The sequence below is a fragment of the Pongo pygmaeus genome, chromosome 20, assembly GCF_028885625.2.
Source record: "Pongo pygmaeus isolate AG05252 chromosome 20, NHGRI_mPonPyg2-v2.0_pri, whole genome shotgun sequence".
Taxonomy (NCBI): Eukaryota; Metazoa; Chordata; class Mammalia; order Primates; family Hominidae; genus Pongo; species Pongo pygmaeus.
This window is the reverse complement of record NC_072393.2, coordinates 1,800,295-1,917,286: the sequence shown is the minus strand read 5'-3', so window position 1 is coordinate 1,917,286 and position 116,992 is coordinate 1,800,295. Positions and strand designations below refer to the sequence as shown.

At 57.2% G+C, this 116,992-nt stretch overlaps 4 protein-coding genes across 20 annotated transcripts; 3 read left to right on the top strand and 1 right to left on the bottom strand.

Annotated features, from left to right (window-relative positions):
- The first annotated feature begins 3,216 nt into the window (after positions 1–3,216).
- AP3D1 (adaptor related protein complex 3 subunit delta 1) lies at positions 3,217–52,909 on the top strand. Of its 2 annotated transcripts, XM_054465455.2 has the most exons (32): positions 3,217–3,605; positions 16,061–16,156; positions 16,965–17,045; positions 17,680–17,760; positions 22,139–22,246; positions 23,688–23,817; positions 24,767–24,906; positions 25,082–25,155; positions 26,565–26,614; positions 29,849–29,898; positions 30,322–30,370; positions 31,777–31,922; positions 32,435–32,583; positions 32,654–32,884; positions 35,049–35,280; positions 36,510–36,655; positions 37,132–37,273; positions 37,599–37,670; positions 38,256–38,331; positions 38,451–38,650; positions 39,071–39,144; positions 39,765–39,942; positions 40,633–40,710; positions 41,079–41,186; positions 42,216–42,365; positions 42,713–42,760; positions 43,149–43,338; positions 43,821–43,909; positions 44,087–44,172; positions 44,835–44,956; positions 45,271–45,350; positions 51,623–52,909. In XM_054465455.2, exons 1-32 carry the CDS (start codon positions 3,510–3,512, stop codon positions 51,716–51,718), a joined length of 3,648 nt encoding a protein of 1,215 aa, XP_054321430.1. In that variant the 5' UTR covers positions 3,217–3,509; the 3' UTR covers positions 51,719–52,909. The 2 variants fall into 2 exon arrangements, with proteins under 2 accessions (XP_054321430.1, XP_054321431.1); XM_054465456.2 differs by lacking the exons at positions 3,217–3,605; positions 16,061–16,156; positions 16,965–17,045; positions 17,680–17,760 and having other exon boundaries at positions 22,137–22,246; positions 23,714–23,817.
- Positions 52,910–54,330: 1,421 nt separating this feature from the next.
- Positions 54,331–57,103, bottom strand: IZUMO4 (IZUMO family member 4). Of its 2 annotated transcripts, XM_054465466.2 has the most exons (10): positions 56,762–57,103; positions 56,593–56,673; positions 56,426–56,497; positions 55,968–55,994; positions 55,798–55,873; positions 55,588–55,635; positions 55,472–55,486; positions 55,117–55,134; positions 54,892–54,945; positions 54,331–54,666 (listed from the first exon to the last, which is right to left on the bottom strand). In XM_054465466.2, exons 1-10 carry the CDS (start codon positions 56,976–56,978, stop codon positions 54,576–54,578), a joined length of 699 nt encoding a protein of 232 aa, XP_054321441.1. In that variant the 5' UTR covers positions 56,979–57,103; the 3' UTR covers positions 54,331–54,575. The 2 variants fall into 2 exon arrangements, 1 of the variants encoding a protein (XP_054321441.1); XR_008495890.2 differs by lacking the exons at positions 54,892–54,945; positions 55,117–55,134 and having other exon boundaries at positions 55,417–55,486; positions 56,762–57,101.
- A 140-nt stretch (positions 57,104–57,243) lies between these two features.
- Positions 57,244–83,072, top strand: MOB3A (MOB kinase activator 3A). Of its 7 annotated transcripts, none has more exons than XM_054465460.2 (5): positions 57,279–57,628; positions 68,585–68,740; positions 75,386–75,928; positions 77,052–77,254; positions 80,682–83,072. In XM_054465460.2, the coding sequence occupies exons 3-5, from the start codon at positions 75,508–75,510 to the stop codon at positions 80,709–80,711; spliced, it is 654 nt and encodes a 217-aa protein (XP_054321435.1). In that variant the 5' UTR covers positions 57,279–57,628; positions 68,585–68,740; positions 75,386–75,507; the 3' UTR covers positions 80,712–83,072. The 7 variants fall into 7 exon arrangements, with proteins under 7 accessions (XP_054321434.1, XP_054321435.1, XP_054321436.1 ...); XM_054465461.2 differs by having other exon boundaries at positions 57,389–57,671; XM_063658300.1 differs by having other exon boundaries at positions 57,627–57,715.
- An 18,820-nt stretch (positions 83,073–101,892) lies between these two features.
- MKNK2 (MAPK interacting serine/threonine kinase 2) lies at positions 101,893–115,639 on the top strand. 9 transcript variants are annotated; one of them, XM_063658653.1, is made up of 14 exons: positions 101,893–102,047; positions 102,196–102,342; positions 106,440–106,527; positions 106,663–106,764; positions 106,848–106,945; positions 109,545–109,624; positions 109,913–109,986; positions 110,228–110,332; positions 110,436–110,491; positions 110,576–110,671; positions 111,064–111,258; positions 111,918–112,082; positions 112,942–112,985; positions 115,283–115,639. In XM_063658653.1, exons 2-14 carry the CDS (start codon positions 102,292–102,294, stop codon positions 115,371–115,373), a joined length of 1,245 nt encoding a protein of 414 aa, XP_063514723.1. In that variant the 5' UTR covers positions 101,893–102,047; positions 102,196–102,291; the 3' UTR covers positions 115,374–115,639. The 9 variants fall into 9 exon arrangements, with proteins under 9 accessions (XP_063514723.1, XP_054321423.1, XP_063514722.1 ...); XM_054465448.2 differs by having other exon boundaries at positions 113,262–115,639; XM_063658650.1 differs by lacking the exons at positions 101,893–102,047; positions 102,196–102,342 and adding an exon at positions 103,464–103,676 and having other exon boundaries at positions 113,262–115,639.
- Positions 115,640–116,992: the final 1,353 nt, after the last annotated feature.

Genomic DNA, 116,992 nt, shown 5'->3' with positions numbered 1-116,992 from the left:
GGCTGGAGTGCAGTGGCGCAATCTCCACTCACTACAACCTCTGCCTCCTGGGTTCAAGCGATTCTCCTGCCTCAGCCTCCCTGAGTAGATGGGACTACAGGTGTGCCAACCACGCCCGGCTAATTTTGTTTTTTTATTTTTATTTTCATTTCTTTGAGAGAGTTTTGCTCTTGTCACCCAGGCTGGAGTGCAATGGCGCGATCTCGGCTCACTGCAACCTCCACCTCAGCAATTCTCCTGCCTCAGCTTCCTGAAGTAGCTGGGATTACAGGTGCTCGCCACCACACCCGGCTAATTTTTGTACTTTTAATAGAGTCAGGGTTTCACCATGTTCGCCAGGCTGGTCTCCAATTCCTGACCTCAGGTGATCCACCCACCTCAGCCTCCCGAAGTGCTGGGAATACAGGCACTAGCCGCCCCACCTGGCCTCCTTTTGGGTTTTAATGGCGGCTTCATTAAACAGACATGATTCACAATCATAAAGAAATGTAATTGGGCCAAAAGTTAGTATGATCTCATATGAATAGACTGACTGGGGAGCCAGGCAGGGCCTGTCTGTCCAGATTTGTCTTGGTCTCTCTGTGCAGCTTTTCTTCCTCCCAGGTATGGGGCATGACCCTCTCTGGAATGAGGTCTTTGGGCTCCCAATCAGATTAGAGTCCTGCCTTGGGCAGTGAAAAGGGACAGAAAGTGGAGAGAGAGATTCTGTTTCCCTAGGGCTTCACCTGAGGACTAAGGAACCTATAAATAGGACGGGGGCACGGTGGCTCACGCCTGTAATCCCAGCACTTTGGGAGGCTGAAGCAGGCAGATCACGAGGTCAAGAGATCGAGACCATCCTGGCCAACATGGTGAAACCCCGTCTCTACTAAAATACAAAAATTAGCTGGGCGTGGTGGCGAGCGCCTGTAGTCCCAGCTATTCGGGAAGCTGAGGCAGGAGAATCGCTTGAACTAGGGAGGCGGAGGTTGCAGTGAGCCAAGATCGAGCCACTGCACTCCAGCCCTGGTGACAGAATGAGAATGTCTCAAAAAAAAAAAAACCTGTGAATAAATAAATAAATAAATAAATAAATAAATATTTTTGAGGCTGGTGCAGTGGCTCACACCTGTAATTCCAGCACTTTGGGGAGGCCAAGGAGGGTGGATCACCTGAGGTCAGTAGTTTGAGACCAGCCTGGCCAACATGGTCAAACCCAGTCTCTACTAAAAATACAAAAATTAGCTGGAGGTGGTGGCGGGCAGCTGTAATCCCAGCTACTCGGGAAGCTGAGGCAGGAGAATTGCTTGAACCCAGGAGGCAGAGGTTGCTGTGAGCTGAGATCATGCCACTGCATTCCAGCCTGGGCAACAGAGCGAGACTCTGTCTCAAAAAAAAAAAAAAAAAAAAAATTCAGGCCAGGCACAGTGGCAGAGGCTGCAGTGAGCGGAGATCGTGCCACTGCATTCCAGCCTGGGCTACAGAGCAAGACTCTATCTCGGGCGAGGGGAAAGAAATCACAAGGACACCCGGAAACTGTTTAGCACTAGCTTCCAATGCTAACGCACATATATTCTATTACCCAGCGATTCCTCTACTGTTCCCGATAGAAATGCATGAATACATCCTCCAAAGATATGGAGCCACCATGCCCAGCAGTTCCCCTCCTTTTTTTTTTTTTTTTTGAGATGGAATCTTGCTCTGTCTCCCAGGCTTGAATGTAATGGGGCAATCTCAGCTCACTGCAACCTCCGCCCTCTGGGTTCAAGCCATTCTCCTGCCTCAGCATCCCCAATAGCTGGGATTACAGGTGCCCACCACCATGCCTGACCAATTTTTGTATTTTTAGTAGAAGTGGAATTTCGCCATGTTGGCCACGCTGGTCTCAAACTCCTGACCTCAAGTGATCTGTCCTCCTCAGCCTCCTGAAGTGCTGGGGTTATAGGCGTGATGAACCACTGTGCCCGGTCCCCACCCCCCTCTTTTTTTTTTGAGACCACGTTTCACTCTGTTGCCCAGACTACAGTGCAGTGGCGCGATCTCGGCTCACTGCAACCTCTGCCTCCTGGGTTCAAGAGATTCTTCTGCCTCAGCCTCCCAAGTAGCTGGGATTACAGGCGCATGCCACCATGCCTGGCTAATTTTTGTATTTTTGGTAGAGATGGGGTTTCCCCATATTGGCCAGGCTAGTCTCGAACTCCTGACCTCATGATCCACCTGCCTTGGCCTCCCAAAGTGCTGGGATTACAGGCGTGAGCCACAGCGCCTGGCCCATCTTGCCCTAGTTTTTATTGCGATTACTTTCTTTCTCTCTCTCTTTTTTTTTTAGATGAAGTCTTGCTCTGTTGCCAGGCTGGAGTGCAGTGGCGCCATCTCGGCTCACTGCAACCTCTGCCTTCTGGTTTCAAGGGATTCTCCTGCCTCACCCTCCCGAGTAGCTGGGATGACAGGTGCCCACCATCACACCCAGCTAATTTTTGTATTTTTAGTAGAGACAGGGTTTCACCATGTTGGCCTGGCTGGTCTCGAACTCCTGACCTTAAGTGAACTTCCCGCTTTGGCCTCTCAAAGTGCTGGGATTACAGGGGTGAGCCACCACGCCTGGCCAAGCTTCCAGAGCTTTTTTTACAATCTCAATGATGTATCTCGGAGAGCAGGGACTCAGTATATCTCATTTACTGCTGCATGCTCAGCACCCCTTACCATGCCTGGCACACAATGGGCCTTCGACAAATGTTTACTGAATGAATGACAATGTCGTAGTCCTGTCTCTGGCCTCATTTTCTTCCCGTTGGCATGTTAATGTCTGTCTTGCCCATTTCACAGGATGTTGTGAGGCTGCGGGAACCACAGGATCCGTTCCCCTACCCGCCCAGGCGTTGGGTTTGGAGGCTCTCAGGCCGCGTCAGCTATTACATTCAGGAAAGGCGGAGCTCCAGTCTTCCTCGGGAACTTGCGGGCTAAGCTCCACGTGGGCGCCCCGCCCACATCTAGCCACGCCCACACCTGTCAGATGGTGGGAGGGTCAGGACCAGCCTCTAAGGGGCGTGGCTAGGGCGCAGAACGAGGAAGAAGGCGGAGTTCCGGAGGCCACTGACCAATGAGAGCGCAAGTCTTTGGGCCGGAAAAGGCGGGAACGCGCGCCGGAGAGGGTGGTGCCACGTTTCCATTGGGCTACCTGTCGTCGTCAGGGAAACGCAGCGTCTCCCCGCCGGGGAGGTGGGGAGGCGGGGCTTTCTGGGAGGCGGGGCTTCCGGGGCCGGCAAGCTGGGACCGGGCTCTCGTCGTCAGCTGACCCGTCGCCATCTTGTCCGCCATTTGCAAGGGGCCCGGAGCGGGATCGCGGCACCTGCCGAGCGGGTCTCCGACTCTGCCGCGGTCGTTGGAACCCGCCGCCGCCCTGGCCTGGGAGCTTGTCCCGCCGCAGCGGCCGGCACCGCGACGCTCCGCGGGCGGCAGGCACGGGCCCCGGGCCCCCTCACGGCGCCCAGCCGCGGGCCTCCCGAGGCAAAAGCCCGTGGGCCGCCGCGATGGCCCTCAAGATGGTGAAGGGCAGCATCGACCGCATGTTCGACAAGAATCTGCAGGACTTGGTCCGCGGCATCCGTAACCACAAGGAGGACGAGGTGAGCCCGGCGCGCCAAGGGGCTGCTCGGCCTGGTCACCGCCCCGGCCCAGGGCCCAGCCCTGCTCGCTGGGCCTGCTCGGCCTGCCGCCCGCCCAGGCTCTGTCTTAGTTGGAGGTCCCGCTCTGGGCTCCGGCCCTGCGTGGCCTGGGCCTGGGGCGCCGCCCACCTCCTCGGTCCCCCAGCCTCAGTTTCCCCCCGAGGGGCGAAGGCCTTGGAGCAGCACATCTCGGATCCTCGCCTCATCGGATCACCTGGGGGAAACGCTGTTCAAAATGCAATGCCCTGGGCCCTGCCGATAGGTGCCCTCCCCCTGGACCCTCAGTTTACTCTCTCAGAGGGAGATTCGGGCCCACCTGCCCCCGGCCCGGGCCACCCTCCCAGGAGACTTGCGAGGTCTCTGGGCAGAGCTTCTCCAACCTGAGTGTGTTTCCGAATCACCGATTGAAAATGCAGGGGCCCGGGCCCCGCCCCCGGACCCTCCCCGGGAGACCGAGGCAGGGGGTCCTGGGCCGTCCCTGGAGAAACGCCTTTCTTCTGGATCGTGTAAATGCGTGTCCAGGTCTCTCCCTGAGGCCTGGCTCGGAACCAGGCAGGGTCTTAGGGCCTTGCCTCCAGTGCGCCGGTTCCCAGGAAGGTGGGGCTGCTGCTAGGAGGGAGGAAGGACGGCGGCATCCTAAGCCCCAGTGAGGTAGCAGCTTGCGGGAACCTGGAATGGGGAAGCTGACTTCAAGTAGGAACCTGAAAGCCAGGGCGAGGAAATGGTTTTCCAGAAGTAAAATTACAACTGTGGGGATCGTTTCCTTCCCGCCCCTCCCTTCCCCCAACCTGTGACCTAGATTGAAGAAGAATGGGCATGGCGGCCACCAAGTGTCTGGCTTCATTAAGGGTACCCGTGCAGCCCTTGGGCAGTGGGAGCCTTAGAAAGTGTCCTACTTGAGCGACTGCCTGCCTGCTTCCCTGCGTGGACAGCAAGGCTGGCCTGAAGGAGAGCCGTCGTCTGATACCGCACCAGTCCCAGTACCAGAGGCTGTGTCCAGGATGAGGTGCCCAGGAGGGCAGGGAAGTTAAGGGACTTGCTTCCTGGCACCATGTTCCTCAGCCCATGTCCCTCTCTCTGGGAACCTGAGCTCTTGCCGTATTGTTAAACCTTTACACTTTTCTGGAAGTGGTGTGGTTTCACCTGCCCCCAACTTAATGAGGTCATTTTTGTTCTTCTCCACCCCCCTTCCCTTCGGCCTCCTTGGTTTTCTTCATCTCAGAAGCTCTCCCTAACTGCTTTGGTTACAACGTGTAACTAACTGGAGTAATGTTCAGATTCTTTGTGAGTTGAAAGCATCACTGATGGGCCTGGTTTTTACTGAGCTTGGTTCAGCAGATTGGAAATGTGGTTCGCTTCCCGAGAGGACTTTTTCTGCACAGGCAGGATCTCCCAGCGCCTGTCCCTGCTCCCTTAAGCGCATGTCACTGAGCAGCCTGTTCTGGGATCCTGACGATGGGCCAGGGGGTCTGTCCGGTGGAGGACCACACCTCTAGTCTGGGGCGTGGTTTTCAGGGGGATGTGCCTGTCTTCACTGGGAAGCCCCTGAGCCTGGGTTTCTTCCTTTGGAATTGGTGTGAGTTGATAGCGCCTTCCCCACAAGTCTGGGCCCCTTCAAGGGGGTATTGGTGGTGGAAACTTTTTTTTTTTTTTTTTTGAGACGGAGTTTCACTCTTGTTGCCCAGGCTGGAGTGCAAAGGCGTGATCTTGGCTCACCACAACCTTCACCTCCGAGGTTCAAGCGATTCTTCTGCCCCAGCCTCCTGAGTAGCTGGGATTACAGGCATGCACCACCACACCCAGCTAATTTTGTATTTTTAGTGGAGACAGGGTTTCACCATGTTGGTCAGGCTGGTGTCAAACTCCTGACCTCAGGTGATCCGCCCGCCTCAGCCTCCCAAAGTGTTAGGATTACAGGCGTGAGCCACTGCACCCGGCTGGGAAACATTTTTAAAATGGCGCAGGGCTGTCCTTGAAAGTCCCAGGCTTCCTCATTGGCCCTGCCATTGGCGGGTGGGTGATTTCAGGCAGGACACGCAGTGTCTGGGGACCCTGGCTTTCTCACTGGAAGACCATTGTTATGGTCCAGAGGGTTGTAACTCAGGTGTTCATGTCTGATTCTGGATGTTCTCTGCAGCTGCTGGAGTCTCCTGATTGGTGAGCAGCAAATGACTGTTCAATGACAGTTCTAGTTGTCCCCCCCCAGCACCCCCACTCACTTTTAAAAAGCAGCTATCCTGTAGACCGTATGTTGTAGGTTTTTCCCTCCCGCCCACTGCACCCGGAACAAAGACTCTATAGACAGTGTGCATTTTCTGCGGCAGTATAGTTTCCAAAAAAAGTTTCCATTTCGTAATAGATTTTCACCTAAAACTTGAGTGTGGCATCATGGAAACAAGGCTTAGTGATGACTTTGAAAGCCACGTGGAAAGGCAGTGCGATGGAGTAGAAATCGCATGAGGTTTGGGAGATCCGAGTCCAGGTGCTTGGGCTGACTGGCTGACTTCATGGGGCGGCCCATGGAGAGCCCCCTGCTCTGTCTCCTCCTGTGTAAGTGGGGATGACAGTCGCCTCCCTCCTTGCTGGATGACGCGGAGGATGCTGCAGTGACACGCGGTTTTCTGGAAGCGCCAGAGCGCTGAGTTTTTCTAGTTCACTGTTTTCCAGTCCTCAGGCTGTGGGTTGTGAATTCAATTTAATGGTTATGCTAGGTAAGAAAAAGGAAAAGAAACTAGAAGAGACCAGAGTGCAGGCACATACAGTAACTGTCCTGTCCTGAAACTTTGATTTCTGCATGTGATACTTGTGTGTACGTGTGAACGTATCGGGTTCCCATGCAAAACCCATTAAGATGAGTCCAAAAAGCATGAGAAGTAGTGGTCTCATGTGTATGTGTCTTGGTCCACTTGGGAGTGTCCTCAGCTTCTAAAGCTCCATAGAATTGGCACAAAAAACAAACAATTTTTAATATTTTATTCTCACAAGTCCTTTTCATAGTTTTGGGAAAGTTTTCTCCATTTTTTTCTTTTTTCTTTTTTTTTTTTTGAGTAGAGACGGGGTTTCACCGTGTTCTCGATCTCCTGACCTCGTGATCCTCCCGCCTCGGCCTCCCAAAGTGCTGGATTACAGGTGTGAGCCACGGTGCCCAGCCTTTTTTTCTTTTTTTTTTTTTTTTTTTTGAGACTAAGTCTCACTCTGTCGCCAGGCTGGAGTGCAGTGGCACGATCTCGGCTCACTGCAACCTCCACCTCCCAGATTCAAGTGACTCAGCCTCCCAAGCAGCTGGGACAACAGGCGCGCGCCACCACATCCAGCTAATTTTTGTATTTTTAGTGGAGACGGGGTTTCACCATGTTGGCCAGGATGGTCTCGATCTCTTGACCTCGTGATCTGCCCACCTTGGCCTCCCAAAGTGCTGGGATTACAGAGTGAGCCACTGTGCCCAGCCCATATATTCTTTTTCTTTTTTCTTTTTTGTTTGTTTTTTCTTCTTGTTTTTTTTCAAGTCAGAGTCTCGCTGTGTTGCCCAGGCTGGAGTGCAGTGGCACAGTCTTGGCTCACTGCAAGTTCTGCCTCCTGGGTTCAAGCAGTTCTCCCTGCCTCAGCCTCCCCAGCAGGCAGACTCCAACTCAAAAAAAAAAAAAGAAAGGAAAAGATATAAAGTTATTAAATTTGAACTGAGTGTGTTTTCTTTTTTTTTTTTTTTTTTTGAGACAGAGTTTTGCTCTTGTTGCCCAGGCTGGAGTGCAATGGCGCGATCTCGGCTCACTGCAACTTCCGCCTCCCAGGTTCAAGCAATTCTCCTGCCTCAGCCTCCCTAGTAGCTGGGATTACAGGCATGTGCCACCACCCCAGCTAATTTTTTGTATTTTTAGTAGAGACGGGGTTTCTCCATGTTGGTCAGGCTGGTCTTGAACTCCCGACCTCAGGTGATCCACCAGCCTCGGCCTCCCAAAGAGCTGGGATGACAGGCGTGAGCCACCACGCCCAGCCGAACTGAGCGCGTTTTCTCTGCTTTTAATAACGTCAGTCATTCCACTAGATCAGCCTCTGCCCCTCAGCACTGTGGATGTTGGGGCTGGATCATTCTCTGGGTAGAGCTGTTCTGGGCACTACAGGGTGCTGAGCAGCATCCCTGCCCCCACCCACTCCGTGCCAGGAGCTCCTCTGATCATGCCAGCCACAGATGTGCCCAGAACAGTGTGTCTCTTGGAGGTAGAATCAACCCCAAATTAAAAGCCCCTGACCCCACTTGATGGTAAGAAAAGTCTCTCAGAATTCCCGAATGCCTCCCCGTTGTCCAGGTGCCCTCGTCCCCCGTGCTGTCACAGTGGTGGTGGACCTGAGGGCGTGGATTCTAAATGTGCTTTGTTTTCCCTCTGAGCTTCTTTAATTGCAAAATATGCAGTGCCTAGGACATTGTACAGCTTTTTTTTTTTTTTTTTTTTTTTGAGACAGGGTCTTGCTCTGTCTGTCACCCAGGCTGGAGTGCAGCGGCACGATCTTGGCTCACTGCAAACTCTGCCTCCTGGGTTCAAGTGATTCTCCTGCCTCAACCTCCGAAGTAGCTGGGATTACAGGTGGCCACCACCACACCTGGCTAATTTTTGTATTTTTAGCAGAGACGGGGTTTCACTGTATTGGCCAGGCTGGTCTCCAACTCCTGACCTCAAGTAACCCACCCACTTCGGCCTCCCAAAGTGCTGGGATGGCAGGCGTGAGCCACTGTGCTCGGCCTGTACAGCTAATTATTATGGTAATGATCCTGACTTCTGTAAGTTTAATTTCCTTGACTTGCTTATAGTTTTATCACTTAAATTCGTGTCCCTGAACCATAGGTGTGATTGCCTAAGGTGTGTGTGCTTTGCTGCCATCTTGGTGGGGAGGGAGCTGTCCTCGCTCCTTGCCGTGGGTGGCTGTGCTCTGTTGTTTACACACAGCTTCCATACATAGTCGGACATGTGGGTGGTTTCCATGTGGGGTCGTTTTATGAATGGACTCAAGCCGTAGAGATGTGCAGCGCGCCCAGCCCTCAGGACAGCGCCCGCTCCCCACAGAGCTGCTCCCAGCAGCAAGCATGAAAGCCGCAGCCTCGCCTTGCGCACCCCCAGCAGGGCTGGGGTGTTTGGGGGGTGCAGCTGTAGTGTCAGTTGCCCTGCTTATGAGTGCGGTTCACTTGTTCATGGGCGTTTAGCCGCTTGCGTTCTGCCTGAAGCTCTCTCTTCAAAGAGGCTTGGGCCTCTTTGTTTTACTCCTTTGCAGGGGTTTTCAAAAGGCAATCTCTGGGCAGAAGGCTTGGTGTGTGTGTGTGGAGGTGGCTTCAAGGCTGAGGCATGTGGGTCTTGGAGGGGTGTGTGGGTGGGAGTGAGTTCTGCCCTTGTGACCGGCTTCTGGGTGATGCTCACTTGCGTTCCTTGTAACCAGCTTCTGGGTGATGCTCACTCGCGTTCCTTGTGACCAGCTTCTGGGTGGTGCTCACTTGCGTTGAGCTTTGGAGAGTCAGGAAGACCAGAGGGCAGGAGGGGCGACACCAGCCCTGGGTATGCTCTGACCCAGCCGTGGCACTGTGGACATCAGGCTGGATCGTTCTTGGGGTGGGGGTGTTGGGGCACTGCAGGGCACTGAGCAGCGTCCCCGGCCTCCACCCACTCCATGCCTAGATCTCTGCAAGTCGTGGCAACCACAGGTGCTGCAGACATCGCCCAGTGTCCCCTGGAGGGGCAGAGTCACCTGCTGGGAACCACTGCCCTAGGAGTTCTTGGATTGGCTGGTGGCTGACTTGTCCACGTGGCAGTGAGGCAGGCGGAGGGATGCGGGGACCCCGGGTGGCCTGCTGGGCATCCACCAGGTGGCCCACTCTGTGCTGAGTGGTCCCTAATGCTCCTGCTCATCTGTGACTGGGGCCTGAGGACCCTCCTCTGCTCTGCCCAGGCCTCCAGCCCTCAGGGAGCTGCGGTCCAGATGGAGCCTCACGTCCTTCCTGGTGTTTTGTCCTGTCCTGTGATGCTGCTGAGCCAAGGTGGTTCCTTTCTTTGAACAGTTGAGATATAATTTACATGCCATAAAATCTACCTGTTCTAGGCATGAAATTAAGTAGATTTCAGTATATTTACAAACGTACAGTGATTCAGCACAATAAGTTCAGAACAGAGAAACCTCATGCCCTGGCGACCACTGACCTGCTGTCTCTGTGGATTTGAGCCAGAAGGGTTTTTGTTTGTTTGTTTGTTTGTTTGTTTGTGGAGACATAGTCTCCCTCTGTCGCCCAGGCTGGAGTGCAGTGGTACGATCTCGGCTCATTGCAGCCTCTTCCTCCCAGGTTCAAGCAATTCTCCTGCCTCAGCCTCCTAAGTAGCTGGGATTACAGGCATGCACCACCATACCAGGCTAATTTTTGTATTTTTAGTGGAGACGGTGTTTCACCATGTTGACCAAGCTGGTTTCGAACCCCTGACCTCAAGTGATCTGCTTGGCCTCCCAAAGTGCTGGGATTACAGGTGTGAGCCATTGTGCCCCGCCTTGACTCAGAGGGTTTTAATGGTGACCGTGCCACCCCACAGACATCCAGGCTGAGCTGAGGGGCTGCAAGTTACAGGACTGAGCACAGAGACGGGCTGGGGCTGGACTGGGCGGGGCTGGCCGGGGTCTGGTCCTGGATGGGGCTGTTTCTGGCTTCTACCCTGTTGGGTGTTAGTGTGCCGCACCAGCCTCAGTCGTGGGAGTGGAGGTAGGTCCCGGTGTGGGGGCCTCGGTTCCATGCTGCCTCAGGATGGCTGCGGCCGCTCTGCTCCTGGGTGCAGAGGGCGTTGAGCCTGTCCACAACAAGAGAATAAAGCAGGACGGTGTCCCGGGCTGTTGAAAGAGCAGCGCGCTCCACAGGAGAAGCTCCTTTCATGCTGCTTCTGGGGTTCTGGGGTTCGGTGGCTTTTCTGTTTGAATTTGAAGTGATGGTGATCATGGATGGTAACTTATCTTGGGCAGGATGGACCACTTCGCCGGCGCGTCCCCTTTCCTGACCCAGTTACTGTTGGGACTTGGAATTCTTCTTTTTTTTTTTTGAGACGGAGTTTCACTCTTGTTGCCCAGGCTGGAGTGCAATGGCGCGATCACGGCTCACCGCAACCTCTGTCTCCCGGGTGCAAGCGATTCTCCTGCCTCAGCCTCCCTAGTAGCTGGGATTACAGGTGCGAGCCACCACCCCGGCTAATTTTGTATTTTTAGCAGAGATGGGGTTTCTCCACGTTGGTCAGACTGGTCTCGAACTCCCAACGTCAGGCGATCCACCCGCCTCGGCCTCCCAAAGTGCTGGGATTACAGGCATGAGCCACCGCGCCTGGCCGAGGCAGCACGTTCATTTATTTCCTTTTTTATTTTTTTTTGAGGCAGTCTTGCTCTGTTGCCCAGGCTGGAGTGCAGTGGTGTGATCACGGCCCACTACAGCCTTGACGTCCTGGGCTTAATCAATCCTCTTACCTCAGCCTTGCAAGTAGCTGTGACTACACCATGTGCCACCACGCCCAGCTAATTTTTTATTTTTTGATTTTTTTGAAACAGGGCTTCACAAACCTCCTCTCTACACAAAAATACAAAAATTAGGCAGGCTTGGCCTGGCGTGGTGGCTCACGCCTGTAATCCCAGCACTTTGGGAGGCCGAGGTGGGCGGATCACAAGGTCAGGAGATCGAGACGATCCTGGCTAACACGGCGAAACCCCGTCTCTACTAAAAATACAAAAAATTAGCCAGGCGTGGTGGCGGGCGCCTGTAGTCCCAGCTACTTGGGAGGCTGAGGCAGGAGAATGGCGTGAATCCAGGAGGTGGAGCTTGCAGTGAGCTGAGATCGCGCTGCTGCACTCCAACCTGGGCAACAGAGCAGGACTCCGTCTCAAAAAAAAAAAAAAATTAGGCAGGCATGGTGGCGCATGCCTGTAGTCCTAGCTGCTTGGAAAGCTGAGGCAGGAGAATCACTTCAACTTGGGAGGTGGAGTTTGCAGTGAGCAGAGATCATACCACTGCACTCCAACTTGGACGACAGAGTGAGACTCCATCTCAAAAAAAAAAAAAAAAAAAAAAAAGAGGCTGGGCGTGGTGGCTCACTCCTGTAATCCCTGCACTTTGGGAGGCCGAGGTGGGCGGATCAGCTGAGGTTGGGAGTTCAAGACCAGCCTGGCCAACATGGAGAAACCCTGTCTCTACTAAAAATATAAAATTAGCCTGGTGTGGTGGCTCATGCCTGTAATCCCAGCTACTTGGGAGGCTGAGACAGGAGAATCACACTTGAGCTTGGGAGGCGGAGGCTGTCGTGAGCCAAGATCACACCATTGTACTCCAGCCTGGGCAACAAGAGCGAAACTCTGTCTCAAATAAAAAAAGAAAAAAAAAAGAAAAAACCCCTCAGAGCCCCCGGTGGGGTGAGGGGGACCGGGCTTTGCTCTCATGAGCTGGGTGAGCTCCCAGGCCCTCAGCCTGCATGCGGCTCAGCGGCCTGGCTTCCCTCAGCTGCGCCGCCACATGGAAAGCACCGTGGGATGTGCCAAGGGTTCAGCTCGTTGGTCTTTGAGCTGGACGGCACCCGAGAATCAGCTGCTGAGGTTGTGACCATGTGGCCTCCCTGGTCTCAAGATGCTGACTTAATTCATTGGAGGCGAAGGACTGAGAATCGGAACTTTAAAACTAGAAAAAGCGCTGGCCAGGTGCGGTGGCTCACACCTTTAATCCCAGCACTGTGGGAGGCCAAGGTGGGAGGGTCACTTGAGGCCAGGAGTTCAAGACCAGCCTGGGCAACATAGTGAGACCCCGACTCTACAAAAGTAAAAAATGTTAGGTCAGGTGCGGTAGCTCACACCTGTAAATCCCAGCACTTTGGGAGGCTGAGGCTGGCGAATTACTTGAGGTCAGGAGTTCAAGACCAGCCTGGCCAACATGGCTAAACCCCGTCTAAAAATATAGAAATTAGCCAGGCGTGGTAGTAACTGCTTGTAACCCCAGCTACTGGGAAGGCTGAGGCAGGAGAATTGCTTGAACCCGGGAGGCGGAGGTTGCAGTGAGCTGCACTCCAGCATGGGCGCACACCACTGCACTCCAGCATGGGCGACAAGAGCAAAACTGTGTCTCAAAAGAGATATATATATATATACATAAATGTATATATAAATAAGTGTATATATATGTAAATAAGTATATATGTAAAAATATGTATATATAAATATATATAATTTAAAAAATTAGCCCAGTATGGTGGCATGCCGCTGTAATCCCAGCTACTCACTGTACTCCCAAATACTGAGGTGGGAGAATCTCTTGAGCCTGGGAGGTTGAGGCTGCAGTTAGCCACTGCACTTTAGCCTGTGCAATAGAGGAAGACCCTATCTCAATAAAAGAAAAAAAAAGGCCGGGCACGGTGGCTCACGCCTGTAATCCCAGCACTTTGGTAGGCCGAGACAGGCGGATCATGAGGTCAAGAGATCGAGACCATCCTGGCCAAGATGGTGAAACCCTGTCTCTGCTAAAAATGCAAAAATTAGCTGGGCGTGGTGGTGTGCGCCTGTAATCCTAGCCACTCTGGAGGCTGAGGCAGGAGAATTACTTGAACCGAGAGGCGGAGATTGCAGTGAGCCGAGATTGTGCCACTGCACTCCAGCCTGGTCACAGAGCAAGACTCCATTAAAAAAAAAAAAAAAAAAAAAGTACCCCAGGGAGTTCTCCTGTGTATCTAGGGTTTAAATGACCTGTCTTACTGCAGTCCTGAGGACTTAGTGTATAAAGGAAATACGCACCATGTGTTCTAAATTACATCCCAGAGTTAAATAGATGCTGAAACCAGCATCATTGTTTTAGTATCTCACTTGCTCTGTGGTGAAGTGTGAATTTAGTGTGGAACTAGCTGAGGTGTTTGAGAAATTTCACCATGTTGCTCCTCTAATTTCCCTTTGTTTTTGTAGAAAGTGTCAATGATGTATAGCCACATTATACCTTCAAATAATTTAAATCTATGTTTATAATATAATCTTCTGGGTCTAGATCATGTTTCCCTACCCCAACTAATACATTTTTTTTCTAATTCAGGCCGGGCGCAGTGGCTCATGCCTGTTATCCCGGCACTTTGGGAGGCTGAGGCGAGCAGATCACCTGAGGTCAGGAGTTCGAGACCGGCCTGGCCAACATGACGAAACCTCGTCTCTACTAAAAATACAAGAATTAGCAGGGCATGGTGGTGTGCCCCTGTAATCCTAGCTACTTAGGAGGCTGAGCCAGGAGAATCACTTGAACCTGGGAGGTGTAGGTTGCAGTGAGCTGAGATTGTGCCACTGCACTCCAGCCTGGCATCAGAGCGAGACTCCGTCTCAAAAAAAAAAAAAAAAAAAAAAAAAGACATTTGTTTGTGTGAGGCTTGGTCTGAGAGGAGCTACTTGGACTCTATCAGAAGTTCAGAAGTGAAAAGCCAAGAGGGAGTCCCAGGGTTGTGACCCACTGCCGAGTTCCTAGAAAGCTGACTAGTGGCTGGGCGTGGTGGCGCGCACACCTGTGGTCCCAGTGCTTTGGAAGGCTAGCGGGGAGGATTACTTGAGTCTGGGGTGTGGAGGCTGCAGTGAGCGGTGATCTCACCACTGCACTCCAGCCTGGGCAACAGAGTGAGACCCCATCTCAAAAAAAAAATAATAAGTCAAGCAAGTTGACGGGAGCAGACCCACCACATTGCGTGTATCCATTCATCAGCGGTGAGCATGGGGGCTGTTCCTGTTTCAGGCCACTAGAAATGGTGCTGCCATGTGCGTTCGTGTGCTTGTTTTTGTTTGGACACCTGTTTTCCATCCCCTCGGGTGCACGCCCAGCAGTGGAATTGCTGGGGCGGTAACTCTACGTGGAACCGTGGAGGAAGCCCAGGCTGCTTTCCATGGCAGCTGCGCCGTTTCACATCCCCTTTGCCCTCGTGAGGGTCTGACCTCTCCACGCTTGTGACGGTCTTTTTGTTCTTTTGCTTTTAAATCAACAGTCCTGACCCTTTGAGCAGGAGGAGCGGGTTATCCTTGCTCCTGGGATGGGAGCACAGTCCTGGGGCGAGGTGTAGTAATTTGAAGCCCATCTGGAGGATCGGGTGACACTCGTTCCATTGTACAAAGTTGGATCATAAAACATTCAGGAAAATATTATGTGTCTGTGCCCTCCCCCACCCACCCACCCCCCACAGCCGTGGCTCCTTCCCCAGCCCAGTGCAGCTGGCAGCTGAGGTTGGGGTGTGGTCCTGGGTGACACATGAGTGGTGGGTACTCCTGGGGCTGCTTCGAGGCTAGCTACAGTGGGGCTGGGGACAGAAGCGTGATGGGGTGGGCTTGCCATCCTTGCCTCTGGTGGGCACAGCAGGAGGAACATTGCATCCCGACGCAGGGGCTGGCAGGACAGGGCCCGGGCAGCCATCACTCCTGACCTGTCGGATGATGGAGAGGGGCTCCTGTGTGTTAGGAGGGCTTGTCGTGGGTGCCTCATCGTCCACTGATGGAGGCGTTCTGAGCCTCTGCTGCTCCCTCCTCTCTCTCCTCCCAGGTGGGGTGGGTTGTCTCTGGGGCCAGCATGGCATTGACCCGGCTTGTCTCTGGTGCTATGTTGGGCGCCTCACGTCTGTTTGTCCCTTGGGAACCTCGTCTGCCATTCTGGACCTCGTGCCTGAGTTCGCTTGGGTCAGAACTGTCCTTGATGGTGTTCTGGAGACACGCGCAGTTAGTGAGCAGGCCCAGGGGATGCAGACACACCAGACACATCCCCTCAAAACCTGAGCGCGGTTTTCACAGCAGCGAGAGTCACACTGGCTGAAGGTGGGAAGGCCCCACATGTTCGTCCACCAAGGAGTAGGCAAACGGTGGGTCGTGTATAGCGGAATGCTGTGCGCCACCACCACGGCCAAGTTCCAGAACATTATCAGTCTAGAAAGAAAGCGAACCCTCCCCGTCTCCTCTCCCAGCCTGTGGCACCCACAAATCCCCTTCCTGTCTCTGGATTGGCCTGATCTGGACATTTCATAGAAATGGATCACATGGTGTGCTCTCTTATGTCTGGCTTCTTTCCTTTTTTTTTTTTTGAGACGGAGTCTGGCTCTCTCACCCGGGCTGGAATGCAGTGGTGTCATCTTGGCTCAGTGCAACCTCTGCCTCCCAGGTTTAAACGATTCTTCTGTCTTAGCTTCCTGAGTAGCTGGGATTACAGGCGCCCGCCACCACGCCCAGCTAATTTTTGTATTTTTAGTAGAGGCAGGGTTTCACCATGTTGGCCAGGATGATCTCAAACTCCCGACCTCGTGATCTGTCTGCCTCGGCCTCCCAAAGTGCTGGGATTACAGGCGTGAGCCACCGTGCCTGGCCCGAAATCATTATTCCAATCCTCTTAGCTAGATGTTTGTAATCTCTGTGTTTATCCCCCATTATAGGCAAAATACATATCTCAGTGCATTGATGAGATCAAGCAGGAGCTGAAGCAGGACAACATCGCGGTGAAGGCGAACGCGGTCTGCAAGCTGACGTATGTAAGTGCCTCCCAGTGGCCCGCGCCCAGCACTGTCGGGCTGCTTCTCCACTCAGCGCGTGTTCCCTGTTCATCAGCCTGTCTGTCCACCTGTCAGTCATTGGTACCACCCACTGTCGGTGAGCCACTCAGGGCCAACCCAAAGTCCTGGCGCGGAGAGCCATGTTTGTCACATGGCTGGCAAACAGGCCAGAGGGTGGCAACCCACAGGCCCTGGTGGTGGCCCTGAGGGAGCCCCATGGGGTCCTCTTCCGGGTGGGGTTCACTAGGGACGCCCCTCGCCTGCAGTGTCGGCTCCCTCCCACCACAGGCTGGGCCGGGACGCCTAGTGGGGAGAGCTGGGGCCCTGGACCTTCCTGGGCTGGCTCCCTTCCTGGCTGCAGTTCCAGGTCAGTGTGTGAGCTGGGAACAGGCACTCCTCCCTCTGGCCTATTTCCCCGTGGGAGGTAGCGAGACAAAGGGCTCGTCCAGGGTCCCCCCATGCTGCTGCTCGTCTCGTAACTATTTCAAGGAGCCGATTCGCCAAGGGTTGGTAGGGGAATGTAACCAGTACCCATAAGCGCCAGTTAGCCAATTGCAGACATTGAGCCTCTTTTTAGTGCCTGTCACTAACTTGTCCCTGTAGCTTTTAAATGTCAGAGTTGTTTGTCAAAAGAAGAAATTAAAGGCCCCAGGGGTACGTATTGGGTGGTTTGTTGACAGTGAATGAGTCTGTTCCGTGTGCTGGGAGGGAGTGCTTGATGCCGTGGCTCAAAGCCTTTCTCTCTGCTTTGGCTTGTGAGTGCAATTTCTTGTGCGTCCCTTAACAGTTACAGATGCTGGGATACGACATCAGCTGGGCCGCCTTCAACATCATAGAAGTGATGAGTGCCTCCAAGTTCACCTTCAAGGTGAGGTTCTGGGACGGTGAGGCTGGTGGGGTGGGGAGTGATTACAGGTGTGAGGCACCGTGACCGGCCAATTTTTATTATTATTATTCTTGAGACAGAGTCTAGCTCTGTTACCCAAGGTGGATTCAGTGGCCTGTAATCCCAGCACTTTGGGAGGCTGAGACAGGCGGATCACCTGAGGGTGGGAGTTGGAGACCAGGCTGGCCAACATGGTGAAACCCCATCTCTACTAAAAATACAAAAATTAGTGGGGCGTGGCGGTGCGCGCGGCTATAATCCTAGCTACTCGGGAGGCTCAGACAGGAGAATTGCTTGAACTCGGGAGGTGGAAGTTGCACTGAGCTGAGATCGTGCCATTGCACCCCAGCCTGGGTGACGGAGCGAGACTTTGTCTCCAAGAAAAAAAAACACACATACATATTCCAAACTGGGAGTTTCCTCATGGAATTTTGAAGAAATCTGGGTTGGTTTTCAAATGCGGGCTGGTTCCCACTTGCTGGTGGCCCCAGTGTCCAGGCTGCGGAATGTTGCTTCTGGGCTGGCGCTGCCTGCTGTGGTCGCTGCAGAGCAGAGCTGGGAGCTCCTGGAGGCTGCAGGTGCCCGGCCTCTGATGTGCTCATCTATTCTCTCCCAGCGAATTGGCTACCTCGCTGCTTCCCAGAGCTTTCACGAAGGCACTGACGTCATCATGCTGACCACCAATCAGATCCGTAAGGTGGGTGTTCCCGGGCCGGGGCCGCTCTGTATACTGAGTGCAGCCTGCCCCTGCTGGAGCGTCTGGTTCCCACACGCGTCTTCCTGTGGGCAGCTGGCGCCTGTGGCCCCCTTGAATGTGAGCGGGGCTTCCGCAGCCATAGTCCTCCCGGCAGACGCAGAGAGGAGGCCTGGCAGGTCTGAGCCTGCGCTCTCTGGTGGGCTTGTGAGGTGGAGAGATGCTGAGCAGTGCGGTGCCCCCTTCCCTCGCTCACCACCTGGAGGGGCCGGCGAATGGGGCTCCAGGGTCCACTCGCAGCTGGCCTCTGCGGTCGCCCACTTTCTTCCCTTCTCCGCTCATGGTAGTGCCTGCTGTAGCTGTGGGCCCTTCCCTGCCCATGTGGGGTGCTTCCTGCCCACGGCTTTTTTTGAGTCCCATGAGGTGCATTTTTCAGCACCATGTAAATGTTGCATTTTGAAATGGTCACGGAGGGCACTGGGTAGTAGCACAGATCCTCCTTGGCCCCGAGCTCTGAACACCTTTGGTTCCTGCCTCTCAATAGAGGGGTTGGGGTGTTGGAGAATCAAGCCCACCCTTTTCATGGGCAGCTGGCCCCTTTCTGGCCCCAGACCGCACATCAGAGGCTACGGTCCCGGCTCTCCGATGTCCATGTGCAAGGGCGGGACCCTGTGGCTGTGTTGTCGACCCCACAGGGTGACCTGAAGACCTGGGCTGGGGGCTCCCAGCACGCCGAGGGACAGGTGTGGGGGAACTGGCTGTGACTGATGTCCGGCTTAGGGTGTGGTGCAGGTCCTGGGACTGTTGGCTCTGCTGGGCTCACCATTGTGGGCAAGGTTATGGAGCTGGGTGTCCCGCCTGGGCCGCGGGCGACATGCGCCCTAGATGCCGTGGGGCTCTTGGGTCGTGGCCATGTAGCAGGAGGGGCCTGGGTGGGAGTCTGGCCTGCTGAGAGGAGGATGGGAGCGGGTTTTGCAGGTGGTAACTGGGAGGGAGGAGGGTGGAGGGCTCCAGCCGTCCTAGGTACCCAGGTGGCAGCTGCCCAGCAAGGAGGGCCATGTGTCATGCCGAGCTTTGTGTCTCTTGCTGATGGGCTCGGCACGGCCGGTCCCTGTGTGAGCACCTCACTGGGGACTTAGATCCACCGCTGCCTTGCCAGGTGCTCAGGGCTGTTAGACCCTGTGTGTCGGGCGCAGCTCTGACCTGGTGCCTGCCGGTGCCTGCCCCTGGCCTGGCCTCGGATGCAGGTGGGCCCCGGCTCAGCCAGTTAGCACCTGCTTTCTCTGTGTAGGATCACATGCTTCCGATGTTTGCAGTCCAGTGTGTCATTTGTTTGTTTTGTTTTGTTTTGAGACTGAGTCTCACTCTATTGCCCAGGCTGGAGAGCAATGGCATGATGTCGGCTCACCACAATCTCCGCCTCCTGGGTTCAAGCGATTCTACTGCCTCAGCCTCCCGAGTAGCTGGAATTACAGGTGCCCACCACCATGCCTGGCTAATTTTTGTATTTTTAGTAGAGATGGGGTTTCACCATGTTGGCCAGGCTGGTCTTGAACTCCCAGCCTCAAGTGATCTGCCTGCCTGGGCTTCCGAAAGTGCTGGGATTACAGGCATGAGCCACCGTGCCTGGCCTCATTTTGTTTTTTATTTTTTTTTTTGTTTTGTTTTGTTTTTGAGATAGAATCTTGCTCTGTTGCCCAGGCTGGAGTGCAATGACTCGATCTCGGCTCACTGCAACCTCTGCCTCCCGGGTTCAAGCAATTCTCCTGCATCAGCCTCCCAAGTAGCTGGGAGTACACGCATGTGCCACCACACCCGGCTAATTTTTTTGTGTTTTTAATAGAGACAGGGTTTCACCATGTTGGCCAGGCTGGTCTGGAACTCCTGACCTCAAGTGATCTGCCCACCTCAGCCTCCCAAAGTGCTGGGATTACTGTGCCTGGCTTGTTTTTTAATAAAAAAAATTATTTTCTGGGCTGGGTGCAGTGGCTCATGCCTGTAATCCCAACATTTTGGGAAGTTGAGGCGGGTGGATCTTCTGAGGTTGGGAGTTTGAGACTAGCCTGACCAGCATGGTGAAACCCTGTCTCTACTAAAAATACAAAATTAGCCGGGCGTGGTGGTGCATGCCTATAATCCCAGCTACTCAGAAGGCTGAGGCAGGAGAATTGCTTGAACCCAGGAGGCGGAGGTTGTGGTGAGCCGAGATTGTGCCATTGCACTCCAGCCTGGATGACAGAGCGAGACTCTGTCTCAAAAAAAAAAAAAAATTCTTTTCTTTTTTTTTTTTTTAGGGTATTTTTAGTAGAGACAGGGTTTCACCATGTTGGTCAGGCTAGTCTTGAACTCCTGACCTCATGATCCACCTGCCTCGGCCTCCCAAAGTGCTGGGATTAAAGGCGTGAGCCACCACACCCAGCCCTAAAAAAAATTATTTTCTTACTTTTTTTTTTTTTTTTTTGAGACAGGGTTTTTGCTCTGCCACCCAGGCTGGAGAGCAGTAGCGCAATTGCAGCTCACTGCAGCCTCGACCTCCTAGGCTCAAGCGATCTCCCTACCTTAGCCTCCTGAGTAGCTGGGACTACAGGCATACACCACCACACCTGGCTGATTTTTTTGTATTTTTTGTAGAGGCAGGGAGGGTTTCACTACGTTGCCTAGGCTGGTCTCAAACCCCTGGGCTCAAGTGATCCTCCTGCTTCGGCCGTCCAAAGTGGTAGGATTACAAGTGTGTGCCACCGCTTCAGCTCACTGTGTTATTTTATTTTATTTATTTTTTGAGACGGAGTCTCACTCTGTCGCCATCTGGAGTACACTGCAACTTCTGCCTCCTGGGTTCAAGCAATTCTCCTGCCTCAGCCTCTCAAGTAGCTGGGACTACAAGTGTGCACCACCATGTCTGACTAATTTTTTGTATTTTAGTAGAGACAGGGTTTCACCATGTTGGTCAGGATGGTCTCGATCTCCTGACCTCGTGATCTGCCCGCCTCAGACTTCCAAAGTGCTGGGATTACAGGCGTGAGCCACCGCGCACGCCCACTGTGTCCTTTTAAAAGAACCAGTTGGCCCCGCACGGTGGCTCACGCCTGTAATCCCAGCACTTTGGGAGGCCATGGCGGGCGGATCATGAGATCAAGAGTTCAAGACCAGCCTGGCCAACATGGTAAATCCCCATCTGTACTAAAAATACAAAAATTAGCCGGGCATGGTGACACGCACCTGTAATCCCAGCTACTTGGGAGGCTGAGGCAGAGAATTGCTTGAACCTGGGAGGTGGAGGTTGCAGTGAGCCGAGATTGCACCACTGCACTCCAGCCTGGGGGACAGAGTGAGACTTGTCTCACAAAAAAAAAAAAAAAAAAGCTGGCCTTGTCATATTTTGACCACAGAATGTTAACCCTGAAAAAGGATCTCGGTAGATGCATATATAGATGAAGTCTTGGGAGTTTCCTTAAGAAGATGTCTCCCCAAGAGCAGGTTTGTGATATCAAGAGAGGGTTTATTTCCCCAAGTGCTGACACAGGAGCTGGGGCGGATGCCGTGTTGTAGTGAGAGCTGCGGGAGTGAAGAGCTGGGGCAGACTCCATGGGAGGGCATGGGCAGCTGCCAGCTGACCTTTGAGAGGGGCCCATGGGAGCTGTTCCTGGGCCCTTCCCCTCAGTTGTTGGGGAAAGGGACCCCAAATGGAAGCAGGGTCTCTGAGGACCCCATCCTGTGGGGCTTTCCTGCCCGTTCTGTGCCAGGCCCAGCACCACCGTCTCTGCAAGCTGGGAGCTGCCAGTGATAGGTGAGGGCAGCCCTAGTTTTAGGCCTGGAACGCTCTGCTCTTGCACCCGGGGTGGCCCTTCCCCACACTTGCAGTGACTTGTGACAGGCGCCTCTGTCCCAGGAGGTGTCAGGAAACTTGGTTGATTCCCATGCAGAGTGCTTCAGTTTGTGGCTTAGACCTCCCTGTCTCCAGCCCTGCCCATCCAGGAGGAGCCAAGAAACTTGGTTGATTCCCGCCCACAGAGCGTTTCAGCCTGTGCCTCAGACCTCACTGTTCCCAGCCATGCCCACCCAGGAGGGGCCAAGAAACTCAGCTGATTCCCACACACAGAGCACTCCAGTCTGTGCCTCAGACCTCAGTGTTCCCAACTGCGCCCATCCTGGCTCCTCTCTTGATGACAGTCTCCCATGGGCTGTAAATTCTTCCTCCTTGTCTGAGTTCAGCTTCAGACCCCTCAGCAGCAGGGGTGCTAAGGCACAGCTGCACCCCAAGGGGATATGCTGAGTCCTGGGGCGTCCTGGGAGAATTTTGCTCCTGCTGCTCCCGGCGACCCAGGCGTCGGATGTGCCACCCAGGGCATCCTGGCCACGGCCCCTTTCTCTCGCTTTCCAGGACTTGAGCAGCCCCAGCCAGTACGACACAGGCGTTGCACTGACGGGTCTGTCCTGCTTCGTCACCCCAGACCTTGCCAGAGACCTGGCAAATGACATCATGACACTGGTGAGTTTGTAAGCCTGCCCACCACCCTTGCCTGTCTGCTCTGGGAAAAACTCGGTCAAAGTGGCATGCCTGGGAAGCTTGGCTATGCGGAAACCGGCCGGGGTCCCCGGTGTGTGGCCTGCCTGAGATGGGAACCAAATCACTGTCAGCTGGTGGAGCAGCTCTTGGGCCGCTTTGATTCCTGCGTGTCTTGAGTTTATATTTGAAATCATCTTGCCGAGAGGAGGAACAGGGTCTCCCTGACAGGCCAGCCCGGTGGGGGATGTTTGCCCTGAGGTCTGACAGTGGCTGCTGTCTGAGCCGCCAGTGGGCTTCTGTGTGGTTCTCTTTCCTCCATCCCTGACCACAGCTTGACTCCTCCTTGCCACTCTGCTTGTCAAAGGCTACGTCCCCGGCTGTGACAGTCTAAAACCTGGGAAGCCCCTGGAAATTTTGGCCCCAGAAACATCAGTTTTGTGCCTGACTTAACCTCCAGCTCATGAGGGGGACCTTTGTTCCTTTTCATTTAAAACACAGCAGCCAGATTAACAGTGTGGAGGGGGCATGGTTTCCTCCCTGGGAAGCACTGTCCCTGCGTGGCTGCCTGTCCACCCGGAGGTGTCTAGATCGTGGCCGATGGGCGCAGTCCCCGTGTGGCTGCCTGTCCGCCCGGAGGTGTCTAGATCATGGCCAATGGGCGCTGTCCCTGCGTGGCTGCCTGTCCGCCCGGAGGTGTCTAGATCGTGGCTGATGGTCTTGGAGATGGTCAGCACAGCCTGCTGAGCTTCTAGATCAGGGATCAGCAGGCTGTGGCACAGGGCCAAATCCAGCCGGCTGCACCTTCTTTCCACGTGTTGTGTTGTCTCCGGTGGCCTTGGTTGTGAAGGCACAGCTGTGTGGTCATGACAGAGGCTGTCTGGCCCATGAAGCTGAAAACACTGACTGCTGGCCTTCACAGAGTGCCGGCTCCTCTTGAGTAAAGCAGTGGGGAGCCCACGAGAGGGTGGATGTCAGTGCCCCATCATGGGTTGGCTCTGTCAGGACCAGGCAGTTCAAGGCGACTCCCCGGGCCTGATAGATGGGAGGACCCCTGCTGGGGAATTTGAGCAGCCTCAGGGCACAGCCGTGGGGAGCTGGGCTGTAGGCTGTGTTCCCAGCACACCCGCGTTGCCTGCGTGACTTTCCTCTCCAGCCTTCGTCCTCCCACTGTGGGACCCAGGACCCTGGGGCAGGAAGGCCACAAGGGAGGAGGGCTCGCTCTGGAGGGCAGGCCTGAGTCAGAGGCACAGTGAGGCTGGCTTCCATGGCATCCAGGATGCTGGTTTGGGGCCCCTGGGACTGGTGTGCAGCCACAGCGTCGGGCTGGAGGGCATCTCCTCTCTGTGGAGGAGGCAGCTGGGAGGGGCGAGAGCAGGGATGAGTCGCAGGAAGCCCGCGCAGGCTGAAGCCCGCTGCCCCGCAGATGTCACACACCAAGCCCTACATCAGGAAGAAGGCTGTGCTGATCATGTACAAGGTGTTCCTGAAGTACCCCGAGTCTCTGCGCCCCGCCTTTCCCCGGCTGAAGGAGAAGCTGGAGGACCCCGACCCCGGTTTGTGGATTTGAGTTAAGCCTCAGGGTTGAGGGTGGGGGATCAGCCGGTGCCCTGGGAAGATGTGGTGGTGTGTTTTGGGGGGTGCTGCGGGGAGTGGTGGAGGGCTCGGTCCAGGAAAATGCCTGCTGGAGGTGGCTGGGCCTCCCCTCGCTGGGGCAGCCAGGAGGGAGGTGCTGGTGGTGGCGGCAGTAAGATCCAATGTGGCAGCTGGTGGTGAGCCTGGCGTGTCCCTGAGCAGAGGTGGACCCACCCCCACCAGCGCCTCTTAGGACCAGTGCCACCAGGAGGCACCTTCTACAGGGCAGGAGACAGTCTAGACCATATGTCCCGTGCAGTAGCTGCCTCCACCTCATATGGCTATTGTGTATTTGTGGTGTGGTGACTGCGGGACGTGGCTTCAGATTGAGTTTCACTGAGTTTCCCTGGGCCGGTGTGTGAAGCCTCTGGTGTGTGGCAGGCGTGGGTCAGTGGACCCCAAAGCCAGCCCACAGGAATCCCAAGGCCCTGCGTGCAGAAGGGGAGACCCCAGCCCTAAGCACGGGACCCGATGGGCGAGCTTCTCCCTGGAGTGGTGGGGCATGGACGCAGCAGGAAGACTCTCTGAGCCCCGATGGCTGGGCAGCCGTTTCTGGAGCCCTCATACTGAAACCCCCACTCAGAGGGCCGCTGTCAGGCTATCCTGAGCTTGGTGACGCTTGCGTGCGCTTGTTCCTGGAAACGGTGCCGAGCAATGCTTTCTCAGCGCCAGGAGCTGGCTGCTGTGGCCTGTTCCCTGGAGGATCAGGTGTGTGGCTGCTGTCCCTGTCACCAGGAGGAGGTGGCAGAGCCAGGACCATGTTCAGTGGGAGCTGCTGCAGCCCCAGAACCTCCTCCCAGGCCAGGAACACGATAGGATGGTTTTCTAAGTGGAAGGACAGGACGCTGATGAGGACCCCTTGTTCCCCAGGGGTTCAGTCGGCTGCTGTCAATGTCATCTGCGAGCTGGCCAGACGCAACCCTAAGAACTACTTGTCCCTGGCCCCACTCTTTTTCAAGCTGATGACGTCCTCCACCAACAACTGGGTCCTCATCAAGATCATCAAGCTGGCAAGTACTGCCTGGGAATGCGGCCTCCTCACCCTGCGTGGGGCATTCCCTCACCCTGCGTGGGGCATTCCCTCACCCTGCGTGGGGCATTCCCTGCGGGTGACCGAGGCCCTCCTGTCCCTCACCCTGCGTGGGGCATTCCCTGTGGGTGACCTAGGCCCTGCTGTCCCCACAGTTCGGTGCTCTTACTCCTTTGGAGCCGCGGCTAGGCAAGAAGCTGATCGAGCCCCTCACCAACCTCATCCACAGGTGAGTGCAGGCCATGCGCGGCGGGGGCGGGCTGGCTCCACGGAGTCCATTGTCGGAGCTGTGGGGCAGGCCAGCTCCACGGGGTGCAGTGCTGGAGCGGCAGGGGCAGGCCAGCTCCACGGGGTGCAGTGTCGGAGCTGTGGGGTGGGCTGGCTCCATGGGATCCAGTGCTGGAGCGGCTGGGAGCCCGGCCCCAGCACAGTACAGCGGGGGCTGGGCGTGAAGCAGCTGAAAGATGACTGTCCGTCCTAGACTGGAAGCCTGTGGTGGCGTTCCCAGCCACTAGACTCTTCTCCATGCTGCTAGAGACATTTGGGGAGTTTGGGTTTTCTTCGTGGGTCTCCGCACTGCAAGGTTATGGAATGGGATCCTATGTTAGGAGCCTTTTCAGGCCAGGCTGCCTTTGGTTGCTAGAAGGGGACACTTTAGTTCCTCAGACCAAGTGCTGAGGAGGAACCAGGACCCCTCCGTGGCCCCCACTGCAGGGAAGGGGAGGGGTGGAGTGGGCCTCAGGCAGAGGCGTCATCGCCGTGACTTTCAGATGCAGTCATGTGTCGGCAACAAGGACATTCACAGAAGGGTGTCATTAGTACATTTCACCATGTGAGCAGTGTAGCATACGCGCACACGCACTTCACTGGTGAAGCTCACCACACTCCTAGGCTACGTCGCGTGGCCATTCTCCTGGCTGTGGCCCTGTCCTGCAAGTGACTGTAAAGCTGTAAGCAGCTGCGACTCCATGGCGAGTATCTGTGTGTCTGAACACATCGAAACACCGAAAAGGGCTGGGAGCTGTGGCTCACGCCTGTGATCCCAGCGCTTTGGGAGGCCAAGGCGAGTAGATCACTTGAGGTCAGGAGTTCGAGACCAGTCTAGGCAACATGGTGAAACCCTGTCTCTACCTAAAAAATACAAAAATTAGCCGGGTGTGGTGGTGTACGCTTGTAATCCCAGCTTCACGGGAGGCTGAGGCAGGAGAACCACTTGAACCTGAGAGGCGGAGGTCGCAGTGAGCCGAGACCGCACCATTGCACTCCAGCCTGGGCAACAGAGCGAGACTCCGTCTCAGAAAAAACAAAAAACAAAACAAAACAAAACTCTAGAAAAGATGCAGTAGGAAAGCAGTATTGCCATCTCACGGGCCGCTGGGGGTGCGTGGTCCGTCCCTGCCCGGATGCTGTCACGGGCCTGCAGTTGCAGAGGGATTTCTCACATGCCCCTTCTGGGAAGGTGAGACAATGACCAGCCGAGCACCACACGCCTTGGAGAGCAGGGCACGGGCTCCCTCCTGGGGCACACTCCCTGGGCTGTGGGGCTGAGGCCGTCTCCAGCTGAGCCGCCGGCACTGGGTCGCTGCATCTGACGAGGCCCCCAGTCCTCATGCCGCTTCCCTGTGTTCCTTTCCTTAGCACGTCTGCCATGTCTCTCCTCTATGAATGTGTGAACACCGTGATTGCAGGTGAGAACCGGCACTCTCCCCGTCTGGAAGGGCTGGCACTGCCAGGCTGGGGTCTCGGGTGGGGACAGGAGGGTGCCAGGCCTGGTGTCCCCGAGCGCCACCCCTGCTGGAACTGAGAAGGAAAGCTGGCTGGTGGGGCCTGGGGCTGGCTGGGAGGCCGTCCCAGGCCTCTGCTGTCAAGGTGGCCGTGCATCTGCCTGGTCTTCCACCGCCGTTGGTGCTGGGTGTTTGCTTCTTAAGCTGCCTGGTGGCCCAGCCACTCTGGAGTCCCCTTGGGTGTGAAAGATTCACCTGCAGATAAAGCCCCTCCTCATAACCTGCTTCCACAGATGCTGGCCCCTGCTGCTCAGGGCCTACCATCCGCTCTCACAGTACACTGCATTTTTTCCGAGACTTTAAAGCACTCCTGAGACAGCATATTGTTTCACCCATGGATACTTAAGCAGCAGCATCTACCACAAAAATATTTTCTTTTTTGAGATGTAGTCTCACTCTGTTGCCCAGGCGGCAGTGCAGTGGCGCAACTTGGCTCACTGCAACCTCTGCCTCCCGGGTTCACGCCATTCTCCTGCCTTAGCCTCCCGAGTAGCTGGAACTATAGGCACCCGCCACCACGCCTGGCTAATTTTTGTATTTTTAGTAGAGACAGGGTTTCACTACGTTGGTCAGGCTGGTCTCGAACTCTTGACCTCTTGATCCGCCTGCCTCGGCCTCCCAAAGTGCTGGGATTACAGGCGTGAGCCACCACGCCTGGCCCACAAAAATATTTTCTAAGGCAGAGTCAGAATCCACGCCTCCGGCTGGGCCAGGGCACAAGGGCCAACGACCAATGTCCCCAGTGGTCTCCGCCGAGCTGCTCCACGTCAGCCAAAGCCTCATGGGGCATTGGGTGGTGCACTTCCTTATGGTTGATAAAGCAGAAGCTTCTCACCAGTATGAGGGCCCAGCTATTCAGGAGGCTGAGGCAAGAGCATCACTTGAGCCCAGGAGTTCCAGGCTGCAGACAGAGTGAGACCCCGTCTCTCTTGAGGCTGGTGTGCAGTGGTGCGATCATAGCTCACTGCAGCCTTGACCTCCCAGGCTTAAGCGGTCCTCTTGCTTCTACAGGCGCGTGCCACCCCACCCAGGTAATTTTTTGAATTTTTGGTAGAGACAAGGTCTCACTATGTTGCCCAGGCTGGTCTTGAACTCCTGGGCTCAAGCCATTCTCCTGCCTTGATCTCTCAAAGTGATGGGATTACAGGCCTGAGTTACTGTACTCAGCCAGCACCCCATCTCTTTTGTTTTTTGTTTTTTTCTAGCTTTACTTAGGTATAGTTGACAATTAAAAATGGTGTATTGTTAAGGTACACCACTTGATTGTCAAATAGCACAATTCGGATAATTAACACATCCACACATCACGCCTGGCCTACATTTCTTTTTAAAATACATTTGTTCCTACCTGGATAATCTATACACCTATTTCAAGGAAAAAAAATTACCGTCTACGTTTATATTCAAATAACACTCCTGGCCGGGCGTGGTGGCTCACGCCTGTAATCCCAGCACTTTGGGAGGCCGAGGCAGGTGGATCACCTGAGGTCAGGAGTTCAAGACCAGCCTAGCCAATAATGGTGAAACCCCATCTCTACCTAAAAAATACAAAAATTAGCAGGGCGTGGTGTCAGGCGCCTGTAATCCCAACTACTTGGGAGGCTGAAGCAGGAGAACCTGGGAGGCAGAGGTTGCAGTGAGCCAAGATTGTGCCATTGCACTCCAGCCTGGGCAACAAGAGCGAAACAACTTCTCAAAAAACAAAACAAAACAAAACACTCCTACAAAGATTGAGTGTGACATTTCTGAAATCTTGCATGCGTGAATATGCATTTATTTTGCCACATTTTTTCATTTGTATTTACATTTATATGTAGACTTTCTGTCCAGGGTTATTCATTTCCAGATATTTGTATTTTTTGTATTAAAAAGATTATTATTTCAGTAGTTTTTGGGCGGTATTTGGTGGTATTTGGTTACAGGGATCAGTTCTTTAGCAGTGATTTCTGAGATTTATGTACACCAACACCCAAGCAGTGTACACTGTACCCCATGTGCAGTCTCTCATCCCTCACCCCCAACCCTCCCCCAGGTCCCTGGAGTCCATTAGATCATTCTTTTTTGGGGCGGTGGGGAGGATCGCGGAGTTTCTCTCTTGTTGCCCAGGCTGGAGTTCAATGGCGCAATCTTGGCTCACCGCAACCTCCGCCTCCCAGGTCGAGCGATTCTCCTGCCTCAGCCTCCGGAGTAGCTGGGGTTACAGACATGCTCCACCACTCCCGCTTATTTTTGTATTTTTAGTAGAGACAGGGTTTCTCCATGTTGGTCAGGCTGGTCTTGAACTCCCGATCTCAGGTCATCTGCCTGCCTCAGCCTCCCAAAGTGCTGGGATTACAGGCGTGAGCCACCACGCCTGGCCTAGGTCATTGTTATGCTTTTGCGTCCTCATAGCTTAGCTTCCAAGAACCCATGTCTTAAAAAGAAAACACGCACATGCACACACACACACGGTCTCCTGTACGCCTTCATTCCATGCCACTGGCTTGTTGGAAAATGAGTCTCTGTCCCTGCATGTGCCTGGCGGTCCCCTGGCTTCATGTCTTTCTTTTAAAGCTGTTAGAGCCGGGGCTCTGAGGGTCGGCTTCTCACTGCCTGCCTGTCCCTGCCCAAAGGACACAGCAGAGTCAGTAAAGGGGAATGGCTCAGGGGATGCTAGGGAGGCCAGGCCCAGCTTCTAGAGCCTTCTTTCAGTGGAGTCCTGCAGGATGTGCTTCATCCCCCAGCAGTGAGCTGTGATGATAATTTGTGAAGTGTCACCATGGAGGCTCCCAGAGACCCAGCACCTGGGTTCCTACAGGGTCTGGTCCTGTGGCCTCGGGGCCTGGCCCCTGCCGGGATTCCAGACTCCAGAGGGAAGCAGGGGTTGTGAGTAAACCACAGTGTTTGCAGGAACAGCTGAGGCCACGAGCTGTCCTGTCGGTGAGGGTGGGGGCCCCTGCAGGTTCCTGTCCTCAGGCCTGCGATGGAGCTAGGTTTTTGCAAACACAGTTGGGCTGCGTGGTCCCAAACCCAGTGGCATTTCTGTCATCCCTCCCATCCCTGCTCCCGGTGAGGGGGTGCTGGTGCCCCATGGCCCTGAGTGAGTGTCGGCGCTGGCCATGGTGCTGACCGCGGTGCTGACCAAGCTGTCTCTTGCAGTGCTCATCTCGCTGTCCTCTGGCATGCCCAACCACAGTGCCAGCATCCAGGTATGTCCCGCACTGGGCGGGGCCCATGGGGTCCCACACTGCAGAGGCCACACCTTTCCACAGGCGGGAGCTTGCCCACTCTGTGACCAAGGTGCTGGTCCCCCCACGCCATCTTGGGGCTCGGGAGGGCACAGCCGCGTCCTGTGTGCACTACCAGCCCGAGCCTGCTTGGGATCCCCATCATGTGTCTGTGGGGTGGACACGTGGGGCACTGAGGAGTGGGGGAGAGCGCCCGTGGGAAGCAGGGCCTCCCTTGTCTCCGGTGCCCCATGTGGGCCCTGCTTGTTTCCCTCCTGGGCTTTGAATGTTGGGCGGGGCTGACGCCGGGCCTTAGGCCAGGTTGAGGTTGAATCTGGAGGGCACCTGTGGGACTCACCCTTGGTTTAGAGGATGTAACCAGCATCGTTTTTTTCTTCTTTTCAGCTTTGTGTTCAGAAATTAAGGATATTGATTGAGGACTCCGATCAGAACTGTGAGTCATCCCCTCCCCAGTGCTGTCATTTTCGTGTCCCCACCTCTGTGAAGTTAGGGGTCCTCCTAGTGTGAGGAGGAAGTGGACACGGCATCTGCAACCCCAGCTGTCTCCCTGATGGATGGCACTCTGCCTCAGAGGCGGCCCCCTGCCAGTGCCCTGTGGCGCCCTTGCACCCCGACCTGTCTGCGTGGGGGGGCTGGGAAACACCTGGCAGTTGGACAGATGCCACTCACTGAGCACCTTGGTCCGAGATTTCTGGATATTTCAGCCTCTGCATGTTTTTGCGGGGGTGCGTGAGGCTTTGCATTGTGAGATAGAGCAGCACATAGCACCCTTGCCCAGGTGCCTGCCCGCATGTGGGTGTCCCCGTGCTGCTCCGTTGAGGAATTAGAATTAGCGGCCCCTGCCTGGTACCTTGTACCTGGGCGGTGTTTTGGACGCTCATTTTGAAGCCAGGTCTTTTTGTTTGGAGCAGGAGTTGGCAAACTCGCCTGCAACAGCCCAGATAGTGGAGTGGCCCCCCTTATCTGAGGTTTCAGGTACCCCCAACACAGTCCAAAAATAGGCAAGCACCCCACAGTCAGGTATTCCAAGAGAGACCACGATCACATACCTTTTGTGACTGTTTTATGATTGTTCTGTTCTTAGTTGCTATTAGTTGTTAATCTCTTACTGTGCTTAATTTACACACCGAACTTCGCCATAGGCACAGATGTGTCAGAAAAACACTCACACGCGGGTCTCAGTACTGCCTGCTGTGTCAGGCTTCCACTGGGGGTCATGGGCCCATCCCCCGCCGGTAGGTGGGGACTACTGCGTTTTCTCCGTGGACCTCACGGTGTCTGTCTCTGCTCAGTGCTGCCCCGTGGCCTGAAAGCCACCATGGATGGCAGTATGTGAACGGGTTCAGCTGTGTGCCATGTGGCTGGGGTGGCCCTGACTTAGGTTGTGGCATCTGTGCCTCATGCCCAGCCACCCTTAGCTCTCCGTGAGCTGGTTTGGGCCAGTTGGGTGAACAGTGAGTACTGGGTACAGGTGAGACCCTGCCTTGGGCAGAGGATGCCTGATGCTGCTGGAAAGTCTTCTCTGCGTTCTTCCCTGCACTGGCTGGGTGGGAAGAGGAGAGCTGACAGCAGCTACTACAACGTGGTAGTAGGTAGGGGAGGCCTTCCTGAGGGAGCTGGCATGGGGGCAGCCTGCACCCCAGCTCCCAGGGTGAGGGCTCTGCTAGGGCGACATCCCACGTGGTGAGCTCCAGCTAGGATACTTGCTCTGTCCACCCCCAGGTTGCCAAGGCCAGGCAGCCTCCCGAGGTGGAGACCCGGCCTGGAGAGCCTTGGGCCCTGCCTGTACCCCGCTGCCTGTGTCCGTCCCAGTGACCCGGCTCTGGCCTCTCTCTGCAGTGAAGTACCTGGGGCTGCTGGCCATGTCCAAGATCCTGAAGACCCACCCCAAGTCCGTGCAGTCCCACAAGGACCTCATCCTGCAGTGCTTGGACGACAAAGACGAGTCCATCCGGCTGCGGGCACTGGACCTGCTCTATGGGATGGTGCGTGCACTCTGTCCGCCGCCCACCCGCCTGGCCTTAGTTCTCTAAGGGACATTAAGTGTCAGGTGCAGAGCCACGTGAAATGCATGGAGTCCCCTCACACTCGGCCATCAGTTAGTGTGGTGGGGCAGGGCAGAGGGGCGCCAGCCCTGGTCTATGCCTGTCTTCCAGGGCCTGTGTGGAGGGGGCGGGGCCAAGCCCATTCATGTCTTCCAGGGCCTGTGTGGAGGGGGCGGGGCCAAGCCCATGCCTGTCTTCCAGGGCCTGTGTGGAGGGGGCGGGGCTGAGCCCACAGAACAGTTGGCTGGGCCAGTTGTTGCTCCCTGGCTTGGGGGCCGTGTGCCTCTAACCCAGCCCACATCGCAGGGGCCTGCTGTCTCCCTGGCATCGACCTGTGAATCCGGGTCCACCTGTGTCCCGTGGATTCTGTCTCAGGAGCAGGTGTTGGGTGTCTCACCAAGCAGGCCCCAGGCTGGGTCCGCTGTCACCACTGTCCATACGCTTTTGCCCAGGTGTCCAAGAAGAACCTGATGGAGATTGTGAAGAAGCTGATGACCCACGTAGACAAGGCAGAGGGCACCACCTACCGTGACGAGCTGCTCACCAAGATCATTGACATCTGCAGCCAGTCCAACTACCAGTACATCACCAACTTCGAGTGGTGCGTCCCACTCCCAGGGGCATGGCTGGGGGTTCCGCGGCACCGCTCATTCACCGCCTCTGCCCCTCAGGTACATCAGCATCCTGGTGGAGCTGACCCGGCTGGAGGGCACGCGGCACGGCCACCTCATTGCCGCCCAAATGCTGGACGTGGCCATCCGCGTGAAGGCCATCCGCAAGTTCGCCGTGTCCCAGATGTCTGCGCTGCTTGACAGCGCGCACCTGCTGGCCAGCAGCACCCAGCGGAACGGGATCTGTGAGGTGCTCTACGCTGCCGCCTGGATCTGCGGGGAGTTCTCAGAGTGAGTGGGCGCTGGGCCTCTGGGCTGGCAGCTTCTCCCAAGTTTCTGAGGGGTAGGGACCAGGGATGTGCCTGGCAGATCCTTCCCACCGTCTCCCATCGCCCTGCAGCCCCGGCCATCTTGCAGGTCCGTGGGTTTCCAGCACCTGTCCCCTGACAATGGTCGGGCCCATTCCCCCTTTACAGAGGCAAGTCTGTGCTGCCCTCTCTGCTCTCTGCCCTCGGGCATCTATGGCGTCCCCAGGAGATGGTAGATCCCGTGGGCACTAGGACTGGGAGGTGGGAGGATCCATGGGGTGGGCTGCAGACAGGGGGCTGGCCCTGGGCATCTGCAAGGCTCAGTCCCAGCAGGGCGAGTGGCAGCTCCTCTGAGCCCTGTTTGCTGTAGGTGAGGTGGGAGCTCCGTGTGGCAGTTAGGTGGCCCAGGGAGGCACCTGCTCAGCCCCAGCCTGCCTGTGCCAGGCCCCTCTGGAGGCACAGGGGTCTCAGTGCCAGGTTCCAGGTGGGCCGCAGGGATGGGTCTTATCGACACTGCCCCTGCCGTCTCCAGGAACGTCAGGTTCTCTCTGGCCAAGAGGACAGATCACAGCCACTGCTGGGCAGGCTCGGGTCACTGGGCCTGCCTGGAGGTGGGAATGTGTTGCTGAGACTCACGGTTCTCACAGCAGTCTGGATTTCCAGGCTCTCTTGGAAATTTATGAGATTTGCCACTATGCCTCACTGCCTCGGGCCCGGCCCCGTCAGCACCACTGGCTGCTACCTGCTGCTCATCACTGCCACACCGAGCACTCCCCACCCTGGGCCTGCCCCGGCTCAGGAAGGCACCTGACTTCTGGGATCCCGAAAGCGTCCCCAGCCAGCCCGCATCCCAATCCCGAAAGGGTCCCCGGCCAGCCCGCGTCCCGATCCCGAAAGGGTCCCCGGCCGGCCCGCGTCCCGATCCCGAAAGGGTCCCCGGCCGGCCCGCGTCCCGATCCCGAAAGGGTCCCCGGCCAGCCCGTGTCCTGGAGATGAGCGCTTCTGTCATTTTCTTTTTTCCCCTCACCCCGAGACAGAGTCTTGCTGTCTCCCAGGCTTTGCCCAGGCTGGAGTGCAGTGGCGCAATCTCGGCTCACTGCAACCTCTGCTTCCCGGGTTCAAGCGATTCTCCTGCTTCAGCTTCCCGAGTAGCTGGGATTATAGGCACCTGCCACGAAGCCCAAGCCCGGCTAATTTTTTTCTATTCTTATTAGAGATGGGGTTTCACCATGTTGGCCAGGCTGGTCTCTTAACTCTTTTTTTTTTTTTTTTTTTTTTTTTTGAGGCAGAGTCTTGCCTATCTGTTGCCCAGGCTGGAGTGCAGTGGCATGATCTCAGCTCACTGCAAGCTCTGCCTCCTGGGTTCACGCCATTCTCCTGCCTCAGTCTCGCAAGTAGCTGGGACTACAGGTGCCCACCACCACGCCCTGCTAATTTTTTTTGCATTTTTTAGTAGAGATGGGGTTTCACCATGTTAGCCAGGATGGTCTCGATCTCTTGACCTCATGATCCACCCGTCTTGGCCTCCCAAAGTGCTGGAATTACAGGCGTTAGCCACCGTGCCCGGCATCACTTTCTGTATTTTTAGTAGAGATGGGGTTTCACCATGTTGGCCAGGCTGGTCTCAAACTCCTGGCCTTGTGATCTGCCTGCCTCGGCCTCCCAAAGTGCTGGGGTTATAGGCGTAAGCCACCATACCCGGCCACTTCTGTCATTTTCTTATTAGGAAAAAAGTGGACTAAAAACATATTCAAGTCCCAAGGCATTGTGTCAGATGTCAGTGAGGCGCACCCCTAGGCCCCACTGTCCCGCAGATCAGGGTCTCCCGGTTCCATCTGCTCCCCACCCGTCCTGCTCATCCTCCCAGGGCCGGCTGCACAGTCGACCCCGTTGTCCTTTTTCCTCTTCTGACCTTTCCTCCATTCAGTGGCTCTGTCATCTCCACATCTTTGCCTTGTTTGTGTTATGGGCTGTTGACGGCCTCTGATTTCTTCTACTTAGTGTTTCAGCCCCTGGAGACCGCTCAGGGAATGGGAAGGGCCCAAGTCACCTTGTTGGTGACCATCCCAGGCCTCCTAGGTCCTCACCTGCTGGAGAGGAGCCCCGGTATTGGCATCCTGGGGGCTCACAGTGTTTCCTGTCCTCAGGCATCTGCAGGAACCACACCACACTCTGGAGGCCATGCTGCGGCCCAAAGTCACCACGCTGCCAGGTCACATCCAGGCTGTGTATGTGCAGAACGTGGTCAAGCTGTACGCCTCCATCCTGCAGCAGAAGGAGCAGGCCGGGGAGGCAGAGGGTGCCCAGGCCGTCACCCAGCTCATGGTGGACCGGCTGCCCCAGTTTGTGCAGAGCGCAGACCTGGAGGTGCAGGAGCGGGTAAGGCTGCACTCCGTGTTGGGCCGAGCCTCAGGGAGCCCTCAGTGCCTTTCTGTCCAGCGGCGGCCAGGTCGACGGGGCCTCGCTTCCTCTTCCGAAGCCACTCACTGAGATTCCTTTGTTGCCACTTGTGCCAGCTGGGGTTTGGGGTTAGTCAGTGGGACCTGGAGGTCAGCAGGACAGGGGATCCGTCAGTAGGACTGGGGCAGTTCTCTGGGGTGCTGGGTATGTGAGGGTGCTGCTCCTGGCCACAGGAAGAGGTTGTTTCACGTGCGGCAAGACAGCAGGTGTGAGAGCCTGAGGCCGGCTGTGGCTCTTTCTGGTGGCTGCAGGTGACGTGGGTTCTAGGTTGAGCAGACTGTACACCTGTGCCAGGCGGTGCCCAGCACTTCCCAGGTGTCTGTTTTTCTGTTTGTTTTTTGTTTTGTTTTGTTTTTTTCAGATGGAGTTTCACTCCTTTGCCCAGGCTGGAGTCAAGTGGTGCGATCTCAGCTCACGACAACCTCTGTCCCCTGGGTTCAAGGGATTCTTCTGCCTCAGCCTCCCTAGTAGCTGGGATTATAGGCACCCGCCAGCACGCCCAGCTACTTTTTGTATTTTTAGTAAAGACGAAGTTTCACCTTGTTGGCCAGGCTGGTCTCAAACTCCTGACCTCAGGTGATCCACACTCTGCAGCCTCCCAAAGTGCAAGGATTACAGGTGTGAACCATCGCACCTGGCCATCTGTGAGAGAGGTCGGGAGTGGTGTCAGCCCGTCCGATGGCTGAGGAGACCCAGCCTCAAGGCTGCATGGGGCGTGGCCCCGGGCTCGTCTGCGCGGTGGCATCAGCTCGGGGCTGGCCGTGATCCTTGGCCCATGGTCACTGTTGGAGCCGCCCAGCCTGGCTGTTTCTGAGTTGGAGCCAGCACAGAGGTGGGGAGCCCGCGGGGGCCGAGGGACGTGGTGCTTCTGGTGTCGGGGCACAGACCTGATGATGGGAGGCGTTTCTGCAGTGGGCAAAGCTCCCTGTTGTGCCCCCATCTCTGTTCTGTTTGTGGACTCTTTCCGCCGCTTCCTGGCAAGGATGACGACGATGGAGACAGCATGAAGGCTGGGCTCTCTGTGGCTATGTGGCTGTACCAGGGGGCCCACACGTCACTGTGCCGGGGGCTGAGCCACCCCGTGTCCCTGAAGATGGCCGAGTGGCTTTCCGGGCAGGTGCCAGCAGTGACCCCTGTGTCCCCCGCAGGCGTCCTGCATCCTGCAGCTGGTCAAGCACATCCAGAAGCTTCAGGCCAAGGACGTGCCTGTGGCAGAGGAGGTCAGCGCTCTCTTTGCTGGGGAGCTGAACCCCGTGGCCCCCAAGGCCCAGAAGAAGGTTCCAGTCCCCGAAGGGTAAGGATACGGGGGTAGGGGCATTGCAACCATGGCCCTGACATGGTCCCTTGATGCCTGGTGGCACAGCAGGGGCTCCTGCACCCCTGAACAGCCAGGAGGGTGTGGGGCTGATTGGAGGTCTCAGGCGGGTGTACCCCTCACATGGACTCACCAGGGCTCTCGCTGGTTCTGGGACCTGGCTTGTGCCTGGGGATGCTCCCTGGGAAGTGGGCCTGCTCCCACCCTTGCCATAAAGCTCTGAGGCAGCCTGAGCCTGCCGTGGGGGCCCCACTGTGACCCTGCCACAGTCTTCCTGGGTCCCTGTGTCCTCTCTAAGGGGCAGTGACACCTGCCTCGCTGGTCCTGTGTGGGTGGCAGGCACCACTGTTTGGGGTATCACATGGCCAGGCACGTGGTGAGCCTGCTCAGGGTGGACGCCTGCAGGCGCGTGCTCGGTCACACACTGCCTTGTGTGACCCTCCTGTCCGGCGCAGCCTGGACCTGGATGCCTGGATCAATGAGCCACTCTCGGACAGCGAGTCAGAGGACGAGAGGCCCAGGGCCGTCTTCCACGAGGAGGAGCAGCGGCGCCCCAAGCACCGGCCGTCCGAGGCGGACGAGGAAGAGCTGGCTCGGGTGAGCTGCTGGCTGCCCCTGGCGGGCCCTTGCCTCCTCCCTCCTGTCCCAGGAAGTCTTTGAGGCAGGTCAGTGGCCTCCGTGGGTCCTGGTCCTGACCCTGGCAGTGGAGGCATGGGCGTCCCTGCCTCCCAGAGGGTTAGCAATTCCTTTTCCCCAATACATGCTCTTCCCAATTGCGAGCCTTGGTTTCCCTGTTACTAAAAGCTCAGTAGTGAAAATAGCCAGAGATCCAGCCTTCCCTGGCTGGGTGGCTGGTGGTGGACGTCCACAGAGGGCTATCCTGTCCACTTCTCTCGGGCTCATGCCAAGCCGTGTCCCGCAGCGCCGAGAGGCCCGGAAGCAGGAGCAGGCCAACAACCCCTTCTACATCAAGAGCTCACCGTCGCCACAGAAGGTGAGGCCCGTCCCCGGGTGCCTGTCCCTCAACACCCTCTACTCTCACCACCCGAGCCCCGCGGCGTCCATCTGAGTTTCGGGTTCCCTCAGAAAGATCCTGGGAATGGAGCTGGGGCTACACAGTGACTGTGCGGAGCCTTTGAGGGGCGGGCGCCTCCCTGTGGGCCCCATTCATTCGAGCCTCCAGCCGGGGGGCCCTGTTCTGTGTGCCTGGCAGCCCAGCTGCTGTCCAGCCCTGACCCCACGGTCGTGGGCAACCTGCTGCCTCACTCTGGGCTTAAGGCCGCATTACTTTTCTCATTTGAGGAGAAAACAGAATATTCAGGTAGAAAAAGTGGACAAGGATTTGCTTCTCCCTGCTCATAGGCCTGCGGGGTCGCTCGTGTGACAAGCTTTCCAGTCCTCACTGTCTTTAAGAGTCGGCTCCTCGGGATGCGCTCACTCACGGCGCTCCTCGCGCTCTGGCAGGACCCCGGCTCCTTAGGATGCTGGGGCCGCGTCACACTCCCTGCATCCCCGAGGCTTGTCCTGCATGTGTGTCACCCCTCAGTGCACCGGTAACACCTGGATGTTGCATTTGCAGCGGTACCAGGACACCCCGGGCGTGGAGCACATTCCTGTGGTGCAGATTGACCTCTCCGTCCCGTTGAAGGTTCCAGGCAAGTGTCTCCAGTGTGTCAGCGCCACGTTTGTCACGTGGGCCGTGGGTCGCTCCTGCTGCCCTCCCCGTGAGCCCCTGGGGCGCGGTGCTGAGTGCCTGCTTGCTGCTGGCTCGCAGGGCTGCCCATGTCGGACCAGTACGTGAAGCTGGAGGAGGAGCGGCGGCACCGGCAGAAGCTGGAGAAGGACAAGAGGAGGAAAAAGAGGAAGGAGAAGGAGAAGAAGGGCAAGCGCCGCCACAGCTCGCTGCCCACGGAGAGCGACGAGGATATCGCCCCTGCCCAGCAGGTGGACATCGTCACAGAGGAGATGCCTGAGGTCAGCCTCACTGGAGGGCCCGGCCTGGGGATGTCTATCTTTCCGCATGTGTGTGTCCTGGGGCCATGCACAATGGCCTCTCCCCATGGTCTTCCTTGGTGGCTGGGATGAGGCCCCACCCCAGAGAGCATAGGAGGAGAGGCCTCTCTGTCCTCGAGCACACGTCCCCACACACCCGCCCTGGGGCCAGCAGCTTCAGAGGCCAGATGCTGGTTGGCTGTGTCCTGGGGCCTAGCCGCCCTTAGTGCCTAGATGCTGAGCGGAGCCTCTGGTGGAGCCACGTCACTGCCCACCTGTGTGTGTGGCCCGCATGGGCGTGGCCGTGGTTGTCTCAGGCAGTCCCACCGCGTCCCAGATAGATGGCGTTCCACCAGGCCACAAGGGCGGGTTCCACTGATGGGGTTCCTCTCTTCCTGTCAGAACGCTTTGCCCAGCGACGAGGATGACAAAGACCCCAACGACCCCTACAGGGCTCTGGACATTGACCTGGATAAGTGAGTCCTCGTGGGTTCAGGGTGAGGGTGGAGGCCACATGTGGTTGCTTCTCTTCCTCTGGTCCTCCCTCCCGGGTGGGGCCGGGCTCTGCAGGGTGGGCAGGCTGGGGTGGGGTGTGGGCGGGGCCGGGCTCTGCAGGGTGGGCGGGGGTGGGGTGTGGGCGGGGCCAGGCTCTGCAGGGTGGGCGGGGCTGGGGTGGGGTGTGGGCGGGGCCGGGCTCTGCAGGGTGGGCAGGTTGGGGTGGGGTGTGGGCGGGGCTGGGCTCTGCAGGGTGGGCAGGCTGGGTTGGGGTGCAGGTGGGCTTTCCCCAGACCACGTCCTCACTGCACTGCTCTTGGCTGGCCCTCCCAACCAAGACTCTAAGTGTGGGCTCTGAAGTCTCCAGGCCTGGGGTGCTCGGGAGGTCTCCATGCCTTGACAGAGCAGGGTGTGGCCACCGCAGACCCTTCCATGAGAGCCTCCAGCAGGCCGTGTTGGGTGGATCTGTGTTGGGCCATGGCTGGGGCCGGGGCTGGAGGAGCAGCTCCCGCGCTGCCACATGCTTGGACACGGCATGTACTGAGTGGTCCTGGGGGGTGGCCAGTGGTGCTGATGTATGGCCTGGTCATTCCTCTTCCAGGCCCTTAGCCGACAGCGAGAAGCTGCCTATTCAAAAACACAGAAACGCCGAGACCTCAAAATCCCCCGAGAAGGACGTTCCCGTGGTAGAAAAGAAAAGGAAGAAACCCAAGAAGAAAGAGAAAAAGCACAAAGAGAAAGAGAGAGACAAGGAGAAGAAGAAGGAGAAGGAGAAAAAGGTAAGGCTAGTGCCCAGAGCGGCGGCCTTCTCCATTCTCCTCCCTTGCCCTGAACTCCCAGGACACAGTGGTGAGCTCAGGGGCAATGGCTGTGAGTCTGAGTCAGGCCGCCTCGCCCTGGGCCCCGGCGGAGTGAGGATGTGTGGATTCTGAGGGGAGCTGGCTGTGCACTTGTGTCAGGGGAGACTGAGGAGGACCCAACGATCCCATGGGCGAGCCGTGTCCTCACCTGTGTTGGGGGGACATGGTCAGAGCTCGGCATGGTCCAGATGCCACCCTCACGTGCAGCTCTAGAACCGTTTCTGCAGTGTCTGTGTGCAGATTTTCACATAGAGAAAGAAATGGGTTTTTCAAAAGACCGCGTGTTTGCAGGGCCTGGGGGCCTGTCCACACCCACGTCAGGTGGCTCAGGCAGACATACGGACTGCCACGGGCCTTCTGACTGCTGGAGCGGCACACACCCACCCACAGATTTGTCCCTGGCCCTCTTCTGGCAGCAAAAGCCAGAGCCAGCAGGGCTGGCTGAGGACATCGCCATCAGCTCCTGGATTCCCAGGCTCTGCAAGGCCCAGCTAGTCCAGGACCCTGAGGGCAGTGAGGGCAGCTGGGGCCTCCTTGGCCCTGCTGTCCCCGGCCCCTCTTCCCAGGACCATGCACTGCGTTTGCTGACAACCTGTCTTGTGGTTTCAGGCTGAGGACCTGGACTTCTGGCTGTCTACCACCCCACCGCCTGCCCCCGCCCCCGCCCCCGCCCCCGTTCCATCCACGGTAAGAGACTGGTAGCTGGCCAGTGCCAGCCTCGGTGTCTCCAGAGGTCATACCTGGCACTCAGGGAAGAGCCCTGGGTCTCCTGAGGCCCTGTGCTCTCGTGGTCAGCACCGTGCACCTGTGGGACCCAGCACTGAGTGGAGCCGGGGTCACGCTCCCGGGTCCCAGTGAGCCAAGCAGGGGCCAGGGGAAGGGGAGGACAGCCAGGGCCTCTGTGCCCACAGGCTCCCTGTCACTCGGAGGGCACTGTGGCCTCTTAGGCGGGCTTGAGGGTGAGCTGAGGATGTGTGGCATGGAGGCTGTCTGGGGTGCAGTGGAGTGGGGCCCCTCATTGCCCAGCGTGAGCCCCAAGCCTTGGCTCCCTGCAGGAGGAGCTCAGTGTGAACGCTGCCACTACCCTGAAGGACGAGTGTGAGGACGCCAAGACAGAGGCGCAGGGCGAGGAGGACGACGCTGAGGGCCAAGACCAGGACAAGGTGAGGCTGTCACTCCCCTGGGGGCTGTGGAGGGCTGCATGAGCCCCAGCATCCCAACGTGGGGCCGGACACAGCTTCCGCCACCCAGGTCCCAGGGCAGCCCTGCTCTCGCCTTTGCATTGGCGTTGTCACAGGCCTTTTGTTGTGGTTGTGGTCTTTTGTTTTTTAATAACCTCCTTTTTCACACATGGTCCATAAGTCTAACAGAGTTTATTTATTTGAAGTATGTATCCAGTGGTTTTCCGTATATTCATAGCGTTGTGCAACCGTCATCACCTCTGTCTAGTTCCAGAATTTTCCACGACCCCTAAAGAAGCTCCATTCCCACCAGCCGTTACTTCTCATTCCCTTCCCCACCCTGGCCCCCACGCATTTCCTTCCTGCCTCTGTGGATCAGTGTCCTGGACGTTTCATAGAAATAGGGTCGCACACTGTGTGGTCTTTTGTGTGTGGCGTCTCACTGAATGTGATGTCCTCAAGGTGCATCCACACTATGGCTTGGGTCAGAGCCTGGTTCCTGTTTGTGGCCGGGTCATGTTCCAGTGCGTGGACAGGCCACCCTCTGCTGACCCCGTTCCTCCGCGGATGGGCCACACTGTGCTGACCCACTCATCTGTTGATAGCCACTTGGGCCGCTTCCCCTTTGTGGTGACACAGTGTGCTGCTTTGAACATTTGCACAGTGTGCATGGATGTGTGTGTTCCCTCTCGGATGTGCACATGGGCATGGGGTTGCTGCGTCAAGGGTGGTGTCCTCACTGGTTTGCCCTGCATGGCTCCCTGGTCGGTGGGGACTGTTCCCTGAGGTGCTTTGGCGCTTGCCGCCAACCAGAGACGGCCCCAGCCTCCGCTGGGCCGGGTCTGGCCTGAGCTCGTCCCGGTAGGCCTGAGGCGTGGCTGGTCCTGCCATCCTACCCAGGCACGTGGGACCCTCAGCCTGAGCAGCCCGGCCTGTGGCCCTGACCTCGCACTGTGATGGGGGCACGCTGGAGCAGCCTGGGAACTGAACCTGAGCCTTCTCTTGCTCCAGAAATCTCCCAAGCATAAGAAGAAGAAGCACAGGAAGGAGAAGGAGGAGCGGACGAAAGGCAAGAAGAAATCCAAGAAGCAGCCTTCAGGCAGCGAGGAGGCGGCGGGGAAGCCGGTGCAGAACGGCGCGCCAGAGGAGGAGCAGCTCCCGGTGAGGGGTACTTCAGCGCCCCCGCCCCGCGCCAGGGTTCCTGGCGGGCTGCGGGCTGCTCCCCAGTCCTGCAGCCTCCATGTGGGAGAGAACTGAGCAGATTCGAGAAGAAGCTGAGCCTGGCGGGGGCAGGGGCCTGGCCCTAGGCCCGCAGCCCCACATTAGGCACCCCCGTGGTGGGCTGTGTGGTCCTGGGAGCCGGGGATCCCTCATCGACCCCTTTGAAGCCCTTTGCCCCAAGCATTCTTGGAGTTGTGGCATTCGACCTGGGGTATTGGGCCGCACTGGAGTCTTCGTTGTGACGGAGCTCGGGGCCCCCAAGGCTGATGTGCCTTTTCTGTTTCCAGCCTGAGTCCAGCTACTCCCTCCTCGCTGAAAATTCCTATGTTAAAATGGTGAGTGGCAGCCGCTCCCTGGGGCAGGGTGGGCCAGCCCACACTCTTTGGCATGGGATTGCACAGAACCCGGGCAGCCCCCACAGCTCTCGGATGTTGGTATACCCAGGGCCTGTGATCCCTGGCAGGGGCATTGCTTGGGCAGCGCCTCTGGCTTGGGGTAAGGTTGGAGACATGCCCTGAGACTTGGGCTGGCAGGAGGGTCCCCGCCATGCACTCAAAGAGCAGTCATAGGAGGCGCTCGGGCTGCGGCTGAGGGGCGCCCCTCTCCGTGCCTTCCTGTGCCTGTGGGACCCCTGCTGCCTCTATGGTCATTAAGAGACAGGTGGCTGTGCCTGTTCCCTGTGGCGGGCCCGCCTGCCCTGCTAACACTGGCCATGCCCTGCAGACCTGTGACATCCGGGGCAGTCTGCAGGAGGACAGCCAGGTCACCGTGTCCATCGTGCTGGAGAACAGGAGCAGCAGCATCCTCAAGGGCATGGAGCTCAGCGTGCTGGACTCACTCAATGCCAGGATGGCCCGGCCGCAGGGCTCCTCTGTCCACGATGGCGTCCCCGTGCCTTTCCAGCTGCCCCCAGGTGAGCCCTGCCCCACTCACGGCCTCTCCCGGGGACTGTGGGAGCGCAGTGGCAGCTGGTGACTGCCCAGATCCGCTGGTTCTTGTTGCTTCCTCCCCACGTCCCCTTGGTCCCCAGGCTGCACCTCAGTATCTCCTGAGTGTCGGGGTCTCACCACAGCTCTCTGAGAAGCGCAATGGCCTCGGATGGACCTGGCTAGAGTCCCAGGGCTTGGGCGGGGGGCTGGATTCTGGGGCCTTCCTGGGTTCCACGGTTCCAGTGGCCAAGTCTGCCCTCTGAAACAGGGATGGGACCAAGTCCAGGCCAAATTAGGGACACCAGTAGCCTCTTGTTTCTGCTCCTGTCCCCTGGTGCTCCCTTGGGGGCTGAGCTCAGTTTCCTAATCAGCCACAGAGGACTTGGGGCTGAGGACAGACCTGGAGGCCCCACCCATGCTGAGCCCCCACTGCATCTCAGGCCCCACTCTCTCTCGCCCCCGCCAGGCGTCTCCAACGAAGCCCAGTATGTGTTCACCATCCAGAGCATCGTCATGGCGCAGAAGCTCAAGGGGACCCTGTCCTTCATTGCCAAGGTATGCGGGGCTCCACTCGGTGTTGGGGAGCTGACTCTGCAGGCAGGGGCTCCTCCTGCCCCATCTCAGTGGGTGTCCAGGTGTCCCTAGGGGAAGCGGGCCACCTGCCTGGGGAGCCCTGAGCCCTGAGCTGGGCCCGACTCCCCCCTCAACTGCACCACCTTCACTCCACTGCAGAATGACGAGGGTGCGACCCACGAGAAGCTGGACTTCAGGCTGCACTTCAGCTGCAGCTCCTACTTGATCACGACTCCCTGCTACAGGTGGGGCCCAGGCCCACTCCCCTGTGTCCCCGAACCCCTTCCTCCTCCCCTCTACCTTGCAGACACCTGTGCCCTGGGGACTGAGGCTTCTGGGCAGAACTTTAGAGACAGATTTGGAGGCGATGGCTCGTGGCTGGTGCAGGTCAGGCTGCCTGGTGTCTGTGCCAGCTGGGGCTGTGTAGTTGAAGCCACAGGCCAGGCAGCGTCACCCATAGAGGCCCTGGCTCCTGGAAATTCTGAAGGCTGGAGGGGTGAGACCAAGGAGCCAGCAGGGCGGGCTCCTCCTGAGGCTCCTCCTTGGCACGGCTTGGCATGCAGCACACCCTGTCCCCTGAGTCCTCACAGGGCTCTGCGTGCCTGCATCCTAGCCTATCCCGCCTAGTCCCTTCCTACAGGACATCCATTCTTGTCGGAGGAGGGCCCATCCCATGGCTTCAGGCACCTCTGTGACCTCTTTAAAGACAAGTCATTGTCAGTTTCTGGGTGTGAGGGCTTCCACACATGAAAATAAGCCACATCTTCCAGGACCCCCAAGACCTCCCAGCCCAGACACACGGGAGGGTGTCCAGGCGCAGCATATGTGGCAGGTTTTGTTGGCTTCTGTGCCAGGGAGCCTGAGGATCCCGGCCCCACCGCAGTCAGCCTCCCTGTCCCTCCCACAGTGACGCCTTTGCTAAGTTGCTGGAGTCTGGGGACTTGAGCATGAGCTCAATCAAAGTTGATGGCATTCAGATGTCCTTCCAGAATCTTCTGGCGAAGATCTGTTTTCACCACCATTTTTCCGGTAAGGAGAGTGAGGGGTTGATGGATTGCACGGGGCTTTCACGCACGCGGCAGCTGTCCCTTCCTGTTGGAGCAGGGCCTGTGGCCCTCCCAAACTCACACCCTTTGGGATCCCAGGTGGCTGGTGGCCCCAAGGCCTGGGAGGTGGTGTGGGGGCTGCATTCCCCACACCCCAGGCCTCCTAGGGCCACACCCTGCTCCTACAGGCATCCTGAAGCTGTGGCCAAGGGCAGCCCAGGAAGGTGGCCCCTGCTCTGGGGGTGGGGTGCAGCCATGCAGTGTCCAGGAAGCCTAACACCGCCCACTCTGTTGCAGTTGTGGAGCGAGTGGACTCCTGCGCCTCCATGTACAGCCGCTCCATCCAGGGCCACCACGTCTGCCTCCTGGTGAAAAAGGTGAGCCTCGGGCTGCTGTGCACACCCTGGTTCCTGCTGCCTCTCCTGGGGTCATGCCCAGGCCTTCATCCCCAGGGGTGAGCTTTGGGACTTAGAGGGCTCAAGGACAGTGATGGCAGCACTGCAGCCATGAGCCCCTCACCTGTGCCAGCCCCACTCAGCAGCGCAGACTGTCCCTCAGCAAGACGGGGCTTCCGCCTCCTGCTGCACTGCTCATCCCAGGCTGACACATGGCTCCAGGGGCCCCACTCCCACTGCATTCCTGCCCCCACCCCATCCCCGTGCACAAGGCAGCCAAGGCCCTGGGGTCGGACTCTCCACCTCACTGCTGCGCTTCTAGAATGACTCCTTGCTCCCTCCGCTCCGGGCCTCCCTCTCCTGAGTACTGCAGGGTGGTTGTCTTCGCAGTGTGTCGACTGCCGAACGCAGTGTGTGAATATTTTGTTGAGGGCTTTCGTGTCTATATATGAAGAGTTGGGTCTTTAGTTTTCTTTTCTGGTGCCTTCTTTGGTTTTGTCATCCAGTGGCTTCATCAGACGCGCAGGAGAGTGTGTCCTCTCTGTTTTGGGACAGACTGTGTGTGATGAGTGGCATTTTTCCTTAGAAAGAAATGTGTATACAGAATTCACCAGAAAACCATCGGGCCTGGGAAGTTCCTTTTCTGCAGGCTTTTAGCTACAAACTCAGTTTTTTGTTTCAACAGTTGTAGGAATCCCCAAGTTACTGTTCATCTTGGGTGAGTTTGGTAGTTTTGTACTTTTCAAAGAATTAGGGTAATGAATCATCAGTCACTGAGTTGATGTGTGTAGCGGTGCGTGCCGTATTCTCGCTGCTCCTTGTAATGATACTGGGTCGCTTTCAGTTCTGATGGTCATGGTTTGTGTCTCTTTTTTCCTGGTTCTCCTGGGTAGAGGTTTATCCATTTTACTGCACTTTCCTTTTTTTTTTTTTTTTTTTTTTTTTTTGAGACGGAGTCTCGCTCTGTCGCCCAGGCTGGACTGCAGTGGCGCAATCTCGGCTCACTGCAAGCTCCGCCTCCCGGGTTCACGCCATTCTGCCTCAGCCTCCCCAGTAGCTGGGACTACAGGCGCCCGCCACCACGCCCGGCTAATTTTTTGTATTTTTAGTAGAGACACGGTTTCACCATGTTAGCCAGGATGGTCTCAGTCTTCTGACCTCGTGATCCATCTGCCTCGGCCTCCCAAAGTGCTGGGATTACAGGTGTGAGCCACTGCGCCCGGCCTGTCATTGCTGTTCTTTTCATTCCTAATGTTCCAGTTTTCTCCTGGTTCACTGCCTCCCATGAAACACTACCCGTTGCCTCCCCAGCCCCTGGCACCCCGTATCCTACTTTGTGTCTTTGTGAATCTGATGACTCTAGGGACCTCCTAGGAGTGGAACCACACAGAATGTATCCTCCTGTGTCTGGCTGCTCTTACTCCGCCTCATGTCCTCAAGGTGCATCCACATTGCAGCCTCTGTCAGGATTCCCTTCCTTTTCACAGCAGAATCATATTTTGTTGTGCAGATGGACCATGCTGTGTGTCCACTCATCCATCGCTGCTCCCACCTTCTGGCTGTTGTGAATTGTGCTGCTATCAACATTGTTGTTAAACAAATAACTGTTGGAGTCCCTGCCTTCAGTACTTTTGTTTTTTTTATTTTTTTTTGTTTTTGTATTTGTTTTGGAAACAGAGTCTTGTTCTGTTGCCCAGGCTAGAGTAGTGGAGCCAAGGGCTCACCACAACCTCCGCCTCCCAGGTTCAAGCAATTCTCCTGCGTCAGCCTCCTTAGTAGCTGGGATTACAGGCACGTGCCACTTCACCCCACTAATTTTTGTATTTTTAGTAGAGATGGGGTTTTGCCAGGTTGGCCAGACTGACCTGGAACTCCTGACCTCAGCTGATCTGCCTGCCTTGGCCTCCCAAAGTGCTGAGATGAGTAGTGAGCCCATTTGTTTTGAATATACACCCGGGAGTGTGATTGCTGGGTCTTGTGGTAATTCCATGTTTGAGGTTTTGAGGAGCTGCCAGACTGTCTTCCCCAGTGCTGCACTGTGTTTCCCGCCTGCCGCAGTGCAGGAGGCCCTGTTTCTTCACCTGTCGTCGTCGTGCTGACAGCAGCCATTCTTTTTTTTTGAGATGGAGTGTCGCTCTGTTGCCCAGGCTGGAGTGCAGTGGTGCGATCTCAGCTCACTGCAAGCTCCTCCCGGGTTCAAGCGATTCTGCTGCCTCAGCCTCCTGAGTAGCTGGGATTACAGGTGCCCACCACCACGCCTGGATAATCTTTTTGTCTCTTTAGTAGAGACGGGGTTTCTGGGGTTTCCGGGGTTTCACCATGTTGGTCAGGCTGGTCTCAAACTCCTGATCCGCCTGCCTCAGACTCCCAAAGTGCTGGTATTAGAGGCATGAGCCCCTGCGCCCGGCTGAAGGCAGCCATTCTGCTGGGCCTGAGGCGGCTGGAGCTGATCTGTTGCTGCTTTTTGGGTGCTGCACGCTTCCTCCCTGCCCAGACCAGCTCGGTCAGGGAGACCCTAACCCAGTGGCGCTAGAGGAATTAAAGACACACACACAGAAATACAGAGGTGTGAAGTAGGAAATCAGGGATCTCACAGTCTTCAGAGCTGAGAGCCCTGAACAGAGATTTACCCACATATTTATTAACAGCAAGCCAGTCATTAGCATTGTTTCTATAGATACTAAATTAACTAAAAGTATCCCTTATGGGAAACGAATGGATGGGCCGAATTAAAGGAATAGGTTGGGCTAGTTAACTGCAGCAGGAACACGCCCTTAAGACATAGCTCGCTCATGCTATTTGTGGCTTAAGAATGCCTTTAAGTGGTTTTCTGCCCTGGGCCAGCCAGGTGTTCCTTGCCCTCATTCCCGTAAACCCACAACCTTCCAGCGTGGGCGTTAGGGCCATTATGAACATGTCACAGTGCTGCAGAGATTTTGTTTATGGCCAGTTTTGGGGTCAGTTTATGGCCAGATTTTTGGGGGCCTGCTCCCAACACCTCCCCAGCCTGGGCTGCTGCCCCTCACGTCCCCGAGGCCATGTTCAGATGGGTTCATGGCTGTTGCTCTCCCGCCAAGCTCACCACTCTGCCTCGTCCTAGCTGTTCTGCCGTTGAGCCCACGCAGGGAGGGTCTATTTTTCAGGTCTGAAATTCCCACTGGGCCCTTCTTGTATCTTCCATGTCTTTGCTGATGCCCTGGTGATCTGTTGGAGCATTTTCCTAACAGCTACTTTAAAGCTTAGGCCAGCTGGGCATGGTGGTGTGTGACTGTGGTCCCAGCTACTTGGGAGGCTGAGGCAGGAGGATTGCTTGAGCCCTGGAGGTCGAGACCAGCCTGGGAACATGGCAAGACCCCAGGTCTACAAAAAATTTAAAAAATTAGCCAGTACTAAGAAATTAGTACAGTGAGCCTATAGTCCCTGCTACTTGGGAGGCTGGGGTGGGAGGATCTCTTGAGCTCAGGAGTTCAAGGCTACGGTGAGCCCTGATTGTGCCGCTGCACTCTAGCCTGGGCAACAGAGTGAGACTCCAAAAAAAAAAGAAAAAAACACTTGTGTCAGAGAGTCCTAGTGTCCATCCACCTTGGTACGCTGATGGCCTTGGTGTTGGGGTCTGCGCATTGGGGTCTTTGTGTTGGTTTCTGCCAATGGCCTTGGCGTTGGGGTCTGGGTGTTGGTGTCTCGGCATTGGGGTCTGGGCATTGGTGTCTTGGCGTTGGGGTCTGGGTGTTGGTGTCTTGGCGTTGGAGTCTGGGCGTTGGTGTTTTGGCGTTGGTGCCTTGGTGTTGGGGTCTGGGTGTTGGTGTCTCAGCATTGGGGTCTGGGCGTTGGTGTCTTGGCATTGGTGTCTTGGTGTTGGGGTCTTGGTGTTGGCATCTGGGCGTTGGTGTCTTGGTATTGGAGTCTGGGTGTTGGGGTCTGGGCGTCGGTGCCTTGGTGTTGGGGTCTGGGCGTCGGTGTCTTGGTGTTGGGGTCTGGGCGTTGGTGTCTTGGCGTTGGAGTCTGGGTGTTGGCGTCTGGGTGTTGGGGTCTGGGCATTGGTATCTTGGCGTTGGGGTCTGGGTGTTGGCGTCTTGGAGTTGGTGCCTTGGTGTTGGGGTCTGGGTGTTGGTGTCTCGGTGTTGGGGTCTGGGTGTTGGTGTCTTGGCATTGGGGTCTCGGCGTTGGGGTCTGGGTGTTGGGGTCTCGGCATTGGGGTCTGGGTGTTGGAGTCTTGGTGTTGGGGTCTGGGTGTTGGTGTCTTGGCGTTGGGCTCTGGGTGTTGGGGTCTGGGTGTTGGCGTCTCGGTGTTGGGGTCTGGGTGTTGGTGTCTTGGTGTTGGGGTCTCGGCATTGGGGTCTGGGTGTTGGAGTCTGGGTGTTGGGGTCTGGGCGTTAGTGTCTTGGCATTGGGGTCTGGGTGTTGGCGTCTTGGAGTTGGTGCCTTGGCATTGGGGTCTGGGTGTTGGTGTCTTGGTGTTGGTGTCTGCTCACAGCCTTGGTGTTGGGGTCTTCTTGGCGCTGGGGTCTTGGCATTGGTGCTTCAGCATTAGGGTCTGGTTGTTGGTGTCTTGGTGTTTGGTCTGCCGATGGCCTTGGCATTGGTGCCTTGGTGTTGGCATCTGGGTGATGTGATCTTGGCATTGGGGTCTACCAACGGCCTTGCCGTTAGTGCCTTAGCACTGGTGTCTTGGTGTTGGTGCCCTGGCGCTGGGGTCTTGGCACTGGGGTCTGCCGAGGGCCTCTCTGTATGAATGGATTCTCCTGGTCGTTTTCCGTGGAGTGCTGTGAGCCTCTGGGCCTTGTTCCATCCTGTGGAGGACGTGGGTGGTCAGGTCCCAGCTGCAAGTCCCCCCTGCCTTCTGGGGACTGTGGCCCCAAGCGCATCACCACCTGCCCAGCCTCTCCTCTCAGTGCTGCCTCTTGTCCCTGGCCTTGGGACCCGGCAGCGGCCTCTGGACTCAGTGCCTTCAGTTGCTCTTTGGGACGGGATCCGCAGCATGGGGTGAGCCTAGGAGATCGTGAGCAGCTTCATGGGGTGGCTTTCCCCACACACCTCCCTCTCTGGGGGCTCTGGTTACCCCACTCCGCTGGCTTCTTCCACAGTCACTTCTGGGGCCCAGTGGCAGGAGGGCGGAAGGACAGACAGTGCTCAACTGTCTGCTAGCTCAGGAGCTCTTCGGATTCTGGTCTTCGTCCCCGGCTGCCTCTGGCTGCCTCAGGGCCCTCAGGTGCCGGCTCCCAGTTCTGTGTAGGCCGGAGCCCCTCCCACGGAACACCCAGGTGCCGTAGGCTGCTCCCTCACCCGAGCCCTTCCCATTTTTTTTTTAATAATTAGCAAATTTGCAAAATTAAAAGGACAACACATAAAGCTGCGAGGCAATATTTGCACACAGTGTTTTTTTTGTTTGTTTGTTTTTTAATTTTTTTGAGGTAGGATCTCACTCTTATCGCCCAGGCTGGAGTGCAGTGGTGCAAACACGGCTCACTGCAACTTCAACCTCCTGGGCTCAAGTGATCCTCCCACCTCAGCCTCCTGCATAGCTGGGACCACAGGCATGAGCCACCCGGCCTGGCCTGCATGTACTTTTATTTATTTATTTTTGAGATGGAGTTTTGCTCTTGTTGCCCAGGCTGGAGTGTGGTGGAATGATCTCAGCTCACATGCAACCCCCACCCCCTGGGTTCAAGAGATTCTCCTGCTTCAGCCTCCCAAGTAGCTGAGATTACAGGTGTCCTGCCACCATGCCCAGCAAATTTTTTATTTTTATTTTATTCTATTTATTTATTTATTTATTTAATTTTTTTTTTTTTTTTGAGACAGAGTCTCGCTGTGTCACCCAGGCTGGAGTGCAGTGGCACGATCTCGGCTCACTGCAAGGTCCACCTCCCGGGTTCACGCCATTCTCCTGCCTCAGCCTCCCAAGTAGCTTGGACTACAGGCACCCACCACCACACCCGGCTAATTTTTTGTATTTTTAGTAGAGACGGGGTTTCGCCGTGTTAGCCAGGATGGTCTCGATCTTCTGACCTCATGATCTGCCCACCTCAGCCTCCTAAAGTGCTGGGATTACAGGCGTGAGCCACCACACCCGGCCATTTTTTGTATTTTTAGTAGAGACAGGGTTTTACCATGTTGACCAGGCTGGTTTTGAACTCCTGACCTCAGGTGATCCACCCACCTTGGCCTCCCAAAATGCTGGGATTACAGACTTGAGCCACCGTGCCTGGCCCCTGCACATACTTTTAAAAATATCAATCTTTTTCCTTACACAGGGTGAGAACTCTGTCTCAGTCGACGGGAAGTGCAGTGACTCCACGCTACTGAGCAACTTGTTAGAAGAGATGAAGGCGACGCTCGCCAAGTGTTGAGAGCTGCCTGCGAGCCCCACACCACCCCGCGGAGCACGTGCCCAGGGACCGCAGCCCTGACGGGTCTCGCCTCCCCTCAGTCGTGTGTGCTGTACCCAAGCCTGAGTGTTAATTTAACTCCATGTTGTCCGCCGTGTACACAGCCGAGGTCATATGTTGCGTTGAATTATCTGAGCATCCTTTTTTACTGTGACTCTTCCCGCTCTCTTTGGCAAGATGTCCCCTTCTCGTCCCCAAACCAGCAAGGGACTCCCCCACCTGGGTCTGTGCCCTGCCCTGCGCTGGGGGCCGAGTCCTTGAATGTGGCTTCAGGGGCTCCTGTCCTGGGCCAGGGCCCGATGGGCACCACGTGAGGGGCACTTGGTGGACAGGGCGGGGATGACGTGGCCTCCTCTGGGGTCGCCTGCTTTTGACCCAAAGGTCCTGATGGTGGCGTCCGGGGGAGGGGAAGGAAGGGCCGCTGTCGCCAAGGTTTTCTCTCCCAGAACCCACAGTGGGAAAGCGGTCTTGCCAGGCGTTGTCCATCGTCAGTGTGCTTGTGGGCTGGTGGCTGGGTCCTGGGATCCCAGGCCACGCGCCAGCCAGGCTGTGGGCAGGGCGGGGCCAGGGACGCCAAAGAGAGGTTGCAGTCAGAACGATGGATGGGGTGGGATGAGGCCTCTCTGCCACCATTCTTCCTGCTCAGCAGAAGTGCATCTCGGCAGGCTTGGGTTTGGGGTGGGGGTGTGTGGTCACATCCCCTGCTTGCCACTGTGCACACCAAGGTTTCCCCACGTCCTTCCCAGCACCCTTAGGAAGGCCCGGGCAGGGCCTGGAAGCACCGGACCTGGGCTGTTCTCCTGTGTTGAAGGAGTGTGCCCAGTGCCCTTGGGCAGGACCCGTGAGAGCCACCTCACAGGCAGAGCCCCCACCAGGCAGGTCAAGGAGACTCCACTCACTTCCCATGGCCAGCGTGGGTACAGGACTGAGCCTTCTTCAGAGATAATGACATTTTATCTTTTCCTTTTGATGAAAACTGTCACTTTAGCATGTAATCTATTACAGAATCCCATGCAGTGATTCTAGGATTTGAAATTGTATGATGTGTTACATAAGAATTTATTTGCTATCGACATTCCCACATAAAGAGACATATCACGCTGCTGTCATGATTTTGTGTCAAGATGATCCAATAAAGTTGTAAAACAGGCATTTCCACATGGGTCTTCTGCCTGGCCTGGGTCATGCGGCGCTGCAGGATTGGAGCCTCTGCACCTCAGCTCATGGGCCCTTGGGGAGGTGGCCTCGGTCCCCAGCACCATCCAGACCTGGGGCTCGGGCAGTCACAGGCCAGGGAATCCCCCACCCCATGGTGGCCTCGGTCGCCAGCATCTCCACTCAAGGCTGTGCAGGGGAGCAGGTGCCTGCTTTCCCTCCCCTTCCCCAGGAGCCCCCCGGGGCAGGGGCAGATCCAGAATTGAGAACTGCGCAAGAGCAGCCACCCCGCCCCTGGGTGAATTTGCCTCCTTTACACCAGCCTGACACCTTGAAGACGGGAGCCTCGAGTAAGGTGACGCTGGGTCAGTGAAGGGAAGCCCCTGTCCACTCTAACCCAAGACACGGCTGTGGTGGCGGGCGTTGGGTGGCAGGGGGCTCAGAGCAGCAGACGGGACCCCAGCCCCGGCCCACACCAGCGTCCTTTCTAGAAAACCATTCCTTGAAAGTACCTGCTGCGAGCCTCTTTCCTGTTATCTAAACACACTCGCCGGCCTCGAAAGAAGCATCCTTCACAGCCAGGACCCGGCGCCATCACTCCTGACACTGTCCCCAGTGGCCACTACCACGTTCTCCCCCGACACGTGTGTGGCTCCCATGTCTCACGGAGCCTGGGAGGCGCTTGGTCACCTTCCCACACACCGTTCCTGACCTCAGCAAATGTGCCCGTGGGCCCCTCCCGTGACGGGAGCCTGAGGCAGCCACAAGACAGTGCGTGGGACCCATGGTGGCAGCAACAGTGTGCTCGAGGATGTTCTCGCTGGTGTCCTGCAGCCGCCCCAATGCCGGAGCAAAAGGACGCTCGAAGCAAGGAGACCGGCAGGAAGCAAGGACACCGCTGGGCTGAGGTCGCCCGAGTGAGAATGGGACTTGGAGCTGCACCACTGCACAGATGGAACACGACTCCCTCTCTCCTGTGTGTCAGGCCCCGTCAGCCAGGGTCAGGCAGTCGTGGCCCCGACTCTGGCCATCATGCCACGCCTGTCACTGCCACAGATGAGACAGCCCACAGTTCCTGCATTCCTTGGCTCAGGTCTGATGTAAGTGACTGCAACACCTAAATGCACTAGTGCTGGCCCTGGTCTCAACCACGCTGTGGCCTCGCTTTGGGTGGAAGAACCCAGGCGCTCTGTGGGCTTGTGTGAGCCTACCCATGTGCGCTCAGGTGGGCCATGGCCCCACACCTAGGAGTCCAGGGACACTCCCTGAGGCCCCGTGAGTGTGGCTCCGAGTCGGTCCCCCATGGCTGTGGACCCGAGGCCAGGACCTGCCCTGCTTTGTCTGGGACTTTAGGCCTCCCCAGAAGCCCACCTCCAGCCCCTAGAGGCTTCCCCCTGCCCCGACAAGAACGCTTCTGCAAAGAGAAACATCAGAGACTTTAATCATCACATACTGCAGCTCCGAGGACCTGCCCAGGCGCTGACGCTGCGCACAACCCACCCCCATTCCCGCCCTCCCGCCCTCCCGGCCCTGGCCAGCTCAGCTCTGTCCAGGGTTGAAGGGGGGGTCCTGAGGCAGCAGCAGCCCAGCTCCAGAGGGACAGGCGGGGGCTGTCCAGCTGAGTCCCCGCCCCCACGTTGCCCTGGGGCAGGCCCAGCTGCTGTCAGTGCTGCTTGAGACACTCGGCAGCATCTTCCAAGGTCAGGTTGGCCAGGTGTGGGGGCTCCAGACACCTTAAGGCCGGCGATACCAGGCTGCGGGGAGACGAGGCTGCCTCAGCTCTCCATGTCCCCCACCCCCTGCCTCCCTCCCTGGAGGCCCCAGCCCTCTCCTCCCAGCTGGGACGTGTGGTCCTATGTGTGGCCACATCCACGACACCCGTGTGCCTGGGATTTCAGAAGGGTGTGGGGGCCGCGGCACGCTGGTGTTGGCTTAGGAGCACCCCTTCTCCTGAGGCCTCCCTTCTCCGGGTCACTCACAAGGCTGGGGTGGCTCTGTGTGTCCCAGGCCAGGAGAAGGAGGAGGAGCGTGGTTTGTTCATGAAAGCACCACATGGGTGTGGTTGCAGAGGTGACATCCAGCAGGTGTCCCAGGTATAGGGAGAGCCCCACCTGCGGTGCCCCCACTGACCTAGAGGACCCCCTAGCCCCCCTCCTCTCTTCCTTTACCCCCTCCCCCTGAAGGCCAGGTCAGGGCGGCCTTACCTCATGCTCGTATCCTGTCTGAAAGGCAATGTGGGGTAGTCAGCCCCTCCATGGGGCACCCCTAACCATCGTAGGGAACCCTCCCAGGCTCTGACCACAGACCTGGGACAGGGTGGAACCAGACCCTATGGGGACCCTTTAGGAAGGATGCCCCGCCTCCAGCTGAGGGCCGGAGACCTTTGAGGGAGAAAGGGACTGCAGCCGCCTCCTGCGCAGAGCTGGGTTGAGGTTCCACCTCCTCAGGAGCCACTCTAGGACGTGGGAGCTGAGGGAGCCAGCCTGTGCCCCACACATACTCACCCACGAGGTGCTCACATACGCACACTGCCTGTGTCGGTTTGAGGAGGGGACTTACTTGTGCCAGTTATTTCTACAAAGACAGTGGGTTTGGACTCAGGAGGCCGAGTGGCCGTGGCCAGTGTTCCTTCCCAGGCCCACTTGAGCTTGCTGCCACCTGAGGACCCCACTCACATGTAGCTCAGGAGGCCCTGGACAGCCGACTCCCACTGCTGCGAGGACCTGTGGGACGCAGGCTTGGAAGTGGTGTGGCCTGAACCCCCGGCCCCGCCCTATCCCGATGACGAGGGCCAGGTAGAAGGCGGGGAGCCCCCTCCAAGGAGAGCCTGGGACCCCAGGGACAGCAGGGCCGTGGCACGGGTGGGTGTGATGCCTGAGCCCTACTCGCAGTTATAGCCAAAGCAGGCGACGTGCGAGTCTGTGCAGTTGTTGCAGGAGATGGTCTCGTACTGGAAGATGCCTGAAACACACGACAGCCGCCAGGGCTCCCCTCGGCCTCCAGGTCCCCGAGCTGCTGCTGGTGCGCCCCTCAGCCTGGACAGAGCCTCGCTTACCACAGTGGTGCTGACAGTCGATGCGGCCTGTGGGAGGGCAGGACAGCACCATCTTACCAGGCCCAGCCTTGTCCCCAGTCCTGCCTCCTCCCAACCCTCCAAAGCCTCAGGGCCTGTCCCTCGCCACTCGGGCCCAGGCTCACCTGGTTTTCATGTATGTGTCCATGGCCCGGAGGGAAGGGGTCCCCAGGTTGACCCCCAGCGTGGGATGGAGCAAACTTCAGGGGAGGGCGGTGGCAACACTCCCAGCGCCTCTGGGGGCTACTTAGGGGAGGTCCCCGCGGGGTGATGGCATTGATCCTTCAGGTGCTGGGCTGGATCCCTCCCTGGAGAGCTGCCCTCCTCCCCAGCTGCCCGGTGCCAGGTGCCCTGTTCACATCACTCCAGCCTCAGCCAAGCCCCGTGGGTCTCCGAGGCTCTGGGCAACACCTCCCTCCTCTGAAGCCTCATTTGCTCACTTTCGATTATGGCGTTCTGGATGAGGTGCACCTGCTCCCGGAAGATGTTTCGCAGCTCGTTGGGGAAATACCCTGAGGAGTCGAGGCAGGAGAAGGTCAGGCTCAGGCGGTGGGCGGGGTGTCCTGGGGTGGGGGGGGGGGGCCCGCCTCGGTTTCGCGCCCCTTACCGGGGAAGTACATTTTCCCCTGGTACAGCTGATCCATCATCTGGTACACTGCTGTCGCCACTTGGTCCAGCTTCTCCCGGGCTGCGGGCAGGAGGAGAAGCCAGGTGACCGGCCTGCCCGGGGGTCTCGCTGCGGGGTAGTAGGGACTGGGCTAGGCTCCGGCACTCACTGATCTCGGCGGGGATGGCCAGGTGCAGCTCCTTCATCGTGTCGTCGCTCCAGTCGGTGAGCAGCGCCCCTGACACGGGGATGTCGCCCACCCACCAGGACTTAAAGTTCACATGCTGGCGGTAGAAGGAGAACTTCTTGGAGAAGTTGCTGTGGCAGTGCAGACAGCCTTGGGCCAGCGCCGCCGTCAGGCACACCAGGCACAGCAGCAGGGCCATGCCCGTCCCGGCCCGCTGCCGGCCAACCAACGACGCTGCTCGCGCCACACCCCTCAGCCGCGCACCAACCAACGGCCCCGACTCGGGAGCTAGGCCGCGTCTCCTCCCCCGCCCACCCGACCAGCGCAGGCCCCGCCCCCTCCCAGGCCCAGCCCCGCCTCCGTCCTCAGCCGACTACTGACGGCGCCGGCTCCGCCTCCAGGCCCCGCCCACGACCCGCCCATCAGAAGACTCCGCCACTGGGTGGGCCCCGCCCCAAGGCCGCGCCCTACGCATGCGCCAATGGCCGGTGCCCGCTCCTCGGCCGGCTCCCGCTGAGGCCCCGCCCCGTGTCGCAGCCACGGTGCAGGCTCCGCCCACAGGCCGCGGCCCCGGTTGCTAGGCAACGGAGACCTCCGCCCGGCCCGGCTCAGGGCATCCCAGGGCTGCTGCCTGGAACTTGGCTCCGTGCGCCTTCGCCTCCCGGGCCCCTTAATGCCCGCGGGACCGAGTCTGGGAGACCCCTGCACGCCGCTTCTGCGCGGAGCCCCGGGCCCTTTAAGGAAAGTAGGTCCGGTCCGCGGGTGCGGTCGGGCATGCGTGTGAGGCGTTCTCCGCGGCCGTGTCCCTCCGCGGCGGCTGCGAGGCGGGGCGGTGGCTGAGGCGGCCAGGTGGGTGCCGGGAGGGGCGAAAGCGGGCGGCAGAGGCGGTCAGGTGGGTGCCCGGGAGGGGCGAAGGCGGGCGGCAGAGGCGGCCAGGTGGGTGCCCGGGAGGGGTGAACTTAGGCGGCGAGGAGACCGAGTTGTCAGGAAGGACGAACCCTGGCGGCGGGGAAGCTGGATCGCTCAGAAGGGGCGAACTTAGGCGGCGGGGAGGCCGAGCCTTCAGGAAGGGCGAGGCCGGGCGCGGTGGCTCACGCCTGTAATCCCGGCACTTTGGGAGGCCGAGGCGGGTGGATCACCTGAGGTCGGGAGTTCGAGACCAGTCTGGCCAACATGGTGAAACCCCGTCTCTACCAAAAATACAAAATTAGCCGGACGAGGTGGCGCGCACCTGTAATCCCAGCTACTGAGGAGGCTGAGGCAGGAGAATCACTTGAACCCGGGAGGCAGAGGTTGCAGTGAGCCGAGATCACACCACTGCACTCCAGCCTGGGCAACCAGAGCGGGGGGGCGGGGGGGGAAAGGAAAGAAAGAAAAAGAAAAAAGAAAAAAGGAAGGGCGAACTCAGGCGGCAGGGAAGCCGGATCCTTCAGCGGGGGTGAACTTAGGTGGCCAGGAGGCCGAATCCCTCAGGAAGGGCGAACCCAGGCAGGGAGGCCGATCCCCCAGGAGGGGCGAACGCGGGCTGCAGGGAGACCGATTACCCCGGAGGGGGATACAGGGTGCGGGGTCGAGCTGCGGGGGTGAACTCCTGGCCCTGCCCTCTGCCCTCCCGCAGGACCCCGCACCTCCCGGTGTGGATTAAAATTCTGCAGGGCTTCAGGACCCCCAAGCCCACGCGGCGGTCGGGCCCTTTCGAATAGGCCCTTCTTGCTCGGGGTCCCCAAAGTCGTTGGCAGGGCCCCCCTACCCCCGAAGGAGGCGCCCGCCAAGGACAAGCTGCCCCTCCTCCCTACAGCGAAGAGGGGCTAGAAAGTGTAAGCGAGGGTGCATTTTATCAGGAATCACTGAGAGGGGAGGGGAGATTGGAAAACGCAGTCGCAGAGCAGAAAATCAGTGCTCCAAGCCGCAGCTCACCCTGGGGGTAAGATTTCCAGTCTTTGTACACACTGCTTTTTTGTTTGTTTGTTTTTGAGACGGAGTTTGGAGTCTCACTCTGTCGCCCAGGCTGGAGAGCAGTGGCGCCATCTCTGCTCACTGCAAACTCTGCCTCCCGGGTGCAAGTGATTCTCCTGCCTCAGCCTCCTGAGTAGCTGGGATTACAGGTGCCCACCACCACACCCAGTTAATTTTTGTATTTAGTAGAGACGGAGTTTCGCCATGTTGGCCAGGCTGGTCTCGAACTCCTGACCTCAGGTGATCCGCCCGCCTCGGCCTCCCAAAGTGCTGGGATTACAGGCGTGAGCCACCGCGCCCGGCCCACACTGCTTTTTTCGCACTTGCTTTTTTCTTCGTTTTCTCCTTAACAGTTTATACGGGTTTAATTGACATGCAATAAACTGCCCGTATTCAAAGCAGATGGTTGGAGAAATGTTGAGATGTGTGTTTTGCGTGTTTCACATCCCATCTGTGCTTTCTGCTTTGGGAGTTGCCTCCTGCACAGGCAGCAGGGAGTGCCCTGGCCGCCCTCTAGGCCGTGGTCCCAAGACCGCCTTCCTTCTTGTGCATCATGCAGTCACAGGGGCTTCCCTTTTACAGAAGAGGCGCTGGCACGCAGAGCTGAGGGGCTGCTGAAGGCTGGAGCCGTCAGAGCCCACGGTGATGCCTTGAGGAGCAAGTCATTCATTTCCCTGCGTGTGTGGGATGATCTAGGTTTTGACCTGTGAGACAAAACCCACCTTCCTTTTCTGTTCTCCTGGATTCACTTCCTTTCCAGGCCTGGTCTTGCTTTCGTGTAGGGGAAGCTGGATGTTTATTTGTTTGGTTGGTTGGTTTGCTGGTTGTTTCAGAAGTGCAAGAGGGTGGCCGGGGGCAGTGGTTCATGCCTGTGATCCGAATACTTTGGGAGGCTGAGGCGGGTGGATCACGAGGTCAGGAGATTGAGACCATCCTGGCTAACACATTGAAACCCCGTCTCTACTAAAAATATAAAAAAAATCAGCCAGGCGTGGCGGCAGGCGCCTGTATGTAGTCCCAGCTACTCGGGAGGCTGAGGCAAGAGAATGGCGTGAACCCGGGAGGCGAAGCCTGCAGTGAGCCAAGATCGTGCCACTGCACTCCAGCCTGGGCGACAGAGTGAGACTCTGTCTCAGAAAAAAAAAAAGAACTTACATAGGGAAGGAAGGAGGGCTGGATGAGCCCCCCAGGCTGTCAGAGTTGCAGAGTTGCAGCCCTGAGAACTTCCAGAAGCCAGGTTCTTAACTGCAGTTGTCAGGGACCTGTTTATTAGAACTCACCGAGATCTACCGATTACAGAGTGAGGACTAAGAAAGTGAAATCCCAGCATGCCACGTCCCTGTCCTCTGGACACCCCGGATGTGTTTCCCTTTCCCCAGGGACGACTCAGGCACCCACCTCAAGCAACACCCATTCCACTGCACCCTTCCCAGCTCCCTCTCTTTCCACAGGTTGACTTTTCTCTTTTAACTCTGGAGCTGAGCTGACCACCTGTGGCTGTGGAGGCCTTGCAATGTGGCTGGTCCGAATTGGGATGTGCTGGCCAGGTGCGGGTGGCTCATACCTGTAATCCCAGCACTTTGGGAGGCTGAGGAGAGCAGATCACCTGAGGTCAGGCATTCAAGACCAGCCTGGCCAACATGGCAAAACCCCATCTCTACTAAATACACAGTCAGGCACACGCTGGACCACAGCCACCCACTGTGTGTTCCAGAGACTTCTCTGGGATTCCGAAAGGCAGAAGTGAAGGCCTCCTCCCAGAATCCCGTTTCCGAAGTTGGATTTGCCTTTTCGGCTTAAGCCATTTGACCTTCTAAATGCCAGGAAAGCAGGAACAGAGCTCATCGGCTGGGGAATACAAAATTTACCCGGGCATGCTGGCGCGTGCCTGTAGTCCCAGCTACTCAGGAGGCTGAGGCAGGAGAATCACTTGAACCGGGGAGGCGGAGCTTGCGGTGAGCCAAGATCACGCCACTGCACTCCAGCCTGGGCGACAGAGTGAGACAACGTCTCGGGAAAAAAAAAAAAAAAAAAAATCCCTTCCAAGGAGGTATTCTCCCACCTTAGGGACCTACCTGCTGGTGGAGGTTTCGGAAAAACTCCCCGCGCAGCTGACTAAGAGCTTGGGGTTTTAAGGTGGGGAGTTTTAGACCTTCCTTAGCCGATGAGCTCTGTTCCTGTTTCCCTGGCATTTAGAAGGTCAAATGGCTTAAGCTGAGAAGGTAAATCCGACTTCAGAAACAGGATTCTGGGAGGAGGCCTTCACTTCTGCCTTTCGGAGTCCCAGAGAAGTCTCTGGAACACACAGTGGGTGGCTGTGGTCCAGCGTGTGCCTGGCTGCACACAAAAGAGGGAGGAACTTTTTTCTTTCAGACTTTGACACGATACCTTCTGGGGACCACACCTGGCCTCTTCCCTTTTCCTTTTTTTTTTTTTTTTTTTGAGATGGAGTCTCTGTTGCCCAGGCTGGAGTGCAGTGGCGCAGCCTTGGCTCACTGCATCCTCCGCCTCCCAAGCTCAAGAGATTCTCGTGCCTCAGCCTCCCAAGTAGCTGGGATTACAGGCATGCACTACCACGCCCGGCTAATTTTTCGATGTTTTAGTAGAGACTGGATTTCACCATGTTGCCCAGCTCAGGCAATCTGCCTGCCTCGGCCTCCCAAAGTGCTGGGATTACAGGCGTGAGCCCCGTTTTCCTTTTGAGTATATCAAAATGACTGTTTTTTTCCTTATATACCCAGACTGGGAAAAGTATGTCAGTTTACCACAAAGATTCACAGAGGGTCGGGCGCTATGGCTCATGCCTGTGATCCCAGCACTCTGGGAGGCCAAGGCAGAAGGATAGCTTGAACCCAGGAGTTTGAGACCAGCCTGGGCAACATAGTAAGACCCCATCTCTACCAAAAATACAAAAGTTAGTTGGGCATGGTGGTGTGCGCCTGTGGTCCCAGCTACTTGAGAGGCTGAGGTGGGAGGATTGTTTGAGCCCAGGAGGTTGAGGCTGCAGTGAGCCGTGATCGCACCACTGCACTCCAGCCTGGGTGATAGAGCAAAGCCTCGTCTCAAACAAACAGAAAGCTAAAAAAAAAAAAAAAAAAAAAATTTCCTTCCAGACACAATAATTCCTTATTTTTTTTCATGGTTGTACCAATTTATTATTCTTTCTTTTTTTTTTTCTTTTAAAGACAGAGTTTTGTTCGTTGCCCAGGCTGGAGTGCAGTGGCACAATCTCGGCTCACTGCAACCTCCGCCTCCCAGGTTCAAGCGATTCTCCTGCCTCAGCCTCCCGAATAGCTGGCATTACAGGCGCCCACCACCACGCCTGGCTAATTTTTGTATTTTTAGTAGAGACAGGGTTTCACCATCTTGGCCAGGCTAGTCTCAAACTCCTGACCTTGTGATCCACCTGCCTTGGCCTCCCAAAGTGCTGGGATTACAGGCGTGAGCCACTGCACCCCGGCTTTTATTCCTTCTTTAACAAAAAAGGTCTTAGAGGCTGGGCACAGTAGCTCACGCCTGTAATCCCAGCACTTTGGGAGGCCGAGGTGGGTGGATCACTTGAGGTCAGGACTTTGAGACCAGCCTGGCCAACGTGGTGAAACCCCATGTCTACCAAAAATACAAAAATTAGCTGGGAGTGGTGGCGGGCGCCTGTAATCTCAGCTACTTGGGAGGCTGAGGCAGGAGAATTGCTTGAGCCTGGGAGGCAGAGCTTGCAGTCAGCCGACATTGCGCCACTGCACTCCAGCCTGGGCAACAGAGCAAGACTCGGTCTCCAAAAAAAAAAAAAAAAAAAAAGTCTGGGTATCCATACTGTTTTGTGTTTTGCAACTTATTTTTTGCGCTTATTGGATATTGGGTGTCCTTCCGTGTCAGAGCCTGTGTCTCATTCTTCTTAAAACTGTGTGGCCAGGCTGTCCTGGGTTACGCAAGGATGAGAAGTCTCCTCTGGGTTGAGAGGTTTTGGCTCAAGTTTAAGGCTTTTCTTTCCAGCCAGATGGGCTTGGGAATGACTCTGCAGGAAGCGCGTGTTCCCCTGATGTGGCCTGCAGCCGGCACTGGAATCTTGGTTGTAGGGTTACTTAATACAGGGGTCAGTTTCACAGAGGTTTCTCTCCCTTTTCTTCCCCACAAGTTGTGGGTTTTTTCTCTTAGGTCTTCTGGTTTTAATGCAGAGCTTATATTTAACTTATTAGTTTTAAAAGTGTGTTAAAATAATGCACGTATTTTTGGCCGGGTGCAGTGGCTCACGCCTGTAATCCCAACACTTTGGGAGGCCGAGGTGGGTGGATCACGAGGTCAGGAGATCAAGACTGTCCTGGCTAACATGGTGAAACCCCATCTCTACTAAAAATACAAAAAATTAGCCAAGCATGGTTGCAGGTGGCTGTAATCCCAGCTACTGGGGAGGCCGAGGCAGGAGAATGGCATGAACCCAGGAGGCGGAGGTTGCAGTGAGCCAAGATCACGTCACTGCGCTCCAGCCTGGGCAACAGAGCGAGACTCCGTCTCAAAAAAAAAAAAATAACGTATTTGTATCATTGCTACGTTTAATGTCATATTTCATTGACCATAAGTCCCACAGGGAAGGAGGAAGTTGTTATTGACTTCCTGTGTGGGGCTGGGGCCAGGGTCTCCCCCTGGGTATTGAGTCATTCTCTGGGGTGGAGTGTCCTGGGCACTGCAGGGTGCTGAGCAGCGTCCCTGGCCTCCACCCACTCCATGCCAGGAGTTCCCCCAAAACCTGACAATCGCAGATGTCCCCAGACATCACCTGGTGTTGAGGGGCAGAATCATCACCGTGTTCACGCCTGTGGTGGCAGGGGGCAGGGTGGTCTGGCCCTGACTCAGCCCGCCAACACCCTCTGGGCCACGAGGCAATGGGGAAGAAAAAGCAAGTGGTCGGGGGTGTGAGCCACTCAAAGCACAGACAATTCCCGCTGGGGACAAAGGGATGGGCTGAGCTGGGACACCTGGGTGGGGAGTCGCACCCTATGTGCCCTGGAGAATCAAGACAGCCTGAGTCACCATGCCAGCTCTGCCAGGCTGCAGATGCTGGTTTCAGAAGTGCCCAGCAGCTGCGGAGCTCTGGGGATGTGGACTGGGCTGGGCTAAGATGGGTCGGGTGTCGGGGCCCCCACAATCCCTTCAGTGGAGTCCCTGGTAGATTAGATCAGAGGGGAAGCTGCCAATCTAGCTGAGTTCTTGCCCCAGGGCAGTTTTGCCCCCAGGGGTCTTGGAAATACGGGGCGGTGGGGGGTTGCATTTGTGTTTGTCACAACTAGAGGAGGGGCTGCCCCTGGCATGGAGTGGGTGGAGGCCAGGGACATTGCTCAGCACCTGCAGTGCCCAGGACAAACTCACCCCAGAGAAGGATCCAGCCCTGAATGCCAAGTGGGGGACTGCATTAGTTATTTGGGAAAAAAAAATCGAGTCTGCTCCCTCCTCACACCAGACACCAGAATAAACTCCCAATATGGCAGACAGTGTAAACCAGGGGACCCCAGCTCCTGGGATTCTCCTCCTCTCCCCCTCTGTGGATTCAATGTGTGTAGCCTCCTGGGACCTCAGCAGAGCAGAAGATCATGGGCCACAGAGTCTCTTGGGGGTCCGTGGAATCCCCTAACCCAAGGGGTGTCAATCAAGGGTAATTCTGCCCCCAGGGGACACTGGGCCAAGTCTGGGACATTTGTGTTTTTCTCATGACTGGGGGTGCTCCTAGCATGGAGTGGGTGGAGGCCAGGGACGCTGCTCAGCACCCTGCAGTGCCCAGGATGGCCCCTCCCCAGAGAGTGACCCACGCCGACGTCCACAGTGCAGAGAATGGAAACGCTGCCCTAGTGGCAGACGCAGCAGATTCAGAATTGAAGGATCTGAGTTCAAGCCCAGACTCGTACCTTTTATCTTGCACCCTCAGGCGAGGCAGCTGGCCTCAGCTTCTGGACGTGCAGCACGGATGAGCCCCTCCCGCCAGCCAGGAAATGATGAGTTTCACGAGAGCAGGTCCTCCAGGGCCCCAGCAAATGCCAGGCCTGTTTACTAATGACAGCAAAGGTCCACCATCACTCAGCAGGAATGAGAGCATTCGCTTTCAACCTGCCCTGCCAGCCTCACAGGGCTGCGGCATGAACCCCTGTAGAGTTAGTTTATGAGTGCATAGGGAAGTGCTCCCCAGAAAGCAGGAGAAACACGGATGTCCAGATACACGTTTGAGCCTCTGACAACCACAATCACTGTGTACTAACTAGTGGTGAGGTTGGCGATTTGTAAAAATTACTCATTAAAGAGGGAGACTGAGCCAGGCTTAGTGGCTCATGTCTATAATCCCAGCACTTTGGGAGGCCAAGGTGGGAGGACTGCTTGAGGTCAGGAGTTTAAGACCAGCCTGGACAACATAGCAAGACCCCCGTCTCTACAAAAAATCCAAAAATTGCCGGACGCGATGGCTTACACCTGTAATCCCAGCATTTTGGGAGGCCGAGGCGGGCAGATCACGAGGTCAGGAGTTGGAGACCAGCCTGGCCAATATGGTGAAACCCCGTCTCTACTAAAAATACAAAAAAAAAATTAGCTGGGTGTGGTGGTGCGTACCTGTGGTCCCAGCCACTCGGGAGGCTGAGGCAGAAGAATCCTTGACCCCGTGAGGCGGAGGTTGCAGTGAGCCAAGATCGCACCACTGCACTGCAACCTGGGCAACAGAGCGAGACTCCATCTCAAAAAAGAAAAAAGAAAAAAAATACAAAAATTATCTGGGCGCACGCCAGTAGTCCCAGCTACTCAGGAGGCTGAGGTGGGAGGATTGCTTGAGCCCCGGAGATTGAGGCTGGAGTGGGCTGTGATTGTGCCACTGCACTCCAGCCTGGATGACAGAGCAAGACTTTGTCTCAAAAAATAAAGCAAACAAGAACAGTTAGATCCCTGGCCTTGCTACTCACAGGACAAGCTTTTTCCCCCTTGGCACTGTGGACATTCAAGGCGGATTATTCCCTGGGGTGGGGTGTCCTGGGCACTGCAGGGCACTGGGCAGCATCCCTGGCCACCACCTACTCTGTGCCAGGAGCATCCTCCAGTTATGACAACCACAAATGCCCCCAGATATCACCCAGTATCCCCCGGGGTGCAGAATCGCCCCCCAGGTGAGACCCCCGCTGCAGCTGAGTGTGGCTGAGAGCTCTTCACGTGGCCACGAGGAGGCGAGACTGGGCTGGGCCCCCAGCTCCCACTGGGCGGGCTCAGAGCATGGTTCCTTCCCCCGTGTTCAGACTGAAGCTATCCAGGAGGTCAAGAAGGCAGTGCCAAGTCGGTGGTGCCCAGTCAAGCCCAGACCCTGTGGCCCTGGGCTGGGATGGGAGCTTGGGGTGTTCCTCCATGTGGCTTCCTCTTTCTGACACTTGGTCTCTTGTCTCTTGAAACTTTGGGCTGAGTCCTCTGAAGCAGGCACCACAGGTGTCCGTGACGTCTCATCACTGTAACTGTCCCCTAGGTGACACGATCTTAGCTTTGTTTTGAGACAGGGTCTTCCTTTGTCCCCCAGGCTGCAGTGCAGTGGCACAATCATAGCTCACTGCAGCCTCAACCTCCTGGGCTCAAGCAATCCTCCCACCTCAGCCTCCAAGTAGTTGGGACTATACAGGCACATCCACCATGCCTGGCTGATTTCTAAATATTTCGTGCAGAGACGGGTCTCACTATGTTGCCCAGGCTGGTCTTGAGCTCCTGGCCTCAAGCAGTCCTCCTGCCTTGGCCTCCCAAAGTGCTGGGATTACAGGCGTGAGCCACTGCAGCTGGCCGGGGTTTCTTTTAGGGGTGAGGAAAGTGTTCTGGAATTAGATAAAGGTGGTGTTTGCGCAACGCCAAACATGCCAGGAGTCACGTAATTGTACTCCTGAACTGTAACTGAAAAGGTTAAAACGTGTGGGATGTGAGTCGTATGTCAATCTAAAAACAGAAGAAAAGACTATCAGGAGAATTAGGACAGTATGCTAACCCCTCATAGCACCTGGCCTGGAGGGGCCTGGACAGGCCTTACTTCCTGCCTGTCTGCTTTCCCACAAGAGAAGTCGGAGACGCAGTAGGCACAGTGGCTCACACTTGTAATCCCTGCACTTTGGGAGGCTGAGGTGGGAAGATTGCTTGACTCCAGAAGCTCGAGACCAGCCTGGGCAACATAGCAAGACCCCATCTCTACAAAAATACAAAAATTATACAGGTGTGGTGTTGTGTGTCTGTAGTCCCAGCTACTCAAGAGGCTGAGGTGGGAGGATCACTTGAGCCCAGGAGGTCAAGGCTGCAGTGAGCTGTGATTGCACTACTGCACTCCAGCCTAGGCAACAGAGCAAGACCCTGTCTCTAAAAAAAAACAAAAATGTAAACCAGATAGAAGCACAAAACAGTGACAGGATGCACGCCTGGGTGATCAGGGAAGATGCAGCTATCTTCCAGCAGGAGTGAGGGTGGCCTTCCAGCACCAGGAGCAGTTGCAACATTTAAAAGTAAACCCTCAGGCCGGGCATGCTGGCTCACACCTGTAATCCCAGCACTTTGGGAGGCCAAGGTGGGTGGATCACCTGAGGTCAGAAGTTTGAGACCAGCCTGGCCAACATGGTGAAACATTTTCTACTAAAAATACAAAAATTAGGCAGGCATGGTGGCGTGTGTCTGTAATCCCAGCTATACAGGAGGCTGACCAGGAGAATCGCTTGAACCCAGGAGGCAGAGGTTGCAGTGAGCCGAGATCACGCCACTGTACTCCAGCCTGGCTGGGTGACAGAGCGACACTTCACCTCAAAAAAATAAAAATAAACACTCAGAGGCTGGGCGTTATGGCTCACGCCTGTAATCTCAGCACTTTGGGAGTCCAAGGCGAGTGGATCACTTGAGGTCAGGAGTTCGAGACCAGCCTGGCCAACATGGCGAAACCCCACCTCTACTAAAAATACAAAATTAGCCGGGCGTTGTGGCGGGCACCCGTAGTCCCTGCTACTTGGGAGGCTGAGGCAGAAGAATCGCTTGAACCTGGGAGACAGAGGTTGTAGTGAGCTGAGATTGTACCACTGCACTCCAGCCTGGGTGACAAGAGCAAAACTCCATCTCAAAAAAAAAAAATAAATGAAAGTAAAAATAAATAAATAAATACTCAGATTTTGAAAGGTGGCTCCGGGACGCTGCCTTTTTTTTTTTTTTTTTTTTTTTTTTTTTTGAGACAGAGTCTTGCTCTGTCGCCCAGGCTGGAGTGCAGTGGCACAATCTCGGCTCACCGCAAGCTCTGCCTCCCGGGTTCAAGCCATTCTCCTGCCTCAGCCTCCCAAGTAGCTGGGACTACAGGCGCCCGCCACTACGCCCGGCTAATTTTTTGTATTTTTAGTAGAGACGAGGTTTCACCGCGTTAGCCAGAATGGTCTCGATCTCCTGACCTTGTGATCCGCCCACCTCGGCCTCCCAGAGTGCTGGGATTACAGGCATGAGCCACCACGCCCAGCGCCTTTTTTAACAGGACAGATTCTGGGCTGGGAGCATCTTCCAGCCAAGTATCATCTTCCAGCCAAGTATCAGGGCTGGGCTGCCAGGCCGGGAGCCAGTGTTGTGCACTGACCTAGAACATACGGAACTGACTTCTCCACTCAGGGCTTGTCTCTCAGGCGCCTTCCGTGCTCTGGGGCAGCGGTCCCTGAGGCAGTGGCAGGATGTGGAAACCTCCGGAAGGAAGTGGGTGACTGTGGTCCGTGAGCTGCTGCACCTCGGTGGGGGAGGGGTCATACCAGTTGGTTGCTTAGAGAAACTGTGTTGTTCAAAAAAAAAAAAAAAAGTGTTGCAGCGGGGAATTTGTCATCTCACCTTTCATTTCTCTAGAAGTTTCCAAGGGTCACTTGTGTCTCGTCCGTGGGAAGACGGGGGGAGCCCAGAAGGCCTTGGTGTGGAATTCTGAGAGCTGATTCCTGCCTTGTCTTCCCCACACTGTCCCTGGAAGAATCTGAGAAGAGCAGAGCGGAGGGAGCCCCAGACACGGTAACCAGCCCCCGGCCTCAGGGGACAACGAGGGCGGGAGTCAGGGTCCCGAGGCCACCCCGGCCTTTCTTTGGAAAAGACCACTTTCTGTGGCCGATCACCCCTCCGCCAAGGAGCCTGTGTTTGTTCCTGATAGAAAACGGTTTGCTTGGGCCGGACATGGTGGCTCATGTCTGTAATCCCAGCACTTTGGGAGGCTGAGGTGGGAGGATTGCGTGAGGCCAGGAATTTGAGAGCAGCCTAGGCAACATGGTGAAACCCCTGTCTCTACGTAAAAAAAAAAAAAACTAGGCCGGGCGCGGTGGCTCACGCCTGTAATCCCAGCACTTTGGGAGGGTGAAGCGGGCGGATCATGAGGTAAAGAGTTTGAGACCAGCCTGGCCAGCAGGGTGAAACCCCGTCTCTACTAAAAGTACAAAAATTAGCTGGGCGTGGTGGCAGGCGCCTGTAGTCCCAGCTACTCGGGAGGCTGAGGCAGGAGAATCGCTTGAACCTGGGAGGCAGAGGTTGCAGTGAGCCAAGATCATGCCGCTGCACTCCAGCCTGGGCGACAGAGCAAGACCCTGTCTCAAAAAAAAATAAAAAGGAAAAAGAAAACTGTTTGCTGTGATGGGAACTCTGCCCGTCCACAAGGTTCTTCAGAAGATGTTAACTTCCACTTAAAATCCTGCAACTTTTTTTTTTTTCTTTTTTTTTTTTTGTGACGGAGTCTCACTCTGTCACCCGGGCTGGAGTGCAGTGGTATGATCTCGGCTCACTGTAGCCACTGCCTCCCTGGGTTCAAGTGATTCTTCTGCCTCAGCCTCCTGAGTAGCTGGGATTATAGGCACATGCCACCACACCCGGCTAGTTTTTTATATTTTTAGCGGAGATATGGTTTCACCATGTTGGCCAGGCTGGTCTCGAGCTCCTGACCTCAAGTGATCCACCCACCTCGGCCTCCCAAAGTGCAGGGATTACAGGCATGAGCCACCTCGCCTGGCATCCCTCACCTTCTGAAAGGAGACAGACATGCCAAGAGGAAGTTTACAAGCTCCTCGGGCTGCCCTGTCTTGTTTTCTGGAACTGTCTTGGCGTGAGTCTGGTAGACAAGTGTAAAAAATATAGAAAAAGATAAGCCTCGGCCAGGTATGGTGGCTCACACCTGTAATCCCAGCACTTTGGGAAGCTGAGGTAGGAGGATTACTTGAGACCAGGAGTTCGAGACCAGCCTGGGCAATGTAGTGAGAACCTATCTCTACAAAAAGTTTTAAAAAGACAAGCGGGGGCCTGTGGGAACAGCCGCTTTCTCCCTGAGGCTCAGCCCAGGTAGGGGGTCTCCTCCTGTGGCAGCAGTCAGCCCAGGGCTGCAGTACCACTACTGGAAGGCCCCACCTGCCCAACCAGGTGCCATGGTTGGAAGCTAAGCCCCCAAATTGGCATGGGAGGCCCTGAAATCAACAAACGGCAGCAGCAGGCTGTGGCGGGTTGGGTTTTGCTCTGTGCTGTGATTTCTGTTGGAGTTGGAAAGTCGGCTGCAAGTCGGCCCAGATGTGAAGCTGAAATGGGGAGGAGGGAGGTGAGTGGGCCTGCCTGGGTGGGTGGGGGTCCGCTCGCCTGCACGGTTTCCTCTTTGGTAAAGTGGGGCCTGCACTCGCCCCATCTAGACAGGCATGTGGGGACTGAGGTGATTGATTCCCAGTGTGGAGGAGCATCTCGCTTAGTGCCAGGCGGACCGTGGCCTGGAGGTGGCCGTCATTTTCCCTTCTCCCGAGGGGATTTATTGATCTTGTGCTGCAGGTGGTGTGGCCTGAGGGCAGGTGTGGCTTGCAGAGTTCATCACCGGGGCAGGTGCAGGGCTCTGGGGTGCTAAGCCGTCACTGGGGAAGGGCCTCAGGTCCCCCACAACGGCTCCCACCTGCTCAGCCGCAGCGTGGATGCGTCCTGGGCTCCCCAGCCCCAGGGGGATACCATAAGCACAGAGGTGCCCTCTTTGAATCAGGGGCTTTCTAGGGAGGGTCTGAGACTGGGCTGCGGGATCACTCCTTCCTTGGGAAGCGGGCAGGGGTGGCCAGGCACAGTGGCTCATGCCAGTGATCCCAGCACCTCGAGAGGCTAAGGCGGATGGATTGCTTGAGTCCAGGAGTTCAAAACCAGCCTAGGCAACATAGTGAGCTCCCGTCTCTACAAAAAAATACAAAAAAAAAAAAAATTAACTGGTGGTGAAAAAATTATAAAAAATTATGGCAGTGAGTGCCCATGGTCCCAGCTACTCAGGAGGCTGAGGCAGGAGGATCCCTTGAGCTAGGAGGTCGAGGCTGAAGTGTGAGCTGTGATCCTGCCACCGCACTCCAGCCTGAGCAGCAGAGCGAGAACCTGTCTCTAAAAATAGAAGAGAAGCAAGCAGGGGGGACCTGTGTGGTGACCCTGGGGTTGTGCCCCACCGAGCAAAACCAAGATGGGTCAGCAGCCCCTGGACTTGGAGCATCCACGTGGCTCTGCTGGGCAGTGGAGAGGCCCCGTGGTGGAGCAGCGCTGGCCCGGGAAGCGTGTCACTAGGCTTGTGATCAGACGGCTGCCCGCATCCCTGAGAGTTGCTGAATTTAGGGAGTTGTGGGGCAGAAAGAGCGGTGGCTTCACCCACAGAGTCCAGGGTTCGAGCCCCAGCTGATCCACCCACAGAGTCCAGGGTTCAAGCCCCAGCTGATCCACCCACAGAGTCCAGAGTTCGAGCCCTGTCCGATCCACCCAGAGTCCAGGGTTCAAGCCCCAGCCGATCTACCCACTAGCTGTGTGGTGTGAGACACTGCTGTAGAATCAGTCATAATCGTCTGAGCCACGATCTCACCCAGGGTGATCTAATCTTAACCCGAAGGGACACTGGGTGATGTCTGGGGACATCTGCGGTTGTCATAACTTGGGGGAGCTCCTGGCAGGGAGTGGGTGGCGGTCAGGGACGCCGCTCAGCACCCTGCAGTGCCCCTGACGGCCCCACCCCAGAGAACGATCCAACCCTGATGTCCACAGAGCCAGGGGGTAGAGGCCTGGTTTTCTGGGCCCTGGTTTTCTCATCTGTAAGGTGGAGATGGAGTTTTTGTCCCAGGAAAATGAAAAGTTCAAGTTCCTAGTTGGATGTTAACCCTGGTGGCAGGAAGTGATGATGGTGGCTAAGGGCCCCAGGATGGTGCCGGGGAAGTTCAGGCCTTTCTGGTCACTGCAGAGTGGGTGGGACTCGAGTCCTCCTGCCACCTGTGCCAAGGCTGCCCTGAGCAGTGTCCCCAGCCGGTCCTCACCAGGGGCTCCCTTGTGACAAACCATTGACCCTGTACCTTCTTATGGTGCAGACTCTGTCGTCACTGTGTTCACGGTGGACACCGTGTTTTTTGTTTTGTTTTGTTTTGTTTTTTTGAGACAGAGTCTTGCTCTCTCACCCAGGCTGGAGTGCAGAGGCCCGACCTGGGCTCACTGCAACCTCTGCCTCCCAGGTTCAAGCGATTCTCCTGCCTCAGCCTCCCAAGTAGCCGGGATTTCAGGCATGCACCACCACACCCGGCTAATTTTTGTACTTTCAGTAGAGACAGGATTTCATCATGTTGGTCAGGCTGGTCTTGAACTCCTGACCTCGTGATCCGCCCGCCTCAGCCTCCCAAAGTGCTGGGATTACAGGCGTGGGCCACCGCGCCTGGCCTGTTTTGTTTTGTTTGGAGGCAGAATCTCGCTCTGTCACCCAGGCTGGAGTGCAATGGTGTGATCTCGGCTCACTGCAACCTCTGCCTCCCGGGTTCAAGCGATTCTCCTGCCTCAGCCTCCCGAGTAGCTGGGATTACAGGCGCCCGCCACCATGCCTGGCTAATTTTTGTATTTTTAGTAGAGACAGGGTTTCACCATGTTGGCCAGGCTGATCTCAAATTCCCGACCTCAGGTGATCCGCCCGCTTCAGCCTCCCAAAGTGCTGGGATTACAGGCATGAGCTACCGCGCCCAGCCTCTAACCTGCTTTTCTTCCAAACAATGCAGCATCTTTTCCCCCGACCCCCAGGCCCTGTGAACATTTGGGTCCAGATCATTCTCTGGTGGGGGCCGTTCTGTGGACTGTTGGGGGTTACCCTAACCCTAAGCCCTGGGGCCTCCAGAAGGATCCAGCTCTGCTCACACCTTATTTTTATTTTTTATTTTTTGAGACAGGGTCTTACTCTGTTGCCCAGGCTGGAGTTCGAGGCTCACGGCAGCCTCGAACTCCCGGGCTCAGACGGTCCTCCCACCTCAGTTCTGGGATCACAGGCATGCGCCACTACACCTAGCTAATTTTTAAATTTTTTTGTAGAGACGAGGTCTCACCATGTTGCTCAGGCTGACCTCAAACTCCTGGACGCAAGCCATCTACCTACCTCACCCTCTCAAAGTACTTACAGGTGTGAACCACTGCGCCCGGCCTGTCCACACCTTAAATTTAGCCCTACAGGATCCATTCCCAACAGCTGAGAGCTTCCCCATGCTAGACTGGTGTTGTTTTCAGCCCGAAATTTGTGGTGATTTGTGATGGCAGCCCCAAACACTCGTCCAGTCGTGTATCGTGAGGGATAAGACACAAGACAGGACTTAGTCACCAGCAACAGCAACACAGCCGGGCGCGGTGGCGCACGCCTGCAATCCCAGCACTTTGGAGGCCAAGGTGGGCGGATCAGATGAGGTCAGGAATTGGAGACCAGCCTGGCCAGCATGGTGAAACCCGTCTCTACTAAAAGTACAAAAATTAGCTGCGTGTGGTGGCAAATGCCTGTAGTCCCAGCTACTCGGGAGGCTGAGGCAGGAGAATTGCTTGAACCCGGGAGGTGGAGGCTGCAGTGAGCTGAGATCGTGCCACTGCACTCCAGCCTGGGTGACAGAGCGAGACTCTGCCTCAAAAAAAAAAGAGGTGGGGGTTGGAATGTACTAGAACGTGACGAATGTGTGTTTATTACTTGTGAGTGTTGCATGGAGCCTAGGAGGCCTGGGCATGTGTGGGCCTCACTCCCTCTCCCCTCTCTGACTTCCCCTTATGCTGGGTCCTCTTTGTGCTGTGGTGAGGACGAGGACCCCCGCCCTGCCCAGTGCCCTGCGTGGGCCTTCCCCAAGTGTCACAGTCAAGTCTCTGCCCGTCCAGGAGGTGCACCCAGCAGAGCAGGGTGGGGTCTGCATCCACTCTGGGCCTGCCACGGTGCCGGCGTCCTGGCAGTGACAATAACGGTGTTGGCGGTGACAGGCCCTGTGTGGTAAGTGTGAGCCCGGCACACGCGCGGTGTGTGATCCAGGTCGTCCCTCCACCCTGTGCGGCATGGACTCTGTCTCTGTCAGGGGAGTAGGCGGACGCCGGGTCCCCACCCCAGAGCAACCCGAGGGTGTCTCACAAGTCACCGCTCAGGCGTGCATGAGACTTGGGCCAGCTCCTGGAGGCTTCCTCATTTATACGGTGCCTTGGGGTGGACAGCTGCCCCTGGAATCACCCGGCACCTCACCATGTGACCCAACCTGGAAGGGGGTCTTTTCGGATGAAATCAAGGGAAGAGGGGTCACACCGATCGCGGGGTCCCTGACCCAGTGACCAGTGACTTGGGCACAGCAACATGGGGAGAACGCTGACACGACAGGGACTCATTCTCAGTTCTGGGGCCGCAGTCCGAGACGAAGGTGTGGGCGGGGCTGGGTTCATTCTCAGTTCTGGGGCCGCAGTCCGAGACAAAGGTGTGGGTGGGGCTGGGTCCCTCTGAGGCCGAGGGGCATCTGCCAGGCTTCTCTCTGCTCCTGGCAGTGGCCAGCATCCTGGGCGACCCTTCGCTTGTGGAAGCATCACCCCCATCTCTGCCTCCATCCTCACACAGCCGTCTCCCCCGTATCTGCCTCACTCATGAGGATGTTTGTCACTGACTGTGGGGCCACCCAAGTAATCCAAGATGACGTCCCTTGAGACCTTCTTCCACCTAGGCTGCCATGCACAGGCTGCAGGCATTGCGGCGTGGCTGCCTTTGTGGAGGCCACAGTCCGGCCATGCAGTCCCCTGTGACCGGCGTCTCAGCCTGCCCCACACTCAAGCCCCAGACTGCCAGGTAGCAGCAAGTCTAGGTCCGGGCCAGGCATCGGCACTGGGGAAGATGCGGCCCCTGCGGGCTCTTGGGGCCCGGCTCTTCGCACCTTCTGCTATGAACCAGTCAGGCCTTGCCACCTGCAGTTCTCTTCTGTCCACTGAGGAGGTGGCCCCCTTTGGGTGAAACTCCTTACAGTCAAAAGTCCAGGGAATGTTTTGAACCCTGCCACTAGTGGCTCACGCCTGTAAGCGCAGCACTTTGGGAGGCAGAGGTGGGAGGATCATGTGAGCCCAGGAGTTGGAGACCATCCTGGGCAACATAGTGAGACCTCGTTTCTACTAAAAATAAAGAAACTTACCCAGGTGTGGTGGTGTGTGCCTGTAGTCCCAGCTACTCAGGAGGCTAAGTTGGGAGGATCCCTTGGGCCTGGGAGGCAGAGATTGCAGTGAGCCATGATGGCACCACTGTACTCCAGCTGGGGCAACACAGCAAGACCCTGTCTCAAAAAACAAAACAAAAACAAATCCTGCCGCTTGTGCCCTCAGCACGAGTTTCCGGGAAACTCTGTGGCCTCCGGCGGGTCATGATTCCCCTGTGTATTTCAGGTCCGCGGGAGAGCTGTGGGGCTTGGTGAGTGTTTCGTGGCCTCTCGGGTTGGTCAGCACCCCCAGCCAGCTGGCCCAGGACCCCTCTACAGAAGCGTTCCAGGAGACCAGGTGTCACCAAGATGTCCAACCCCTTCCTGAAGCAAGTCTTCAACAAGGACAAGACATTCCGCCCCAAGCGCAAGTTCGAGCCAGGCACCCAGCGCTTTGAGCTGCACAAGAAGGCGCAGGCATCGCTGAACGCCGGGCTGGACCTGCGGCTGGCGGTGCAGCTGCCCCCAGGCGAGGACCTGAACGACTGGGTGGCTGTTCACGTGGTAGACTTCTTTAACCGCGTCAACCTCATCTACGGCACCATCAGTGACGGCTGCACGGAGCAGTCCTGCCCCGTCATGTCGGGGGGCCCCAAGTACGAGTACCGCTGGCAGGACGAGCATAAGTTCCGGAAGCCCACGGCACTCTCCGCGCCCAGGTACATGGACCTGCTGATGGACTGGATCGAGGCGCAGATCAACAACGAGGACCTCTTCCCCACCAACGTTGGTAAGTCAGAGCTGGCAGGGGCTCGGGGATACAGAACCTTCCAGAAAAGTCAGGGAGGCCGAGCACAGTGGCTCACACCCATAATGCCAGCTCTTTGGGAGGCCGAGCCCAGGGATCGCTTGAGCCCAGGAGTTTGAGCTCAGCCTGGGCAACACAGCAAGATCCCATCTCTACAAAAAATTTTAAAAATTAGCCAGGCATGGTGGCGCACGCCTGTGGTCGCAGCTACTCGGGAGGCTAAGGTGGGAGGATTGCTTGAGGCTAGGAGGTTGAGGCTGCAGTAAACTATGATCGCGCCACTGTACTCCAGCCTGGGCGACAGAGCAAGACTCTGTCTCAAAAAAAAAAAAAAAGATTCCATTTCTGAGTCTTCTCCTAAGGTGGGCTGCTCTTAGTAGCCCCCCTTCATCCTGAATCGCTCCTGGTGACTCCTGTCTCCCTCACTCCAAAGCAGAGAAGGGCAGGATCAGCAGCAGGCCTGGAGTCCTTCGCAGAGGAGGCAAGCACCCCTGCCAGCGCTGGACCTAGTGTTCTCAGCGGTTTCAGAATCACTGCCATGGAGCCCCTGGGCCCACCAGGATCATCACCCCGTTGGTGGGACCTCCTGACCAGCTCGATGTGTAATGCACTGCATGGCTGTCAGGGACACCCCATAAACGTGGGTTTGAGGATGATCGTTAGGGCATGTCCCTCCAGAGTACAGCGTACCTTTCTTTTCTTTTTCTTTTTTTTTTTGAGACAGTATCTCACTCTGTCACCCAGGCTGGAGTGCAGTGGCACGATCTCGGCTCACTTCAACCTCTACCTCCCAGGTTCAAGCGATTATCCTGCCTCAGCCTCCTGAGTAGCTGGGATTACAGGCGTGAGCCACCACACCCGGCTAATATTTGTATTTTTTAGTAAAGATGGGGCTTCTCCATGTTGGCCAGGCTGCTCTCGAACTCCTGACCTCAAGTGATCTGCCTGCCTCGGCCTCCGAAAGTGTTGGGATTACAGGCGTCAGCCACCGCGCCCGGTCTGCCAGCAATTTCTGTCTGGAAGCCCCTTGTCACATCCAGGAGCAAAGGGTTCTGGACATGGACTTGGCTGAGTCCGTGGACCCGTCCCACCCCTTTCCCTGTAGGCACTCCATTCCCCAAGAACTTCCTGCAGACGGTGCGGAAGATCCTGTCGCGGCTGTTCCGCGTGTTCGTGCACGTCTACATCCACCACTTTGACCGCATCGCGCAGATGGGCTCCGAGGCCCATGTGAACACCTGCTACAAGCACTTCTACTACTTCGTCAAGGAGTTCGGCCTCATCGACACCAAGGAGCTGGAGCCACTGGTGCGCAGGCTTGGGGCTGAGGGCGCGGGGTTACGGTGGGGCTGGCCGCCCGTGGCAGAGGGAACCCTTCCGGGGCCAGGACCCTGACTGCTCGCGGTCGGCCCAGCAGCTGGCGGCCCCGGCTGGAGTTGGGCCCTGGGGACCCTGCTGATGGGAAAAGTGGTGAGGTAGCTGGGAGGGATCCTGCGTTCTCCCACGGAAGAAATGCCGGCGACAGGTGCAGTTTCCTCCGCGCCGGCCCCGCGTCCAGCTCACTCCGCCTTCACCTTCCTGAGCTCAGGTGTCCCAGAGCGCCGCTCAGTGCCCCTTATGAAAGGGATGCCAGCCGGCACAAGCGGACTCCACCCCGACTTTTTTTGTTTGTTTGTTTGTTTTTGTTTGTTTTTGTTTGTTTTGAGAGGGAGTCTCCCTCTGTCGCCCAGGCTGGAGTGCAGTGGTGCGATCTCGGCTCACTGCAACCTCCGCCTCCCGAGTTCAAGTGATTCTCCTGCCTCAGCCTCCCAAGTAGCTGAGATTACAGGCACGCATCACCATGTCCAGCTAATTTTTTGTGTTTTTAGGAGAGATGGGATTTCACCGTGTTAGCCGGGATTGTCTCAATGGATCTCCTGACCTTGTGATCTGCCCGCCTCGGCCTCTCAAAGTGCTGGGATTACAGGCGGGAGCCACTCTGCCTGGCCTTTTTTTTTTTTTTTTTTTTTTGGAGATGGAGTCTCCCTCTATCACCCAGGCTGGAGTGCAGTGGCGCGATCTTGGCTCACTGCAACCCCCACCTTCCGGGTTCAAGCAATTGTCCTGCCTCAGCCTCCTGAGTAGCTGGGATTACAGGCATGCGCCACCATGCCCCGCTAATTTTTGTATTTTTAGTAGAGACCGGGTTTTGCCATGTTGGCCAGGCTGGTCTAGAACTCCTGAACTCAGGTGATCTCCCTGTCTCAGCCTCCCAAAGTGTTGGAATGATAGACGGGAGCCACCGCACCCGGCCTAGGTTCCACCTGACTTCTACAGCCAGCCAGGTACCTCTGCGTCCGCCCTAGCCTGTCTGCTTTCCACGTTACCAGGTTTTATCCAGAGACGAACCCAGGGACCAGATTCCTCAGTGTGGGGTCCACATCCCTGAAGCCAATGATGCTTCTTGAAATTGGGGCCCACAATTGTGACTCGGTGATGGGGACCAGCAGTGCAGTGGGTGCCCGTGATTCAGGGCCTGGCACTGGAACCTGCCCAGGGGCTGTACTGTTCCCCAGGCTGCCGGGCGCTGTGTGGATGTGGGGATCCTGATGTGAGAGCAGGACCCCACCAGCCTCCCAAGTAGCTGGGACCACAGCCAGCACGCCCGACTGATTTTTTATTGTGTGTAGAGATGGGGTCTCACTATGATGCCCAGGCTGGTCTCAAACTCATGGATGCAAGCAATCCTCCCGCCTTGGCCTCCCAAAGTATTCAGATGACAGGTGGGAGCCACCACTCTCTTACAACTTTAAAAAATGGTTAAAAATGGACGGACAAGGTGGCTCCCACCAGCAATCCCAGCCCTTTGGGAGGCCAAAGAGGGAGGAACACTTGAGCTCAGAAGTTTGAGAACAGCCTGGACAACATAGTGAGACCTCATCTCTACAAAAAATGAAAAAAATTAGCCAGGCACAGTGGTGCGTGCCTGTGGTCCCAGCTACTCAGGGGGCTGAGACAGGAGAATCGCTTGCGCCTGGGAGGTTGAGGCTGCAGTAAGCCGAGATCACGCCACTGTACTCCAGCCTGGGTGACAGCCAGTAACCTGTCTCAAAAAAAAAAAAAAAAAAAAAAGAAAAGATTAAGGCCCGGCGTGGTGGCTCACGCCTGTAATCCCAGCACTTTGGAATGTCATGGCGGGCAGCTCACGAGGTCAGGAGTTCAAGACCAGCCTGGCCAGCATGGTGAAACCCCATCTCTACCAAAAATACAAAAAATTAGCTGGGCATGGTGGCACGCGCCTGTAATTCCAGCTACTCGGGAGGCTGAGGCAGAAGAATGGCTTGAACCCAGGAGGCAGAGGTTGCAGTGAGCCGAGATCGCGCCATTGCACTCCAGCCTGGGCGACAGAGCAAGACTCTGTCTAAGGGGGAAAAAAAAAATTAGCCAGGCATGGTGGTGGGCACTTGTGATCCCAGCTACTCAGGAGGCTGAGGCAGGAGAATCGTTTGAACCCAGGAGGTGGAGGTTGCAGTGAGCCAAGATTGCGCCACAGCACTCCAGCCTGAATGACGGAGTGAAACTCTGTCTCAAAAAATAAAAATAAAAAAAAATAAAAACATCTTCACGTAACTTCCTCATTTTTGTGCATCTCCTTTCAGGCTTTGCTACTGGTAAACATTTTGCTAAATTTAAAATTAATAGTTGCATACTCAATGGGTCTAAAGATGGTAGTGGGGTCTTACTCTTTTTTCTTTTTCTTTTTTTCTGTATTCCAGAACTTTCCTTCTAGTGTCCCAGTCTGTATAAGACAGGGATCAGCAAACTGCAGCCCTCTGGCCTGGCTTCCTGTTTTTGTAAATAAAGTTTGTGGGGTTTTTTGTTTGTTTTGAGACAGGGTCTCGCTCTGTCACCTAGGCTGGAGTGCAGTGACATGATCTCAGCCACTGCAACCTCCACCTCACAGGTTCAAGTGATTCCCCTCCCTCAGCCACCTGAGTAGCTGGGACTACAGGCACATGCCACCACACCTGGCTAATTTTTTTGTATTTTTAGTAGAGACAGTGTTTCACCATGTTAGCCAGGATGGTCTCGATCTCCTGACCTCGTGATCCGCCCACCTCAGCCTCCCAAAGTTGTTTTTTTCTTTTTGGGGACAGAGTCTCGCTCTGTCACCCAGGCTGGAGTGCAGTGGCGTGATCTTGGCTCATGGTAACCTCCGCCTCTCAGGTTCAAGCGATTCTCTTCCCTCAGCCTCCTGAGTAGCTGGGATTACAGGTGCCCACCACCATGCCAGGCTAATTTCTATATTTTTAGTAGAGACAGGGTTTCACCGTGTTATCCAGGCTGGTCTCGAACTCCTGACCTCAGGTGATCTGCCTGCCTCTGCTTCCCAAAGTGCTGGGATTACAGGCGTGAGCCACCAAGCCTGGCTGTAAATAAAGTTTTATTGGCAGCGAGGTATACTCATGAGGTTACCATCATCTGAGGTGGCTTTAGAGGTACAAGACAGAGTTGAGCCGTCATGACAGGGACCGTCTGGCCCACAGATCTGAAAATGCTGACTCTCTGGCCTCATGGGGTAGCCTGCTGCCCCTGCTCTCAGGTGTGCCATTGCCTGTGTGGTTTTTGTTGTTTGGGTGTTCAGGGAAGCCCCCAGCTGCGGTTTCTCTGCCTGTGTGTCTCCGTGTGTCTGCTGTTTGCATCACCCCTTTTGGGAGTGGCTGGTGGGAGCTGATGTCTTGCTTGCTCTTTACAGAAAGAAATGACGGCCCGGATGTGCCACTGAGAGCCCCGTGGGTCCTCCGGTGCCCAAACCGCCGCAGGGGCCTCGGAGACTTGGAGGAGGACGCTCTGGAACCATCATCCCGCTTCTCTCCGGCCTGAGCATCTCAGGGAGACCAGGGGCCAGGCCACTGAGCAGGTGTTGGTCCTCAGGAGCTCCAGCCCTGGACGGCAGATGCCTTCCTCACCGTCTCGAGCCTCAGTCTCCCGTCTGGGACTAAACGTGAACTCTGTAATTCTGTGTGTTACTAGCAACCGGAAATGCCCACTGTGTTTTTAAACGACTTCCACTTTCCAGGAGGCTGGATGGCTTCCAGGGTCACTCCTCGCCCTGGGTGGCTCCCAGGCTCCTGGAACTTCTGCCTCCACCTCGCTGGGGAGCCCCCAGGGCTGCTGTGGCCACAACCCTGCCTGGGCCTGTCTCTCAAGGGCGCCCAGCTTGCTCAGCCTCCTGCATGTCTTCTGTTGGGGAGGCAAGAGGCTGAGGGGCTCCCGAGCCCCTGAGAGCAGACATCTCCTCCCGCAGGCCTTTACTCCCCACTCCCTACTGGCAGCCGCTGCTGTCTCTTCACACAGAGGCACAACCTGGACCCAGGCAGCCTCTTTCCTCCCTCCCCAATCTCTTTCATTTTTCTACAGATTTTTTTTTTTTTTTGCATACTAGAGACAGGGGTCTCGCTGAACTTCTGGCCTCAAGTGATCCTCCATCCTCGGCCTCCCAAAGTACTGGGATCACAGGCGTGAGCCACCGCGCCCAGCCCTCTCTCTTCCTCAATGCACTCTGCTTCCTCCGTTCTTCCGAAACATTCAGCTGACTGTATCCAGGGCTTCCTGGACTCCTGGGACCCCACGTCCTGCACCCCGGCTGCTGACTCATTTCCTAAGGGCCCCTTTGTGTATCATAAAGGGTTTGATTTTTATAGTCACATTTGCAACCATCTTGAGATTTTTATTTTTTTTGAACGGAGTCTCCCTCTGTCGCCCAGACTGGAGTCCAGTGGCAAGATCTCGGCTGACTGCATCCTCCACCTCCTGGGTTCAAGTGATTCTCCTGCTTCAGCCTCCCAAGTAGCTGGGATTACAGGTGTGTGCCACCACGCCCAGGAAATTATTGTAGTTTTAGTAGAGATGAGATTTCACCATGTTGGCCAGGCTGGTCTCAAACTCCTGACTTCAGGTGATCCACCCACCTTGGCCTCCAAAAGTGCTGGGATTACAGGCATGAGCCACTGCACCTGGCCTAACCAGGCTGGAGTGCACTGGTGGGATCTCGGCTCACTGCAAGCTCCGCCTCCCAGATTCACGCCATTCTCCTGCCTCAGCCTCCCCAGCAGCTGGGACTACAGGCACCCACCATCACGCCCAGCTAATTTTTTTGTATTTTAGTAGAGACAGGGTTTCACTGTGTTAGCCAGGATGGTCTCGATCTCCTGACCTTGTGATCCGCCCACCTCAGCCTCCCAAAGTGCCGGGATTACAGGTGTGAGCCACTGTGCCCGGCCAAGAATTTTTTTATCAATAACAGCGAGCTCTCTGCCTCTTCGGAATGATGCCCACTTTGCTTATGATCAACCCAAGCAGGACTCTTCTCTCCCTGGACGCCTCTCCCCTGGTCTGGAATCTTCCAGTTCTGCCAGAATTGGCCTTTCCCAGATGCCGCAAACTTCCAGTTGAACCCCTTTTTCTGTGTGGCCCCTGGGGCTGCAAGACCAAAATCCATGAGTTCTGTGTCCCCTAGACCTTTGGAAGGTGAGAGCAGGGCCCTGAGCAAAGGCAGCCACCTCCTCTCCCTGGCTGAACCCCTGCCACCTTACTCCTCACCAGAATTGTCAGTGGCCTTTCACCACGGTGGCCCTTCCTGCCTGAGCCCTGCACTGTCCCAGACCACACAGAAGTCTGGTCACCTCTGGGTGCCTGGGATGGTCACCAAAGAGAAGCATGCTGTCCCCGTCTCTCCTGGCTTCTGCCAGAAAATCGAACAAGTGCAATTAACACACTGTCACTGCCGAAGCCTGAAACTCCCAGAACTTGTCCTTGATCCTTCCAGAAACCACCAGGTCCGGCTCTTGGAGCCCCCAGGAGAGGGACCTCCCAGCCGAGCCCTCAAAGAACTCCATAAAATCAGGAACTGCTTGATGGAATGTATCTCCTCGTACCTGCAAGATGAAGCCCAAACACCCACACCTCTGTCTCCCCAGGGCTCGGGATGTCCTCAGCAGCCCCGCCACGCAGCTTCCCAGGTGGGCTCGGGGAGGTGGGAGCAGGGACCATCTCTGTCCCCTGCACCCTCACTCCATCCACCCCAGAGCCCAACCTCCCCCAGCCAGATACGGAATAAAACTACAGACGCAGACGTCGGAATAAATGGTGTCATTTTCCTGCCAGTGTTAACAGGGTGCCCTGTCCTCCCGGGGTGAGCCTCAGGCCTTGGGGCTGAGAAAATCTTTTTTATTTTTCTTTCTTTCTTTTTTTTTTTTTTTTTTTTTTGAGACAGCTACTCAGCTTTTCTTTCTTCTTTTTTTTAATCCCAACTACTTGGGAGGCTGAGGCAGGAGAATTGCTTGAACCCAGGCAGCAGAGGTTGCAGTGAGCCGAGATCGCACCACTGCACTCCAGCCTGCGTGACAGAGCAAGACGCTGTCTCAAAAAAAAAAAAAAAAGAAAAAGAAAAGAAAATGGAGCACAGAAGTTTTTACCCTGTGCCAAGGAACAGATTCAGAGGGAAAAGACCGAAGGGGTGGACTCCAGGCCAGCCCATCACTACCTAGCCCGCTGTGGCCTTGGACAAATTAACGTACACTGAAACTTTTTATTTACTTGTTTATTTCATTTTCTTTCTTTCTTTTTTTTTTGAGACAGTCTCGCTGTCACCCAGGCTGTAGTGCAGTGGCCTGATCTCCGCTCACTGCAACCTCAGCCTCCCGAGGAATTGGGACTACAGGTGCCCGCCACCATGCCCAGCTAATTTTTTTTTTTTAAGATGGAGTCTTACTCTTGCCCAGGCAGGAGGGCAGTGGTGCAATCTTGGCCTTCCATGCTCAAGTGATTCTCCTGCCTCAGCCTCCCAAAATGCTGGGATTACAAGCATGAGCCACCACACCCGGCCCTAATTTTTATGTTTTTGGTAGAGACAGGGTTTCACCATGTTGGCCAGGCTGGTCTCGAACTCCTGGCCTCAGGTGATCCCCCTGCCTCGGCCTCCCAAGTGTGGGATTTCAGGCATGAACCACTATGCCCAGCTGCTTTTTGTTTTCTGTATGTGAAAAATGTGGGCTTTGGGTGAGTGAGTCTCTGGGGTCCCTTCCAGCGTGAAACGTCGTGGGTCCGGGGCCTAACGGAAGACCAGCTTTGGCTCACCAATTTGGTATTTTGCACCTCAGCAGCATGGCAGAGAGGGGCCCACAGGGTAGAACCTCAGCCCTGTGCCCGTCAGCGCTGTGCTGCCGCCCCTAGAGGGCACCACGGTGCTGGGAAGGGACAGGCTCCTGTTAGGCAAAGAGTGGGGGATCAGGAACCGCCTTCCAGAGAGGCTGCTGTTTCCTAGTGTGTGTGTGTTTGTTTGTTTGTTTGTTCTGAGACGGAGTTTCACTCTTGTTGCCCAGGCTGGAGTGCAATGGCACGATCTTGGTTCACTGCAACCTCCGTCTCCTGGGTTCAAGCAATTCTCCTGCCTCAGCCTCCCTAGTAGCTGCAATTACAGGCATGTGCCACCATGCCCAGCTAATTTTTGTATTTGTTTTTGTTTTTTTGAGATGGGTCACCCAGGCTGGAGTACAGTGACGCGATCTCAGCTCACCTCCACCTCCACCTCCCGGGTTCAAGCAATTCTCCTGCCTCACCTTCCCGAGTAGCTAGGATTACAGGCATGCACCACCACGCCCGACTAATTTGTTGTTGTTGTTGTTGAGATGAGTCTTGCTCTGTCACCCAGGCTGGAGTGCAATGGTGTGATCTCGGCTCACCACAACCTCCACCTCCCGGGTTCAAGCAATTCTCCTGCCTCAGCCTCCCGAGTAGCTGGGATTACAGGCACCCGCCACCATGCCCAGCTAATTTTTGTATTTTTAATAGAGATGGGGTTTCACCATATTGGCCATGCTGGTCTCAAACTCATGACCTTAGGTGATCTGCCCGCCTTGGCCTCCCAAAGTGCTGAGATTACAGGTGTGAGCCACCGCGCCCAGCCAAAATTCACCATTTTTAAATTTAAAATTGGCTGGGTGTGGTGGCTCACACCTGTAATCCCAGCACTTTGGAGGCCGAGGCAGGAGGATCACTTGAGCTCAGAAGTTTGAGACCAGCCTGGGCATCATGGCAAGACCTCATCTCTACTAAAAATAAAAATAAATTAGCCGGGGGTGGTGGTGCATGCCTGTAGTCCCAGCTTCTTTGGAGGCTGAGGCAGGAGGATCACTTAAGCCTCGGAAGTTGAGGCTGCCATGAGCCGTGATTGTGCCACTGTATTTCAGCCTGGGCAACAGAGCAAGACCCTGTATCAAAAAAAAAAAATTAAAATTCAGTGGTGCTGAGTACAGTATATTCATAAAGTGATGCAAATATCATCACTATCAAATTCAAAAACATTCCATCACCCCAAAGGGAACCCCGTCCCCATCAGCACTCACTTCCCATCCCCTCCTCAGCCCCTGACAAACACATCCACCCTCCATCTCTGTGGATTGGACTATGCTGGGCATTTCTTATCTGTACATTTCTTTCAAAGGTAATTCGTAGTTATATTTGGTTGTTAATATGAATGAGATATTTTTCCGTTACATCTTTTTTTCCATTATACTTCTTAAACGTTGAAGTCTGGTATATATAAAAAATCTTGTGATTTTGAAATTGATTTAGAAACTGGCTTCTTTTCTGCATTTTAATTTGATTGGCCTGCATTTTCTAGGCAGAGATTCATATTTGCAGATGACAATAATTAAATATACTCATCTGTTATGGCAGAATCAGCAGATACTGTTACATCAATGATGATAGTTACCAAAATTTAGTTCAATGTGTGTTTTGTTTGTTTGTTTGTTTTTTGAGACGGAGTCTCGCCCTGTTGCCCAGGCTGGAGTGCAATGATGCGACCTCAGGTCGCTGCAACCTCTCCCTCCCAGGTTCAAGCGATTCTCCTGCCTCAGCCTCCCAAGTAGCTGGGATTACAGGTGTGCACCACCATGACTGGCTAATTTTTGTATTTTTAGTAGAGACGGGATTTCACCATGTTGTCCAGGCTGGTTTTGAACTCCTAACCTCATGATCTGCCTACCTCGGCCTCCCAAAATCAATGTGGTTTTAAATTTTACTTATTTGGAGATGGAGTCTCCCTCTGTCACCCAGGCTAGAGTGCAGTGGCGCCATCTTGGCTCACTGCAACCTCCACCTCCCAGGTTCAAGCCAGCCTCCTGCCTCAGCCTCCCCAGTAGCTGGGACTACAGGTGCAAGCCACTATGCCTGGCTAATGTTTTATATATTAGCAGAGACAAGGTTTCACCATGTTGGCCAGGCTGGTCTCGAACTCCTGACCTCAAGTCTTGAACTCCTGACCTCAAGTGATCTACCTGCCTCAGCCTCTCAAAGTGCTGGGATTACAGCTATGAGCCACCCTGCCAGGCCAGCCACACAGTCTGTTGTGTAAATAAAGTTTTATTGGCACACAGCCATGCTCATATATTTACATATTATTTACATATTGTCTGTGGCTGTAGAGTTAACCAACAGAGACCATCTGCTCCACAGAGCCAATTTTTTTTTTTAAAGGGATCCTTGCTGTGTCGCCCAGGCTGGAGTGCAATGGCGTGATCTCAGCTCACTGCAACCTCCGCCTCCTGGGCTCAACCGATTCTCCTGCCTCAGCCTCCCGAGCAGCTGGTATTACAGGCGCCCGCCACCATGCCCGGCTAATTTTTGTATTTTTAGTAGAGATGGGGTTTCACCATGTTGGCCAAGCTGGTCTCTAACTCCTGACCTCGTGATCCACCCACCTCAGACTCCCAAAGTGTTGGGATTACAGACGTGAGCAACCACGCCCGAAAAAGCCAAAAATATTGACAGTCTGCCCCTTACAGTAAAAGTTTGGTGACCAAGCCAGGCATGATGGTGCACCTGTGATTCCAGCTACTCAGGAGGCTGAGGCAGGAAGATCACTTAAGCCCTGGAGGCGGAGGCTGCAGTAAGTTGAGATAGCACCACTGCACTCCAGCCTGGGCAACAGAGCAAGACCCCGTCTCAGAAAAAAAAAAAAAAAGGGGGTGGGGAGAGAGAGCTAACATTGAAAGATTTTCAATAAATAGTGTTAGGAAAAAAAATAAACTGATCATATGTAAATATCCCTGCTCTTAATTGAGGTGTGTATCAAGTGAAAAAAGAAAGAAAAAGTTTGCGGACGCCTATAGAAATATACAGAAAGATGGCAGGGCGCGGTGGCTCACGCCTGTAATCCCAGCACTTTGGGAGGCCGAGGTGGGTGGATCATGAGGTCAGGAGATCAAGACCATCCTGGCTAACACAGTGAAACCCCGTCTCTACTAAAAATACAAAAAATTAGCCGGGCATGGTGGCGGGTGCTTGTAGTCCCAGCTACTCAGGAGGCTGAGGCAGGAGAATGGCGTGAACCTGGGAGGCAGAGCTTGCAGTGAGCTGAGATCCTGCCACTGCACTCCAGCCTGGGTGACAGAGTAAGACTCCGTCTCAAAAAAAAACAAACAAAAAGAAATATACAGAAAGATTCTCCTTTAAAATCTGAAGAACCCCTCATATCCAGTAAAAATCAACACAAAACATTTTCTTTTCAGATGATGTTTGCATAACTCCATGAATTTATAAACACCTCTGAACTATACACTTTTTTTTTTGAAACAGAGTCTCACTCTGTCACCCAGGCTGAACTGCAGTGGTGCAGTCTCAGTTCACTGCAACGATCCACCTCCTGGGTTCAAGCGATTCTCCTGCCTCAGGCTCCTGAGTAGCTGGGATTATAGGCACCAGCCACCACACCCGGCTAATTTTTTTACTTTTAGTAGAGACGGGGTTTCACCATGTTAGCCAGGATGGTCTCGAACTCCTGACCTCAGGTGATCCACCCACCTTGGCCTCCTGAAATGCTGGGATTACAGGCATGAGCCACCACGCCGCCCTGAACTGTACACATTAGTGGGAGAAGTTTATGAGATGTGAACTATGTCCCCATAAAATTGCTGTAACAAAGACATAGACTGGCAGAAGCAGAAGCTTAGGCAAAGTTTATATGTATATATATAATTTTTTCTTCAGACAGGGTCTTGCTCTGTTCCCTAGGCTGGCGTGCAGTGGCACAATCACAGCTCACTGCAGCCTCAACTTCCTGGGCTCAAGCAATCCTCCCTCCTCAGCCTCCTGAGTAGCTGGACCTACAGGCATGTGCCTCCATGCCTAGCTGATTTTGTTTCTTTTTTGTAGAGATGAAGTCTCCCTACATTGCTCAGGCTGATATTGGACTCCTGGCCTCAAGCGATCCTCCCTCTTCGGCCTCCCAAAGTGCTGGGATTGTAGACGCGAGCCACTGTTCTCAGCCAGCATAGTTATATCAAATAAAGCAAACCAGGAGGAAAAAGCAATTGCAATCTTTTTTTTTGAGATGGAGTCTCACTCTGTCACCCAAGCTGGAGTGCAGTGGCGTCATCTCGGCTCACTGCAACCTCTGCCTCCCAGGTTCAAGCAATTCTCCTGCCTCAGCCTCCTGAGTAGCTGGGATTACAGGCACCCGCCACCACACCCAGCTAATTTTTGTATTTTTAGTAGAGACAGGGTTTCACCATGTTGGTCAGGCTGGTCTCAAACCCCTGACCTCATGATCCACCTGCCTCAGCCTCCCAAAGTTCTGGGATTACAGGTGTGAGCCACTGCACCCGGCCCTTTTTTTTTTTTTTTTTTTTTTTTTGAGACGGAGTCTCACTCTTTCACCCAGGCTGGAGTGCAGTGAAGCAATCTTGGCTCACTGCAACCTCCGCCTCCCGTGTTCAAGCAATTCTTCTGCCTCAGCTTCCCAAGTAGCTGGGATTACCAGCACCCGCCACCACGCCCAGCTAATTTTTTTGTATTTTTAGTAGAGACGGGCTTTCACCATCTTGGCCAGGCTGGTTTTGAACTCCTGACCTCATGATCCACCAGCCTCAGCTCCCAAAGTGCTGGGATTACAGACATGAGCCTCCACGCCTGGCCAGCAATTGCAATCTTAATGATCAAGGTGAATCAAAATGTATATGGGACAAGCTGGGCGCGGTGGCTCACGCCTGTAATCCCAGAATTTTGGGAGACCGAGACGGGCGGATCACAAGGTCAGGAAATCGAGACCATCCTGGCTAACAGAGTGAAACCCCATCTCTACTAAAAATACAAAAAAAAAAAATTAGCCCGGCATGGTGGCAGGCGCCTGTAGTCCCAGCTACTCAGGAGGCTGAGGCAGGAGAATAGTGTGAACCCAGGAGGCAGAGCTTGCAGTGAGCTGAGATAGCACCACTGCACTCCAGCCTGGGTGACAGAGCGAGACTCTGTCTCAAAAAAAAAAAGTATATGGGACAAAGTACACTCATTGTGACCACAGGGAAAATGTACAGGAAAGATACATTAGTCAGAAAACTTCATGTGCTGAAATACATTATATAAAATACAAATTAACGTTTAAAAATCATGGTAAATGATTTAATAAACATTTTATTTATGTATTTATTTATTTTTTATTTTTTTATTGAGATGGAGCAGGCTGGAGTTCAATGGCACGATCTTGGCTCACTGCAACCTCTGCCTCCCGGGTTCAAGCGGTTCTCTACCTCAGCCTCCTGAGTAGCTGGGACTACAGGCGCCTGCCACCACGCCTAGCTAATTTTTGCATTTTTGGTAGAGACGGGGTTTCACTATCTTGGCCAGGCTGGTCTTGAACTCCTGACCTTGTGTTCTGCGTCCCTTGGCCTCCCAAGGTGCTGAGATTACAGGTGTGAGCCACCACGCCTGGCCTACTTATTTTTTGAGACAGAGCCTCTCTCTGTCGCCCAGGCTGGAGTGCAATGGCACCATCTCGGCTCACTGCAACTTCTGCCTCCTGGGTTCAAGTGATTCTCCTGCCTCACCCTCCTGAGTAGCTGGGATTATAGGCGTAAGCCACCACCCAGCTAATTTCTGTATTTTTAGTAGAGACTGGGTTTCGCCATGTTGACCAGGCTGGTCTTGAACTCCTGACCTCAGGTGATCTGCCCACCTTGGCCTCCCAAAGTGCTGGAATTACAGGCGTGAGCCACCGCACCCGGCCTGAGCATCTTTATTGATTTGTAATTCACATTCCATACAATTCACTCATTTAAGGTGTACAGTTCAGTCGCATGTAGTACATTCAGAAAAGTGTGCAACTACCACCTCCAATTCTACAGCCTTCTATCACCCCAAGAAGAACCAACCTTGTCCCCATCAGCCGTCACTCCCCGACACCCACACATCCCCTCCATGTCTCTGGATGGGCCTGTCCCGGACAGTTCATAGAAATGGGATCACACACTGCGTGGCATTCTGAGTCTGGCATCTGTGACTGAGCATGATGTCCTCCAGGTTCACGCTGTGGCCTGGCTCCTGTTCGTCACGGGATAACGTTCCAGTGTGGACGGACCATCCGTCCCCTCCTGCCGAGTGTTCAGGCTGTGCCGTCCTCTCAGCCACCAGGCATCAGGTGCCCATGTGTGCACTCGGCCTGTGTCCCGCGTGGGTGTTTTGTGTGGCTGCTGTTTATGCTCTGTCTCTGCTGACCTTCTGGTGCCACCGCCTGGTGGCCGCCCTGGAGGCGTGGCCCACGTTCCTCGATATTTCTGGAGCTGTCTGCCCTTCTTTCCAAGCCAGAGAAGCAGATGGGAAACAAAAGCAGCTGCCCGCCCTCCTTGTCCCCGCCACAGGCCTACGCATCACTGGATGGGATCCTGCTCCCGGGAAGGCCGGCGGGAGAACGGCTCCGTCTGTCTGGCCTGGAAAGCAGCTCCCGCGCTGCCCCACCCACCGCCAGGCCACTGCATCCTCGTGGCTCTGCTGCCGGCCTCAGGGATCCCTCTGAGCTTTGACCGCAGGCAGAGGATGGACCTGCCTTTTCGGGCAGGTGACCCACGGCGCTCTCCTGCTTTGTGGGAAAGAGGGACATGGAGTCAGGTGTGACTCCCTGGACCCCTCAGGCCAGGCCCCCAGCACTGATTCACCAAATAACTGGAAACCGCTTCTTGTCAGACACAGGCCGTGGCCCTGGTCCTGACCTTAGCGTGTCATCAACAGAAGGCTAACTGAGGCCCCTTGGCAAGGTCCCTGGTAGGTCACATCGCCGGGAGGTGGATGCCAGCCCTGGGTCACCACAGCCGCCCCTCCTGTTTCTCTCCACCTGCAGCCAGTGTCCTGGCGTCCTGGAAGCAACCTCCCCTGCCTGCTCCTCCAGCTTGGCCGCGGGGCCGCAGGGCGCTATGACTGTGCAGGAGGCCTCAGAAGGACGGGCAATTTTTAAAATTGTATTTTTATTATTTTATTTTATTTTTGAGACGGAGTCTCGCTCTGTCACCCAGGCTGGAGTGCAGTGGCGCGATCTCGGCTCACTGCAACCACCGCCTCCTGGGTTCAGGTGATTCTCCTGCCTCAGCCTCCTGAGTAGTTGGGATTACAGGCGCGTGCCACCACACTCGGCTAATATTTGTATTTTTAGTAGAGATGGGGTTTGACCATGTTGGCCATGTTGTGCCCAGCAAATGTCATCTGTTTCTTTTTACTTTTTAAAATATGTGGGTCTTGAACATTTACACACGTGTTGGTCAGCATCCAGGTGAGAAAAGACGGAACACACAAGCTGTCAGGGAAATGCAAATCAAAACCATCACCAAGATGATGTCACTCAGAAACTGGACAATAGTGGCCGGCACAGTGGCTCAGGCCTGTGATCCCAGCACTTTGGGAGGCCGAGGTGGGCAGATCAGCTGAGGTCAGGAGTTCAAGACCAGCCTGACCAACAAGGTTAAACCCCGTCACTAAAAAATACAAAAATTAGATGGGGATGGAGGCACTCTCTTGTAATCCCAGCTACTCAGGAGGCTGAGGTGGGAGGATTGCGTTAGCCCAGGAAGTCGAGGGTGCAGTGAGCCGAGATCAGGCCACTGCACTTAAGCTTGGGTAACAGAGCAAGACCCTGTCTCAAAATAAAATAAAATAAAATAAAGCTGGGTGCTGTGGCTCACACCTGTAGTCTCACCATTTTGGGAAGCTAAGACCAGTGGATCACTTGAGATCAGGAGTTCAAGAGCAGCCCGGCCAGCGTGGTGAAACCCCGTCTCTACTAAAAATACAAAAATTAGGGAGGTCGAGATGGGCAGATCACCTGAGATCAGGAGTTCGAGACCAGCCTTTAACATGGTGAAACCCTGTCTCTACTAAAATTACAAAAATTAGCTGGACGTGGTGGCGGGAGGCTGAGTCAAGAGAATTGCTTGAACCCAGGAGGTGGAGGTTGCAGTGAGCCAAGATCGTATCATTGCGCTACAGCCTGGGTGACAAGAGCGAAACTTCATCTCAAAAAATAAATAAATAGGCCAGGCGCGGTGACTCACGCCTGTAATCCCAGCTACTTGGGAGGCTGAGGCAGGAGAATGGCGTGAACCCGGGAGACGGAGCTTGCAGTGAGCCGAGATCGCGCCACTGCACTCCGGCCTGGGCAAAAGAGCGAGACTCCGTCTCAAAAAAATAAAAAATAAAAACAAATAAATACAAAAATTAGCTGGGTGTGGCGTTGCACACCTGTAATCCCAGCTACTCAGGAGGCTGAGACAGTTGAATCACTTGAACCCAGGAGGCAGAGGTTGCAGTGAGCTGAGATTGCACCTCTGCGCTCCAGCCCAGGCGACAGAGTGAGTCTCCGTCTCCAAAAAATATTAACTGGGTGTCTCAGTGCAGCTACTGGGGAAGCTGAAGCACAAGAGTGCCTGAACCCGGAGAGAGAGTTTGCAGTGAGCTGAGATGGTGCCACTCCACTCCAGCCTGGGCCACAGAGTAAGGCTGCGTGTGTATTTCTATAATGAAGAAAACTATTGCGCAAAAAAAAGTCAAAGAGAAATGCAGACCTTTAAAAGGTCTCTCCTGAGAGAAGCAGGAATGAGGAACTCGTAGGGTCCTGGGCTGGCCGCAGACAGGAGACCCCAAGGTCCCAGCAGGAGGGTGGTACATGGTGAAGATGGGGTCCTGGGGGGAAGCCTGAGACACTCTGTGGTGGGCTGAATCACAGCCCCCAAAGATGCCCATGTCATTCCCGCGGTCTGTGAATGTACCACTTCCCATGACCAAAGGGGCCACCCCCATTCTTCTAGGCCAGCCTCCGCAGGGGTGCCGGGCCTCCAGCCTGTCCATGCCCTGAGGGCTGCCACTGGGACACTCCAGACTTGGGACGTACAGGGTGCCAGATGGGTGGGTTGGTGGGGTCACCTCCCCTGCTGTCTACACCGTGGGTCCTTCAATCTCGTTTCCTGCCCCTCACTTGTGATTCATTGATCAGGGCTACAGTGGAGAGCGAGGCCTGCCTGGGGTGAGGGGTTGTAGCTGTGGCCGCTGGGGGTCAGATCCTGACCACCTGCCTCCGTGCTTTGACTCAGTTGCACAGCGCCCGGGACCTGGGGGACCAACCCTCCCACCCCCTCCAGTAGGGGTCCCTGGAAGGAATGTTTCCTGGCCACAAAGGAAGAGGTGTTGGTGCAGGGCCAAGGCCTGCGGTTCAGTCCTGCTCATCCAGGCCTGGTCACCTTCTGGGGTCCCCCAGCCCCCCCAGCTCCTCTGTGACCTGCAGAGAGACCGGTCGCTGCAGAGGGTCCTAGTGCAAAACGTGGGCGCTGCATAAATGCAGGGGCGCCTGCCAGGGGAGCAGCGGTCGTGAATGCATCGCGCCCACAACTGTCGCAACTCCCCAGCTCTGTGCACCTGGGGAAACTGAAGCTCGGGAGACCGAAACTGGACCAGAGTCACACAAACGGGCAAAAGAGGAGGACGTGGGGCTGGGCCCGGCCCGCTGACCTCCAACTCCGCGTCTGCGCCCTCCATTACCTCTGCCCCCAGCCAGGCCCACTGACCCCCAACCCTGAGCCCTAGGCCTCCGCCCAGAACACAGCTGCTAGCGAGGTGTGGAGTAATGCGCACGGTCCCTTTAAGAGGCACAAGGCCCTGATGGCGCGGCCCCGACAACAACAATTCCATTGGCGGGAGCTTGGTCTCTGGCCACGCCCCTACACTAAATATCTGGAGTCCTATTGGTCCAGAGCCCGGGCCCCGCCTCTGAGCCCGGGCGCCGCGCCAGGTTCGCTGACGCAAACGCGTTGCCCCGGCAACCTCTCCCCGTCCCCGGGGCAAAGGGGCCGCGGCACTGGAGCCAGTGCGCAGGCGCGCGGCGGCCGCCGGGGAAGGGGGTTCCCAGGGCGCGCGGCCCGGACCCCCGAGTCCGTGCTCTCCGACCTCCCGTCACCCCGGGGCACCGTGCGGGGGGCGCCCAGAGCCCCGGCCGCCCGGAGGAGGAGGAGGCGGCGCCCGGGGACGGGCCTAGCGCGGGTGCGGTCGGCGGGCGGGGCGGGAGGGCCCGACCCATGGCTCTGAGGATTTCAAAGGCGCGGGGTCACACGCCCAGCAGCCGATCAGCCCCGGCATTTGGCGACGCAGCAAATCCAGCCCTGCGGGGAGGGGCCTTGCCCGCCCCCAGCCGCATCTCCCTGACCCTGACGCCTCCCAGCACCTGTGACAGTCGAGGGGCTTGGCCGGGGCTGCCCTGGCTTCAGCCTTCTCATCTGCACAGTGGAAGCTCAGGAAAACACCGCCTGTATGAGCCTCCTGGAGCTGTGCAATGAATCACACACGTGCAGTGGCTTGAAACGACCCACATCGATTCTCTCACGGTTCTGGAGGTCAGAAACCCGACATGGGGCCTCACTGGGCTAACATCAAGGTGTGCGCAGGGCTGGTCCCTCCTGGGGGCTCCAGGGGAGAATCCAGTTCCTGCCTTTCCCAGCGTTTAGAGGCGCCCACATCCTTCAGTTTGGGCCCCTTCCCACTCACAGCCAAGAGCAGCCTCTTCCAGTCTCTGACTCTCACCCCGCTGCTTCCTCTCATGAGGACCCTGTGAGGACACCGGGCTCCCCGATCATCCAGGGTGATCTCCCGTCTCAAAATCCTAACCCAGTCCCACCTGCAGAGTGCCTTGCGCCTTGGAAGTTTCCCTGGCCATGCCCTTCCCAGGATGTGCACCCTGAAAAACACCCTGAAAAGGCCTTGTGGTCGGGCGGGTGGCTCACGCCTGTAATCCCAGCACTTTGGGAGGCTGAGGTGGGCGGATTTTCTGAGGTCGAAGTACAAGATCAGCCTGGCCAACATGGTGAAACCCCGTCTCTACTAAATAGTAAATACAAAAATTAGCGGGGGGTGGTGACATGCACCTGTAATCCCAGCTACTTGGGAAGTTGAGGCGGGACAATTGCTTGAACCTGGGAGGCGGAGGTTGCAGTGAGCAGAGATCCTGCCACTGCACTCTAGACTGGGCTCAAGAGCGAGACTCCATCTCAAAAAAAAACAAAAAACAAAAAAACTAAGGCCTTGTTGGGAGACAGATCAGCTGGGACCAGGGCACAGGGCACCAGGCTCCCAGTGTCCCTCTGAGAGTCATCTGGGTGTCTTCTGGGCTCCACCCCCTTGTAATAGGAGGAGGAGAGGACGCCAGGAGACCAGCAGAGTGCTTTGTTCACGGTCACTGGGGCAGGGCGGTGGCCTTTGGCCATCTCCTGGGCCAGCCCTGCCCCATACTTCTCTGGGGAGTGTGCAGGGGCTGAACCCCAGGGAGGCGGGGCATGCACGCTGCTCCTGATACCACTCCGTCAGAGCAGGGTGGATGGCCCTATGGCTGCCCCGGGCTCCTCGCCAGACACCCACAGCCTGGGCAGGTGGGCAGCCCCGGGCTCCAAGCCACACCTGCCGTGCCCAATCCCTGCCCCCACTGGAGGACCGCGGGCCCTGGCTGTGTCCCCAGGCAGGCCTGCCGAGCCACTGGAGTGGAGTGAGTGTGAGTCAGCCGGCAGGAAGAGACGCTTGCGGCCACTTACATCAGATGTTCCTGCCTCGTGGCCCCATGGCCAGAGGTCTCAGCCCCACCGGGGTCCTGAAATGACCCTGCCACGGCCCTTCATAGCAAGGGACGGCCCTTGGGCTGTGGTTCTGGTCCCTGGAGAGCCAGGCAGGTGGGAACTGTGAGGTGGGCTCTCGTGCCATCCGCTACACTTGCAAGTGTGTGCAGGTGTGCACAGCCCACCCCCACCTTTCACTCCCACACGGGCCCATGGCTGACCCTGCAAGGACCTAGGTTTGGGGCCTCTCCCAGGGACGCCTGTCTCCGCGGGCACACAGACACACGCCCCGATCTGCTCACACTCGGACCCACACCAAGTTTTTTTTTTTTTAATGTTGTAGGGGAAAGGTCTTTATTGTCACCGCCCCCCCCGCCCCCGTAGGGTTGTCTGATATAATACGGACACCAAGCTAACTTTGAATGGCAAATAAACAGTGAATAACTGCGCCTGGCGTGGTGATCCCAGCATTTTGGGAGGCTGAGGCGGGAGAATCATTTGAGGCCAGGAGTTCAAGACCAGCCTAGGCAACATGTTGAGACCCCCATCTCTACCGAAAATAAAATTAGCTGAGTGTTGCTGGGCGCGGTGGTTCACGCTTTGGGAGGTGGAGGAAGGAGAGGGGAGGAAGGGGAGGGGAGGAGGAGAGGGGAGGAAGGGGAGGGGAGGGGAGGAGGAGAGGGGAGGAAGGAGAGGGGAGGAGAGGAGAGAAGGGGTGGAAGGGAGAAGAGGAGGGAGGATGGGGAGGGGAGGAGGGAGAGAAGGACAGAGAGGGGAGGAAAGGAGGGGAGGAGGAGGGAGAGAAGGGGACGAGGGGAGGAGGGAGGAAGGGGAGGAGAGGAGCCAGAGATCGGCTCCAGCTAATGCTGATTCCAGCCCGCAGCCACACCTCATTTCCTGTTTGTCCTCCTTCTGGGGCTAGCGTCTCCCAGGCCCTCCTCTTCACTCTGGTGCTCCCCCAGGGCAACCCTGAGCTCCCTCCCAGGCTGGCTAATCAGCGCTGGGGTCGTGGAGCTGCTGTCCTGGCCCTAGGCCCTGCCTGTCCCACCCACCCACGTCCGGGCCGGCTAGTGCCCACCGTCACTGCCCCAACCCAGACCACAATGCAGGAGGATCAAGGAGACGGTCACCTGGGGCACGGACCAGGCTTCCTGCCTCCCACCAGGCAGGCTCTTTCCCACACCAAGGCAGGTGGGGGTCTCCCTCCCAGGGCTCCAGCTGGGGGTGGAGGTGGGGGCAGCCTGGTAGGGCCCCCAGGGGCTGGCACGGCTCACAGCAGGGCAGGGCCAGGCACGGCCCACACAGGCAGGCGGGCGACCCTCCCCTTCTCCGGAGGCCACTGGCCATCCCGCGCCCCCAGCCTGTCCAGGGCTGGTCTAGGGAGAAGGTCGGCTAGAGAGGATTCTGCCTCTGTTGGGGAGGAAAGGAGAGGAGAGGATGCCAAGGCCCCATCCCTGTTGGCATAGCCCCCAGCACACAGAACAGTCCTGCCCAAACGTCCACACTGTTGAGGCTGACAAATCCCTTGTCGATTATTTGGAAAATATTGAGTTTTCTCCCTGCTCACACCAGACATCGGATAAACGCCCCCATGGGGCAGACAGCATAAACCAGGGGGAACCCCGCTGCTGGGATTCACCTCCTTTCTCTCTTCCCGCTCAGGGTGTGGATTTCAATGCGTGCAGCCTCCCGGGACCTCACCAGCTCAGAGCATCACGGGATGCAGAGTTTCTTGGGGGGATCCATGGAATCCCCTAAACCAGGGGGTCTCACCCGGGGGAGATCCTGTCCCCAGGGGACACTGGGTGACACCTGGGGATATCTGTGGTTGTTATAACTAAGGGGAGACAACGGTCTCAAAATTCTAACTCAGTCAGGCACGGTAGCTCATGCCTGTAATCCTAGCACTTTGGGAGGCTGAGGCGGGTGGATCACAAGGTCAGGAGTTCGAGACCAGCCTGGCCAAGATGGTGAAACCCTGTCTCTACTAAAAATACAAAAAAATTAGCTGGGCGTGGTGGCGGGCGCCTGTAGTCCCAGCTACTCAGGAGGCTGAGGCAGGAGAATCGCTTGAAGCCAGGAGGCAGAGGTTGCAGTGAGCTGAGATCGCACCACTGCACTCCAGCCTGGGCGACAGAGCGAGACTCCCTCTCAAAAAAAAAAAAAAAATTTCTAACTCAGTCCCGCCTGCAGAATCCCTTTCACCTAGGAAGTTCCCTTGGCCATGCCCCTCCCAGGATCTGCACACTGAAAGACCCCCCCAGAAAGAAACGAAGGGCTTGTTGGGGAACAGATCAGCTGGGACCAGGGCACAGGGCACCAGGCTCCCCGTGTCCCTCTGAGAGCCATCTGAGTGTCTTCTGGGCTCCACCCTGGGGTAACAGGAGGAGGAGGAAAGGAAACCAGGTGACTGGCTGAGTGCTGGCATGGAGTGGGTGGAGGCCAGGGATGCTGCTCAGCACCCTGCAGTGCCCAGGACAGCCCCACCCCAGAGGATGACTGAGCCTTGAACGTCCACAGGGCCGATGGGGAGGAACCCCGGGTGGAACATCCCTAGAGCCAGGGGTCATCTTCCTGTCTCTGAGCTTCCTCAGTTTTCCCAATTGCTGCATGAGTTTCTTTTTTTTTTTTTTTTTGAGACAGAGTCTCGCTCTGTCGCCCAGGCTGGAGTGCAGTGGTGTGATCTGGGCTCGCTGCAAGCTCCACCTCCCGGGTTCACGCCATTCTCCTGCCTCAGCCTCCCGAGTAGCTGGGACTACAGGCGCCCAGCACCACGCCCGGCTAATTTTTTGTATTTTTAGTAGAGACAGGGTTTCCCTGTGTTAGCCAGGATGGTCCTGATCTCCTGACCTCGTGATCCGCCCGCCTCGGCCTCCCAAAGTGCTGGGATTACAGGCGTGAGCCACCGCGCCCGGCCATTTTTTTGGTATTTTTAGTAGGGACAGGGTTTCACCATGTTGGTCAGGCTGGTCTCGACCTCCTGACCTTGTGATTCGCCCGCCTCAGCCTCCCATAGTGCTGGGATTATAGATGTGTGCCACCGCGCCGGGCCTGCATGAGGCTCTTGATGGCTCCCACCTGCTGGGGCTGTGGGAGGGGGACAGGGCCCGGGGCAGGGCCTGGCTATGGTGCCGGGAACAGACCTGCCCCTCTGGCCTGCCTCCTGGATCAGCCTTTCCTGTCCGGTGCCTGAGCTTGGCTGGACAGAGAGCCCAGGCATGAGCTGAGCCTTGGTTCAGGTCTGCTCCTCATGGTCAGGGTGAATGTTGAACCCATGTCGGTCCACACTGAAAGATGGACACAGCTCCACACCTGCACCAAGGACAGTGTGCCACAGCCGCAAACCACGAAATGGTCCCACTTACTCTGTGGACTGAGCTGAGTCCCCCGGAAAAACCCATCCATGTCCTAACCCTGGTACCTGTGAACAAGAAACTATTTGAAAATAGGGTCTTTGCAGATGGACCCAAGTTAAGATGAGATCACACTGAGTGGGCCCTAAGCCAATGACTGGCGTCCTTAGAAGAAGAGGAGGCCGGGTGCGGTGGCTCACGCCTGTAATCCCAGCACTTTGGGAGGCCCAGGCGGGCAAACCACCTGAGGTCAGGAGTTCGAGACCAGCCTGGCCAACATGGTGAAACCCCGTCTCTGCTAAAAATACACACAAAAAAGTTAGCTAGGCGTGGTGGCGCGTACCTGTAGTCCCAGCTACTTGGGAGGCTGAGGCAGGAGAATTGCTTGAACCCGGGAGGCAGAGGTTGTGATGAGCCGAGATCGTGCCATTGCACTCCAGCCTGGGCAACAAGAGGATACTCCATCTCAAAAAAATTAAAAAATAAAAAGAGGAGACAGCAGACTCAGTGGCTCATATCTGTAATTCCAGTACTTTGAAAAGCCAAGGTGGGAGGGTCCCTTGAGGTCAGGAGTTCTAGTGCAGCTTGGGCAACATAGTGAGACCCCATCTCTATAAAATGTTTAAAAATCAGCAGGCAAGGTGCTGTTGTCCCACCTACTCAGGAGGCTGGGATAGGAGCCCAGGAAGTTGAAGCTGCCATGAGCTACGAATGTGTCCCTGCACTCCAGCCTGGGTGACAGAGTGAGACCCTGTCTCAAAAAATAGTAAAATAGGCCGGGCGCAGTAGCTCACGCCTGTAATCCCAGCACTTTGGGAGGCCAAGGCGGGTGGATCATGAGATGAGGAGTTCAAAGCCAGCCTGGCCAACATGGTGAAACCCCATCTCTACTAAAAATACAAAAAATTATCCGGGTGTGGTGGCGTGCGCCTGTATTCCCAGCTACTTAGGAGGCTGAGGCAGAAGAATCACTTGAACCTGGGAGACAAAGGCTGCAGTGAGCCGAGATTGTGCCACTGTACTCCAGCCTGGGTGACAGAATGAGACTCCATCTCAAAAAAAGGAAAATAAGAAGAGGAGACACACACACAGAGGAGGAGGCAGAGACTGGAGTGATGCTGCCACAAACCGAGGACCACCAGAGCCCCTAGAAGCTGGGAGAGGCAGGAAGCATCTCCTAGAGCCCTCAGAGGAAGCAAAGTTCTGCCCACACTTCTAGACTTCTGGGCTCCAGGACTGTGAGAGCATACATTTCTGTTGTTTTAGGCCCCCCAGTTTGTGGTCCTGCATTACAGTGGCCCCAGGAAGCTCACGCAACCACACAACCCCTACACACACACACACTCTTATCCTTTCCTCCAAGCACTATTTAGTCGGCGCCCTCTGTGAGCCAGGCCCGGGCAAGCAGGTCTAGCAGCTCCACCCCTAGTTGGCACCTGGAGCTAACGTGTGTGTGTGTGTGCATGTATGTGTTCACACGCACACACACCCACATGCACAATAAGGGGGGCCGGGGGACCTGGTTTTCTGTCCCCCCATTGCCAAGAGTCAGGGCAGTGCCAGGCGCTGGGCTGGGTTCTGGCTGGGAATTCCCCACAGGCTTCCTCCCAATGCCCCGGGGGTGGCTGAGGCCAGGCCTCCCAGCCCCTGTGGACTGAGAGGTGTGGCCCTGCAGGCAGGGGCCCTCCAGCTTCAGGTCAGTGGGGCTCCAGCCGCTCTTGAGCTCAGGGCCTGGTTAGGGGATGGTGGGATGGGCTGTGCGAAGCTTCTGGAAACCCCTGCAGAAGAGGAGACCACAGTCCACCCAGCAGGTGAACCGCCACTCCTTGTGTGCCCAAGGCCCGGGGCCTGGGGAGAACTTTGAACCAGGATGCTGTGGGATGGGGGACTGGCAGCTCAGGACAGGCTGATTCTATCTAAGCCTGGTTTGGTGCCCCAGCCAAAATGGGACTGTGTTTTACTTCCTGTCCTGGCCACCATCCACCCCTTGGGCTCTTTCCCAGTGGGTCTCAGGTCCCAGTTCTCCCTGAAATGCTATTCAAGGACAGAGGAAGGGTCCTTCACAGACCTCGGTCCCCACCCTCTACTCTGGTTCCTGCCAACCACAAAGCAAACTCAGGGAGCTCACTGCTCCCCAGGCAGGGTGGCCCAAGGGAAGAAGAAAGTAGGTGGCGGTGGCGGGTCCCCCAGCACTAGAAGGGAGTGGCTGGGACTCCAAGCGTGCTGGTGGTGCACGAGGGGGACTGCTGGAGCCAGCACTGGAGAACCGCCAAGAGGGAGCCATGGCAGGTTCTAGAGCGAGGGCATGACCCAAGGGAGTCGGGGTATCCTAGGCCTGGGTTGACAGGCCGAGGGAGTTGCCCTGTGTGGGGCCAGGCGGTAGGACTCGGCCCAGTGCCTCGCAGGTCCCACGAGCCCCGCCAGCCTCAGGCGGCAAAAACAGGCCAGCTTCGGGCCGCGCTGCAGGGCCGCTGCCTAGGTTCCGCACCAAGACCCCGTGCGCCGCACTGCGCAGGCGTGCGCTAGCCGTTTCGGACACGCCCCCTTCGCCGGAGCGCGCAGCCGCACTGGATTCCCGGAGAGAGCCCTCTTCTGGCTCCGCCCACGTCGTGCGCAGGGGGTGAGGCCGGGCGGAGCCTGCGTCGGGGGCGGGGCCAGAGGAGGTCCGGGCCTATAAAGGTGGCGGCGGCGGCGACGCGCCCGGCTCCTCTCAGCGGCGGCGGCCCAGGTAGAGGGGTCCGCGCTGGCGGCGGCGGCGGCGGCGCTGTTCCCCGCGCGGTCCGCGGAGCGGGGTCCGGGCTGCGCGACGTGGGGCGGCGGCGGCGGCACTGCGGCCCCGGCCCAAGCCCGACCCCGGTGAGTGCGAACCCCAGGGCGGCCCCGAGGACCCCGACCTGGTAGCGGGAAACGGGCCCCGCGGAGCCCTCGCCGCCCCCGCCCGGTCCGCGCTCCTGGCAGGCTGGGCTCCGCTCACCGCCCTCCCTTTGTCTGCTCCCGCCCGTAGGGTCCCCTCCTCGGCCGCCCCCCGCCCGGCCGCCCGCCCTCGGGCCGCCCCCCGGGCCCTCGGTCCCCTCCCCCGCTGGCGGGGCCCGGACAGAAGATGGTGCAGAAGAAACCGGCCGAACTTCAGGGTTTCCACCGTTCGTTCAAGGTGAGGCCCGGGGTCGGTTTGGGGGCGCTCCGGGCTGGACCACCGGAATGGCCGGCGTCGGGGGCGCGGGGCCCGCCCCTAAGATCGGCTCCCGGGGCTCGTGCCTGGCCCCCGCCCTACACCCGGGGCTGCCCGGGCCGGCCGTGCGGTGAAGCGGGGTCGGTGTGCGAGGATGGGGGTTCAGCAGGCCACAGTCCTCTCCCCGGCCGTGGCCGCCGGCTCCTCCCTCCAGGACCCCCAAGTGAGGCTGGGAGCAGGAGCCCCCTCCCGGTCAGGGCACCAGGCTGTGTGTCCCCTGCAAGCCCCCGCCGGGTATGTTCTGGGGGGTCAGCGGGCTGCAGTCCTGTCCCAGTCGCTGCATGTGGCTTATGGGGGGTGTCCCCTGCAAGCTCCAGTTGGTTGTGCCCTGGTGGGGAGGGGTCAGCGGGCCACAGCCCCATTCTCACCTCCATGTGGCTTCTGGGGACTTTCTTTCAGAATCCCCAGGCCGGGCTGGTCAGGTGCACCCACCCCCAGGGGGCCTGTGCCGTGGGGGTGGGGATGGGATGTCCCCTCAGCCCTGCACTTCGCAGACACCCCAGGCTCAAGTACTGTTTCCTGTCGGAGCGGGAAGTTTCTGCGCAGCCCGGGCGGTGACTGCTGTTGAGAGCTGGTTTCAGATGAGCAAATCTAGGGGGGAAGGGGAGGATAGGTGCTGGGCAGGGGCCCTGCAGGACCTGGCCCAGGGGACGCAGTGATGTCAGCCGGCCCGCCCCACCCCTCAGGCCGGGGTTATGTAATCGCTTCACTGGGCTTCCTTGGGCAGGGACCTGTTGCCCGGTAGGGAAGGCAGGACTGGAGAGAGGGAGAGGGAGAGAGTGAGTGTATGTGTGTGTGTGTGTGTGTGTGTGTGTGTGTCTGTGTCTTGTGTGTACACACAGGCGGTGCTCCAGGGTGGCAGGAGCAAGGAGAGACTGGGAAGAATTCCCAGGTCTGTCCAGCCAGCGCCCCAGGGCACCACTCCACCCCTGCCACCCCTGCCCAGTTTTCCCCTAGGGCAGCAGGCCTGGCACCATCAGAGTGTCAGGGGCTGGGCGGGAAAGAGGAGGACCTGACAGTGGTCTTTTCCCTCCTGGGGCCAGGTGTGACCTGATACAGGATCAGTGCATGGGGCCAGCCAGGCAGCCAAAGCACACTTGAACTTTCTAGATGGTTCCAGCCGCCTCCTGCCAAGGCCTGCTGACTCGAGTCCCACGGCCAGACCTAGAACAGTGGGACCAGGACCGCCCACACTGCCCAGGACCGTGGGCTGGCCTCTGTGCATGGCCAGGGCAGCCTGGCTGGGAGCTGGGAAGGTGGGCATCTCGGTGGAGGAGGGCCTGGCAGGCAGTCCTGGCTGTGAGGTGTTCCTCCAGGTGGCCGGGACCGGTTGCTCTAGGAATCTCCCCCCACAGCCCCCACCATGCACGGCTGCTCCCTGGACTGGGGCCACCTCTCCTGAAATACCCTCCTTGCCTCCAGCAGGCAGCAGCCCAGCAGGGAGGCACGTCTGTGGGCGCCTTGGGTTTCTTTTCATTCGCAGATGGGAAAGTGAGGCTCCGAGACCGCAGGCGTGTGTTGCCTGGGGCTCCCCTGTAGACGGGCGAGGAGGCCACGGAGTCTCATGGTGGCTGGCCCCTCCGCCGTGGTGGCTGCGGCCGTCCATCTGTAGCTTTGCTGAGTTGGAGGCTGTGGCTGGCACAGGGGAACGGTGGCCAGACAAGGCCAGGGGCTCACGCTGGGCTCTGTGGCCCCTTAGGTCATTTCACTCTCGTGAGCTCCCACGAGTTGGGGGCAGCTGCCTCCCGTCTCAACCCTGACAGACCCCAGGGCGAGGTCACTAGGCCAAGGTCAGACAGCAGGTGAACGCCAGTCTGGCCTTAGACCCTGGTCACCCGCCTTGTGGTGGCTGCTCCGGGGCCACCAGGGGCCTCTGGACAGGAGCCTTATGGGAATGCTGACTCCCCATGGGGGCTAGTTGGAGCCCCCCCTTCCTTCCCTCCTCCCCCAGCGGCCTCCTGGTAGCTATCTGGCTGAGCCAGGATGGGTGGGGATGCAGGAGGGCAGCTTGGCTCCCAGCCCCTCCCAGACTCTGCCCTCTGGCCTCCACCCACCTCCTGGCCTCGGGTCTCCCACGGGCTCCACTGGAGTCTCACTTCTGCTGAACAACCCTCTTGTTAGAGCCACACTCAGGTTGTCTGGGGCCCAGAGAGGGGCACTGACTTGGCCCAGAGCACCCAGCATCCTCAGTGGGACTGGGACCCCCGCCACCTCTGTGGGCCCCTCCCGTCTGGTTCACCCGGACAGGTGAGGCTGAGTGAGAGCTCAGTGGTACAAGGAACCTGACCGGGCCTTGGTTCCCCAGCTTCAAAGGCCCGGCCCCTCGTAAAGGGCCGGCAGTCCCCGCGCTGGGCCATTTCCTCTGTGGAAACGTACATGTGTATGCCACCACCTTCCACGGAGGCTGGGCAAAGCCTACTCTAATCTGCACTGTTCTTGCTCCCTGGTCAGGGTGTTGCTCCCATGGTCCTGGGGCTGGGTCATTTTTTGCCTGCCCAGTGCAACAGGCCTGGATTTGAATCCTGGCCGCCAGGGCCCAAGGCAGGTTCCTTAGCCAGGTACCAGGGCCTGCCAGGGGCTCCCTCCAGGGATGTCTGGCACTGAAATGGGAGAGTGCAGGATGTGGTCTGGGCAGGGCCTGGCACTCACGCCTGTGGGTGCCTCTCCCGTGAGCCCCCAGGACCAGTACAGCACTGTGTATACTGACTCGGTACCTGGTAGCTGTGGGGTTAGGGGGCTGGAAGCAGATGAGCCTCTGGTGGGTGGCGGGGGCTTAGATGCACAGAGCTGGCGGGGGGAAAGGTGTGCCGGGCAGCTGCGGGACACGGGCGGAGGAGTGCAGGTGCCTGGGCTTGGATAGGGGCAGAAGGCAGGGGTGATGGAGGCAGAGCCCCCACCTTCAGCAGGCCCCAGAGCACCAGGCACTGAATTCTCACCCCGCCAGCCCCAGGCACTGAGCGAAAGGGAGGGGGGCAGCTTAGGGGAAGGAGAGGTGGTGGTGTGCCATCTTAGATGGGGGAAACTGAGGCCCAGGGAGGACTCAGCTGCCCTGAGATAGCCCAGGACACCGTGGGAAAGCAGGCACAGCCACCAGGCTGGCAGCCCGCCCGGTGACTCACCTCCCTTCCACTGCCCCGCTGCCTTTGATCCCCACGACCCGCCCCAGAGGTCAGCTGTCCCCGTTCTGTGGACAAGCAGACGGAGGTGCAAGACACGGCTTGGGCCCCACGGTGACTCAACCCTGGCATCAGAGGCAGGGTTCCCGAGAGCCAGCTGCTTGTGTCTGTCCCCTCCCCGCAATGCACCCCTTTCCCAGAGGCCCCCAGGGCTCTGTGGGTGGGAGGAGGTCTACCCCACGTCCCTGTGGAGGTTGCGGCCCATCTTTCTCTGGGGTGGGGCCGTCCTGGGCACTGCAGGGTGCTGAGCAGCATTCCTGCCCCAACCTACTCCATGCCAGGAGCTCCCCCAACCAGTCACAACCACGGATGTCCCCAGACATGGCCCAGTGTCTCCTGGGGGACAGAATCACCCCCTGGGCTGGCAAATTCCATGGACCCCCCAAGAGACTCTACATCCCCTGATCTTGCCTTGCTGAGGTGCTAGGAGGCCTCACACCTTCCACATGTGGCCCACACCTGTGATCCCAGCACTTTGGGAGGCTGAGGCAGGAGGATCGCTTGAGGCCAGGGGTTCAAGACCAGCCTGGGTAACGTAGCAAGACTTTATCTCTACAAAACATAAATTTAAAAAAGAGAGAAATCCACACACACACTGAGTGTGGGGCAGCGAGGAGGTGAATCCCAGGAGCTGGGGGTCCCCTGGTTTATGCTGCCTGCCCCGTTGGGAGTTGATCCTGGTGGGAGTTGATTCTGGTGTGTGAGCGGGGACGAGTTGATTTTTCCGTAATGCTCAGCACAGGGCTTGTCAGCCTGGACGCTGTGGCACTGGGGCGGGATAGGTCTCCCTGCTGCGTGGGGAGGGATGGGGCCTGAGTGCCTCTCATCTCCTCTCCCCTGCAGGGGCAGAACCCCTTCGAGCTGGCCTTCCCCCTAGACCAGCCCGACCACGGAGACTCTGACTTTGGCCTGCAGTGCTCAGCCCGCCCTGGTGAGGGGCCCGAGGGGGAGGAGGGCACAGGGCAGCCGCTGTCGCCGCCATGGCAGTGGCCAACCCCTGCAGGGGGGTGGGGGCTGGCCGGCCAGGGCCGTGTCCTGAGCCCCCTGGGCGTGCCTCCTGGAACAGACATGCCTGCCAGCCAGCCCATTGACATCCCGGACGCCAAGAAGAGGGGCAAGAAGAAGAAGCGCGGCCGGGCCACCGACAGCTTCTCCGGCAGGTTTGAAGGTGAGCAGGGATGGCGGGCATTGGGGGAGCCGGGAGCGGGGAACAGCTGGGGTCCCTCTCACGCCCGCCCTGCTGCCCGGCAGACGTCTACCAGCTGCAGGAGGATGTGCTGGGGGAGGGCGCTCATGCCCGAGTGCAGACCTGCATCAACCTGATCACCAGCCAGGAGTACGCCGTCAAGGTGGGCCCGCGGCCGCGCCCTGGGGAACCCAGCGCCTTGGGATGGGTGCTGAGCAGGGGTGGAAACAGTGTGTGGCATTCCGGCTCCCCGTCCTACAGCCGGGAAGACCCGTGTCTAAAAGTGGCCACCGGGCCCTGAGTCCAGTCGGAAATGACAGCGGGGGTGGCCCCTCTGGTACCAGGGTGGGGGCTTCAGTCAGAGACACTGTGCCCATTGGGTCCCCTTGGCCATCCCTGCCTCTGAGCTGTCCCTGAGGGTACACGACAGTTTGGTTTCAAGGATCAAAATGCAATGTCATATCCCAGGGCCCAGAGGGGCTCTGCGTTTGGGGAACCTCAGTGCAGGCCCATGAGAGCCCCCTGTGTCACCCTAGCCCGGGGCAGCTGCCGGACCCAGGGTGTGGCTGAAGGGCTGGGAGCAGGAGCCCTGTTGAGGCCCTGGTTGTGACCCTGTGACCTTGCGGGCCGGTTGGATCCTGTGTTCCAAGAAATCTTCCAGGCTTCCCTCGTGACCTGGCATCCGGCTCCCGGGCTGGGTGGGGTCCCGGGAGGGCTGGCTGCCTGGGAAAGAGGGCCAGGTGTGCCCTGGAGAGCAGGGCTCGCCAGGAGCCTGTGGGTCCTGGTGGACGGCCAGGCCAGAGCTTTTCTTTGAGGAGGAGGAGGAAGAAGAGGGGTGGCCAACCTGGGGAGGTTACTGGCCAGGTGCTGGGACCACAGCGGCAACAGGCAGGGACAGACGCAGTACAGATGGTCCCTGCCTCCTGGGAGCCCCCAGGCAGGCCAAGGTGATGGTGCAGGAGCACTAGGCCCCTCCGGAAGCACTTCCGCACAGCAGGCGTCCGTCTGAGCACAGCCCTCTCCTGGTGGCCCAGCCTTGCTTCCTGTCCTTGTTTGACAGATAGGGACACTGAGGCTCGGGGGGTTAGGTAGCCTGACTCATGCTGTGTGGCCTCTGGGGGCTCCTAACTGGTGTCTCAGAGCCACCTCCCTGGTCATCTTGCCACATTGACCCGGTGTGGTCAGTGCTGGTATCTGCAGAGCCTGGGGGACTTCCTGCTGGAGGTGTTGTTGGCCACTGATGTCCGGGAGTTGGTCCGGCCAGGTGGCAGTGGGAGGAGGAGGTGTCCTGGGCGAGTCAGAGAGGCGAATCGCTGGGCCCGTGGGTCTGAGGAGCGTTGTTTCGTTGTATGGGGACTGGGGTGTGGGCCCTCTGCCCTCGGGGTCGTGCTGCGGGAAGCCGCCCTGGGGTCACCTGGTGCTGTGAGGCTGCTGGCTGGATGCAGAGCCCCCATGCTGGGACCTCAGAATAGGCCCCTTCCATGCCAGGAGGGGCTGCGCCCCCTCCCTGAGGCAGCATTGTAGCCAGCCACCCAAGGGACAGGACGAGGTTCAGTTTTATCCAGAACCATCTGCAGTGCCTGCTGGGCACAGCTTTCAGCAGCGGCCTGGGTGGTGGTATTTCAGGACACCCTGGCGTCCAGTTGTTCTCTTGCCCCTCGCTGGGACAGTGTTGTCTGTCAGTATAGACACGGGACTGCAGAGGCAGGAGCCAGGGACCCAAGGGTGGAATGCCACATCCCTACTGCCACCAGGCCATCGCAATGGGCAGGGAACCCTGGGCAGAGTGCTCATGCAGCCAGCCACCCGCCCAGTGAGAGGGGCTAACATGTCCAGCCTGGCAGGAGGGTCCCAGCAGGTGCCAGGGGAAGCTGCAGACACCTCCTCACCCCACCTCTGTGAGTGAAGGTGGCAGGGAGCAGCTGGAGCTGCTGGGGGCAGTAGGGTGGCTTCCTGAGGCTCCGGGGCTCAGGGAGGCTGGATCCACCAGTGGCTGGGACAGCCAACCAGGGCGGGCCCGAAACAGATACTGGCTGAGGCGGCAGGCAAGTGTCTGCCCAGGCTGGCACGGAGCTGGGGAGCAGGACTTGGTGCTGTGGCTACATGTAGGTGGGGCCTGGTGGGCGGGCAGCCAGGTGTCCTGAGGCCTCCCTAGTTCTGTGGGTCACCAGGGACCTGCCTTGTGAGGACAGAGGACTACAGCTGACTGCCTCTGGGTCAGGGAGGGTGGCCGCCCAGGGCAGGGAACCCTGACGTCCTGTGGGGGTGTTGTGCAGACGTCATAGGTCCCAAATACGTCTCTGAGAGCGTCAGGGTCACAGGTGGAAAGCAGCCCCCACTGGCTTTTTTTTTTTTTTTTTTTTTTTTTTGAGATGGAGTCTCACTCTGTCACCAGGCTGCTGGAGTGCAATGGCGCCATCTCAGCTCCCTGCAACCTCCACCTCCCGGGTTCAAGTGATTCTTCTGCCTCAGCCTCACAAGTAGTTGGGATTACAGGCGCGTGCCACCACACCCAGCTAATTTTTGTATTTTCAGTAGAGACAGCGTTTCACCATGTTGGCCAGGATGGTCTCAATCTCCTGACCTCATGATCCACCCGCCTCGGCCTCCCAAAGTGCTGGGATGACAGGCGTGAGCCCTGCTTTCCAGAGTTGCAGGGCGTAAGTGTGGTGAATTCCAGCCGTGGCAGTGGAGTTTCTGGCCCCTTCTCGGCTATGAGCGTCCCACCAACCCAGGTGCTGTGTCCTTTCCGCCTGTTTCAGATCATTGAGAAGCAGCCAGGCCACATTCGGAGCAGGGTTTTCCGGGAGGTGGAGATGCTGTACCAGTGCCAGGGACACAGGTAGGTGAGCCACCCTTGCCACAGCGCTGGCCTGAGCCGTCTTTCACATTACCCCCAGCAAGCGTCTGTAGGGCACCCAGTTTCCCAGGCCCTGCATTCCCCTCCCTGAAGCAGGCTGGCTGACAGCCCCAGGCGGGCAGTGTGAAGCTGGCCTATTGCCCCAGTCCCAGCCTCCGATGGATGGGCCAGCACCAAGAGGGTGGGCCCCTTCTAGGCCGGGCAGCCGGTACCCAGGGGCCTCAGGAAGCCTCAGCTCCTCTCCTGCCCCCACCCCCACCCCCACCCCAGGAACGTTCTAGAGCTGATCGAGTTCTTCGAGGAGGAGGACCGCTTCTACCTGGTGTTTGAGAAGATGCGGGGAGGTACCTGGGGGCTCCAGGCTGTGAGGAGGGAGGGAGCTGGGAGGTATTATGGGATGGGGGCCTAGTGCCACCTGCAGGAGGGGGCTTGTGGGGTGAGTGTCCTGCTCAAATGGTGGCTCGGGTGAGGCCTTTGGGCTGGAGGAAGCTGGTGTGGGGGCTCCCCCACCAAAGTGGAGGTGGGTGCTGGCCTTGAGGGGACTTTGAGGTGACCTGCGTGTTCCCCCTGTCCTGCCCTGCCCAGGCTCCATCCTGAGCCACATCCACAAGCGCCGGCACTTCAACGAGCTGGAGGCCAGCGTGGTGGTGCAGGACGTGGCCAGTGCCTTGGATTTTCTGCATAACAAAGGTGGGTGGTGACCCCGCCCGGAGCCTCCTAGGGCCGCCTGCCAAGGACTCCTGGAAGACCCCCAGCCCCTCACCCCCTCGTGGTTCTGTGGCTTCTCCCCCAGGCATCGCCCACAGGGACCTAAAGCCGGAAAACATCCTCTGTGAGCACCCCAACCAGGTAGGCCAGCTCCGGCAGGGTGGCCCCGCGGGAGGGGTGGGCCGCGTGGGACCCCAGGCTCACGGCCCTTTTGGCCCCTCCCAGGTCTCCCCCGTGAAGATCTGTGACTTCGACCTGGGCAGCGGCATCAAACTCAACGGGGACTGCTCCCCTATCTCCACCCCGGAGCTGCTTACTCCGGTGAGGGCCCGCGGGGAGGGCTGGGGGGCTCGGCCGCCTGCTCTGCGGTTGCATAACCTCGCGGAGCCTGGGCCACCCAGCAGCTCCAGGCCGCGGAGCTCGGGCTTCCGCCTAGCAACAGCCGCTGATTGGTTGGGCGGGGTGACGCGGCGGGGCCTCCAGCAGGCGCCCCTACCGGTCGCTGTTTGGCCGGGTGGGGCGGGGCCGCGGTGGGGGAGGGGCGAGCTCTGCACCTGCTGATTGGGCGGGGCGCGTTCCCGGCAGCCGCTGATAGGTCGGGCTGGGCGGGGCGGGGTCCGAGCCGGCTGGCGCAGGTGACCCGCAGTTACCCGTGCTCGGTTCCCACGTGATGCTGGGAAACCCCGGCTGACGCGCCCCTCCCCCGCCCGCAGTGCGGCTCGGCGGAGTACATGGCCCCGGAGGTGGTAGAGGCTTTCAGCGAGGAGGCCAGCATCTACGACAAGCGCTGCGACCTGTGGAGCCTGGGCGTCATCTTGTACATCCTGCTCAGCGGCTACCCGCCCTTCGTGGGCCGCTGTGGCAGCGACTGCGGCTGGGACCGCGGCGAGGCCTGCCCTGCCTGCCAGGTGCGGCGGCCCGTGCACCCTCCTCTCCTGGGCACCCTCCTCCCCCGGGCCTGCCCTGAACACCCCCTAACCCCAGGGGACCTGCCCTGTGCACTCCCTAAGTCCAGGGGACCTGCCCCCGACCACCCCCTAATCCTCGGGGACCTGCCCTGTGTGCCCTCTAACCCCCGGGGACCTGCCCTGTGTGCTCCCCAGACCCCTGGGGACCTACTCTGTGCTCCCCCTAACCCCTGAGGACTTGCCCGGTGTTCCCTACTTCCCGATGTCATCCACAGGGCAGTGCCGCCCTGTCCTCCAGTTTCCCGAAGGCTTTTCAGGTTTGCCTGCCCAGGGGAAATCCCAGACAGGGTTCAGAGAGCTGAGAGGTGCAGTGAGGCCCCTGGTTTGGGGGGATCAGGCTCAGGCTGCCTGCCCGCGGCTTAAGGCTCAGCATCTGTGGCCTGTGGCCCCTGGAACCAGGTCCCCCAGAGCTGCCTTTTTGTTAAATTCAGCTCCACTTGGGTAGAGCTGACTCTCCTGGTCCGGTCCCAGCCCCTTCCGCCCCAGGCATGCATGGTCTAGGGTCTGGTGGTGGTTGGGGTCCTGATGGAGCCACGTGTCAGTGCACAGTATCCAGGCCTTTGGGCAGGTCTAAGCTCTCCTGTGTCCTGTGTCCGCAGAACATGCTGTTTGAGAGCATCCAGGAGGGCAAGTACGAGTTCCCCGACAAGGACTGGGCCCACATCTCCTGCGCTGCCAAAGACCTCATCTCCAAGCTGCTCGTCCGTGACGCCAAGCAGAGGCTGAGTGCCGCCCAAGTCCTGCAGCACCCCTGGGTTCAGGGGGTGAGTGCCAGCCGCACGGGCGCCAGGGGGAGCATGGGGGGCTGCAGGGTGGCCTCAGAGCGAGCATGGGAAGCCCTGAGGGTGTAGCCTGGACACCCTGAGATGCACTGAGGCCTGAGAGTGCAGGCTCTGCCCTGGGATGAGGGGTGCAGCCAAAATCCCCACCGCCCACGTGTGCACGGTGCCTGCTGGCCAGGCAGGCGGCTCCCAGGAGCAGCTACTCAGAGAACCTTCCTGGAGGGTGGTGGGGACCCACACCCTGCAGCAAGCTGGAGTGAAGCGGGCAGCAAGTCCAGCTCACATAGACCCCAGCCCAGCCTGTCGTCAGTCTCAAGCCCAGGCTCTGCCTCCACCCTTCCCTGTGTGGCCTCCAATCCAGGAGGAGGCGGGTGTTTCTCCTGCCAGAGGTCATCTGAGCCGAGCTGCCACCCCAGGGAGTGAGGATTTACTAAAAATAGAAGCTGGGGTCACTCTGTGTCCCCAGGCGAGGGGCTGGGGGCCTCCAAACTCCTCCCAGAAGCATCCAGAGACCCGTGGGTTAAGAGGGGGGCAGAGGTGGGTTTGGGCTGGGAACAGCTGGGAGAGGTGGGGCTTGGGGCTCTGCCCCCACCCTCACTGGGTCCTGTAACACCAGGCCTCAGCCTGGCCCAGCCTCGGGTTCCCTGGGCAGGGGGACATGGAGCCTCGCCATAGGGACCTCGGGGCGGGCGCTTGGCTCCCGGGGCACCCGGGTGCACTCCTGGACTCCGGTGGGGTCCTGGATGGGATGGGCACGGCATTCCTTGGCCAGACACCCCACCCAGCGCCCCAGGCAGCCCCAGCTGCTCTCCAGCCCTGCCCCCGCCCATTCTCGTTGCAGTGCGCCCCGGAGAACACCTTGCCCACTCCCATGGTCCTGCAGAGGTGAGGCCCACAGGGGTGCTCGGGACCCCTGAGTCCAGGGGGCGGGGTTTCCAGGTTAAGACGCTTGTGAAAGACCCGGAGAGCTGCTTTGGGTCGGGGAGGTAGGCAAGCCTGGTGACTCAGTGGAGCTCCCGGTGGGGCCCTGGCGCTCAGAGGAGCCCCAGGGTGGGGGCTGGGAGGGGCGCATGAAGCCCCTTCCCCCAGGGCCTTCACAGACTCCAGGGGTCCCCTAAGGGGTGCCTCTTGGTGACCACCTACCCCCACGCCGTTTCCCAGGAACAGCTGTGCCAAAGACCTCACGTCTTTCGCGGCCGAGGCCATTGCCGTGAACCGGCAGCTGGCCCAGCACGACGAGGACCTGGCCGAGGAGGAGGCCGCGGGGCAGGGCCAGCCCGTCCTGGTCCGAGCTACCTCACGCTGCCTGCAGCTGTCTCCACCCTCCCAGTCCAAGCTGGCGCAGCGGCGGCAAAGGGCCAGCCTGTCCTCGGCCCCCGTGGTCCTGGTGGGAGACCATGCCTGACCCTCCCATCTCCCCTCTGTACATAGGTTGCCCGTCCCCCAATCAAATCGAAAGGTTTTTTAAGCTATCGCCAGCCGGTGTCCAGCGGGCTGCCCCTCCTCTGGCTGGATTCCCAGGCACTAAGCTCAGCTGAGGGGGATGTTTTATAGAAGGTTTTTGCTTTTGGGTTTTTTTTTCCTGTTTCCACCCCTCCCCGTTATTTTTTCCTTTGGATGGTTAAAAGCAATGCAGACACCCGGGGAGGTGAGCAGAAGGTAGGTGGCTGGGCTTGTCCCCTCCCTGGCCCCCGCCCTGCTCACCTCTACTGTGAAGGTGCCCCCAGGTCATCGGTGCCGCCCGCCATCTGCCCACGTGGCTTGCAGTGACTCAGGAGAGCAGGCCCACAGCGTTTGCCATCTTGCAGAGCTGGGGAGGGGGGCACAGTTCCCTCCCAGCCCTCAGTATTTCAGGGACAGGCTCTTCCCCTCTATTCCTCACCCTGAGAGCACCCCTGGTGGCTTGGTTGGGGAGGGGAGGGGCTGCCTGTCTCCAGAGGGGCCAGGCAGGCAGGTGGCGGGCAGCTCACCCACCCACCCCATGGGATCCCCCAGCCCTTCACCCGCGCCTGCCTTGTCCCCATGATAGTTGACAATCGGGGCTTCCTGCAAGGCCCGTCTGTCTGTCCAGGACTCCTGGTGGCCGGATTCGGCCTCCGATCTTGACCTTAAGCTGCAGCTGACCCCAGGGGCTCACTGCTGCCCCTCCCCACCACACCAGGGCCTGAGACAGCAGGAGCCCCTTCTGGCCCGAAGCCGTTTCCACCGCAGCAGGCAGAGGGGCTGGACAGGCACTGTCAGCCAATGTGGGGGGTCCTGAAGACACCCCCTTGGGGCACCCGAGTGCCCCTTCTCAGGGCTCAGTCTGACCGTAGCCACGTCCTGCCTCGCGCCGCCCCTTGGGCCTGACCTGGAAGCTCCGTCAGCTCCGTCCTTGTCCTTAGAGCTGAGTCCAGACCCCGGGGTCTGGTCGAATCCTCACCCCCAGGGCAGTGTTTTTGGTCTGCCACCTTCAGGAAAACGGCCGCGGCCTCGGCCTCCCTTCAGGCACCCAGGAATGGGGGGGTCTGCTCAGTCCCCCCACCCTCCATGCTCCAACCCCCGGGGGCTGCGGAGCCTGCTGCCCCTCCCCGTGGGTGGGGACGTTCTATGCAATACAGGGTTCCACTTTAGAAGTGCGCGCGGCTGTGCTGCAGGGGCGGCTAGGGTCACCGCCCGCCCTTCCCGGCGCAGCCCCCAAACTCCACAGCTGGGGCAGCCCCTCTGGCTTCTAAATCCAGATTCTTCGTCGTGTTTAGTTTTTTAGTTTTTTTTTTTTTTTTTTTAAGGAAAAAAAACATCGGTGGACTTTGCTTCCCTGTTCTTGAAGAATACTTGAATGTCGGGGGGGCCTGGGGGTGGGGGCCTCAGAGACCATCTGCCTGGCCCTGCTGCCCCTCCTGAATCTCGTACGATGGTCACAGTCCGGTGGCCGTGGGGGTGCTCTGCCTTCCCTGATCCCCACTGCCCATATCTGTGGACTGCCCCTTCCAAAGACCCCTGGGGGGTGGGGCGGGCCGCCCACCCCTTTCCCCCATCACGTCTCGCCCGTCAGTGATTCCGTGTTTTGTAACGGGGGATTCTCTGCCTTTTTGTATCAAAGAACAAGCAAACGGACCCCCACCTGCTGCAGGCGCCCACAGCCATCGGGTCTCGAAAGCTGAGCGGCTAGCAGCTTTTTTTTTTTTTTTTTTTTCCTGAAGGTGGGACAGTCACTTCTTCCTCCCTCCCCACCCCTGTCGCATCCATTTGCGACCTGGAGGACTGGTCAGAACCGTTACTGTGAATGAGTGAAGATCCTGGAGGACCCTGGGCCCCAGGCCAGCTCCCAGCACTGGGGGACGGTGAACAGCCATGTGTTAACGTTAACGATGTTTTTAAAAGACAAAAAAAAAAAAACCTCAAAAGTTTTTTTAAAGTGGGGGAAAAACATCCAAGCACTTTAATTCCATTGTACCAGGTGAACTGACGGAGCTCAGAAGTTTTCCTTTACACCAACTGTCAATGCTGGAATTTTGTATTCTGTTTTGTAAAGATTTAATAAAAGTCAAAAAACCTGCTGCGTGTGCCTGAGTTCTAGTTTTCTGTCACCGCATAAGGAGCCATCCACAACCAACTGGTGCAAAACCATGTTGCTGCTGGTGATGCTGTGAGTTAGGAGTTTTGAGGGGGTGCGCTCCTGTGGGGTCTGTCTCTGCTCCAGGATGCCTGGATGCACTGCTGGGAAGACAGGCAAAAAGCTGAGCTCGGCTGGGAGCGGTGGCTCACGCCTGTAATTACCCAGCACTTTGGGAGGCAGAGAAGGGCAGATCACGAGGTCAGCAGTTCTAGACCAGCCTAATGAACAGGGTGAAACCCCGTCTCTACTAAAAATACAAAAATTAGCCGGGCATGATGGTGCACACCTGTAATCCCAGCTACTCAGGAGGCTGAGGCAGGAGAATCGCTTGAACCCGGGAAGCAGAGGTTGCAATGAGCCAAGATCGCACCACTGCACTCCAGCCTGGGGACAGAGCGAGAGTCCATCTCAAAAAAAAAGCTGAGCTCTTCATACACAGGTGGCCTCATTCCTGCGAGCTGGGGTGACTCCAATGCAGGGCTCAGCTGCTTTTTTTTTTTTTTTTTTTTTTGAAACAGAGTCTTGCTCTGTTGCCCAGGCTGGAATGCAGTGGTGCGATCTTGGCTCACTGCTGCAACCTATGCCTCCCGGGTTCAAGAGAGTCTGCCTCGGCTTCCTGAGTAGCTGGGATTACAGGCATGTGCCACCACGCCTGGCTAATTTTTGTATTTTTAGTAGAGATGGGGTTTCACCATATTAGCCAGGCTGGTCTCGAACTCCTGACCTTGTGATCTGCTCACCTCAGCCTCCCAAAGTGCTGGGATTACAGGTGTTAGCCACTGCGCCCCCCCCCCTTTTTTTTAAATATCAGCCGGATGCAGTGGCTCATGCCTGTAATCTCAGCACTTTGGGAGGCCAAGGCAGGTAGATCATTTGAGGTCTGGCCAACATGATGAAATCCCGCCTCTACTGAAAATACAAAAATTAGCCCGGTGTGGTGCAACATACCTGTAATCCCAGCTACTCCGGAGGCTGAGACACAAGAATTGCTTGAACCTGGGAGGCGGAGGCTGCAGTGAGCCGAGATGATGCCACTGCACTCCAGTCTGGGCGATGAGCAAGACTGTCTCAAAAAAAACAAAACAGGCCTGGTGCGGTGGCTCACGCCTGTAATCCCAGCACTTTGGGAGGCCAAGGCAGGAGGATCATGAGGTCAGGAGATCGAGACCATCCTGGCTAACACGGTGAAACCCCGTCTCTACTAAAAACACAAAAAAAAAATTAGCCGGGTGCGGTGTCGGGCACCTGTAGTCCCAGCTACTCGGGAGGCTGAGGCAGGCGAATGGAGTGAACC

Excerpts from the sequence above, each read along its gene's own strand:
- AP3D1 (XM_054465455.2), top strand. The coding sequence starts at position 3,510 with ATGGCCCTCAAGATGGTGAAGGGCAGCATCGACCGCATGTTCGACAAG. Across the intron at positions 36,656-37,131 it reads AAGGTTCCAGTCCCCGAAGG|CCTGGACCTGGATGCCTGGA; the intron begins GTAAGGATACGG and ends TGTCCGGCGCAG. Across the intron at positions 40,711-41,078 it reads CCGCCCCCGTTCCATCCACG|GAGGAGCTCAGTGTGAACGC; the intron begins GTAAGAGACTGG and ends GGCTCCCTGCAG.
- IZUMO4 (XM_054465466.2), bottom strand. The coding sequence starts at position 56,978 with ATGGCCCTGCTGCTGTGCCTGGTGTGCCTGACGGCGGCGCTGGCCCAA. Across the intron at positions 56,674-56,761 it reads GGCCATCCCCGCCGAGATCA|CCCGGGAGAAGCTGGACCAA; the intron begins GTGAGTGCCGGA and ends TCCTGCCCGCAG. Across the intron at positions 54,667-54,891 it reads CACAGAGCCACCCCAGCCTT|CCTGGTATCGCCGGCCTTAA; the intron begins GTGAGTGACCCG and ends GTCTCCCCGCAG.
- MOB3A (XM_054465459.2), top strand. The coding sequence starts at position 75,508 with ATGTCCAACCCCTTCCTGAAGCAAGTCTTCAACAAGGACAAGACATTC. Across the intron at positions 75,929-77,051 it reads CCTCTTCCCCACCAACGTTG|GCACTCCATTCCCCAAGAAC; the intron begins GTAAGTCAGAGC and ends CTTTCCCTGTAG. Across the intron at positions 77,255-80,681 it reads CCAAGGAGCTGGAGCCACTG|AAAGAAATGACGGCCCGGAT; the intron begins GTGCGCAGGCTT and ends TGCTCTTTACAG.
- MKNK2 (XM_054465446.2), top strand. The coding sequence starts at position 106,043 with ATGTGGCCCACACCTGTGATCCCAGCACTTTGGGAGGCTGAGGCAGGA. Across the intron at positions 106,946-109,544 it reads GCCAGGAGTACGCCGTCAAG|ATCATTGAGAAGCAGCCAGG; the intron begins GTGGGCCCGCGG and ends CGCCTGTTTCAG. Across the intron at positions 109,987-110,227 it reads GTTTGAGAAGATGCGGGGAG|GCTCCATCCTGAGCCACATC; the intron begins GTACCTGGGGGC and ends TGCCCTGCCCAG.